Source organism: Gymnoscopelus braueri (genome assembly GCF_963280865.1).
Source record: "Gymnoscopelus braueri genome assembly, chromosome: 14".
Lineage (NCBI taxonomy): Eukaryota > Metazoa > Chordata > Actinopteri > Myctophiformes > Myctophidae > Gymnoscopelus > Gymnoscopelus braueri.
In genome coordinates this window covers 22,415,414-22,528,196 of record NC_137619.1, presented here as the reverse complement: position 1 = coordinate 22,528,196, position 112,783 = coordinate 22,415,414, and the positions used below count along the sequence as shown (strand labels likewise).

General features: G+C 42.9%; 3 protein-coding genes across 4 annotated transcripts; all 3 read left to right on the top strand.

Annotated features, from left to right (window-relative positions):
* Window positions 1–6,643: 6,643 nt before the first annotated feature.
* fgf8a (fibroblast growth factor 8a) lies at window positions 6,644–13,389 on the top strand (the record flags this gene model as incomplete). Its single annotated transcript, XM_080449515.1, has 5 exons — window positions 6,644–6,675; window positions 6,790–6,826; window positions 8,349–8,529; window positions 10,984–11,090; window positions 13,105–13,389. The coding sequence occupies 5 exons, from the start codon at window positions 6,644–6,646 to the stop codon at window positions 13,387–13,389; spliced, it is 642 nt and encodes a 213-aa protein (XP_080305641.1).
* A 13,259-nt stretch (window positions 13,390–26,648) lies between these two features.
* On the top strand, window positions 26,649–73,109 carry fbxw4 (F-box and WD repeat domain containing 4). Of its 2 annotated transcripts, XR_013934480.1 has the most exons (10): window positions 26,649–26,944; window positions 31,166–31,261; window positions 31,636–31,821; window positions 32,045–32,177; window positions 33,457–33,542; window positions 58,323–58,388; window positions 69,617–69,757; window positions 71,746–71,887; window positions 71,985–72,310; window positions 72,577–73,109. XR_013934480.1 is itself a non-coding variant. In XM_080450324.1 (9 exons), the coding sequence occupies exons 1-9, from the start codon at window positions 26,760–26,762 to the stop codon at window positions 72,117–72,119; spliced, it is 1,170 nt and encodes a 389-aa protein (XP_080306450.1). In that variant the 5' UTR covers window positions 26,649–26,759; the 3' UTR covers window positions 72,120–72,325. The 2 variants fall into 2 exon arrangements, 1 of the variants encoding a protein (XP_080306450.1); XM_080450324.1 differs by lacking the exon at window positions 72,577–73,109 and having other exon boundaries at window positions 71,985–72,325.
* Window positions 73,110–92,382: 19,273 nt separating this feature from the next.
* wbp1la (WW domain binding protein 1-like a) lies at window positions 92,383–106,922 on the top strand. Its single transcript, XM_080450326.1, has 4 exons — window positions 92,383–92,558; window positions 97,691–97,793; window positions 100,808–100,969; window positions 102,216–106,922. Exons 1-4 carry the CDS (start codon window positions 92,496–92,498, stop codon window positions 102,698–102,700), a joined length of 813 nt encoding a protein of 270 aa, XP_080306452.1. The 5' UTR covers window positions 92,383–92,495; the 3' UTR covers window positions 102,701–106,922.
* Window positions 106,923–112,783: the final 5,861 nt, after the last annotated feature.

Genomic DNA, 112,783 nt, shown 5'->3' with positions numbered 1-112,783 from the left:
GAGACACACACACACACACACACACACACACACACACACACACACACACACACACACACACGCACACGCACACGCACACGCACACACACACACACACACACACACACACACACACACAAGCTTGAAGATTAAGTGAGGAGAGGGGTGTGGGGGTGAGGGTTAGAGGAGGAGAAGTAGGAGGGGAGGAGGAATTAAGGAGGAGGGGCAGGTGGCAGATGGCCCACATATTGGTATGTAGGGTTGGAATGATGGAGAGAGAGGGGGGGCTTTCTACGCCATCAAAAGGAACATCAAGCTATTCCCAATTAAAATCTGGCTAAAAACAACGGACTCCATCATAGAACCCATCTCTTTATGGTTGCGAGGTCTGGGGTCCCCTTGCCAACTGACATTTAGCAAAAGGGGACAAATACCAAATTGAAACTCACTGCATGCAGGGTTCTGCAGTTCCATTCTCCACATACAATGGGAAACACCAAAGAACACATGCAGCGCAGAATTAGGACGATACCCACTAATTATCAAAATTCAAATCAGAGCATGTCAGTTTTATAACCACCTAAAAGAAAGCAACCCAGACACTCCATAACAAAGCCATCACCCACGGAGAGACCCTAGCAAGATGCCCCCTAAACCAGTTTGTTCTGGGACTCTATTCACAAACACTAACACACTGCCACCAGACTGAAACCAAACCAACAACGACAACAAAAAACACCTGACACCTGGGGAAAATCCACCTCAAATCAGAGCAAATTGGGAAGCTATATTTGGCCCTAAACAGATAATACTCAATGGCAGACCACCTGAGCACTGTGACTGATCCAAACCCAAGGAAATCCTTGACTGTGTGCAGCAGGGGAGGGCGACCATGTCTTAATTTATTTATTTGTATGCATTTTACAGAATAGTTGTACCTTACATTTATTCTGTGATGTAGTATTGTCATCATTATTTGTTACTTACTTATTCTCTTCGTCCCGGTTGGGGCATAAGGCCGCAATCATACACTGCCACTAAACCCTGTCTCGTGCTTTGGCCTGTGCTTCGTCCCAGGAAAGACCCATCTCCTTCAGCTCCATCATCACTGTCCTTCACCAGGTGTTCTTTGGTCTGCCTCTCTTTCTTTTCCCAATCAGGGTCCATCTCTCTGGGTAACCTTTCATTGGGCATCCTGAACACATGACCGAGCCATCTTAGCCTGCGTTTCTTGATCTCAAGGGACATATGCCAGCTGCCTGTCTTCTTGTAAAGACCCTCATTTGAGGCCAATTTTTTGTCCAAAAGATGTTGCATCATTCTTTGTTATGTTGCATTATTAAATGTTTGACTTATTGACGTAAAGCACCAGCTTTGGAAAACGACCAAGTGATATTTGTGCCCCTGATGTACAGACTCAATGAACACAGTCTTGCTGCAAGGCAGACCTAGCTCCCAAGAGAAGACAGACTGTGCACTCACTGTACACAAGACATGGTGGAAACCAAGCTGCATTTTATAACTACGGTAACTACCTGCCAGCTGTACCAAGATATCAGACACACGATACTTCCCACAGATGACTAATAAAATAACAAAAGACTTCCCATATCTGCTGGGGGAAGTGCAGCAATGTGCAAACACAGCATCAAGATGTGTGAGCTGTTGTGACAGGAAAAGGACATTCAATGGAATACAACCACCATAAAGACTGTCAATCATGTCATGTGTGTGTTCCAGCACGATCTGCACAGTACTTGGTTCATAGACCTACTGGACATACAAACAGAGCATCTTACTATAAGTGCGTAAAATGTCTGCGTGCGTGTCTGTCTGTGCCTCTGTAGTTCACCTGTCTTGACCGACTGACTTCAAACTCGCACACATCGCTGAGTACCTGAGGCAGTGCAGTGCCCGGCATCGAGTTGGTCGGATAGCCAGTTGTCCAAAACCGCCGATTCGACCGATATGCCCTTATGTAGGCATATATGGAGATCCAGTTGTCCAGGACCAACCAATATTCTCATATATGGGCATGCCCATGGTCATACCCATGTATGGGCATATGCTGATGACATCAGTGATCTCCATATATGGGCATAAAAGGGACACAACCAGACAGATATTGAGATCTCCATATACGGCATAAAAGGGACACAGGCAGACAGACAGATACAGAGATCTCCATACAGTATGTTGGCATAAAAGGGAGACAGACAGACAGACAGGTACAATGGGTACCCTGTCAATGGGTACAAGTTCAATGGTATTGCATAACTGAGATGAGAGAAAAACAGTGGAGAGATAGAACACGGAAGGGGATGCAGAGAGATGGAGAGAGGAGAAGTGGCCTTGTAGAGTTTGTACAGTACTAAAAATGGGTAGAATATTAGACTGTAGAAACGGGAGAGAAATATGGAGAGAGAGAGAGAGAGAGAGAGAGAGAGAGACACTCAACACATGCACTGTTACATGAGGGTTTTCCAGACAACGGTGGGGCTTTGTGTATGAACACAAATGTCCGCCTCGGTAGGACCTGACATGCAACAGACTTTAGAGAGAGTGAGAGATTTTCAGCTGAAAGAGAGGTGCAGGAATAGGTGCACTGGTCCATTTTTACAATCAGTTAATCAGTTCAGAATTGAGGACCCCCACGAAAACGAGATGCTGCATCTCAAGTGGCTTATCCTCTAGTGAAATTTTGAATAATAAATATATTTTTTTGAATATTTTGGGAATATTCTAACAACACAAATATTGTGTTGTGGGGGTCCCTTGTACACAATATTTTCAGTTGGGGGCCCACGGCCAAATACATATTAATTTAGGGGTACTTGACATGAAAAAGTTTGAGAACCACTGGATTAAGGGAGAGAGAGAGAGAGAGAGAGAGAGAGAGAGAGAGAGAGAGAGAGAGAGAGAGAGAGAGAGAGAGAGAGAGTGTGTGTGTGTGTGTGTGTGTGTGTGTGTGTGTGTGTGTGTGTGTGTGTGTGTGTGTGTGTGTGTGTGTGTGTGTGTGTGTGTGTGTGTGTGTGTGTGTGTGTGTGTGTGTGTGTGTGTGTGTGTGTGGAGGGGGATTAGGTCTGTGGCCCCCTGCTGGGCAGTTGATGGATGCAGGGTTCCCAGGGTTAAGGGGAGGGCAGCCCAGCCCTGAGCCCTGAGCCAGGACCACGACTGCACACTAACAATCCTGTGTTTACTCTGACAGTGTAAAACCTCCCCGAGGTCCATGTTTACAATGTCAGTCAAATGAAAACACATCTTGCAGTGTGGAAGCTTGCTCACACACACATACATGTACATACACACACACTGGCAAACACACATGTGCATACTGTACACACACACACACACACACACACACACACACACACACACACACACACACACACACACGCACACACGCACACACACACACACACACACACACACACACACACACACACACACACACACACACACACACGTGTGCACACTGAACAGACAGAGAGAACAAAAACCCACACAAGCACTCATGTGCACACATATGCATGCACATGCATACATACAGTACACACACACACACACGCACTCACGCACGCACGCACACACACAGTACACACACACACACACACACACACACACACACACACACACACACACACACACACACACACACACACACACACACACACACACACACACAGTTGAGTAGACAATGCTTATTGGGGAGGGAGGAAGCTAAATCAAACCACAGGTTGTCGGATGATGGACCTTCACCATGACAACCATGTCACTGTGACAGTGACAGTATGAGGGAGATGTGTGTGTGTGTGTGTGTGGGGGGGGGGGGTTAAGAGTAAAGAGAATAAGAGAGATAGATGGAATAAGAATCATAGTGGAAGACAAAATAGAGACATGTAGAATACATAGAGCAGTGGTTCTCAAACGTTTTCATATCAAGGACCTCCAAATTAATATGTAGACTATTTGCCCCCATACAAGATTTGTGTCATTAAAATGTTTGGAAAACATTCCAAATTTGGAAAGTAGGCAGCCGATGTAGGGTTAAACTGATTTTGATTCTATATTAACACATTTTGCCCAGACCCACTGGAACCTGCTCAAGGACCCCTGGGGGTCCTCTGACCCCAGAGAACCACTGGTGTAGAGGTAAAGAGGCAGGTTGCACAAGAGAGATGGTGAAGAGAGAGGGGGGCAAAGTGAATGTATTAAGACTATTAGAAGAAACTCAGCTGAGAAGAACAGGTTGTGGGTGGATGGGTGTGTGAGGAAATTAGTTAATACACTCAGCAAAAACACGTGTTTCATCATTTATTTTGTTTTTCAACTTCCTTTGCAACATTGGAAGGAATGTAGCCTACTTCAAACCTCTTTACTCAACTTTCTGGCCAAGATAGACCTTTTTTGTAGCGCCCACTGGTGGTTGTGTAATGTAATAGCTAGCAAGGTGGCAAGGATTTATAATGCAGGCCCATGCCACTCTCAAGTAGACTAGAGTAAGTAACTGTTCAAATAAACATTAAATCCATATTTGTTGCTGGACTGTTGATTAATATCAATACATTGGTGTGTGTGTGTGTGTGTGTGTGTGTGTGTGTGTGTGTGTGTGTGTGTGTGTGTGTGTGTGTGTGTGTGTGTGTGTGTGGGGGGGGGGGGGGGGGGGGTCAACTAACTAAATACGTTATTGAATTGGAATTGGATACAACCTAAGCTTGTGTTTCCGCGGGTGCAATAATGCACAGGCTGAAAATGTACCTTTATGTATATATGTAATTAATCACGATAATTAGCTGTGTGATTAAAATTCCATCATCAGCCCACTTCACGCCTCATCCCACATTTGATTGAATGACAAACGTTAATCAAAAGCGTTATAATGGAGCCCTGCTTTTTCTATGGCCGAAACTGAGACAAGTAGTTCAAGGGACAAATGTGTTCTAATTAATGGTGCGCGATCAATAAAGTTAATTTGATAATGGCTGCATTCAAGGGGATTCCACATAAAAGGGTGCCCTTAGCAGGTCATTGATTTGCTCATCTCTTAAGTCAGAAAATTAATGGGGGTCATTAATTTAAGGAGCGAGGACTTAAATGGCCATTGACCCGACTGTAGGTGTGAATGTACAATCTTCCATATTGAATGCTGCCAGCCGCTTGCTTTGCTTAATGAAGTGACTTTTGATTTTCGCTTATTAAGGATTAGGCCTGCCATCGGGGGTTTGGCATGGCTTTGGACCCAGCATTTAAAATCACCGAGGCTGATTGTGTTTGAAAGAAAGTAATTATCCCTTTGCAAAGTACCCCAAATCTGTTTGTTTTCGCTTTGTTGCGATTCTACTGCATGGACATTAAAGTAGCCTACCTGTGCTCAGAGGGTATAGGCCTGACTCCAAAGGGCGAGAAGAGACCGTTAAGCAAGTAGCTAATGCGCCTCTCTTTATCAAATGAAGGGAGGGGGTGTTCTAAAACCCCTAATCGCCTGTAATCCTTTTAATATGTCTCACACTTTGCTCGGACAATACACAAGCTGAGCAGCTCCAAAAACATGGCGCATCCCCAGAGAAGCATCTCAGTTTCATCCTAGGATGGGGATTGAAGTGGTTGTTATTGTTATAGGTCATCAAATGGGTCTGAGCAGGGTGTGTGGTTAATACAACTCTCGATTGCGCTTAACAAGTGGGGCATTAGCATACAATTTGTACTCTTTCATCACTGACATGCCCGCATCAACACTTTTATTTAAATATTTCGCCTCTTGGTGCAGGGGCGTCATTGCGCACAGAGGGCAAAGCAAGGCTCGACTCCTCCTCGCTTTTCCCCAGCAAGTGTTGACTGACTGTTCCTCAGGTGAAGAGATGTTTTAAATGAAGGGGGAGGGGGTCCGCTTTTGTTCTTCAGAAAAGGGGGCTTGTTCTTCGCAGATCGTCCTTCCATTTTAACCAGGGGTGTGAGCTGACATTGGAGCTTGGGAGTAAAGGAGGGGAGAAGGCTTGTCCTGTCAGTACTGCGCTTTGCGACCGGAGAGGCAACATCATCCCCGTTCTCTGACTTTATCCTCCGACCTATACACGCACTCATCCTAGGGATAAAACCTGAAGACACACCGGAGGGGAAGACTGTCTGTTTAATAGGAATTACAAAGCGACCCGAACTCTGTGACATATTGACAGTGGGATCGGATGACCTCGTTTTTCTGTTCATAAGAAGGGTTTAATTTTTTTTTTGTATTAACAAAACTGCTGCGCTTTCAACCCAAAAACTTGAAAGCACGGCTCCGTCGATTTGCAAGTGCACTTAATACTTGGCGTAGCCTTTCTGACAGAGACGGAGAGACACTTGTTAACAATAGTCATTAATCGCCGTTATCAATCGTCGCTGTCAACGTTGTCAGACAAGTGGAGCGTTGCTGCTGCACGGCTGTGGACACTGATTCTGCGAGGAATGTATTTCATTTTTGTCCATAACCATCTACGCCGACACCTCTGACCATTCGGGAGGATTTCAATGACACCTTTGGACTTTATCAAGTGCATCTGATACGGGTCTGTCTTTCGGGACGAGGGCTGTCTGTCCTGCATACCAAATATAACCTCGACTTTGCCGCTCTGGAAAAGAATCCTGGTCAGAATTTACTGGAAGAGCCTTCATCATCTCCATCAACATGAGACACATCCCATCTCCAATGAGTTATCTGTGAGTGTTAACGACGTCCTCCCACTTTCAAGTCTTATTTGTTTAGACTATCTTGTAATTAATGCCCTGTAATGCCCCAACAACAACTGACTTATCTATTCTTCTTATCCGCAGGCTTCTCCACTTGTTCGCGTTCTGCTACTACGCGCAGGTATGTTACTGTTTTATTATTTACATTTCCCCCCTCCCTGTGGGACATTAGAGATATTTTATATCACGTATAATTTAGGACAAAGAAAAATAATTGTGTGCTTTTGTGATTTATTGAAATGGGTGTAGGCAGCATATCGGTGACCGGTTTTAAGGTTCGAGCTTCAAAAAATCTGCCTTTCAACATTGGCAGGCATACGAATTGTTAAAACATATGGCAGCTAAAGCCCCGATCGTACAGTGTAATAACAGCAAGGAGCAAAAAGAAAAGGGGGGGGGGGGGGCTGGGGGAGGGAGAGAGAGAAAAAGGTGAGAGATCATCATCTCATTTGTGATACAACAATATCGGACGGCTCCCGTCGCGCTCCGGGTCAGCTGGGCATGGCACGGCATGCTGCCCGCGTCACAGGCTGGCACAGGTACCGTGAACATACTGCTGCCCTCTCTCTCTCTCTCTCACTCTCTCTCTCTCTCGCAGGATGCGTGGGCACAGTCAGAGAGGGGGCATCACGCCACGCGGGGGAGAAATAATGCGAGTCTTGTGAAAAAATGTCGTGGGGTTCAGAAATACCGACGGGACAATGTTTTCCGTCACTATTCATTCCATCACACAACGTCGCCTCTCCCATGCCGCGCCTTTGTGGCCCGTTATGGAGTTGGAATATATGGTGTTCTAACGATATATTAGCATATATATATATAGGTAGATACACTTTGAGAAAGTATATAGGCTATAGGCTAGAGCAGTGGTTCTTAACCTGTGGGTTGGGACCCTTCAGGGGGTCCCCACATGATTTTTCTTTTTTTTTGGGGGGGGGGGGTCCCCCGATGACATGCAGTGAAGTGACAATTGAAGTTATTTTAAGAACCTTTTAAAACCTCAAATAAAAAGACCATTAATGCATCAAAAGTAACCAACCAACTACTATAAAATAAATACTGGTCAAACATTGGCCAAATTGTCAAATAAGCTTTGTGAGCTTGTAGATCTGCTATTTTCACAATATTTATCTGTGGAACCGAGTCAAACAAATGTAATGCCTTTATACATTGCATGCTTGTCAGGGTGGGGGGTCCCCAGTTCAAATATGATTATTTTTGGGGGGTCACGGTCTGAAAAGGTTGAGAACTAGAGCACATTGAGGTGCAAAAATGTTTTTGTTTTTTTCCAGCGTTTTTTCTAAACATTCTGGCAGACAGTGACGGCTACTCCTGCGCGCACTCTCTTTTACGCACAACCTGTAATCACCCATGCAGTGTGTCTTTTTTGGAAGCTGTTAATTTCATTTGGCAGCGGGTTCAACTGGAACTTGTTACACTTGTCAGTCGGAAAGAAAACCCAGCAAACCTCACATTATTGCGTTTTATGGTCAGCGCTTAGCGCCCTGTGTTTAACTTTATAATACTTACAGAAATTGTGGAGACAAACAATCGGGTTATAGGACAAACTATAAATTCAGATTAAACACTACAAGCTTATTCTCTGCAATATACTGATGACCGGTGACGTTTAATTTCTGCAGGTAACCAATCAGTCCCCGCCTAATTTCACGCAGCATGTGAGCGAGCAGAGCAAGGTGACGGACCGTGTGAGCCGCCGGTTGATTCGGACCTACCAGCTGTACAGCCGGACCAGCGGCAAGCATGTGCAGGTTCTGCCCAACAACAAGATCAACGCCATGGCCGATGACGGAGACGTGCATGGTAAGAACCGCTGGGTCACTATTATTTTCTCCTATAACTGGGCTGAGGGGTTGAACTTGTTTCGTTTAACTTTTTTTTTGCCTTTGGGATTTCGAGATGGGTCATGGAGTTTGATATTAGCCTACATTATGTTTTGATTATTTGCGTGCTTTTCTTGTCCACACCGTGCCCCTATATAAGCTTGTGGGAATGGGATATGGTATTTAGCTAGTAGGCTATGGCATTTCAAGCTATAGTGTATTTTGACCCCCGAGATGTAGCCACACATAAAATGCAATAATGATTAGAAATTAAATTAATTAGATAGGTAGCCTACGGTTCAAACAGCAAAAGGTCACGTCATTATTGAGCCATTCATTTCTCAATATACCTTTAATGTAACCATATATGCCTATGTATTAGTGGTAGGCTTAAACAACATTTATCTAAATTCAGTTTAGAAATATTTAAGCATAAACCAGTGGCCCGTTTCCATAGACCGCGGCACAAGATAGCTATAATATGACTCTGATATCAGCCAGAGGAGAAGAGTAGGAGGCCGCGCACTCTGGAGCGCGAAAAATGTCCAAAGGATTCTAGATCGTGCTGTAGGTGATTCTCCAGAGAGGGTCGGCGTGTCTGGAAGAGCCATTAGAAAATCATCTTGCTTCTACCTTCCCCGAACATTTCCTGCATAGCTCCCCGCTCCCCCTCTGTCCAGCCTTTAGAACCGAAATAGGCCCCGCCGAACCCTCTGCAGCACAGCCAGCCACCCCGGCTGCCTGCCTGCCGTTTTTACGCGCACGTTTTAAGGCCTGCATGTTCATTTTATAAGCACTCATTTTCGAGGTTAACTATTGAAGCAGGCACACTTTATTATAGGCTATAATCATTTGATATTGGATAATTTGTTACCTAGGATATTATATTAGTCCATGGCCGCCAATGTATTAAACAAGGAATATCTCTCATTTATATTCAGTTCACTTGTAGACTATACTGAAGTTGTTCAGTGTGTGTGTGTGTGTGTGTGTGTGTGTGTGTGTGTGTGTGTGTGTGTGTGTGTGTGTGTGTGTGTGTGTGTGTGTGTGTTCGGCCCAACTATTTTGGCTTGTAGGCCCTGGCCTACTCTATCACCTATAGCCTATAGCTGTCTGGTTATAACCACAGCCATAACTTTCTAACTTTCTTGTCGTGGTTAGGGTGTGTGTGTGTGTGTGTGTGTGTGTGTGTGTGTGTGTGTGTGTGTGTGTGTGTGTGTGTGTGTGTGTGTGTGTGTGTGTGTGTGTGTGTGTGTGTGTGTGTGTGTGTGTGGGCTCTGATCCATTCTCCCCAACCCCAGGAATCTGTTGGATAAGCCAATTCCCACAAACCATTTACAAATCCATTCTAATTAATTTAGTGTCTGATTAAATTTGTAGATCCTGCTAATTTATTGGGCCATATCTGTGGTACAGTATGATTAGGAACTGTAGTTTTATTAATTAAACTAGCTGTTGTAAATCTGATATAGGGATTTGCTAGTATATCGTTAAAAAAATGGAATCCCTTTTGACCAAACCATAATCTTAACACATGTACCGGCTTTATATCCACATGCTTTGTTGTCCTCTACAGAAACAAAGTGCACTCAACAAAGTCAAACACTGAACTTTCATATTTCCTGTGTCTTTCAGTACATGCTAGGATATAGAGATAAATGTGGCCTTTATGTGTGAGGTCAGTGCAGATTTATTTGAAAAGGAATTCTTGATGGGCTTGCCAGCGTTGCCTCTTTAGCTTTCAAAGAATAGAGCAACACGTGGTTTTATCATTTTGCAAGAATTTTTCAGGTTGCATAAATCCCCAGGAATGGTCCCACAGGTTTTGGTGTGCATGATCGTGTGTGCATATGTGTGCGAGAGTGATGCAGAGACAGTGTGTGTACATGCACGCACAACTTTTTGTGATGTTACACACACACACACACACACACACACACACACACACACACACACACACACACACACACACACACACACACACACACACACACACACACACACACACACACACACACACACACACACACACACACACACGCTTTAAAATGCTTTATTTTAAGCCACACATTATAGTACAAATTATTTTACAAATAAAGTGGTTTAAAATACAACAGAGGTAGGCAACTCATGAAAACTTGCACAGCCAGGCTGCCTATCACAGCAGAGCAGCATTTAGCTATCAGCTTGGCTTTTCTCTTCGTCGAGCCAGCAATATTCCACTCACACTGCATTTATGTACAAACACTTATACCAAGGTTGATGATATTTGTAGTGTCTGATATTTCAAACACTTAAACATGTCACCCTGTTCAAACTTACTTTCCACAAATCACACTCTAAGATCAAAATAACTTTAACATTTATCAAGTTGTCATCACTGCCTGTGCTAAGCCTTCATTTCTAATAATCCTGCCTTTTATAATTTTTTCAGCCAAACTCATTGTGGAGACGGATACTTTTGGGAGTCGCGTGCGGATCAAGGGAGCCGAGACCGGCCTATACATCTGCATGAACAAGAAAGGAAAGCTCGTTGGCAAGGTGAGGAGAACTTATCCAACACAGGACAAAGGATAGTTACATCACAACCTGTGAATGTGTGTAAATGATTTTGATTGTTATTTACGGACATTGTCGCTTTGACTACTGTAGGTCAAAAGGTCACTGTGTAGCAGTATACCCTGCACATTAAGAGGATTATTTGAGAAATGTGTTTCATGGGTTTATTTGGCTGAAGTAATTATTTTTTTGATGGCTCGGTTGTTAGGTAGATGCAAGGTATTGGTTACTGCTAATGTTGCTGAGCTGCTGCCTTCTCCATTTGGTTCCATTTGTATACTCTCAGAGTTGAATTGATGATTTTATTGTGTAGGCAGAAATGCTTCATGAATTTGCATGACTGTGGCCCTGCGACGGTGTTATGTCCTTGAGCCTAAAGGGCTCAGTAGTGCGTTGGTAGCCATCTTTTGTGTGTGTGTGTGTGTGTGTGTGTGTGTGTGTGTGTGTGTGTGTGTGTGTGTGTGTGTGTGTGTGTGTGTGTGTGTGTGTGTGTGTGTGTGTGTGTGTGTGTGTGTGTGTGTGTGTGTGTGTGTGTGTGTGTGTGTGTGTTCTAGTGGGTCTCTCAGGCTATCTCAGTACTCCTCGCTCTGACTGTGCTGGCTAATAAACCGGGCTGCCAGGCTCCCACCCCCACCGTAACCAGCACCCTGCCTCGTACGCCATCTGCCCCATAGCTGCCCAGCTCTCCTTGCCATACCAGCCCAGTCACAGCCTGGCCAGGCCCACAGTGTGTGTGTTAGAGAAAAGAGTGAAAGAGAGTGACTTTGTATGTGATTTTCTGTGCACCGTGTGAGTGCGTGACAGAGAGAGAGACTCCATGAATGCATGTGAGTGAGCTCGTGTGAATTTTTATTTTCTTTGCTCTCAGAACTATTTTTGGGGGAAGCTTGCTACAGTCTGTTAACGCCTTCTTCTGTCACCATGTGTCCGACTCCTGCGGAGGCTGCTCCTGTTAGCCAGGGCTATGAGTGGAATGTACCTGCACACATACCGTGCACTTTCCCACACTTGGCCATTTCCCTGCCACTTCATCCTAACGTGTGCAAATGTACGCTATGTCTTTACAGATGACATGCAAGATAAATGCACAATCCAACAGACGATAACAGAGCTCCCAATATCCCAGTTCGTATCCCAGTGCAGACTACGTATGCTACAGCCATATTTAAAGTTGATGGCGTACGTGTCCATTCCCTCCCATTTCCATCACCACAGAACGGAATCCTTTTTTTTTGTTTAACAGTGACCCTCCAGACACGCCTAAAGTTAACGGCCTGAGCTAATGTGCTTTAATTGAATGCCATGGCATGGCCCTTGTGAGGTGTATTCGGGGTTCTATTGATTGATATGCGAGTCGAGGAGGCCTGACAGTTAAATTTAACCTGCGGGTTGAAGGCAGGGAAACGCCGATCGAAACTGGGGGTGAAATCGACACCCCCCTGTGGTTGATTAAGGAGGCTTTGGAGTGCCGGAATTTGTAGACTGGAGATATTTCTCCTTCCGATTGCGTGCCTGTGGCAACTAACCCGCAAGGGGTTCCAAGGATGGAACAGTGGCTAGTCCGTGTGTGTGTGTCTGTAGAGCCTAGCTGTGTGTCTGTGTGTGTTTGCTAAAGGAAGAGAGGATTCATCGCTTACTGTCATCCCCTTCTCTCTGATCTGGGATTGTAATGACTGTAGCATATGCTGCAAGCGTGTGGGGAGGGTTTTGTGTGTGTATCTGTGTTCATGCCTTTCGGTAAGTGTGTGCACATGACATGCACTGCAAAATACTGAGTGTCAATTTAACCTGCTCAGGATCTTGCAAGCATGCATGTGTGCATACATGCATGTGTGTGTGCATGTGCAGGGACAGGCGGCGCGTGCAGGGAGAGCCTCGCCCTTCAAGCTCGCCGATATGCTCCCATATCTAAATCTTCCCTTGAGTGGTCTTTCAGAAGCCCACGCTGGCCTACATGTGCTCATGTATTTCCTCTTTGTCCCCCTCCTCTCTGCAGCAAAATGGCCAGGGTCGTGACTGCATCTTCACAGAGATCGTGCTGGAGAACAACTACACAGCGCTGAGGAACGCTCGCTACGAGAGCTGGTACATGGCATTCACCCGGCGCGGGAAGCCCCGCAAGGGCTCCCGGACACGCCAGCACCAGCGCGAGGTCCACTTCATGAAGAGGCTCCCGAGGGGCCATCAGCCCTCGCAACCGGCCCAGCACAGGCCCTTCGACTTCATCCAGTACCCTTTCAGCAAAAGGACTAAGCGCACACGCTACTCGGCCGAGCAATGAAGAGGGTCAGAGAAAAAGGGACAAAGAGACTATATTGGGGAAAATGGGCACGGAGAGACGAGAAAGAGAGACAAAGGGGACGGAGAGAGAAAGAATGGGGGAGAAACACTGATGGACTTGGATGGCTGATTTAACCAGGAATCGACCATACCTCTCTCCACCCGATGGACAGAAAAACAACCTCTAGAGACATTGTTTTTATACTGAGCATTATTATATCTTAACATGTAGGGTTTTTTTCTATTTTCTCATAGTAAACAAAAAAGCTGTAAAGAAAGGAAAAACAACTTGAGAAATCTATTTTTTTACTCCAGACTTTTAGTACTGACCTGCGTAAAAAAGGCGAAATAAAGGAAGTTTGTTTTTAGATGCACATAACTTGTCATCCAACGTATTGGGGATGCAGATGTCTTAGTACTGTGCGCTGTGTGTGAATGTGTGACTGTGTGACTGTGTGAATGTGTGTGTGTGTGTGTGTGTGTGTGTGTGTGTGTGTGTGTGTGTGTGTGTGTGTGTGTGTGTGTGTGTGTGTGTGTGTGTGTGTGTGTGTGTGTGTGTGTGTGTGTGTGTGTGTGTGTGTGTGTGTTTTCTTTCCTTTTTTGAGTCATTTTTTGCGGACTCTTGCCTGCTGCTCAAAGAGACTTGAAGGGCCCCGATCGACCGCACTGCAAGGGGACAAGGCTACGTTCAGAGACAATACACACACCCATGCGCGCTGCACCCTGTTGGGTAACGTTGCATAATGTTGTTACAGTGTTTAGTTGGGGGGTGGGGGGGGGGGGGGGGGGGCAGCCTGTGACAGCTATGCTAGCTAGGTGCTGAATTGTGACTTAGATGAACTAGCTCTCTTAACACACAGCACAAACGGAGCTTTAAGTGTACGTCAGAAAACAGAAAACATGGCAGCTACATTTGATAATCACAGGTTTCCTGATGTGACTGTAAATTTGAGGTGTACAAGATGTATTGAAATGTAGGGATCCTCTCCCATTGAATCCCGATTTCCCCAATCCCACTTTTGTTTCCATTGCCCCTTGTATGTCTGTTTTTATACATATATAAATATATTTTTATTTGAGGACGTGTAAAATAATTTTAAGGATGGAATATTTATTTAAAATGTGTAATAAATGTACATTAGAATACTGATATTAAACTCTTGTTTGTTAAGTGCTTGTATGATTTTTCATTTTCCTTTAAAACACACACACATGCTTTCCTCAATTGGTTGGGGAGATTGTGTGTGTACTGTTCTCCCATGACATACAAAAAACAACACCACACATGCAGTACATTACGTTACATACAGACACCTTTGACAATAGCTATCCACTCCTGCAAAATATATTCGACTTATGTAGATCCATTTTGTCAAGTCAGGCACCACCTACACCAACAAATTATTTACGACCAGGAACACAAAGAAAATTTGTCAAGGATAACAATTTTCCTACAAATTTATACTAATTTATGTTTTATGGACACTCTTTATGGCTTGACTCTGCAAGAGGCCAAAACCACAAAACCACTGGTACGATCAGCACTAATCTTTGTATGCACTCTGCCAATAGGCTACAGATTTGAAGTACTCATTATCTTTCATATATGTTTTATACTTTTTGATATATTTAACTTTCATTTTATAACAGAAGTCAATGGGGCTCTGATACAAATTTGGAGTCATCATAGATATGTCATAGATGACTGATGTCACAGGTTGTTCAAGTCCGATATCTGCATTGGAGACACGCTGTTCCCATGTGGATCTTGAGATCTAGATCATTAAATTATTTTAATTGCAGCTCAAGTTCCTTTGCGCAGGAAGCAAAGTTGTCCTGCTTCTTTGAGCGAGGCACGTAATCCACTTTCAACCTGGCACCCCTATATTGGGCATATCATTACAGGTGAAAATGTCCAGTGTACTTGCACAGGTGAGCACGAACGGGTGTATCTATCTATACCAGAGTTGGGTATCTCAGTATGTCACACTGAAAATATTTGTTAAATCTTATTGATTCATTACCTTGTCACTCTATCGCACAAAGATGACTCTCTCTACTGTATCGAAATAATCAGGCCTCCTCTGGGTTAGTAAAAGCCTTTACAGTTACGTTGCGCGTCACTCATAGTTTGGCTGGGTATATAATCCTGTAGGAGATTCCTGGCCAACAGCAAAAGCTGAATGCCGTTTGACCACTGCATATGGCAGATCTCTAAAGACCTGAATCTGCTTCCCTTGAAATCATGGATTCACATTGGTTGTCACCTTATGCAGTATCCCTTCAACAGCATGGCAATAGTCTACCAAAATGTGGCGGTGGCTCATTATCCCCAGGGCACATTCGGCCATCTCTATGTCTGAAAGACATAGTGGAAAAAGTATAAAATAGGGCAAAGATAATTTTCTGAGCGATCAATACACTATCATTAAATAAAAGATACCTCAAACACCAACAAGTACTGCAGGCCACTACATTGTGTGTGCTCCCATTTGCACTCAGTTTTAGGCCTATTTGAACTGCTAAAAAGCTCTTGGACTGCATAGCCATAGTAGATCATTTATGATAGAAGTGCTAGCTATCAACATTTACACTATGCATGGTAGGTTACTGAACTAATTAAATGAACTAATCAATAACACTTTATTTTATTTTATTTCATTTTCCCATATCAGTGGTAGAACCTTTCTTGCCACAGTCTTTACCCACCACTTCTAAAAAGGAACCAAGGAGAACCATCAGCTTGTAGGTTTTTTTCCCCACATGTAACCTGACCAGGGAAAGCTAACAGGGTGTGTGGGTAGAGGAGGTTATTCTTAGTCAGATCCCATCAGGGATAACAAGGTCATTTGAAGTCATGAAGATCCCCCTCCTTTTAGAGCCAAGCTGGTGGCAAGGTGGCTTCTGTAGCCACTGGAAACCAATAGGACTTAAGTGTTACAATGGTGAGAAAGTTAGAACAGAAAAATAAACATGTTTCTGGAGGAGAGAAATGATTGGCGTCCTGGGCTAACTGGGGCTCTTAAAGATGCCATAATAGATTGCTTAATATTATTGCATAACATATTAAATTAACAGCGTTTTGTATCCCTTGTCTCTCTCACCATTTCCCTTTTGAATCCATTTTAAATAGGTTATGGGTACAGGGTAATGTCTGGAAATTGAGCAAGGGCAGAGGGGAAAGACATGCAACGCTGTCTCCAACTTGAATCGAAAGGGGGATGTTGCGATTGTCAACGCACTACGACCGGTCACCACCTGTCCCAGTTCCCTTGTAACAACCCAAGGCTTGATAATTTGATTGGACAGCTCTAGCGAAGATGTGTGCTTGTGTCTGGGGTACTTGCGTCTGTGTCCCTACAATAAGGTGTTCTATTACCCAACACTCTCACAATCACTGACGGATCCACTACATTTGAAAGCAGGCGTGGTTCTGACAGTGGGTCAACATCCACAGATACTCTGACGATCCCATTTCATATACATGCATGTTCATGACCTGGAAATCTGTCTTGGTGTTTGGGTAAGAGTAAGCACAAGCACAACACAGACAAACATGTATACAGAGGATACAATACAGGTGTCACACAAAACACACCAATTACAGCTTCTGGATCACTGTTTTTCTGTAATTGGTTTCCTATTTTCTGCTGCACTGAGAACATCCTTTAGATATTTGACTGCATTAGGTACACATGATTCTTAAAGTAACATTCTCCAATTTTCTAATAACATGACCAGTCAGTAGTAGCAGTCAATGTGTTAGTAAAACCTAGTCAATTGCAACATGTTCACACAAATTACTTTTCCTTATTAAATAAATGTAATGAATGTACTTTTCCCCCCCTGCTGTTCGGACACAAATGGAAAAAAAACACAACAGATCTATTTCATTCACTAGTTAATCCCAATGTAGAAAAGCCTCTTCGGCCCCTGAGCACTGAATTAAATGGTCTTGACAATACTTGACATTAATCTGATTAAGTCCTTCCACATTGGATTAACAGGGGGATTTATTCCTTAGGGTTTAGCAGACCCTAAACATCAGATAAATCAATTATAGCCACCATTCATGATAACTCAATAACAGGACTCAGATCTGGATAGAAATCAGCTGCTACTACATTCAACTTTTTCTTTCTTTCTAGCATTAGACATTGTGGATTTGTGAATTGATTGAATTAGTGGAGTACTCTGGCCTGTCCATTACGACTACAGCTACCTTCCTATGACTGTAAAGCCGCAATGCACCCTGGGGAAGTGCTGGGTTGTGGGAAAAATCACACCTTCTGTGTAGCCTGAGATGCCATGCAAATGTGGAGCAATTCGGGTGCAGAGGAAAGGGGGAAAAATCGCTTTCATCCATTTTTATTGAGCCACAACCATCATCCTTAACCCCGGATAAACAAACAGAGCTACTTTCTTCATTTGCTTAGGGAGCAATTTAGACTCTGACTCGCACCCCGCAGCCCCCCCACCCTACCCCTGCGGAGGCCGTAGAATAGCAGGGGTGAGTAGGGATCGTGACCCCTGCCTCCTAAGCAGCCTCGCATGCCACAAGCCGACACAAGGGCCTGCCCCCCATCAAAAACCACTTACAACATCCAACATTTAACATCCAACCACTTATCGTCATTCTAAAACCTTCACTAAGTATAGGATTTTGGAGAAAACATCACCTTGTTAACCTTCCCTGTTCGCTTTTCACCTCTTATCTAGGATCAGAAGGCACTATCTGTCCGTCATTATGTGCTACGGATCAGCACTTTGCCTTATAGAAGAGCGCTGATGCATCTGAAGATCTTTACTAGATCTCAGGTGAGTTTAGAGATTTACTCATGCAGTACAGAGGTCATTTACAAAGCCTTTTCACCACCAGGTATCACACCACAACTTGGTACAATGTTTCAAAGAGTCTTTTTTTTCTCCTTCTTCTCCCCCCCCCCCCTTTTTTTTGAAACATTATCCAATTTCCTGGTCCTCATTCTGGAGGATTGGTTTTGATTTCCAATTTATGAGAGCTATCTAATATCACAAATGGACACACATTTGTTGCGCACCCGGAAATTACACATTTATCAATTCCTTGGATATGAATGATAGCGGAATTCGATCTTTGATTTTATTCTGTCTCAATGTGGTTCATCATATTTGTTCTCAATGTGTACAAAAATTAGTCAGGTACAAAGGATATTATCCATCAAAAATGACAGTAACCCACATTAAATCCCATTTAACACGCACACCAACACCCTCCACTCCACTCCATTCAGCCATGTTAACAAAAATGCCAGCAGCCCAACCTGTAGGCCAGATAATTGAAACGCAAACAACTGATCAAAGCTAAGCTCCCAAACCTCGACAGTTTCTTTGTTTATATACGGGCCTTATGGGAGACCTGTTGACTTTTCCAATTGGAGCTGTAAACTCCTGTTTGTCCACGCATCTCAGCCTGATCTGAACAATTACCAGCTAAATGTGTTTGCCAGCTCAGGGACAGAACTCCCCCCCCTCCACGCACACACACATACATACGCCACCCCTCTCTTCTTCTGCTGCCCTAAAAAGATCAAAAGGGAAGACCCCCCCGGCCCCCTCAGAGAGTCCCCCCCCCAACCCCTCCCTCCTCAAATGCACCCCTCCACTCCCCATCTCCCTCCTCCTCCCCTCCCAACCTCTTCATTTCCTTTTAGCCATGACAGTTCAGCTGGAAAGCCGACCATAAATGATTTTTTTCGACGTCCCAGTGTTTGGGACAAGGCCTCTCAGAGCCGTGCAGCTTTCAACAGGGTGGGGGGTGTGGAGGGTCGGTGGGGTGTGTGTCTCTGAAAAAAAAGAGAGAAAAAGAAAAGAGAAAAAACGATCTGCATATTTCAATTATGTGCAGGCTGTGCTCAGCTGATCAAAGAGTTTAGGGGTTGCCGGTCGTAACTGAAAGCTTGAGGACCCTCATGATGTGAATGAGCACAAATTGATGCTACTGATGCTAAACGGCTAAGCGCCTCACAAAATGTCATGAGGTCAATCAACTTTTGGTAGTCATTTGACCGTGACACAACTTTGGCAGTTTTAGTGCCTAAATAGGCCCCGGGGAATGCTGGGCCGCTTTTCACTTCAGCTCAACTGAAGAATATTTGCATTCAACACTATGACGTGGAACATCAGATAAATGTGGGCAAACAAAAGACAATTTCTTAATTTTATAATTTATAATTGTTCAACCGTCCGCAGAGGTGAATAGAATAAAATGTCACAGACCCCCAGTCTCCTCAGATTAGTATGCTACAGTAGACCCTTCATTGCGAATATACTCAAATGACAGCCCAGGATGCTTTATGCCCAGTCATGTCAAGCACATTCATGGCATTTACAATGTGTTAACCCCCCACCCCTCTCATTCTTTTAGCCTACTTTTAGCTGTGTTGGGGTGAGGAACCCAGCCCTGTGAGACCTGGCTGATCGCACTTGGGTCCCTCCTCTGTAAGCGTCGCGGTCGCTGTGTTGAATGGGACAGGGTCACGCAGCCACTTCGGCCCGGACAAAAAGCGCCACCTAGGAGCCACATATCTGCCAATCACACACCGTGACCCTGGATCAAACGGCCTATCGCATACCATAACCCCTGATCAAACAGGGCCTTTTGTGGCCTTAATGGAAAAACATGTCAGACAATGGCAGCTTTGAATGTTTGACATGAGATGGGGGTCACCGTACAAGAAAAAACACACAACAACAAAAACACGGCAAGGGCCACCGGGGTCAGCTAGGAGGCTGCTATGGGCCTGAGGAAGAGGAGGAGGAGGGACCTCAGGGAGGTGATGAGAACTATTCCAAATGTTGCTGAGAATGATCTACAAGACTGCACAGTAAAATCTAGTGGAAACAAATCTAGTTTATTTTACTCCGAAGAGTGTACAAATAGAACCAAATGGACCCTTAAGAGTGTAACAAATGACGGGTCCATTTGGCTCCATTTGCACACTCTTCAGAGCTAAATTAGGCTAACAATGATGAGTTTACTGTGTAGGTGTAGGACATTATGGACATACTGTACAATAAACAATTGAAATGAATCTTTTCACACTTCCATCATAGATAGACCCACTAGGTTAATGTACTTATATGCACATAAAATACTATAGGCACTACTAGAACATTCAGGTAGCATTGATGGTACATAGACTCTGGATATGCAGTATACCTGCAACCAGCTCAATGCAGCGTTGCACTTTCCTGTCGGCACAGAGATCAAACCAGCATCCGTTTAATAAAAAAGTCATCTGTTCCTCACCTATAACCAACCTGCTGTTAACAGGGAAAGAATAATATAATTATGATGCCCAAGCAGTGTTAACCCCAAATAGCCTAATGTGTCACGGTCCGCTCCTCGGGCCGTGGACTTTGACTTTATAATTTAGACCTTGAATGCCCTTATATGGTCATGGACACTTTGGGCCGGTTAGGCCAACTTATTATTTATACCTTGAAGATGCCCTTATATGGTTATGGACACTTTAGGCTGGTTAGGCCTAAAGTGCATTTTGTATGTTCTGCATACTGCATGTTCCATTTGTATAATTAGTGTGGTTGCCCAGAATGGGCAACCAGACTATTGTTTTACAGAAACTTTATTCTCTCTAGATAAACTTTATTTCGGGCTGCATCTCCTCCCACAGTTTATTTTTCCCAATTTAGTGCCATATGTCAAAATGACCGGCTTCACCGGGAATCGTGCACTTGTATTTTGCTAAGAGATTGGTTAAATAGTTTAATTTATATTGATTTATTAGTGCATTAAATTTCCCCATCCACTTTAATGAAAAAGTGAAAAAACTCAAATTCAAGTATTTTTTTCTCAGAAACCGTAAGAGCTAGAGTTACCAGATTTGGAGGGGAGGTTTATAATTTAGTCCGAAATTATTAAAAAAACACATTACACCATTCGGCCTCATGGTGGCGCTATAACAGCCCACTTTACGTTTTGGCCTTTAACTCTTGAACCGTAGGTCCTAGAATAAAAATCTTTTTCCCCCTAGATTCCTTGGGTCATGACGCAACTCCCCATATAGGCCACGCCCATTTGCGTCATGATAGATTTTCCGCCATTTTGAATTTTCTTCAAAACACACTTTTAGCTCCTCCTCCCACATATTTTCTTCAAATCTCACAAAAATCGGTACACATGATCTCTGGACCCATGCGATAATCTGGATGAAACAGAATTTTGATAGTCCATACCGTTCGTCCGTAAATGGCTTCCAAAGTTAGCGGGAGGGGCCCGTTTTACAAAAAAGCCCACAAATCACGAACAAAACGTCCAGTCAATCCCAAATTTGAATCACATGTCAAGTGAGCTTTACTCAACAAATCCCCAAAAGCATTTCCACTTTGACCCATAGGGGGCGCCACAAATGCGCAAAATGTAACCGTTTGACACAAAAACATGATTTTTGGGGGGATCAGTTCTCTCAAAAAGAAAAGCAAGTGATCTCAGGAGTGACATGAAGATGTCATTGGCCCGCTACATTTGTGGGAGGGGCCTGTTTCTTTAGTGGGAGGGGCCTATTTCCTCAAATCAAAACGGCACACGTCACCAACGCGGGATCCGATCGGCACCGAATTCGAATCGCACGTCGCGCGTCCTCCGACGGTAATCCTCCCGGCGTAATCCTCGCATCCCGGCGGCCGCCCGCGACCGGCGTCGGCGCAACCACACTCTGCAATTGCCCTGAATTGCGACGCGTCTAGTTGTATCTGTCATTCTGTTGCTGCCTTTTGCATTGGTGTTCTGTGCTTTTGCTTTGTAGTATTGTTTCCTGTCTGCCTTGTTTACTGTTTCCTGTCTTGTCTCTCTTACCCTTGATTAGTTATCTTCTCCACCTGTGTCCTGTTGTGCCCCAGCCAATCCCTGTGCTGATTTGTCTTGTGTTCACCTGTGTCCAGTTAACCCTGTGTCTATATATATTCCCCTGTTTGTTCAGTTCCTGGTCAGGTCGTCGTTTATTGTCAAGTGAGTTATGTTGTGTTGGCTACAAGCCTTTCTGTATTTGAGCTGTTTAGTGTTAGTGTGTAGTAGGCTGAAACTAAGCCATCTGTTTGAGTCTTTGTTTGGACACCCCCATTTTATGGGAAGTTTGAGTTTATTAATAAACCTCCACAACTCTGATTCCTGCCTTGTGTCGTACTGCATTTGGGTCCTCTGAACTCGCACCCTGACATAATGTTATTTGTATGATTCATTTAATAATAGAAAAGTTGAAAATGCTTATATATCAGACATCAGAATTAACAGACTCCCGAGTAAGCTGCAAGGGGAAATAGCATTTCTATGACATACGATATGAACTATCCCAAGTAATAGCGTATGTGGAAGAGAGATGAAGAGAGTGCAGGCAGGGTGGAACGGAAGGAGGAAAGTGTCAGGGGTGATTTTTGACTTAAGCCTAAGTAATACTTTCATAAGAAGCAGTTCCCGAAAGGTCCTTGTAACAGTTGGCCGGATGGTCAAGGCTCCAAGAATTTACAAAGTCGAAGAATGTATATTTTATTTTATTTACCTCCAAACACTGATAAAAAACAGTCCCATGCAGGATTTTTATTTTTACTGTGCAGGTCTTAGGCAAAAATATTACTTACTGGCCAAAAATACACTTTCAAAAATAGAAAGTAATGAATTAACACTTGACAACTAACCTAAGACAAAAACAACAAACCAAGAACTTAAGATACTGCAAGGCCCTGGCAGCTCTCCCCTGGTGTTGTCTATCTACCTGTTAGCTTCAAGCAAACTGAGCATTTTCCACTCAACAATTCCAGCCTCCATTATATATACCAGTGGCAGGTGAGACCCATCCACAATTAGTAATTGGCATCATCATCAACTCAAACAAGGCTAACCATGGCCCATGAGTTAGACTACACAATTGCAGATTTTCTGAGCAAACTTGAAATGCATTTCAAGGCATCAAATAATTCACAAACCAATTATAAAATTAGACAATACAGATAATATATAATTGCCTACAACACTGGCTGACAAACAGAAACACCTCAAAGCCAGCTTGATGACAGTCAATCATTGGAAGGAGCTGTGCAGTGTGCACTTGTAATATCCAGTTTTACACTGGAGTCCTTTAGTGTCTATAGGGCACGGGTTGCCCCGTGACAGTCCTTAAGAAGGTTCTAAAGAGCACCGTGCGAAGTACTACTTAACACATTGAATGCCAAAAACGGTCCGGACCGTTTTTGAGGGTCCAAACGAGAAGTGCCGAAAACGGTCCGGACCGTTTTTGACCCAATTCTATTTTTATACATGTGGGCCACGTGGGGCGCTAAAACGAAACTTTGACATCACCCAAGCAGTTTCTGAGAAGAAGAGGCTGGATCTGGCTCCATGTCAAAAATCCTTCCGGTCGGCGTTTTCAATGTTATCTCCTTGATTAAAAGCTTAATATCTCCATTTCTTTTTAATGTGGTGGAAACGAGCCGTTTTCGATCGGCGATCACGCTGCAATGGAGGGTCGCGTTGGAAATATTATTGTTCCAGGAGTTAGTCGGGACCCTCCGCCGTCTCGCACGCACGCTTTGTTTACATGCACTTCCGCGTCTGGGCTTCTCACAGCACGAAATGTATAACGCAAGTGGATGGAAGAAATGCTGGCACTCAACGTATAATATTTTAATAAACCTCTGGCACCCAATGTGTTAACTGGCTTCGGGAAACCCTTCTTAAGGCCTCCTGTAAGAAGCAAACGTGTTTCCCAAAAGCCTAAGTAGTACTTTCATAAGAAGACGTTTTAGGAAGCACCTGGAGCACGCTTACCACCCTTCTAAGCAAATATATATACAGTATGTAGATAGATAGAGAAATAGATAAATAGATCGATATAAACACACACACACACACACACACAGACAGACAGACAGACAGACAGAGTATACAGTATGTAGATAAACAGTATAGATAGATAGATTGTTTTATATTTGTTGCATGTTGCCACAGGTTTACTGGAGGTGGGCCACTAGTTCAGAGCTTTTGACCAGTTGTTTGAGATGCACGCACGCCCGCACATGCATGGACATGCACGTGCGTACCCGTGATAGTGCGTCTACCTCGTGTATCGATCTATTCTAAAACAACCATCAACACCTCTTACAAACGCTTACAAAAACTGCCGAGTGTCAACAGCACGAAGTAACATGATATGAATGACCGACCAGAGGTTATTTCAATTGCCAATGGCTCGGGTGCGTGTGTATGCGTGTGCACATGCGCGTGACAAAGCGTTCCACTAGTATTTAAAAAATCCACAGTAGGCGTACACCGCTGTCTATATAGGTTCATATTATAGCCTACATTGATAGAAAGAGGAAGTCATAGAGTTTAAAATTAAAACAAGGGTATTGTGCAGTCACAGTTACCAACAGCGCTACAGCTTGTTCATTTTCAGCATTATTTTATTTATGGGCTGAGTACAATCCCACGTTACAGCCAAACTTCATTTGTGAGCATGTACTTGCGTGGAACAATCGGTTAGTCTGGCATCTATTGATAGGACAGCTCCGGTTAAGTAGTACAGCCTTCTAGCGCTGTGGTAAGAAACACCCGTAATTTGAGGCAGCCTTCTTATCGGAGCCTTAACTCCCTAAGTAAACTACTGTTGAGAAAGCTTGGAAACTGTGGCAATGAAAAAAAGACAGCACAGGAGGCAGAGCTGAGTATGCTACGGTTCTCATTAGGAGTGACAAGGAGGGACAAGATCATAAATGACTACATTAGATGATCAGCCCAGGTTAGAAGTTTTGGGGATAAAGCAAGAGTAGCAAGGTTAAGATGGTTTGGACTTGTGCAAAGGAGGGACGAGGGGTAAAATGGGAGAAGGATTTTAAAGATGGAGCTGCCAGGCAAGAGGAAGAGAAAAGGCCAAAAGGGAGGTTTATGGAAGTGGTGAGAGAGGAATCAGGCAGCTGGAGTGAACAAGGAAGATGCAGCAAAGTAAGCAAATAGAAACAGATAGAATTATATAGCCAATCGGAATGCAGTATGAAAATTGGTATGATACATGTTTATCACATGACTTCAGAGATCATGTGTAGTAGTGGGGTAGTAGCAAAAAGTGTGTTTTGAAGAAAATTAGCGGAAGATCCTTTTTTTTTTCCTTTCTTCTTTTTTTCGGAATATCTTTTTTTTTAAATTACTTGCGGTTCAAGAGTTATAGACCAAAATGTAAAGAGGGCTGATGGAGTGCCACCACTAGACCCATTTGAAAAATGTGGGGTGGAGTGTGTGTCTTCCTACTGGCTGCATGCACAAAAAGTTTGAAGCTGGCTGGCTGGCTGGCTGGCTGGCTGGCAGGTAGGCAGCCAGGCAGGCAGGCAGCCAGGCAGCCAGGCAGCCAGCCAGCCAGACAGACAGGCAGGCAGGCAGACAGACAGACAGACAGACAGACAGAGGCGGAGATAATGAAATCTTGGAATGTGATGTCCACTATGTACAAATGCACAGATTAAAACTTTTGATTCCTATAATTGATGAGAAATGTAAACAGAATATTGCTCCCCAGTCCCAGCATATATGCCCACCAGTAAACATCAAATTACAGACCTTTCTCCCTCATCACATCCCTGTGTTGTGTTGTTTTATTTTCCTATCATAACATACACTTTTTTTCTCGTTTTAATACACATTTTACCAGTGAGCTATTAACATTTTAGAAAATACCACACAAGTGGTGGAAAAAGTATTCACAATTATTACTTAAGTAAAACTATCAATACTGCAATGTAGAAATAATCTCCGTAATTCAAAATATACTTGAGTAAAAGTACAAAAGTATTGGTATCAAAATGTACTTAAAGTGCCAAAATAGAAAGTATTCGTTATGCAGAATGTCCCATTTCAAAAGTTTTCAAATGTATACAAATCTTTTGAAAATAGCAGAGCAGATACAGTGAGTGAGCTTGTAGATCGGCTATTTTCAGATGGCCGAAATGTAAGTTGGGTAATGTAGCCTATGTTTTGTAATAATAAGCTAAATCTACATAGTAAGTAACTAAAGAGTAAAAGTACAATATTTGCCTCTGAGATGTAGTGGAGTAGAAGTAAAAGTACTGAAAACTGGAAATACTACATTAAAGTAAAAATAACACCACCTGTCAGCATGGGGCAGAAACGCAACAGGTCTAAGGAAGCGCACGTTTGACTGGGACACAATACGTCATCGCGCACTACAACGTAATGCGTAATGACGTAATGACGCAATGGACGTGTAAACAACACTACTGAAAACATGGACTAAAATGGACTATAATCCCTGTTTTTATACAAACTACCACAGGCGAGTTGACTGTGTGTAAACGGAGGGTTCAAAAATGCTGTTGTTACAGTTGCCAGAGGATATCCTGTACCAGATCCTGTCATATCTGGACTACAGGTCTCTGAGTCGCCTTTCCCAAGTGTGCAGAACCATCCACCACTTTGTGAACCGTGATGCCGTGTGGAAGAGGATCGCCAAAGACTTCCTAAACACCGGGATCACTCCAAATGGAAGAGACATGTAAGATAATAGTTCCGCGAGGAAGGAGGAACATGTGCTTTTAGTATGAGAAGAGAAGCTAACGTTATATATTACCTTGAGTTGGAGAAACGGCAGCACACAACATAATGGAGCAAATGCTGTCGTATGTTGAAGCTGTTTTACTGAAACATGTGCTCACATTGGTCTCACGTACTCATGTATGTGACAGGGTACAAAACAAATTGTCCCTACTGTAGCTACATTCTAAGAAACCTCAGTCTTGTTACTGTATTAGTTCTGATGTAGCCCTGAAACTTGACTGTCATATCATGACAGTTATGGATGAACTTCAACCTGGTGTTTGCACTTTCTCCATTTACAGCCCGTAAATCTACTTAAACGTTCAGAGTTCAAATACAAAGTGTTTACCCCATGGCCACGGATGTTACAATTATGTACGGCCCCTCAGATGTACCCGTATCTTCCGTATTGTTCAATAAAAAGCATTATAATCCGATTGGTGGCCATTTTCTCAATTTTTTCACCATATGCTTTTAACTACCCTATCGGTTGGGAGGTGCATTGCACTCTGATACATTGTAACTCTATGAGAAAATGGCCACCAATCGGATTAAAATGCTTTTGATTGAACAATACGGAAGATACGGGTACTTCTAAGGGCCCGTACATAATTTTAACATCCGTGGCCATGGGGTAAGCACTTTATATTTGAAATCCGAACGTTCAAGTAGATGTACGGGCCGTAAATGCAGAAGGTGCAAACACAGGTTGAAGTTCGTCCATGACAGTCATCAGTTCTGATGTAATCAGTAACAATTCTGATGTAATGTTTCACTGTGGTGGAAAAGTACTCACATTTCTTACTTAAGTAAAAGTATCAATACTGCAATGTCAAAATACTCTGTTATACCGGTAAGTTAAAGTCCGGAATTCAAAATTGACTTGAGTAAAAGTATAAAAGTATTGGTATCAAAATGTGCTTAAAGTACCAGAAGTAGAAAGTACTCATTATGCAGAATGTCCCATGTCCCAAGTTCAAAATGTATTAGAAATATTTTGAAAATAGCAGATCTACAAGCTCACAATGCTTTGCATCACGACGCATTTTAAGCTTGTAGATCTGCTATTTCCAAATGGCCGAATTATATATACGGCTGAAGTGGTTAGTGTGTTTTGTAATAATCTAAATCTACAAAGTAACTAGTAGCTAAAGTTTTAAAATAATTGTAGTGGAATAATAGTATAATATTTGCCTCAGAGATGTAGTGGAGTAGAAGTAAAAGTACTGACAATTGGAAATACTCCAGTAAAGTAAAAATACCTCAAAATTGTACTTAAGTTCAGTACTTGAGTAAATGTACTTGTACTAATGTACTAATGTTACTTTACACCACTGTAAATTCGAGACACCCAATGACCCCATATAGCTGACTGTAACACACTACACCTCTTCTTTCACCTCGTCTTTAGCAGTAGACAAATTAACAAACATCATGCATGTACCAGTTCAGAAAATAGATATTTTTTGCTTTGTCACACCTCTTATTTGCCTAAAATGAGTGAGTCTATATGCGCTTCCAACAGCCTAGCTGTTGTTGATTGATTGAAGTGTCGACAAAACGTGCACACAGTACGTGACCTGTGACACTGATCATGTAGGGTACGATTTGTTTTTGACTGTCGGTTCGTACTTCGTAGGGGGTTCGTGGTGGTGGAAGGCAAGCTCAGACTGGGCAAGGGAGGTGGATGGGAAAGTGTGTCCATGCAATGCTATTAGCACTCTTAATTGCTATCATTTTGTAATATACCTGTATATTCGTGAATCGTGATCAACCTTTTATTATCAGCCACAAATAGCCCTACTGGTATGAGAATCACCCTGTCAGATTCCATACTGTCCAAAATATACACATTACATTAGCCTATATAATGAAGGTACTGTACTAGTCATATCTCTCTTTTAATCACTTTAAACCCAGCATCCATATTCTGGGAGGAACATTAGCCAGAAATGGCCGAATTACAAGCTCACAGCGAGCTTGTAGATTGGCTATTTTTAGCAAAGAGATTGGGTGTAGACCAAAACAAAAGCGGTCCAAGAAGTAGAGAGTCAACTCAGGTCCTGTTTCTTTATCTAGAGGGTTTTGTGAAGATGGGTACAATTCCCTCACTCAAATGATCCCCTGCTCTGACTGTTAACTCAGACAGAGACCATCCTTAATTCATACAGTTCAAACTACATTCTAAATGGAAACAAATACACCTGCTGCGCAGAACAGTTGAGTTCACTCCTCTCGCTACTTAAAGTTTATTGCCAGACAGTAGGAAAAATGAGAGGGCAAAACACTACTGAATGCAGAAGTAAAGCCTGGCTCTGAGATCTCAGCATGGCTGATTTGGCCCAGAGCCACAATGGCATCATAATTTCCTCCCTTCTAACCTTTTCCCCCATTGCCAGTGATTGCTAGTGAGGCCCATTCTAATCAAACCAGCCGTCACCTCCCTGAGACGCCCAGGCAAAGGCCAATGTAAATGAACTTGGCGGACCTGCTGAGAGTGTCAGGGCAGCACATCCTTCAGCTGCTAGCTGGGAGAGAAGCAAGCTGCTTCCTCCCTGATTTGTGTCAACCCCCTCTGGCATGGGGCTGACGAACACATGTGAATGCATATGCTACTGTTCTGGATGAGTGTCAGCCTCTACTGGGAACAAGACACTGACACAGTCATGTTTTCACATTATTTTTTTAGGCTATGGGTGCTCAATATTGAAATTCTGGCCGTAATATCCCATCATTGATTAACTGCATGGTTAAATCGATCGATACTCTTATTGCAATACAAGTTTCCAGTACGGTTCACCTTACACACTTTCTGTGCTTTTTTTTTGCCAAACTGTTAATAAAGTATTCAATCAATCAATCAATCAATCAACTGATTTATTAGGCCTACTGATGAACGCTACACTCTTTCACTACTACTTCTTCTTTCACTACTACTGAAGGAGATGAATACATACGTAGTTGTTCAAACAACTTAAACAATTTAACATTTATTTTTCTTAACATTTTTCCAATGTCTTTGATAAATTGTGCATTTATGTGCACTTTATCCAAAGGCTTTACACTATGCATTGCATTCACCCATTCACTCACCTACTGCTGAGGAAACCATGAAAGGCACCAACCTGCTTATCGGGAGCAGTTTTGATTAAGTGTCTTGCTCAAGGACACTCTCTTTCCAAACGGTCTGCTTTCACTACTGAAGGAAATGAGCAGACATTAGTTCAAACAACTTAAATGTTGTAAAGATTTAACATTTATTTTTCTACAGTTTACAACAAGGGCAACTTCAGAATGATCTTCAATGAGCTCCTATTTCATCAACAACAGTGTATGCAACCATAATGCTCAGATAATGAGCAATAATAACAAACAATCAAGATAAGGGTAATTGTTTTTCATACATCCTCAGTACAAATCAATTTTAATACATTCATAATAATATATTTTCTTTAGAAGTTATTTACAACTCATGACTGTTGTATGAAGCTGTGGTATCTATCTTCTTTACTCCATCCTGGAGTTGTCTGTTTGTTGGCAACTTTACAGGAATATAATTGCATGAAATGCAACATTTCAGGAAAGGGAAATGGTGGGAAGGTAAAAATGTACTTAAAATTTAAACTAAAGGTATTTCTGAGCTGTAATGTATTGTTTTTGACCAGTTTATCTGTTTGTTGGTTTGCAATGTTTTGTAGAAAAAAGGCTGCACAGAATGACATGAACTTATTACATTTTGGGAGCAATTGGTTCAAGGTTATAGGTCACTGAAAACGTAAAAGAAAGAAAAAATGAATTGAAATTAATTGAATTTACCTCACTCTAAGAACAGAGTTTTCTTTGTATATCCGAACTAGAGTGTTCTTTGTATTTCCAAACTATAGTCCTATCTATTGAATATTTATATGATTAAGTTTTGGGGGTCAAGTTCATCAGTCAAAATGACATAATTGTCCATTATTATTCAAATGGTTAATGATAGAGATATAGTTACATTACATTTATTGACAAATCGGAAATTACATATGGTCTTTACTTTGACAACATGACCTTTGATCTTGAGCAACCTTGAAAGGTCAAGGTCACGGTCAATGCCCCAAAAAGTGTAAGCTCACCTAGTGTTTAAAGGGGTGCAGGTTTTTGTTCATCTTGTAATGTTAATGTGTGACTGTCATTGCAGATATCCTTATATCCCGCTGAAGGAGAGAGTGAAGGCTGCACAGAACTGGTACAACGGGGTTTGCAAAATAGCCACTCTTCTGAAATGGAAGACAAAGTAAGTGTTTGCATGCACCTGTTCACGAGACACAATGGTGCTGTTCCGGTGCTTGTTACTGGCTCGAGTACCTCACCTGGTACTTTTTTGGTATCAACTCTGTTGAGGTTACAAGCGAGCTTCTGGCGATACCAAAAGCTGACGCGAAACAACAATGCGGACTACTGATTGGTCAAAGACAATACCGTCATTGCATAATTGTGTCAGCTACATTTTCACGACACTGCGTTACAAAGAAGTAGAGCATTAATTTAAGGGAAAAAAAAACCAGATAGAAATATGGAGATACAATGTTTCTGCCTGACAGCAATAATTTGTATTTCTGTCTATGCAATTCAGAGCACTAAGCAAATGTATGCATTTCCTGTTTTTAGGTTGTTGCCATGGTTGCAGCTGGACGGGGACGTGCTGTTTCTGTCCCAGGCTGCAGACATTGGGGCGTACGCCTTGCGACACAACAGGGGCAAGTTCCACCGCTATCCGTATGCCGTGTACTCAGGCCACGAGGTTGATGTGTGTCGCTTCGCTGTGACGGACTCTCACCTCATCAGTGGTGGAAGGTAGCCTCGTAATCTAATGCAATTTGTATCTCATGACACGACTGAACCTGAATTGTCATACATGCTGTATGTGATAAAAACCTCAGCTTGTTTAGATTATTTAACTATTTATGTCCTCAGGACACATCATCACAACTTCTTTCAATTAATTAAAAGTGTTTGACATCATTACAATTTTAATTATTTTCTTTTCGGTAATATCCTCCAACTGTGTTGTTGTCAGCGATGGGAAGATTGTGGTTCACAGCAAGAGGAGCGGTGTCTCCGTGGAGCTGTCGGGTCATAACCAGGAAGTGAACTGCCTGGACTCCAGAGGAGGACTGATTGTCAGTGGGTCCCGGGACAGAACTGCCCGGGTGAGACATGCTAGTAGACTGTATTTTCTCTGCAGTGCAACGCCTATGGAGTAGCTGACCTACAGTATCAGTGCGAGGTGAAGCCATGTCAACCCTAGGTGACCACTTTGGCCATTTTCAACCTATGTTCATATACTTGGTCCTCACTAATGCTCATTATATGATGGTACCATTTCTGTCTACTCACTCTGTGTCTCAGAGGAGGGCTGTGGACAGTTCAGAAACCTGCCTACCAGTGGCATCATCAGTAGGTAGGTTCAGCCATTTCAAACAACTTTCTTTTTTTTTCTTTTTAGAAAGAACAATGGCTCCAATTTAAGCATGCTAATTTTCCAGGAAGAGAAAGGCTGTAGTTTCTAGTTGTGGATTGTGGTTGTGGAATCTCCATCTACGACTCGTAGGCAGGTTTCTAAACTGTCCACAGCCCACCAATGAGACAGTGAGTAGACGGAAATTGTGCCATCTTATAATGACCAATTACTGTATATGAAGATAAGGTTGAAAATGGGTGAAGTGCTCCTTTAATAGTCTCACCATGTCAAACATGAATGAAACCCATCTGCTAAACTCCGTTGCTGGGGATGTAAAATTGATGAGACACTGGAGTTTATCTGGCCACAAAAAAGAACTGAAACAAAGCAGTAACAAGCTATCTTTGCTGTTTCACAGAATGGCTGTGTAATGGCAAGGCTGGCAGCCAGTAACACCTGCTGTGTTTTCAGCCAACTCCCACCCCACACTGTCAGAGAGATCCCAGCCAGTCTACAATTACAATGTTGATCATATGGCATTTTCTCGTTGTCTTTGCCAATAAATAAGGCTATGGGTTTATGATTAACAAATGATTGCCTGGCATTTTGTCATTGCAAATACCCCTGTGATAACCCATATACTGTATTTATGCAGTATATATAATATTCTAAGGCTCTGCGTTGACAGAAGCCCTCCAAGATTGGCCTAGTTTATTGTTTTCATAAATTAAAATCATATTCAATTATACGTACTTAACATCAGCTATGATATGTTGGCACGGGGCCCAGAAATCCAAGTGGCTGCCCTGCCTGTGTGACAGTGTGACAGTGTTTGACATAATGTTCTTAGTGGTCAGGGTGAACTGGTGGCTCAGGCAATTCTGCACTGGCCACATAATTGCAGTGTGCTGGGTTTAAATCCAGCTTAGTACCCGTGTCTCTTGTCATACCTCCTCTCTATGTTCTCCTTGCTGTCTCTCTCCACATCGCTGTCCCTAATGGTGGGTTTTCTGCAATTATTTGTCTAGATTTGGACTTTGGGTTCCAGCTGCCCCCGAGACACAATACCCATGTATGACAGAGTTTGGTCTGTGGCCATTAGCCCCACACTGAGGTAAGTGCCCGTTCACTCGTTCTCAAAACACTTAATGTGGCTACAGTTATTAAGTGTTCATCAATGGTCATGTTCTAAAAGAAATAGCAGAATTGCCTGCACATAGCTGACTGTATGATTATGGTGATGCATACAGTACATTTTCGTGTTGAGTTTGTCAGTAGGGTGCGGAAGCAGTGACGCCAGAATAGGGGGGAACAGGGGACGTTTGGTCCCCCCACATTTTCACAAACTAATAACATTTTACAACATACTGATTGTATAACAGAACTAATCCAACAGTTGAGTAGATTCTTTTCTTTTTCACATTGCATATGGTCTCATTTTATTAATTGTTACCCAACGTATGCATGACTAACTTGAAATAATAGCAAAACACATACAGTATATACACACTGTACAGTAGAAATGGGTTAGAAAAATACAAGGGGAAAAAATGCCTTTGATTTCTCAGCCATGTTTACACCCAGAGACTTAATGACTTACAAAGACATGTGCGCGCATTGTTAATGACACACAGGCAGACAGATGTGCAAGGTTGTAACAGTATCCGTGCTTCAGCACCTGCTGGTCCAGCACGGGGGCAGCTGATCCGTTCAACTCGCCATGAAGATACAGAGTCCAGGGACACCCCCCACCCCCCCACACAACATTAATGATTCAAGATTGGGTGGTGAGGTTGCTTAACCCTTTTAGACCGGGAAAGAATCTCTGTCATTTTTAGATTTCTTTGGGCTATTCAAAAATAGCAGATACAGTATACAAGCTCATGAGCTTGTAGATCTGCTATTTATATTTTTTTTATCGTGAAAATGTGTGCAAATCCTTTAATATGTATATTTTTTAAGCAAACATTTGTAAAATATTTTGTTCCAGGGACCCCCCAGGAGCAAAGATTTGAGTTACGAATGTTCACTTTAAAAATATATATATATTTAAAGATTTGCACAAGTCTTTCAAAAAATAGCAGATCTACAAGTTCATAGCACGGCACTCTGTGCCGTGCTATGAGCTTGTATATCTGCTATTTCTGAATAGCCCAAAGAAATCTAAAATGACAGATGCGTCCCCGGATTGAATGGGTTAACCACTTAAACCCTCTACTTAGTAAACGAATACTTAGTTGACCAGGCCGGCTCTGTATGGTCCGCTCCTTTCCACCCCTCTACACCAAATATCTTTGCCGAAAATAACAGATCTACAAGCTCACAATGCGTCGTGACACATTGTGAGCTTGTAGGGCTGCTGTTTTCGACGAATGTTCCCCTAGAATAGCGATTGTAGGGTTAAAGTGGTTAAGATAATGAGTTAAATTAGATTCCTCTTGGTGCTACCTAGAATCCCTGGCCTACAAATCACGCCGCCCTTTGGGAAAACTGCAGAGGAAATCCTAACTATTATTTTCAAACCACTGCAGCCAACTCTGGCAAAATGTAACTGGCTGAATTACTGCATTTGGGGGTAATAGTCTCAATAGATTTTCCATTCAGATAGTTAATGATATTCTTTGGTGGTCTGACTTACCGAACTGGAGAATCCTGTTCGTCTTTAATGTTCATTTGATTTTGATAACCATCTGCTGTATTGACTTTGGAAGCAATATTTTCTCTATATTATACCAACAGTAAAGACAAAAGCTTTACTTTTTTTTCATTAAGTTACTATTATTCTTTTTACAAATCTTTCCTTACTTGCACATAGTTATTTTTTTCCCAGCAGGTTTAAATTCCAGTCTACATTTTTGCACACCTACCACCTATATTTATATTTTCTCCATGGCCCCCAAAAATTCCCCTAAGGCGTCATGTTTCTCAACTGGTTTCACGCTGAGATCCATAATTGACAGTGAAGTCAGCATCCATTGCATTGAAATAACACAATATTACTATACATTAAAGTTCTTTTGTTTTGTGACCCTTGGAACATCTGCCACTCTTGGGCCCTAACCCACAGGCTGCAAAACCTGATCCATTGAGGCAAAAGCCGTCGGTGTGAGAAAAGTAACTTACAGAAACTTTCTGAGGAGAGTGCACTCCAGAGTCCGAGTGCACTAGCATTCTGGGACAGTGTTACTAGGAAACACTCACATTCTCAACCATGTACTTATCCAACCCAAACTTGCCTTTTGCCAGTCACGCACACAGACACGCACACGCACGTACAGTATGAACCTCTTTCGTCAGGCTCTCAGTCCTCTTTGCACACTTAACACACACTCACAAATGTATGCTCACTCACATACCCAGTCTCAGCACACATGGACCCGTACTGTACACATATACTACTCATACAGAGGTAAATTGAATTTTACTCAGAAAAACGGATCCTCGTATTAAGTCCAGTCTTACACTCTCAGAGACAGTTAAGCTAACACTCAGGATTTTGCCATGTACACACACACACACACACACACACACTCACACTCACACTCACACTCACACTCACACTCACACTCACACTCACACTCACACTCACACTCACACTCACACACACACACACACACACACACTACCGGTGGCCTTGCCCACCTCAGCCGGCTCTGAGAGATCTGAGAGGGAACGGGACGATTATCCACATCATTAATTCTCCAATTTACTGGCTGAAATAGCAAACCGTGCCTCAGCCTGCCGCCCCCTCATAATGGAAACCCGCTCCCTGCCTCTCACTGACCAACGGCCTGGTTAATTAAAACCACTCTTGGAACCCAGGTGTCAACTCCCTGATAAACACACAACATCCCTCCCCAGTACACTCAGTACCCCTCCTCCCAAACACCCCAGAGCCAAGTAAAGTCTTCCCTCCGGCTTAAGAAGTTGGTGCCCAGCGCGTGGAAAATAAATTGTTGTGGCCTGTAATATTTGTTTCTTAAGCCATTGGGTTTTGGCAGCTTTCACGCAAGGATCTGAGTTTTGCATTTGTGGTGAAGTCAGGATCCCAAATAACGCAATTTTTCTTCTGGTTGTTTAGTCGCCTTTCTGCCTCCAAGCCTGCCTGTCTGCTTCCCCCTGTTTGGTTAAATTATCTATAAAACATCAGTTTTCAGTGCTGCTAATTCTACTAATTCTTCACATTGCAAAATCCTGAGTGTTAAGATAACTCTGAGAGTGTAAAACGCGCTCCATTGTTACACTCCTTAGGCCTTTGAGGCATAGTCTCTGAATAGTCTGAGACATTTGTTCATGCCATGTGCCCTGGCAGATACGTTTGTCAGTTGTTGTTTTTAAGGACAACGTAGAACGCTCAAGTACCTTTTTTACTTGGACATTATGTACAGTAAGTAGAGAGAGGTGAACGGCGGCTGCCGCCCTCCACACCATGCCTTGTGCCGTAGGGAGGAATGAGGGAGGAAGCGACAGACGGAGTGAGAAGCGAGCAAAAGGAGAGAGAGAGGGGAGAGAACCCCTTTTGTTGTAAATGTAATTGTCTCTGCTTCACGCTTGAAAAATCTAAAGAGGTGTGTGTGTGTGTGTGTGTGTGTGTGTGTGTGTGTGTGTGTGTGTGTGTGTGTGTGTGTGTGTGTGTGTGTGTGTGTGTGTGTGTGTGTGTGTGTGTGTGTGTGTGTGTGTGTGTGTGTGTGTGTGTGTGTGTGTGTGTGTGTGTGTGTGTGTGTGTGTGTGTGTGGTGGTCAGTATGAACACTGGAAGCTTCAGAGTGTTAGAGGTGTAATGAAAATCTGAAAACTTAAAGGTAGGGTAAGTGATATGTTTTGGTTAAAACAAAAAGTATTTTGTTAAAAGGTTAAAATACTATATTATGATAGTAATCATTGCTATAGAGTGTTTTTTCAGTAACAGGAGTCTCCCTGTCTCTCCAGCTCTTTAATAAACAGAAAATACATTTTTCGGTAGGTGTCAAAATCTCAGCCAATCAGGAGAAAGTACCCATTTTTAAGCTTAATTTGTATAGTGTTCCAGTTCCAATTTTGCATGCTCATTTCTTAGTGTCATCACTTCCAATTTCAGTTGTTTAATCTGTATCCTGATTGAGTTCTCTGTCCTGGTTGGATAAAATTGTAAATGAAACTGAAACTGAAACTGAAACGAAAAAGTATTTTCTGTTTAATAAAGAGGTGGAGAGACAAGGAGACTCCTAATACTGAACAAACACTCTATAGCAATGAGTACTATCAGAATATAGAGCTATTTAACAATTATTTTAGCCAACGCAAATCACTTACCCTACCTTTAATTGCTTAAACTTCATAATATAAGTGAGAGGTTCATACAAGGAATTTACTTTGACCTGGTGTGGTGACAGGTACTCCAGTTTGGGGTGCAACAGTTAATCAAACTAATCGTTTTAAACGATTATAAAAATGATCACTAATTGATAAAAATGATATTTAATCTATGCTCACAACGTGTCATAATGCGACGCTTTGGGCGCATGTAGATCGTCTATTTTTGCTGTTTTTGAGCGACACTGTTATACCATGACAGTATAGGGCTGAAGTAGGGCTTAAGTGGTTAATCGAACTAAACGATTTTGTTGATTATAAACAATCAATTAGAATTTGTTATGCCGATTCATTAATATAAAAAAAATAAAACATACAAAAAAAAGGTTATCAATGTAATAATTGCTAAGATATTTGATAGTTGCACCCCTAAGCCCTATTATACTACACTGCAGGACTCACATACAGTTATGCAACTGGACTTTCAGAACATGCATTCACACAGCAGACTATAGATTAGACACCAGACAATACTCATAGCTTAATGATGGGCAAGTACTAACCAATGCTAGACACATCTAAATGATTGCCACTGCGTGTTATAATTTCACCAGAAACTTCTTTTGACAGCTTATCTTTGGAGTCAAACCCAGACGGTCTGTGCAAACTAACATGTCACACTGTGCTTAGTTGTAGTTTTTCACGGCAGCAACACTGCTAAGGCTATAAATACAGTCTTAGCAATTGTCTACTGTAGTGTTCAACAACCAGTGGGCTGTGACGAAATATTGGGTTGGAATCCATTCTCACAGCGTCATGGACGGAGGATAAATTAGATATGGGAACATGTGGTCCGTGGTACGTTGGCTCATGGCTGTGTGGCGAAGTCACAATTTGGGTCCTGAGCACGCCCAGTTGGGAACCACTGGTCCCCTTGACCTGCAGTCCCGTCAGGATCTTAGTAGGCATTTATGGCCAGTTGAGCTCAAACAGTTATAATGGGGCGAGGCAGTACGTATTGGTTATCTAGTTTGATGGGTCACAAGCATTAATGATGTCACAATTATTACATACTTGTCTAATTGCAATTATTTGAGATAATCGCAATTATCTTTGCATAATCGTCATCATTTGCATGTTGAAAGATTTTCACACATTTTCAAATATAAAAAAAGCAGAAATAGTAGATCTAGCAGAAATAGCAGATCTACATGCTTAAAGGAGAGATCCGGACATTTTAAGTGTTATCTTTGATGTGTCGCTAATCACTCACCAACATTGAAAGGGACGTTGAGTTATTCCAGAGAGTCCCCTGTCGTCCAGTCTGGCGACCGGTGACCCCCTCCGTTGGCATAATGGGAGCCCGTGTAAGAGTGAAAATCGTCTATTATAACCGATGCAAAGTTAGTTTTTTCTCTACTACTGCTCATCGTGGAGTCTCATGATACTCAAACATGCACTGAATGTCGCGAACTCGCTACCGTTCGTGCAGAACGAGATGACGCTAGTTGCTTGTTTCTTCCACAGACGCCAGGTTCTGTGAGAGAAACAAGCAACTAGCGTCATCTCGTTTTTAAATATGTCAATAATTTCTTTGTATATTTCAGTTATTTGTCATATCTGCCCTGTGCAATTTTTGATTATGAAGCATAAAAGGCTTCATATGTTCCAATGTTAAATGCCAAAAACACAGTTAAATTGTTAATAGCAATTATTTGAGTGACAATTAATCTTCAACTTAAATTTGTAATCGTGGCAGCCGTACCGTCATAGTTATCCCTTACAGTCAGTAAGTAAAGGTTTCATTATTTATATCCTTGAGTGCATGTGTTGCAGACCGTAGCCAGCATGTGGCTGGGACCTCACTGTACTCGTTCTGTTCCCTGTCTGCAGGAGAAGATGATAAAGGAGAGACAAGGTAGATTTAAGATGAGATACGTTAAATGTTAGCAGGTGATGGACATAGACCTCTGGTCTGGTAAGAACACATTGACTTCTGCCACATTTCTTAGCTTTTTTTTGACAGGTACAGTGGAGAGAGACGGGGAACACGGAGAGAGAGAGAGTAGGGGAGCAAAGGGTCTGGCCAGCCGGGAATCAAACCAGGGGCTCGCTGTTAGGCGTTATAGCCCATGAGGTACTCACCCTAACCAATCAGCTATCGGGTCGCCCTGAAAAGGAAGGCTGGTCGGTGTGTCTTTTGAAGTTCTCTACAATTCTCAGGCCAATGGTTACCACTAAACCAATGAGGAATGCTAATGCTGACTTGTGGCTTGCTGGTTCACTTTGACTTCAAGGCGAACAATGCTAGCAAGAATCCTTTTTGTACACCAAAGCTAGCGGCATCCATTTGTTTCATTGAGGACAATGTTAACTTTTTTTCTTCTTAGTTGAGTGAAGTAACCCCCTTCGCTCGCTCGCTCGCTCGCGTGCGCACACACACACACACACACTCACACTCACACTCACACTCACACACACACACACACACACACACACACACTCTCTCTCTCTCTCTCTCTCTCTCTTTCCATCACCATCTCTTCGATTTTATTTTCCATTCATCTCAAGGTCTGTTAGCAAGCTTTATTGTGGCTACGGTGAAATGTCGGCGCTAGCATGGGACAGATCCCCACCAGTGCAGAAAAGAGATTGATCCCATCAGTGGGCTTAGGCCTTGGCCTTTCTTCTGTTCATATTGCTTTTCTCAATCCCATTTTCTTTATCTGCCCACAGGTGTAGCTCATCTCGGACAGAGTTATTGAAATATTACACAGCACTGCAGGAGGTTAACTGCAGGAGATAACAGGGCTTCAAATGTGGCCGGTCAAGTGTTACTTCATTTAGATAAAGCTTAGTTTCACTAGTTAGTCCACTAGTTAGTTCTAGTGTAATTATTTTATTGGTTGGGCCAGATGCTGACAAACTCACAGACTGATCATTATGTACATTTGGAGTATGTGGTTATTGGGTTACTCAAGGTTACTGTCTCCTCCTGCTTGCTCTCCTCTCCTCTCCTCTCTCTTCCTCTGTTCTCTCTCTATCACGTCATGATGTCTTATTATGTCTTAATATATGTTATTTCTGTTTCTACCTGCATTTATTTTCTCTGTCTCTCTCTCTCCCTCTCTCACTCCCTCTCCCCCCCCCCTCTCTCTCTCTCTCTCTCCTCTGTCTCTTTCTCTCACTCTCATTCTTTACATCTATCTCTCCCCTCCCTCCGTGCAGTTTGAGGTTCCAGTCGTTGGTAGAATTAGCAGTGATGGAAAAAGTATTCAAATGTTTTACTTAACACATTGACTGCCAGAATTATTTCAGATTTTTTCCAGTTTATTGCCAGAGATTTTTCATTGAAAAAAAAAAGTACTCGGGAGCCGAGATACAGAATGTTTAAGTTTTAAGTTAACAAGGAAGTGGATGGGAGTCTAGATCTTCGAAAAATCATATCTCCTTGGTCTTTGGGTCAAATTAAAAAAATATATATGTAAAAAAAGTACATATTTAACTCGTTCTTGGCAATCAAGTGATGGATTCTAAGAACTAGTAAAAACGAGTTAACTCGATCTAGGCAATCAATGTGTTAAGTAAAAGTATCAATACTGCAATGTAGAAATACTCTGTTACAATGTAGTTGAGTAAAAGTATAAAAGTATTGGCATCAAAAGTAAAAATACTACTCATTATGCAGAATGTCCCATTTCCAGTTTTCAAATGTATAACAATCTTTTGAAAATAGCAGATCTACAAGCTTGTAGATCGTCTGTTTTCAAAAGGCAGAAATGTATGGCTAGGAAGTGGTTAATGAATTTTTTGTAATAATAATCAAAATCTACAAAGTAACTAGTAACTAAAGTTTAAAAAATAATTGTGGTGGAGTAAAAGTACAATAATTACCTCCGAGATGCAGTGGAGTGGAAGTAAAAGTATTGGAAATTGGAAATACTCAAGTAAAGTAAACGGACACCTCAAAATTGTTCTTAATTACAGTACTTGAGTACTTAGTTACTTTCCACCACTGAGAATGAGTAGGAAGTCGGGGCAGGTGGTTGTGGCTAATAGTTGACTGGAGGTGTTTCCTGTGCGGCCCAGCTCTCAGCCAAACAAGACCAGGCAGGTGGTGAAGTGTGTCTGGTAGCTGGTTGGCTGCAGGATGCAGCGGCAGCCAGGTCAACTAACTGCGCCTCACACACACTGAGTCACGGCTGATAGAGTTTCTTCTGCTCCATGGGGCCTTGGATGGACCAGAGAATCCGATGGTTGACTGGTTGCTTGTCTGGACGCTCAGTCCAGCTAATGGCTGTCTTCTCTCTACGAGCTTGCGTGTCAAGGACCCCCCAAATGTATATCTATTTGGCCGCGAGCGGACCCCCATCTGAAAATAGTGTGTGCCAGGGGACCACGGTTATTATAGTTAAAGGGATACTTCACTTTCGGGCCGGGGACACATTTAAAAAAAATATTAAAAATAAATGAAAAAAGTTATGGAAAATTCATGGCCCCCTCACACATTAGTAGGACACTCTAATGCGTGAGGGGGCCATGAATTTTCCATAACTTTTTTCATTTATTTTTAATATTTTTTTTAAATGTGTCCCCGGCCCTAAAGTGAAGTATCCCTTTAACGAAAACTAACGAAATAACGAAAACTAAAATTGAAAAATCTTTTTCATTAACTGAACTAAATAAAAACTAGATTTTTTTTTTTTACGATAACTAACTGAAACTGTATTGCGTGTTTACAAAACTAACTAAAACAAACTGAAATGATAGACAAAATGCCCTTCGTTTACATTTTTCTCGTTTTTGAATAGCCAAAGAAATCTAAAATAACAGAGATGCATTCCCGGATTGAATGGGTTAAAAAAATGCCTTCACTTGTCCATGCCTTCACTTGTCTCTGTCTAGATCAGTCATTCTCAACCTTTGTCATTTCAAACAGCGCCAGTTTGATATGCATTAGGCCACGGAACCCCCCTTTGATACGATTTTTGTCTCTTGGAACCCAATCTACACTGTAAATGCTTAGCTGTGTGTCAATGATTTAATTGGGGAACCCCATCATGGACCTTTGGGGATCCCTGGATTATGCGTTCCAGAACCCATTAAGGCATGAGGTGCCGATTCTACAAAATGTCTTCTAAATCCTAACAGTTTTCTGAAAAAAACGTATGTTGCTATATCAGTGGTTCTCAAACTTTTTCATATCAAGGACCTCCAAAATGATATGTATTTGGCCGCCGATCCCCATCTGAAATTGTTTTGTTCCAGGGACCCCCCCAGAAGCAAAGATTTTAGTTAAAAAATGTTGCTTTAAAAATATATATATTCAAAGATTTTCACAAATTTTCACGATTTTTTAAAAATACCGGATCTACAAGCTACTGTGCCGCGCTATGAGCTTGTATATCTGCTATTTTTTAATAGCCAAATAAATCTAAAATGATACAGATGCTTTCCCGGTCCTAAAGGCTTAAAACCAAGCCAAACTGTTGGTGTGACTTATGAAGCCTAACTCTTTTGGACCACTTTGGCTTTGCTGCTGCCCCACATCACCCTAGCCAGCGATTCCCAACCTGTGGGCTATGAGGATATTGCAAATAGTTGGCACTACACTAAGATTTGAATGGTAATATAACATTAAAGGTAGGGTAAGCGATTAGGTTTTTTTAGGCAACTCTTTAATAAACAGAAAATACATTTTCCGGTGGGTTGCCAATTTCAGCCAATCAGCGAGAGCACCCCATTTATCAGCTTAATTTTTATTGTGTTCCAGTTTGAAGTTTGTCTGCTCATTTCTTTCTGTCATCATTTCCAATTTCACTTGTTTAATATGTATCCTGCTTGGATAAAATTTTTATCTGACTTGAACATTTATTTTCTGTTTACTAAAGAGCTGGAGAGACAGGGAGACTCTGGTTACGGAACAAGCACTTAACAAAAACATATCACTTACCCTACCTTAATATTAAAAACATGTTGTTTTCATTGTGATACCGATAATAAATAGGGACTTAAAGTACGCTTTGTTTGTCCCATTGATCCAACACAATCGATTGATTGATCATTAAAATAAACAGGCTCTGAAAATGCATACATGCGGCCCACCCATCTGGGTGGGCTGAAAACACTTTGCAGATTTTCAAGTGTTCCCTGATCCAGAAAAGGTTGGGAACCAGTGGCCTATAAGCAGCTAAAGTTGATATCCTCAGTGGAGCTGGCGTACGGAGGGTGGTGCTGGGACCAAGTGGGGGGGGGGGGGGGTAGCTACACTGACCACTAGTATAGAAAAGGGGGGTGGGGCTGGTGTGTCTGGGGTGGAGGGAGTTGCAGAAGCCAGTGAAGGGAGAAGCTACCCTGAGGAGAGGTGAGAAAGGGTGGCTGTTTTTTTTCTTCCTTTTTTTCTCTTCTTCTTTTTTTCCTCTGCTGGTTTTGTTTTGTCTAGAATTCCTCAAGCACAACTACAAAGATGTTGCAGGGCTTCCAAAAGCGCTTTTGTGAAGTCTCCAAAGGCGAGAAAATGACTGTTGGATAAACCAGCCCCCAAATCGCCACTTTCTCACTGTCGATGGGGAGCGTGACCTATGACCTCCAATATCAAAGTACAGGGTGACACCCCCATAGGCGCACATGCACACACACACACACACACGCACGCGCGCATGCACGCACACACACACACACACACACCTCTGCAACTACACACCACCACCACCACCACCACCCTCCTTATGCACTACAACCCCCCCGCCCTCCACTCAGCTACAAACCCCCCCCTGAAACTCACGTCTTTTCTCTTTGGCCTCTCCCTCTCTTTCTCTGTCTATCTTTCTTTCTCTCTTTCTGTCTCTCTCTCTCTCTCTCTCTCTCTCTTGGGCCGGTCCAATGGCTCAGGAGTCAAGAATTCAATTAGTTAAAAAAGGGGGGGGAGAGAGGCTGCAACAATGCGGGCGATAAGGGGGCAGAATGTGCGTTCCCACACGCTAAATACAGGGCGCTTTCCCTGAAGCCCACAGAGCTGGGGGACCCACACCGCAGGAGGTGAGAATAATCACAACTCCCTCTAAACCTGCTCATTACGCACACATACATACGCACACCCCTGCATTCTTCATTCTATGTACACAGTACCCAGTAAAAATCTGTAGTGTTAATTTAACCCAGAGAATGTGCAAATGGAACCAAATTGACCTGTCGACTGTACAGACTGTACTGGTACGCACATGCACATTGCAGGCTCGTCCATACACACATACCGCATTGCAGACAGACATTCTCTGTACGACGAATGCACTACCTTGCAGACATGCCTCGCTCCACCTCGGCTCGCACATGTGCGCGTGCACAAGCACACGTAGAAGAGACCTCGGCTCAGACACATGCAGCACACACAACATGGATGCAGAGAGGATGAAAATATATGGACATTCATTAACGCGCACGCACGCACGCGCCATGAAGACCTCTCATTACGTTCCAGCCTCATGCAGGTGTTCCCTTGGTCTCAGGTGTACCAGGAAATATGTATCATGTATTTAGTTTTTACAAAAACCACAGCTCTAGAGCTCTGTAATACCAGTACAGGCCTGATACATGCACAAATAGACCTAACTTTATTACTGTCAGCCCTCAAATAGAGCCTCATTGTTGAAGACCTGGAGAGCTCCTTTCTGTTTCTGTTGTAATCTACTGAGTATCTACAATACATACTGGCTGTTGAAACAACACATTTTCACTTTAATGACTAATTCATTTTTTTCACATCTTGGAAGTGTTTTGGTGAATAATTCAATGTTTTGTAACATGAGGGAAAGAAGAGGGCATTTATAGAAACTATTTTCTTTGATGTTCATAAACCAATAAATTAAGACAAGACTAGAAAAGAAATTGGTCATTAACAGCAGCCAAATAATTTCCACTTTTCATATGGCATGTTGTGTGCATTTTTTCTTTGTAAAAGTTTAAATAGCTCAGGCATGTTTTAAATCCAGACCACCAGCAGATGCAAACAATGTTAGCAAAAGCTAACAGCGTGGGAGTGTGTGATACATATCGGTCGCGGTTATTCATAGAGCACATTGCCCTAATGAGCGTCATTCCCATCACAATGCCAGAGAGGGAGAGAGACGGGGAGAGAGAGAGAGAGGGAAAGAGAGAGAGGGAGACATACATACACAGACAAGTCTCTGATCAGTGAACCACTGCACCTAGTGAATCCCAATTTAAAACTTGTCTGTTAAACTCCAGGCCAACCCCCCCCCCCCCCACCACCCCACCTCCCAACTCAGCTATAGAAACATATCGGACCGATAGATAAGCCGTCTCACAGAATTGGTGTAAAAGTGTTATACCTTGTACAATAAATGTCCAATGCATCTACTTGATTTCAAGAGTGCCTGTTTGAATGCAGAAGATTATAATGCAACACCAACAATTTTTTTTACATTTAATTAATTATAGACGCGCGCATGCCGTGCGTGTGGGAGGCAGGGAATAATCATAGTATACCTTCAAAAAAAAACTAGAACACACCACTGAGTATTATGTACTGTAGTTTCCAATGAAAACACGGGGATCACTTAGTCGTACGACTGTGCCACGCAATGGAAAATAAATGCATGTCCTCCTCGTGATGTTCCCCGCAGGAGCTGAACAAAATACCATTTTCCATAAATCATAAAATGTAGATACGGTAGGTTTAGATGGCAGGGGAATGGGTTAGGGATAGATTCACGATCACCTTGAATTGTACTTTCGGCCCAGAACACCACATACAGTAACTGGGATTCAACATTGACATGAAACGAGACACTTGACTCGGCTACTAATGGTGTCCTCACTTTGACTGTTCTAGCAGTATATGTTGTGGCTGGGTTTGGCTATCCGTCCATGGCACGGATCTTTCCTCCGAGTTGGACCGTTGTGTTCTGTCCCAATGCATTCCAGGCGGCTGAGCAGAGCAGAGGGCCTATGTGCGTGTGTGTGCGTGTGCGTGTGCGTGTGTGTGTGTGTGTGTGTGTGTGTGTGTGTGTGTGTGTGTGTGTGTGTGTGTGTGTGTGTGTGTGTGTGTGTGTGTGTGTGTGTGTGTGTGTGTGTGTGTGTGTGTGTGTGTGTGTGGAATGTCCCCAGTGCTGTCCTGGTGACCTCAGACAGAGGGGGCACACAAACAGAAGCCAAAAGGGCCAGAAGGGGGTGGGGAGGGGTGTGGATGAGGATGGGAGGACTGGATTTGTGAGGGCCCGGACTCTGTTTGTGTGTGCGTGTGCGTGTGTGTGTGTGCGGGTGCATGTGGGTGTCCATGCAGATCAGTAAGGAAGGAAAAACACCCAGAATGTGTGTACATATTATGTGTGTGTGTGTGTGTGTATGTGTGTGTCAGTGGGGGTCAGCCCCCCACCCGACCCCCCCGACCGATATAAAAGCACCGTAGTCGGTCTGAGCTCAGACATATTTAGAAAGGAGATAAAAGCCTCTTTTTTACAAACTAGATACACGACAGACACAAAGCCCGGGGTCAAGCGCAACAAATTAACAACCTCTCTTTCGGACTGGAGGGAGGGAGAGAAAAGAGGGTTTGAAGGGGGAGAGGTGGGACTTAGGGGGGGACTCAGAGTTTGGGGGGTATGGAGGGCTAACTAGGAGGGTGCATTGCTAAACTGCCCCTGCAGTCCAGAGCCAATGCCCTCTAACATTCCCAGAGCTTGGATATGGGGCTGCTCCCTGCCATTCATCTGTAATTGGCCCCAGGGCAGAGTCACAGATAAATAGTGACTTAGGTTTTTTGTGTTTGTGTGGTGCGTGTTTTCTATTATTCCCACTTAATAGGGAGACTGGGAGAGTTGTATGGAATTCCTTAATTCCGCCTGAAGTCGAGGCCTGCCATTGACGTCTGTGCACAGACCATTGTGAAAGTCATTTGTTGCACACACACAAGCCCAAAGTCCCAAACTCTGGCAATTTGAAGATAAAACAATAAATAATAATAATAATTGGGGGGTATTAGAATTATTGAGAATTTATTTAAAAAATATGTCATGTGTTTATTATGTAAATCACACCTCCCTTAAATGAATTAGGCTGGTATGTTTGTACCACGTGGTATTGGACAGCTATGTCAAGTTTTGACATTTGGCAAATGGAAAGCTATCTGCTGTAAATTGCGCTCGGCACATAGGAACCCCAACCAGGGCTCCAGACTAACATTTTCTACCGATGGCATTTGTGCCACTAAGTTTTTAAGAAGGTTGCTGGGTTAATTCACATAATTATTTTTTCTCAGTTTCTTCCTTTTTTGCATACTGTATGTCATATTGTCCCAGATTTTTGACAGTTGATAAGACCCGTTTTATCAATGATTAAATTCATACAACACATCAAAATAGGAATTTGTTTATGAAGAGTGAATGGAATTGCCTGTGTGCAGCCATATTATAATTAGCATTATTATTATTGTTACTATGACAGATCAGCCTAAATTTTTTTTTTGGGGATATACTACATGACAAAATACCAATACATACAAGGACCATACAATCAAGTAATTTACGACACATTGAAAACAGCCTGATTCAGGATAGATCCATCCGTCTTCATGGCCACTACAAATTGCTGATACATGATCTAATTGCCAGGGGGCTGGGATGTCATACAGTATATGGCAAAGATTTACCATGCATGTTGGAGGAAGTATGGTAATGTGGAGTGTGGAAGGCATTGCATTCAGTTTTTTTCTGAGTTTAATAAAATACCATTATTGGAGTGAATACGGCAATACGCCTCACAGCACATCACAGCATGGAACTCAGTGAAATCAATGCTAGCATGGACGATATTCAAGTGTCAAAAGAAAAAGTAACCTATTGTATTTAGGAATATTATGGGTTTTATCCAGATGCCAAAGGTGAAACTTTAAAACGATCGATTTAATGATGAGCATGGAAAATGATGCTTGCACCAAGCAGACCCACTTTTAAAAGGAAGCTGTGTTGTTTGAATATATAAAGCTAGTCGTTAGGGGTGTGCCGATATATCGTCCCGCGATATATCGCGATAACGTTTTCATGACGATATGTATCGTTTTTTTTGGCGTTTTTTTTAACTTTTTTTTACTCTTTTCTTTTTTTACTCTTTATTTTTTGCAATAATAATAATGCAAAAACAGAAGTATTTGTTTGCATTTGCTTCCCCCTCATATATTTTCATAAGCTTTTTTCCCCTCCATATATTTTCATAATAAAAAAGTGCCATATATCGTACCGTATCGATATCGTGAGCCCAATATCATGTATCGTATCGTGAAATTAGTGGCACACCCCTACTAGTCGTTGATTGATTTCATTGAGTTCTGTGCTGTGACTTAACTCCCCCTGTAAATGATGACAGACAGAGGCTTATTTCCTCTAATAATGGTCAGACATATCAGTAGGCTGAGATCTTTGAGCGCCTGGCTATGCAAGACTATCTACAATGTCGAGGAGCCAAATCCCAAAAAACTTCACTCTTGTGTACTAGTACATAAGACATGAGAGACAACACACCCGGATTCAGGGCTATATTTAATTCTAATGGTGCAGGGATTGTTTAACCGTGGATTGTTTGGGTGCAATCAAAACACAGCAACACTTATGAACATGACAATTTTATGGTGCAAAGTTACACAGCCAAATAATTGTAATTATTGAATTATAATTATATTCAGCAATTTCACTCACAGTCTAGAGCCCTGCCAACTGAATGAAATGTGTTCTTGTCGTTGGCACAGTGATTAACCACATGAACCCTAGCGTCCCTACAGATCTATAAGCTTGTAGTTCTGCTATTTCCGGCGAAAAGATTAGGTGTAGCGGGAAAAAAGAGGGGTGCCAACTATAGAGCGCCAGGGGAGATCCTGATCAACAACGTATATTGGGTTTAAAGGGATACTTCACTTTAGGGCCGGGGAAACATTTAAAAAATATATTAAAAATAAATGAAAAAAGTTATGGAAAATTCATGGCCCCCTCACGCATTAGAGTGTCCTACTAATGCGTGAGGGGGCCATGAATTTTCCATAACTTTTTTCATTTATTTTTAATATATTTTTTAAATGTTTCCCCGGCCCGAAAGTGAAGTATCCCTTTAAGTTGTTTAGACAGTAGACACACATTTCGATCCTGCATACCGTTTATTATCTAGGATCAGGTCCTACCTGAACCTCCTTCCTTGTGTGCCACCTCTCTTCATTTGCTTTCCTACTGTCTGTTTTAATGAATGACAAAACAAAAAATAGAATGTGAGTGGACTGTCCTTTTAAAAAGCAAAAAACATTGAACCACAACCGGATATAGTTAGAGTTGGAGGTGACAGTAATGGGATAGTGAGCTAAAACCTCTGTCGCTGGTGTTTCTGGGTTTAAGAAGTCCAATAAAGACCTATAATCAGAAACTTTGAGCTGACTCTTGTTTTGATGTCAAATCCATTATTGCCTTGTAAATGTGTCATTGGCAGAAACAAACGTATACTGTTAATTTGAGTTGAGCAGTGGTCAGTGGTTAGGGTTAGAACCCTAACGTCCCTATTCTGGGGGCGAACATTCAGCGAGATCATTCAGCAGATCTACAAGCTCACAACGTGTTGCTTGTACATCGGCTATTTTTGCCGATGGGGGGGCATGTTTTCAGAGGGAAAACAATAGGGGGCCAAGGAGAGATCCCTGGAGGACCTCGGTGAACAAAGTATATAGGATTTAAGTGGTCAAATGTCCTAGCGCTTACATAGATTTTTCATTTGTAATAATTTAACTTAAATTATATAATTACTCTGGGCCATAAGTTTATCAGCTAAGTGCCTAAAGCCTGAAATGTAAACAGCAGAATTTGATACCCAAACAGGTTAGTCTAGTGCTAAAGGTTAGGCACAATGCAACGCAACAACATATAGTATTGTAAGTGCCATATATATATATTTTTTCCCCTCGGTTCTTATGAATGGACGTTGAGGAATTAATGTGCTTTGTTGAGGACGCTGGCAGTGAAGCCTCCTGTCTTTGTGGTGTGTGAGTTCAGAGCTGAATGCGGGATGGGCTGGGACACAGGCAGGCATGTTGGCGGTGGTCTTGGGAAAGCGTGGTGCGTCCTGTGCGGTCAGTGTGTTGATTTGGAGCTAACAATGTTGGTACTGTTGGTCTAAACTCCCAGCAGGGGCTCTCGCACTCTGTGTGTGTGAGCGTGTGCACGTGTTATTCTGAGCGCACTTGGCCTGTGCCTTTGCTTGTATTAACGAGAGAATGCATTTGTGCATGATTGTGAGAGAGTTTGCTGTGTGAGTGCGTGCGATAAAATAATTGCACTTATTTATACATGTTTCATTACATGTTTAATACATTTGTTTCTGTTGCATGTGTTTTGTATCTGTGCCCATGTGTAGGTTTGTGCGTGCGTGTGTGTGTGTGTGTGTGTGTGTGTGTGTGTGTGTGTGTGTGTGTGTGTGTGTGTGTGTGTGCGTGTGTGCTCCCAGTGGGGGCTGAGTGAGTTTATGTGACCCTGCCACACAGGTCCTTAGATAATCCAAGCAGCTGATGAGGTTACCCAAACGCACCAACAGAGGCCCAGCATGCTGCTAATGATGAGGAGGAGTGAGGGAGGAGAGGAGAGACTAGGCTAGGGGGGGGGGGGGCAGGAGGATAGGTTGTGTGTGTGTCTATGCTTGTTTTGTAGTATTGTTGTGTTGCATTAAACATGTAGCATACTGTGTGTGTGTGAGAGTGTGTGTGTGTGTGTGTGTCTGTGTTCCTGTATACCTCTGTTCATGAGTGTGTGTGTGTGTGTGTGTGTGTGTGTGTGTGTGTGTGTGTGTGTGTGTGTGTGTGTGCGTGTGCGCGTGTGTGTGTGTGTGTGTGTGTGTGTGTGCATGTGCGTGTGTGTTTACGGAGGGCACTGCCCCACATTAGGCGAGAAAGAGGCTCTGACCTTGGCAGCTATAATATCAGTGAGAGCTCTGACCCCAGATCAGGGCTCTTCACAACACTCACAGAGGGGTGAGGGAGGGAGCAAGAGAGGAGAGGAGGGAGAAAGGGAAAGGAATTAATTTATTCATTTAATTCATTGTATGGTCCTGTCTTCCCCCAGCGCCTCCTCCTCACCTCCCGCCTGTCTCACCCTTTGCCTCCCTCCTGCCTCCTCACCTCCCCTCTGCCTCCCACCACCTCCCCTCTGCCAGGGCCCAGTGAGGAGTGAGTAATGTGAGTAATGGAGAGTAATAGGGTCCGGGCGAGCGAGTGTGACCGTAACCTCTATTGTATCCCGTGTCAGCACAGGGGTCAGGGGGTCGCCCGCCACGCATATTCGCCCGCGGGGGCCCGCTCCGACCCGATTGGGGCCCGTAAATGAGTTTACCCAACACTAATTACTGGGGGCCTGCCAACGGGCCTGACAGCTGCCTCTGTCCGCGCCTCGGCTTTTGGATGACATTGCCCCACCTTCCCACAACCCCCCACCCCCCCCTACAGTACGCTCCACCCTGGCACTCACCCTCGTCATCATCCAACCCCAATGTCCCATCCTGACACCCCCCCATCACCAACCCTTGTCACCCCACTCCAACCCTAGTGCCCTCTCTTCATGTCAACCAGAGTCGTTCCACTTGTCACCCTCTCTCTTACCATGCTATCCTGTCGACCTTGTATTTGATCCCTAATGGGACCTGGTATTTGGTCCCTAATGGGACCTGGTATTTGGTCCCTAATGGGACCTGGTATTTGATCCCTAATGGACCCTTAACTCATTGCCTACCATGGACGAGTTAACACGTCGAATTCTATGGCTCAGTCTGCCAACGACGAGTTTGGATGAGTTTTTTTGTTTTTTCACACAGAACCAGAGATAACGCGATTACTGCTCCATTCACTTCCTGGTTAACTTATTACTTAAAAATGCTGTATCTCGGCTCCTGTGTACTTATTTTTTTTAGTATGTATTTTTGGCCGAGACATGCTATTTTCAAAGGCATATAAAAGCAAACGGGAGGTTGCGGTGCCATTTTTTCTTTGCGGAAGCACAGTGAAACCCTTTGTGATTAGCAACCATCAGGGGATCGATCATACTGGAGATAAATATTCTGTGACTACTTGAAAAGGTAAGAACATCGAAAAATCTCTGGCAGTGGGTACGTTTTTAATGTATACACTCTGGCAGTTAAAGAGTTAAGCGTGGTCCATACTCCTTCCGGCATCCAAACTTTTCTTCGGAAAGGGGGGTGATATAACAGCAAATTCATATCATTCGGAACATCGGATTAGGCGGTCTCAGTACTTTTACTCGGAACCCGTTAGGGTTGGGATCCGGAACCGGAAGAATTGGAGGAACTGGATCCAACATTGAGGAACCGGAATCGGTTCCATCACATTTTGAACCGTTTCTGGAACGCTTGCTCTTATCACCCTGTCAGAGCTGGCATGTGGACTTCACGTCTGCTATACAATTACAATAACTAGTCCATACCCGGTGAACTGCGCAGGCGAAAGTAGTTGCAAACGTGGGGTTATCCCGCGTCCCGTCGCGGCTTTGTAGAATTATAGGAGGATACCGGTGGTTCTCAAACTTAAAAATTTCAAGGATCTCCATAACTCTTTTTTTTAAATTATTTATTATTATTTATATATAGCCTTTATTGATACTACAGTAGACTGACAGGAAACAGGGTGAGAGATGGGGAGTGACACGCAGCAAAGGTTGTCGGGATCGGGACTCGAACCTGTGCCACGCTGTCAGGCTGGCATTGCAGCCTAGGGTGCCTGGACCGCCACGCTGTGGCCCAGGCTGGACCACCATAACTCTGACAGTGTTTTGTACACTCTCAGAGTTACAGACCTGTCAGGGTCCATTTGGAACCCCCTATAATCGTTAAATGGGACCGTTAAGGAATCGGACCGTTAAGAGAGAATCGTTAAGGAACCGGAATCGTTCGAATCCGAAAGGATCCCAACCCTAGAACCTGTGCACCCCCAGATGTCCTGACTCTCTAAAATGTAGTTTGGTAAGCCTGTCCGAACCCTAATGTCGGAAGGAAGTATGTATTGCGCTTTAGGGGTCCACCCTTACGGGTTTATTTGGTTACACTCGTACACAGTGTTAAATTAATTGAGGATTGTGTGTACGCTCCCCTGTAGCCATAGCTTCTGCATGCGCGCTGGCTGCTACACTGACGAATCCTGGGGATTGATTGATTCCCAAAAGGGGAAATTCGTGCTGTCACAACCAGTGCAGAATATACAGTTTAAAATAGAAAACTAAAGAAGTAACAGAGTGGACAGCCGCCGTCACACTGCACAGTACTGAACAGTTCCACTGTTGGACAGCTTCCTCAATGAAATACCTTATGGAAGGTATTTCATCCTAAAATGCTCAGTATTATACCTTGGTAGTAAAAAAAACGAGTTCTCAGGCTATTGACGGACACAGAATGTAAACCACTCTGCTGCTTGTTTACATGCATTCATATGCGTGCCAACACATAACACACCCCCACCCATACATGTATTTATTTTAGGGCTGGGACTCGATAAAAAAAATAAAATCTAATTAATTAGAGGCTTTGTAATTAATTAATCGCAATTAATCGCATTTTAATCGGTTTAAAATGGATTTTGGCATACTTTAAGTACATGTACTCAAGAACTGTACTTAAGTACAATTTTGAGGTATTTGCACTTGACTCGAGTATTTCCAATTTCTAATACTTTTACTTCTACTCCACTATATCTCAGAGGCAAATATTGTACTTTTACTCCACTACAATTATTTGAAAACTTTATTTACTAGTTACTTTGTAGATTTCGATTATTATTACAAAACAATACAGCAACCACTTAAGCCCTATATTGGCCATTTGAAAATAGCAGATCTACAAGCGCAACGCATTGTGAGCTTGTAGATCTTTTCCACCATTGGAGGCTGGTGTGTTGTTATTGTTGTTTTATAGTAGTTTAATTATTGATAAAAATCGCGCGCATGTGACCCGCACCGCATCGTGCACCCCCCCCCCCCAAACGGGACAAATGCGTGTGTAGGGGGGGGCATCATTACAGATTCTGATTTGACCATCCAACATTATCAAGCACGCTATGCGAGCGCGTCTTCATTCATTTTACTTTGTTGTTGTCTGAGAAGTGAGAACCACCTCGGTTGGTGCGCTGGTATGATCGGTCCGTCTGAGACTCGTCCAGTGAGAAACGTTCCGCGGTGCAAAAACGGGTGCGATTAAAATGCGTTATTTTTTTTAACGCAATATTTTTTCTGTAATGAATTGATCGAAATTAACGCGATAAAGTCCCGGCCCTAATTTATTTACACACACATACAATTACTGCACTAGACCATGCAGTCATAATCGTTGACTAAGAAATCAGGGTCCCTGCTGCGACATGTTGCGACTGATCTAACAACCAGAATCAGGTTTTTTTACATAACAAATTGACACTGAAAAAAATCGAAATGTTTAAGCTAAATCAATTAGTCTGATAACCACTTAAGCCCTATTTTATACTTTGTCATACACTGGTGTCATGCAAAAATAGTGACAATAACTGATCTACAACCTTCTAGAACTTTAGCTATTTTTGCTATTATATTTAAAAAGAATAAAAAATAACCAGTAACAGTAATTAACTAGAAAAAGTTGCTCCTCGGAGCACAGGTCTCTGCCAGGCCAGTAGTAGAAGTCAATATTAGCCAATCAGGATTAAATATGTAAAATCGGATAGGTCCGTCTTGATGACATGACTATAGATATAATGTGTTCCGATTTGCGTGATATTTGGACAAAATAGTCCAGTAATAGAGTAATAGCACTTTCTTTTTGTGCAAAAATCTCACTGGCCATGTGAAGTTTCACTGCAATCGGACGCTGCGTTCATGATTTGAGGCATTTTGTTCAAAACGAGCCACTCCTGTAAACTTTAGATGCCAATCTTGGCCAATTAGATTGGAATATGACAAATCAAACAGATCTGTGTTGATCACATGACTATAGAGATAATGTGTACCGATTTGCGTGATGCTTGGACAAAATCTATAGGAGTAATACAAAATAATTAGTTTAGCAAAAATCGGCCTCCTGTTGGTGCTATAATAGACCAATGTGAAATGGGTGGCATTTCTTCCTCGGCCTAGTGGGAATGTGCGTGCAAAGTTTCACACCATTTGGACACTGTTTTCATGATTTGAGGCATTTTGTTCAAAACGGACCACTCCTGCAAAGTTTGGAAGCAATCTTCGGACAGATCCATCTTGATCACATGACTATAGAGACACTGTGTACCGATTTGCGTGACAAAATCTGTAGGATTAATATAAAGAAAATTGTTGTGCAGAAATCGGCCTTCTGGTGGCACTATAACATATAATATTTGGGGCAGAGGTTCTGCTCTGGCCTCCAGGGTGTGTGTGTGTGTGTGTGTGTGTGTGTGTGTGTGTTTGTGTGTGTGCACAGTTTCACGTCGTTTGGGCCAACGTTGCCCGAGATTAGTTGTACACAGACGGACGGACACACACATGACCCACGCACACACACGGACAGACGGACGGGCGGACACTCGGACAGGGGCAAAATCATAGTCTCGGCCACACCTTCGGCCTGGCAGATACAATTATACCATTCAAACTTTATTTATACTTATCTAAAGGTCCGGGCTGCTACAGGGCCCTCAAATTTAGAGTTGGGGCCGCTACGGGGCCCTCACACCTACGTCGCACCGTTGATCCGACCACTATGTCTGAGTCCGAGTCAGAGTACCAGTTGTACTCGTCTTGTCTGTGTCCCTTTTGTGCCCATATGTCTGATTCTTTCTGTCTACCTGTGTCCCTTTTATGCCCATATATGGAGATGTCTGTAACTGTCAGTCCATGTCCCTTTTATGCCCATATAAGGAGATCTCTGATGTCATCAGTATCTCCTATGCCCATATATTGGAATGCCCATATATGGGCATATCGGTTAGATCGGCGGTTCTGGACAACTGGATATCCGAACTATACTCGATGGCGGGCACCACACTCCCTCAAATCCTTGCCGCTGCACACGCCAAGTTTGAAATCGGTTGGTCCCATATATACACCTGACCATATATGGGCATAGCGGTGGCTCTGTACAACCGGATCTCTGTAGCTGTCAGTCCTTGTCCCTTTTATGCCCAATATATGGAAATCGCTGATGTCATCACCTATATGCCCATATATGGGCATGCCCCCTTTTGTGCCCATATACTGTATGGAGCTGACTGATTTGCTTGTACCTTATGACATGGCGACACATTGAGTTTAGACACTCCATATTTGGGCGTAGCTGGCCGTGGTTTGTTTATGATTATGTTGACATAGTGACGTGGCCATGGTCTGCCCGCCGGCCGTCTGGCCCGCCTTCCCTAGCCAATGTTCATATAGGATAGCACATAGCCGGTGCAACCCAATGCGCTTCACAGAATAAAATAAGTAAAACATAAAAATCTATTAAAAAAGGACAATCAATATTTATACATTTTTTACATTAAGGTTTAAAAAGAACTGGCTGTCGGTCAATTATATTGCAATGCAAGGTTGTCTCAAACAGTAAAATGCTCAGTGTTAATTTATCCTTTTGTAACTGTAAATTTGACTGTGTAGGTGCTTTATCAGGTCTTTTAGAACTGCTCATCTACAGGGATCTTTACTTTGCTTTACCTCACCTTTCCATGTATTGCATGTTTTAAGTATTAGATGTGGGTAACACAAGAGACAAGCCAAGAGCAAGAGAAAGCCCAGTGGTACTCTTTTTTTTGGCGTTCCTCTGTTCCTCAACGTCCACGTCCATGCTTCTCCATCAGGCTGACGGCATGCGTCAGTTGCCTTCTCTCTCTTGAGTGAAAGGTGGGTCCTCCCCCCCGTCCGTCAACCCAGCAGGGAGGCCTAAGCCCCAGAGATATGGGCCCGGCCCAACTGATGGCCCCCTGCTGGTCCGCTCCCCTGGTCACCGCCCCACCCTCTACACAGGACCCTCAAACTACCCTCACCCCTCTCTCCCGCACAGCTCCTCCCCTCTCCTTTCACCTCCTAGCCCTCGCCTCCCCATGCATCACATTCACCAGTGCATACCTTGGCGGCTAATTCCAACCTGTCACTCCAGTCAAAGGATCACAAGTGTTTAAGTTTTTCTCTCCTTTTCTTCTTGTGGGAAACAATTGGTTGTGTGTCAGACCAGGGAGTGTGAGAGTGTGTGTGTGTGTGTGTGTGTGTGTGTGTGTGTGTGTGTGTGTGTGTGTGTGTGTGTGTGTGTGTGTGTGTGTGTGTGTGTGTGTGTGTGTGTGTGTGTGTGTGTGTGTGTGTGTGTGTGTGTGTGTGTGTGTGTGTGTGTGTGTGTGTGTGTGTGTGTGAGAGTGATGCTAACACAATGGGGACGAGAATGCAGACTGCAGCACTGGTGGGCTTGGGAACGACTGCCTTGTTTCCATATCCTTTTTTTGTCATATGGAGTTTATACTCTTTTGGCGGTAAATCCTCCCTGTTACAGCATACTTACTGTTTATCATTTCTCTCTCTCTCTCTCTGTGTGTGTGTGTGTGTGTGTGTGTGTGTGTGTGTGTGTGTGTGTGCATACAGCTCGTTTGTAACAGGAACCGCATGCTGCGAAAACTTCTCCCCTCTTCGCATCTGGGATGTGGAACGGTAAGTGAATAACGGCACACTGACACGACAGCTAATGTTCACGTCCCTCAGCACTCATATTCAGAGCGCAAGGTCAGAGTAAGCGCCATGAACCTTAGTCAGCCGATGATAGGATGTTAGAGAGACAGGAAAGAGAGAGAGAGCGGAGATATCGTCTTTTACTCTTATTAGTAGTTGTGGGTCAACTTTGACCCTTTCACAGTTAAATTAACATTTGCTGATACATACTTTGTTGACTGGGGTCCCACAGGGATCTATACTCTATACACAGGGACCCTGTCCTTTTTTTGCCCTACATCAAATCTCTTCACCGAAAATAGCCGATCTACAAGTTCATGACACATTATCGAGTCTATTTTCACTGAATGTTCGCCTGTTATGACTTGCCCAGAATAGGGATGCTCGGGTTCATGTCGTTAAATTGTGGAACATCTTGACTGGAGCACCTGTGTTCATAGCCTTGCTCCAGAAGACACACCTGGCAGATGCTGTTGGTGGAAGGGCTTTTTCCCCACTCGTTTAGATATACCATCCAGTCCTGTCTCCAGTCACTTAGACATCTCTAACACACAGAAACACACACACGCGCACACGCACACACACACACACACACACACACACACACACACACACACACACACACACACACACACACACACACACACACACACCCAAGTTCACTGCACTCCGACAAACTGTATAGAGTTACACATAGTAACTCGCAAAGCACCAAACCTCACAGGGTGTCTTCAGAAAGCCCCGCCTGTGGCTGTCTGTCAGACCAATCAGACACACAGCATCGGTGAATGTAGAGACAAGTCCTAATAACACAGTGGTTGGTTCATCAGCCGCTCTTTGAACATTCCTCTGTGTGTATACAATCCTCAGTGTTAATTTAACCACATGAAAGCTAGCGTCCCTTTTCTGGACATCTCATAATAGGCGAACATTCGGAAAATATAGCAAGTCCACTGCTTGTGAGGTTGTACACACACAACTGTGTTCTTGGGCATGTACTCAACAACACAGTGTTTGTGCATGCATATGGTATCTGCTTCTTCTGTGCATGTGCGTGGTTGTGTCTGTGTGTATGCATGTGTGTATGCATGCGTTTACAGTATGTAATATGTAATACTTAAGCTTGCATGCACATGTGTATATGTACCATATGTATGAGGTATATTTGTCTTTGTGTGAATGTGCATAGTTTGCAAACACATGCTATGCGTATGCACACATGAACAGGTGTACATGCATTTAAACCAGCCAGTGTTAAGTGCTGGTAGACATTCACAAAGTTAGGGGGCCTCCCTGAGAATTCCTGTCTCTGAAAGCCAGGGCTTAAACCTGATACATGCCTGACAGGACGGCTGTAATTCCCAGCTTTACCTGGGCCAATTACAACACCCTGACACAACGCAGGGCTGGACACAAAACAGCTTCCTGCTCCCAAATGACATGGAAATTTGAACCAGGTAGGATAGAGACGGAGAGAAAGATAGGGAGGGAGAGAGAGAGAGAAATAAAGGCAGAGGCAGGGTGGGAGAGACGGGGAGAGAGAAAGGGAGAGTGGAAGTGGAAACAGGTAGGCTGAGAGAACAGGACACGAGGGGGGCGAGGAAAATTGACGTGGTTACAAGACGTTGACGCGTTAAGACCTAGATAATGTGTCCTCGATGTCCCCGTCCCGTCCCCCGGTGTTGTATTTTCAACAGAGAAACACGGTTCTGAGACAGATATTTGAAGCATCCAACGGCTCTCATCCCAAAGCTAAACTGTATGGAAACCTCTTAACTTCAGAAGTAGCCTACGTTAACTCTGTCGTGAATCCTTTGCTTGACTTACTTGTTCTAATGCTGAGCATCCTAATGTATGTAGTTTTCAGGACTGTCCTTGCATAAGCATGCACGCAGGCACATGCACACACAGACACTCCCCATTGTGTGTTTCCATCTGATAATCAGCTGAGAGGTACATACCAGGTAGGGAGTGGGCAGTCGTACAGATTGGTGGCGGTGGTAGATGAGGGTGCACTGTTTGACATTGTTTTCACTTGTGGTCTCTACCGTAAGTGTGTTACTTGGCCTATGCTTGCATGCGCGTGCACACACACACACACACACACACACACACACACACACACATACAAATCCAACCAGACCATGCATGCAAAAACAAGCCATCCTCTTTCCCTGATAATCCCTTTGCGCACAACACATTTTCCTATCCAGGCGTGCCACCATCATCAGCTAGAGACACACACACACACACACACACACACACACACACACACACACACACACACACACACACACACACACACACACACACACACACACACACACACACACACACACACACACGCACACACACTTCATACCCTATGCTGGCTACCAGCATCGACCTCAGCCCTCGTGCATTAGCAGAGAAACCGCACCTTGCTTTGATTCAGGGAATCACACGAGCCAAAACATCATAAACACAGACACAGTTACACCTGCAGCCTCCAAACAACAGCCAGCGAAAACAGCTGCTGCCGCAGCCGTACGCCAGCAGGATCAGAGAGGAGAGAACGACCACAAAAATCTTCCAGGAATGATTTGTCACATCCACGTTGTTGGCAGAAAATAGAGGCGGACGTTTTTTGGAGATGTTTACGGGACAAAGCACGGGGTGGGTTGTTTTTTATTTTTATGGAGAGAGGAATAGAGGACAGAGGGAGATGGAGAGAGAGAGGGGGAGGGATGGGAGAGGTAGAGAGCTGTAGCCAAACAGGTTTTTACCCAGTTACACAAGTGCAGATGATGTACAATTGTAAACGACAGAGCAAAAGAAAAAGGTCAGGGGAAGAGGGCAGTTATGTTATGTTTATTCAGCTTCCAGCATGATCACAGATGTTTAAAAAGACAGGTGCCATTAAAAACACATGTTATCACAGCCATCCCACCAGAACTCTTTTGTCCAGTCTAAATCTACTTGTATGCATTCGTTGAATTGGATATCTCATATTAATCGTCTACACTGTTATTTTTCTGTTATAATTACCTACTTCAGTCATTGCTTTGCCTATCCCCCTCATGTGTACTGCGGTCCCTGTCACTGGCAACCACCACTGTTGTTCTGGGCTGTAGACAAGCACATTCCTCCTCCAATGCATATGGAGTCGGCTGTGAGGAGTTCCAGTGGGAGAGCATAATGCGCGCTGTGGTTCTTCCCCAGATGCTGAACCAGTAGGAGTCGCTGGTACACAATCCCCTGCCAGGTTTCCACCCTTGAACACTGCCACTCGTGTTTAATAGAACGCCCAACCGAGCCAGAGGCATCTTTAAAGGGAATCAGACCCAGGCCTCTGTGGTGTGTTCTATCTTTTCTTGGATTTGGTGACCATCGGTTAAAGTTGCAATCTCTTCATGGTTGCTGTCGCCCTCTCCCAACAGAGAGAGGTAATTACAACGATGTCCGAAACGCAATAAAGATGGCGGCAGCGCATCTAGTGTCAAATCCAGTGGTTTGACCTTTTCAACCAGTAGGTGGTCCTACCTCACCCCAGTTTCGATATTTCTCGAGGGAAGAATAGGGAGACCACCTTCAACCACTGCAGGTTGTGCAAGTTATATTGTATTAACATATTGTACTGTAACGTGATGTCCTGTGGTCCCTTGTCGCTGCTGACTACTGGGTGGTTCATTAGGGAGGGTGTAGACGAGCATGTGTCCATTCAAATACGCGTGAAGTCGCCTCGCCAGCTGCTTATTTTCACCTGACGGTGATGAGTTTCACCAGGAGGGCATGACACATGTGGAAGGACACACATTCCCTCCTAATTCAGCTTCCCACTGAACAAGCGTCCTGACCAACCTAGTAGTAGTTGCTAGTGCAGTGACAGAGATCGGCCTCCCTCCCGCTAACACGTCCAATTGTGCTCATTGTAATGCTCAGTCAAGCTGGAGGCACTGCCAAGGATTCAAGCCCCTAGTCATGCTCTACCATGCCGGTGAGTTAAAATAACATTGTATTCATTAAGAAAAGGTCCATATTGTAGTTTTAGCCAAGAACCATCTGGTTGACAGAAGAAAATCTCAATAGTTCCATCACTTTCGATTCAACAATCATGGTTCATTAATCTAGCAGCAATGAATCTGATTGAAACAAGAAGCTGTGGGCCTTTCTTTTAATGACTGACAGAAAGATCACTGTCTGTTTGTTGACCCCTCTTTTAAGTGTTGCAAGTCAAAACACTTCGACATTTTACTCTGGGGTTCCTCCTGGTTTGGGGTTGGACGGTGGAACTGGTGGTGGGGGCTGGGGGCAGCCCAGGCATCCATTCAGCCATTCATTTGTAGCTTTGATTTTAATTTCATTTAACACATTTCTTTTTTTTCCTCCTCCTCCACCGTCGCAATTAATTCTGTGTCTTTTTCATCTTGGGGGCCACAAAGAGCCTTCTGATCAGTCGTACAGAGTAGGGGTGGGTGGGGTGAGTGTGGGATGGGGGGGGGTCCCCACACAAGTGGCGCCTTCGGCATAGCAGTGCCCCGACTTCTTCTTCACGCTCGCCTTCGCCCATGGCTAAACAGGGCGGGGGGGCATCAAAGAAAGTAAACCCTGAGCGTTGCTCCTGACTCCCAAGACCCCCCCCCCCCACCCCCACCCACCATTCCATTAAAAAAAGGACCCTCCTTTTAAACATCCAATGGACAGAGGGTTGAATTCCTTGCATTTCTGACACTGAAAAGAACAGGGGTTAAATGTGTGCATTGGGGAGGTCGCTCTGTAATACAAATTGTGGCGGTATTGTTTTTGGTGCGAACCCTTGTGAAACCTTTTGCGAAAGTGTGTGCATGCATGTGTGTCTGATGTTTTGAGGGTAGTCATTGTTGGCCGTCGGTCCCTTTCCACTGACATCGCCATCACTGAGGGCACCCTCAGCCCTCCTCCTCTCCCCATCCAAAGCCACCCACTGCTCCTACAGTGAACCTCGGTGGAGCCCACGGCCTGCAGAGTTGCATGGCTCTCCTCTGTCTGCTGTTTGTTTTAGGGCCTGAAAACCCCAGTGGGACTCCTTTTCTCTACCTGTCTGCAAGCTTTTGACAGCAGGGCGTAGCGCGTCCCCAGGCTGCTGTTTAGTGCACAGACTTACCCGCACAAGAGCCACCAACTCCTTTCTGTTTAACAAAAACGAAATACACACACACCGCTTTTTCTTAAGCTGTCCCCACATTGAGAGAGAATGCCCTTAGCTTCTTGTCTTTTTTTTGTTGTTAAAGTCTGCCAATTCATTAATTGCTCCTCACTGTGTGTGTGTCTGTGTGTGTGTGTGTGTGTGTGTGGCCCCCAGAGCCACCCTGACTCCTGTAGTGAGACCAGACAAGCTTAACTCGGGACTTACACCCTGTGTCACACAGCCGGCAGTCCCTTCATAACAATCGTTAAGTCCCCGCTTTCCCCCAGGCCGCCAGTCTGCCTACCCCAAAACATAGCTGCCTAACCTGCTGGAGTCCACGTCAGCTCAGAAACTATAGCTCATTCTCAAGCGGCAAGTACATGTAACACGTCTTAAGTTTGAGACATTTTACTCGTGGTTGCTAAGGCTTCTGCACAGTTCTTGAGAACTATTTTTTTGCGGCATGTCGGACAGCCTAGTCGTTCATACATCTGAATTGCTAGACTTGAAGGTGGGACCAGAAGCTGTGCATCATAGAGAGGGGTGGCATTAGAGACAGCCAGACATAATTTACCTCGTCATCGCCTGCCATATACCTGTCAACCTAGAAAATACTTTTACGTCCAGAACTTGAAAAAAAAGATGAGAAGTAATGGTAGTAAAATGTAAGTGCTAGATAGATTACCGCCCTCTCTGAGGCTAAGGGTACAGTACATGGGAACAAGTCGAGGAGCAAAAAGGGAATAAGACTAAAAGAGATAGAGACAGGGAAATGGATATCAGGTACTAGTTTTTAATCAAGAAGGCTGCAGACCAGCATTGTTGCCCGCTATGTGAGAAATTAAGAGTTGATGTACCCACTGCAAAATTATCCTTTTATCATATAAAGTGACACTTATGTCTCTGATGTCTGCATATTTTTTGCATAAAGTTATAGGAGTATAACCTCTTCTGTGATTCCCAGGTCTAGAAGTTGGTATTCATTTATGTCTTTTTGTAAATAGTCGCCTAATGTCAGAGATACCTTCTTACAAATTGCTTCCATTCAAGCTTTAGCAATCTTAGCCCAACTTTCTACAGTTTGAGCAGCGCCACAGGCCATGGGGCAACAAAGCAGTGATTCCACAGGGAGTAAAAAGATATTCTTCTCATCCCCTTGTGCATCTCCAACAACAGTGTTTTCTCTGTCAACTATACTGCCCGTGTGATGTCTTTTGCAGGTTGCCCACATACTATGCGCCCCTCTCTCTCTCTCTCTCTCTCTCTCTCTTTCTTTTCTGCCAGTGACCTTTGTACATCCCACTTGTCCAAATGTTAGACCTCAGCCTTGACGGCATGCCGTGACAGTAAACCGACCACACCAATGTATTAGAAGCCCCAATAATGGTTCGTGCCTGGATTTTAGGGCTCTCAGGGTCTATGAGCCGATATCAATGACACATCTCAGTGACCCGCTAGCTACCTGCGTCCATGCTACGCAGATAATGCAAATCAAAGATGAGAATACATCATGTTGTTTTTGGTGTCTACTGTCTAACGCTTCTGGAATCCTTCTTCATTACGTAACTGCAAAGAATGTTAACAAAGTGAAACGGGAAAGTTGCAGTCTTGATGTGACAACATCCCGTAGACGTCACTCGACACCACATTCCCATTAATTTTGAGACGATTTGTTGTGAAGAGTCTGACCTACATGAAGTGCCCTGTGATTATTTGTTTTTTTAACTACCCATGTTTGCAAGCTGCTCTCTGAAGTCACTAGAGGTCCTCTCCAGAACAGACGAGACATGATGGTTATGACTCATTATGTTATACACATCAAAATCCTCAGTGTTAATTTGGCTATAACAGTGTAAAAATGTACTTACTGTATTGAAAATGTACATTTTGCTATGTGCCGTCTGCCCACATGACACTTTCCCCAGTCCACGGGTGAGTGTGAGGCCTGATCTCAGGTATGTGGAAATGCCGTGGACCCAGACAGACGTGTGACACGGGAAAGCACGGTCAGATCAGAGAATCCGTCCCGCCAACTCAACAAGCAGATACAGTCATTCTGACAGATTATACACTTTACTCCATCCTGTAATCATGTGCGGCCCCATAAAAGACGCTGACCTAACAATTTGAGAATCCCTGCTGTTTTGTGCGCCGCTCGCAGGCCCCCATTGCACGGTGCTATTACTGGCTTTAACATCCCTGCACAGATGTCAGGACCGCTTTTATGGAAACCTGGATTTTTCTTCTTCTTCAGGTGGGTGTTTTGGACTGGTTCTCACATTTCTTTTTTTCTCCCTTTCATATCTATAGAAGCCTTTGAGGTCCACTCTGAAAGAAGGTGCCTTATCAATCCATTGATTGATTAAATTATTGAATCCCAAGAGGGTAATTGTTTATGGTCTTAGTAGTTTGGGACACGGCGTATAGTTACAGTTCTGAATTGACCCCATTACCTTTCCTGGAGGCCCTGAGCGGCCGACGCTGTGATCTTGTCCAGACATCATTATTTAAGTTATGAATGAATGGTCTCGTATCCCTTTTGGCCCTCAATGAGTTTCTCTTTTGTCCAGCATGCGCTTAAGCCCCCTTTGGGCTTTAGTGGTAAGGGCAAAATGAGCGGGCCGCTACCCCACACAGACGTACATACACACACAGACACAGGCCAAGCCTCATCATGGACACCCCATTGGCCTGGGCTTAGTCATGAGACCCCGCCACTGAGAAAGCTCTCATCCAATAAGGCGCCCCACAGGGAAAGCCCTGGTCCAATAAGAAGGCCCCCTGGGGTTAGGTGGGGGGATTACCAGCCCGCCCCCGGGGATTGGGCTTCAGGGACGAGGGAGGGGGTGCACGAGTCGAAGGGCCAGGGGACTTGGTCGCTAGGGCTGGCGGCCCCCTTTAAATAGTTGCTACGGGGCAGGTATCAAACTTGCGAGAGTCGCACATGGTCACGGTCATGGAGGGAATTAAACGGCAACAAAGAGACAGTTATTCTGCAATAATCCGCCCTGCCGAGGGCAAGTTATTCTCCAATAAACAAGAGACGGAGGAACAGAGCAGGAGAGGGCTGTGATCACAAGAGCATGGTGCTGTGTGTTAGACACACACACACACACACACACACAAACACACACACACACACACACACACACACACACACACACACACACACATGCAGGTCACACCGCATCAGCTTGCACGCACAAACTTGATGTATTACGCACACTCTCTCTTTCTCTCCCCTCCCTCCCTCCTTCATTCCTTTCCTCTGTCTCATGCACACTCATATGCACTTTTCTCTTGCTTGATTGCACACACACACACACACACACACACACACACACACACACACACACACACACACACACACACACACACACGTTCCTCACAAATTCTCTCACACCCACCATAATGTTGTTTTTACTACTAGCCTGTTAACTGTATACCTATCTAGGAGACATCCTTCGAATCAAGCAGTGTAATTTAACTTAAATCCAATCTCACAGTACCACTGATAGCATTTCTGGGTTAGTTATATTGACTTTGAATCCAAAACTTCAATCATGTCAATCTGTAATAAGTTAATAAGTTTGTGTCTTTTATTCTTGGTAACTACTAGTTCATTTTTAACTAATGCAACAATATCTGAAAAGAAACTTTAAAAAATAGTTTTACTCTTATGTACCTGTACATGAGACGTAACAATAAAGACTACCTTGCAATGTAAGCACTTTAAACATTTGGAAAATCTATTTCCAGAATTAAAACCTTTATTTAAATAGATATATTTAGGAGCGTTTCGTTCTGCTTTGATCTGTTCTGGGTGGTCTTCAGCCAGTATGGTTCACTTTACCCCTAGTTAGGTCAGTAGTGTGTCTAATCTAATCTCCTCCAATCTATTCTAATCTAATGAGGGACACGGGACAAAACATTGAACTTGCCCACATAAAAATACATTTTAAATGTATTTGAATCTTCTAGTTCCAAGGTCCTGTATCCCAGACGACAACCAGTAAGTTATTACATTCCTCTGGTGTCCCAAGTCTAAATGTGTCTCTGAATAGATCGCAGTGCTGCTTTGGGTCTCCACAACCAGAGTTAGGAAACTGATTTATTGATTTATTGTGTATTATGATAATACTGCAGAAAGTAATTAGTCTTTAAGCTTAATTGCTGTGCAACTAAACTATACAAAATTACAGTCGCATCTACTCGGGTATATGAGCACACTAATTTGGCATAGTTAAAAAATCAACTAGAAAGGTGTGCTCAGTAAAACGCACTTCCAGGAGGCGTGCCCTAATAATAATAATAGCGATGTATGCAGTTAAATGTCTACCTACAGCCATGAAAGAGCATGTGATTACCAGTTGTACATCGTCTTTTCTCTGGCTGGGGCATGTGGTGACAATGTTTTGGGGTTGTGTGCGAGTATGAAAAGGCATGGGGCAATGGGGGAAGGGATATAATAAAGGATTCTGTATACGTTATCACACGGTGCAACCAGAGTAGCCAGGATATATGGAGCAACTCCTTGGACACTGAACTCATTGAAATGTAGTTATCACTAGGACAAACATAAACTTGCCCAATCCAAGTTGGATTGGGCTAAAACTTTGTGTCTTTAGACAATGGTGGAAAATTGGGATTGAGTTCTGACTGCAAGAAGGAGCTTGTAGACCGGCTATTTTTGGCAAGTACAGTTTACAAAGTCTAGACGGTTTAAGTGGTTAACTTTTAATCTAAAAAAGTTAGGAAAAAGAAAGGTCTTATGTACACATGATCAGCTCAGAGACGGGTGCGTAGGCAGGGCACTACTAGAATACAATAAAATGACCCGCACACCGTCTACACTTGCACAATGGATAAATAAAGGACAACTTTATTTAGGCAAAATAATAAATACATAAAGTTGTCCTTATTGTGCAAGTGTAGACAGTGTGCGGGTCATTTTATTGTAATCTAAAAATGTTTGCCATTAGTGTGTATTGCAAAATGTCATTTAGCTACAGTGGAGCCAGATAATTTTTTTTAAATGTTCACAATTTTTTTTTAACTCTCTACACCCACTTTTACACCACATAGATTTTGTGCTGATTCCTACGATGTAATTATCTAAGATTTTAAGTTTTGAGCATTTGGCCAGTTATGACCAATGTTTTTAATACGTAATGTTAGTTCAATTTTTGAAGATGTGCCACTATAATCTAATGAGTGAGTTTTTTTTTAAAGATTCGTTTTTTGGGGCTTTTCTACCTTTATGTGGATAGTATTAGTGGAGAGTGACAGGAAACGGGAAGAGAGAGACGGGGAGTAACACGCAGCAAAGGTCGTCGGGGCATTAGAGCCTATATTTGTGGTTGCGCCTTAACTGCTACGCCATCAGCGTCCGTAACAGCATTTATTTGTATTCAATTAATGACACATCTCTTTAGAATGACTGACTAAGTAAAATGCTCTCACACACACGCACACAAACACATACATACTGTATACGTTAAAGACCATGGAGACAGGTGTGATGAAAGTATCCCCAACATCAATGAGGTTTACAGGCTCATTTACTATGCAGAGTGGCTCTGGGGTGTAACGGAACACTCCACATCCTCATCGTCGGCACTAAAGGACATCCTGAATTGGAGATGTCGATCGCCGGCAGGCCTATACACAGTATATATTTAAGACTGGGGGGAAAAAAGCCAAGGTGTACTGTTAAACATGCTACAGTGGTGACCCCATGGTTTTGGGCTTCCCCCTATTTAAAATCCTCTGTTCTGTTCTGTTTTATGATGTGATTGACTGTATCAGGAGATAAAATCTCTCATAGCACCAAAGATCACAGACCTGGCCAGTTGGCCGACAAATCAAAATACACAATACGACCTACATTTCAAAACATAAGAATTCACCTTCACCATCTCTGTGTGATAGTCATCTCACTTATTTTATTGCACTAACTCCTATTCTCTCTCTCTGTCTCTCTTTCTCTCTCCCCTTTCTGACTATGCCCCCCCCCCCATCTCTTTCCTTCATTCTCTCTCTCTCTCTCCCGTCTCTCCACCAGCTCAGAGTGTGTGAGTGTCCTTGGTTCAGCACTTCGTCGCGGTGCAGGTGTGTTGGACATGGTGTTCGAGTCTCCCTTCCAGCTGATTTCCTGTGGTTACGACACCTACATCCGCATGTGGGACCTACGGCTGAGCCCCAGGTACAGCACCATACACCCCCAACCTACAGTTCCTCTCTCTGGAGACTGTACTGGGGTCTGAAGACTATTGTGTCTGGAAACTCTACTGATGTAATAGTCTGCACTGCTGTCTGTACTACACTGTACCACACATACTGCTGCACATAGTGACACACACACACACACACACACACACACACACACACACACACACACACACACACACACACACACACACACACACACGGTGCCCACATTGTTGCATACATTCTGGCTTACACCAGGCAGGGTGTGATAACACGGCTATCCCACGACGAGGGGAGTTAGTTGGGTTGTGAGGTGGGGCTTGGGCGACGGGGGGGGGGGGGGAATGTATTTCGGGGAAGGATCAGTCAAGTAAGACAAATGTGATCTGATTGGCAGCTAGCTCTGGGGAGTTTTGTGAAAGGGGGTGGGATCGGGGTACTGGTGGAGGAAGGCTGTGGGGGACCCCTCTTTAGACATCAATTATTCAGAGACTACCCTTCCAAAACCAAGCACCACACACACACACACACACACACACACACACACACACACACACACACACACACACACACACACACACACACACACACACACACACACACACACACACACACACACACCTACACACACCTACACACACACACACAATCTCTCACACTCATACACACACACACACACAATCTCTCACACTCATACACACACACACACACACACACACACACACACACACACACACACACACACACACACACACACACACACACACACACACACACACACACACACACACACACTGTACATGCACACTCATACACACACCAAATCATCTCCCTCTCCCCTCAAACACACAAACACACAAAAGTTGCACACACTACCCCAAATCAGCCTGCTCTCTTCTCAAAAGACTCCCAGATTTGTCTGGCAAGGGAACTGGGAACTGTGGAAGATTGTAACAATTCCTTTCCAAGTAAAAAACAAAAACTAACAAGCAAACAAAAACAGCCAACCAATGCCTAAAACCCATTGGAAGCTGCTACACCAACTGATGACCTCTTGGTGGACTGCAGACATCCCTTATTATTAAATTCAGGTTAATTCCATTCAGTTTAATCCAAAACTTCATTGACCCCTAAAGGACATGTCATGTATTGTGACTCTTCTGTTGTGAATGTGCTGGAGAGGAGATGAAAAGAAAGCTGTATACCTGAGTATGTTATGTTGTTATTTTGGGCTCTCACCAGCACCTTGAGGACACAATGACAAAGAGTAACCTCACCCCCAGTGGACAGCAAAAATTTGGTTGTGGATTTATAGGTATCGTGTGTGTGTGTGTGTGTGTGTGTGTGTGTGTGTGTGTGTGTGTGTGTGTGTGTGTGTGTGTGTGTGTGTGTGTGTGTGTGTGTGTGTGTGTGTGTGTGTGTGTGTGTGTGTGTGTGTGTGTGTGTGTGTGTGTGTGTGTGTGTGTGTGTGTGTGTGTGTGTGTGTGTGTGTGTGTGTGTGTGTCCAGACGTGTCTGCTGCCCTGCTGTCTGCCTTGTCCCTCCCCATCACTTATTGATGATGCCCCACTAATGGAGGATCGATCCGTATTGGCAGAACCCCCAAAATACTTCCCCTCTATCAACCTAGCCCTCCCACTAACCCAGGCACACACACACACACACACACACACACACACACACACACACACACACACACACACACACACTACATACTCATTCGTAGTTTAGAGGTCCATGATAGTCCCTGATATGTAAACCCATCCATTTATTTTGATGTCATGAAATTATGTATGTACAGTATTTCTGTATCTCTTCTTTTTAATGTAGAAGAAAAGTGATAGCGTGCTCAACATTCTTGATACAGGAAACCTTTTTTTCACTCCAATTCTATTATAGTAAAAATATGTTTTATGTTGTGCGTGGGCAATGAAGTTATGTTCCTCTCTATTCTATTCTATTCTATTCTATTCTGAGCAAACAGGAAGTGTGTGATGGAGTGGGAGGAGCCTCATGACAGCGCACTCTACTGCATCCAGACAGATGGAAATCACATGATCGCCAGTGGCTCCGCCTACTATGGTGTCGTACGGCTCTGGGATAAACGGCAGAACAATTGCCTACAGGTACCCGTATGCTTCTGCGTGTGTGTACTTTCTTTAAGCCGCACAACTCTCTTTTTTTAATAACAGTGTTTGATTTCTTTCCTATTTTTTCTTGTAGTTTTTCCAGCTTTCGTCAGACCTAACTAGCAGTCCGGTCTACTGTCTGAGGTTCAACAACTCTCACCTGTACGCTGCCCTGGCCACATCCTTACTCTCCATGGACTTCAAACACACCCAGCGCCATGGCAGATAACGCACAGCCTCGCAGATGGAAATGTTGTTTCATTTTCATTTTATTTAACTTATTTATTTATCTTTACTTTATCTTTACATTTATCTTTACTTCAGATAGTGTATAGAGTACCGAAGTCCTGACGTCACTTGTTCATCCCCTGGGTCACGGAAGTGATTTTTCTATGGAGAATAACATTGGGTCATCTTAGAGTCGTCTCATATATAGCCTGCTGCAACCCTCCTGATTTCGTGTATAAAGGGGCGTGTGTATAGAGCCGGCGAGAGACGGCACCTGATCCCATTGGTTCACCGATCTGTCCGTCAACCCCCGCCCCGTTAACACAACATTACGAGCGACGCCCACTGCACTCTGGTTGGTTGGGAAATGAAACACTTCCTCATACCCAGTACAGGCTATAGTTGGGCCAGGCTTTTATTTTTTAGCAAAACTAAGCAATAAAAGCCTGGAGATCGAGGCTATCTCATATAAGAATTGTGGTCCAAAAATAAACAAATTATCCCGGCGATATTGTCAGGGACATGGCTCTGTATCGTTTACGATAGTCAGTCACTCATATTTGATACAGTCTGTTTCTGGCGAAAATGGTATTGCGGTGGTAACTTTAGCGTTTCCTCACTGTCAGTTGATGCTTCATATCCATATGAGTCAAACCGCTGTGCTCATTTGTTTATTTTTGGAACACAGTTCTTATATGACGCGATATTAAACACGTCTATGAGTTCAGAATGTGGGGGGGGGACGTGACCCAAGTAGGATGCGTAAATTACGCCAGACTTCGGTGCTCTATAGACAAGAAAACAAGGTCAGAGAGAGGAGAGACATGAGAGACAAGACGGATCGGATTCAAATCCGAGTCCTTGTGCTACAGTGCTTACTAGGGACATTATGGTCGGTGTACCAACTGGCTGAGCCACCAGCCACTCCCACACAAACACAAACACACACACACACAGAAACAGAAACAACACACTTACCAGCCAGCCTGTGAAACTGTATTATTTGAATAAAGCTGTATATTTTGTCAATAAATGTGGTATTTTGCTAATAAATGTGGAGGTGTTCATACATTTGGGGAAGGAATTCAACCCCAACAACATATGGTGTTGTAGTGCATATCAGCATGACTTGTAAGAATCAGGAACTGAGCATGATGACAACACATTTTGACAAAAGTTAATTGACATAGTAGCACCGTTTATACATATACAGTGCAATATACATCATCTGGGCATTCATCTTTGTTTGAGGTTATCTAACCAAAGGTTGGCGGGCTGATACAGCCATGCTGAGGTTGGATAACAAGGGCAACAATGAATGGTCAAAGGAGTAGTTCACCCAAAAAACATGAAATATAAGATAATTTGATGACCGGTGGAGACTCTCTTACCGGGGAAACAACCGGTCATCAAATTATCTGCTCAAGAATGTGTCAAAAACAAAAAAATCTGTAATTGATCGAAAATAAGTAATTTTTGGGGTAAACTATTCCTTTAAGTATGATTTTATTTCAAATGTTTTGCTTTTTACCCCTTTTTCTCCCCAATTTAGTATCTATGCCAAATTATTTCTCCCTGCACATATTTCTGTATTTTGCACTGCTGTTGTATCCTACTGGCTCACCCGCCAGTGAGGAGCCCGCACCGGGAGGACATGGAGTCTTCACCCTACTCCTCCCGACCAACACTCCCCACACTGACAGGTACCACCCCAGCCCGGGGAATTAACGTTTGACAAATATCACCCTCCCCGCCCGGCCCGGCTTCCCTCCCCCGAACACAGGCCAATTGTGTTCGTAAAGCCAGATGTACCGCATCCTGAAGTCTGATTTAGACTTGGTTCCAGATCTACAAGCTCTTGTAGGATGACACACAACGAGTAAGCCATATAACACAGCGGTGAAACCATATCCTTTATTTTCCATCCATAATAAAAAAGACCATAACATTACATTCATTGTTATGGTCCTGTATAGACACGCCCCAATTTAATGATGTAAATCTGATACGTCACGTTCAAATTAAGAAATTCCCTTTTGGCGACAAGTTGGTGGGTCAGACCAGTGTTGTATGGGTTACCTAAGTTACGTTACCTGATTGATGTTCGCCATGAGCGAACAGCTGGTCCATGCCTTTGTGGGAAAACATGACCACCAAACGTTGGGAAATACTACCGTAACAATCAGACTATTACCCCCTTGCCCCTGTTTAGTGTGTGTTGATACTTTAGTTTAGGCCTATGACAATTCATAATAAACCTTTCCCATTAAGCAAGGACTGCTACTACTGTGGAGTAATCAACCAACCTGGTCGAGGCACACGGATGCAGAGGAATGGACGTTTGCTTTGCTACAGACTACAGAGAAGCAGGCAAGGTATCAACACACCCACAACACTTGTGCCTGTGTTCTGACGTGCTAGCTGTTTGAGCTAACTATGTTTGCCGCCGATGGTACTTAACTCTGCGTGCGGGTCGCTGGTTAACAGAGGGAGTGCCGTGCCCGGCGTGGAGTTGATCAGGTACTGTAAATGGTTGTCGGCGGTCGGATCAGTGGATCTCAGTGCTCAGTGAGCTGGTATGGTGACTGGAGCTGTGTAGCCATTGATGCTGAAGAGAATCAGGGCTGAGAAGGACTTATGTGTTGGACTTGAGAAGCATGCTGGAGCCTGCTGATGAAGGACTAATCCACTGGCCCCAGGGTGAACGTATAGTATGTGTCTCACAAGTTATCTCCCTTTTCCTCTCTCTCTTATGCTCTGCATGCTTGTCTAGCTCTCTCTCTCTCTCCATCTCTCCCTCTCTCGTCATCTTATCTGCCTCCCTCCCCGTCTCTGCAAAACTTTACTTCTCTTTTACTCTCTCCCTCTTCCTCTCGTCTCCCCCTCGTCCCTCTCTCTTCCCCCTCAGAGAACACACAGGTTGTCGTCTCCAGACCATCGCTCTTTGAGTTGCTCCGTGCTTGGATCCCCACGCAGCCTTTGAAGGGATCAAGGCACATTAGCCCCCCCTGACAGGACCCAACCCGTCACTGTGGCAACGCACTGTTTTGCGTTTACAATACGTTTGACCCCGCCACCTGGGATCACACGCTGGCGAGGATCCGCCTGTTTGACCCCCAAATCCCAGCCTCACAATGCCAGGGATCCATTTGACGGACATATATCAAATGTACACACACACACACACACACACACGTCTGGCATATCAAAGATGGGAATTATATACAAACCGCATACAGTACACCTGGCATGTCAGGAGGAGGGGAGGGGAGAGAGGAAGAGAGACGAAAGGGTCATTTTGGTGCAGAACACGGGTGTGGGTGTGTGTGTGAGTGTGTGTGTGTGAGTGGGAGAGAAGGAAACATTAGTATGTCTGTCTGTATGTCTGTGTGTGTGTGTGTGTGTGTGTGGCAGGAGGCAGAGGGCATTAGATGCTGCTGTGACTTTGTGTTTATGTTAGACAGAGAAAGGCTAAATGAAAAACCTGTGAATAAGTGGGCGTATTTGTGTGCTTAGATTTAATCAAATGATGTATTTAGTGAGGTGTACATGTACTGTATTGTACTGTATAGGTAAGACTCAAACATGGGCACTTGTCTCTCAGAGGCAGGTTTAATCCATTATGACCGGGAACGCATCTGTGTCATTTTAAGATTTCTTTGGCAATTCAAAAATAGCAGATATACAAGCTCATAGTGCGGCACTGAGTGCCGTGCTATGAGCTCTGCTATTTTAGAAGAATCGTCAAAATCCTAACAGTTTTTTCTTTTAAAGAAATGGTATATAATGTATTAGATCAGTTGTTCTCAACCTTTTCTGGATCAGGGCCCACTTGAAAATCCCAAAAGCGTTCGCAGCCCACCCATCTGACAAGTTAACACGGCAGATGGGTGGGTCGCGTGCATATTTATTTTAATGTAAAATATTAAAAAAAGATATTGCAAAAAAACGTGCTTCTCGATTAATCGATTATATGAGCTAGATAAAGTTGGTTATTGGTTCTAAATGTAAAAATATTAATATCGTATCATTACAATCTTAGTGTTTTGGCAATTATTTTGGGGGCCCACTTTGCAATATCCTCATGGCCCATCAGTGGGCCCCGGCCCACAGGTTGAGAACCACTGTATTAGATCATAATGGAACGTGGGGCCATCCATTAGCTAATATGTCAGAGAATGGCCAGGGCCCGTACACACATTGCACACCCATGCAGGAGATGTTTGGGCCCCAAGGGATGACCCAGAGTTGAATTAATCATAGGTGTGTGTGTGTGTGTGTGTGTGTGTGTGTGTGTGTGTGTGTGTGTGTGTGTGTGTGTGTGTGTGTGTGTGTGTGTGTGTGTGTGTGTGTGTGTGTGTGTGTGTGTGTGTGTGTGTGTGTGTGTGTGTGTGTTCCTGGTTGAGTGGGGGGCATCTCCATGACAACAACAACACCAGCCGCCATGTCAGTGGCAACCAGGAGGGTTACTGGTACGTTACAGCATTTTTGACTGAATTTCTCAGCATGAAGCTTAGCAATAGTACAATGCTGTAGTTGAGATGCAAAGGACAACAGCTTTAAGAACTCCTTTGGACTTGACGGTGTCAAGTCCAAAGGAGGTATTCTGGGATAGGGCTAGGCGTCATGACTTCAAATCAATATCACGATTATTTCAAACCTTTGCCTCTATTATGATTAATGAACGATTATTAAAAGAATTGTAAATAGCCAATGTTCAAGCTTGATGCTTTGTGAGCTTGTAGATCGTCTATTGTGGAACATTTTGCACGGCAGTATTGTACAACAAAGTATACTGTATAATACAGGGCATATGTGGTTAATCAAACTCATTGATTTTGTCAATTATAAAAATTGTAATTGTTTCGTGTCAATTTGTTGACATTTATTTAAAAAAATCGGTTATTGTTTATAAATTTCAGGCCCTATGATATTGCAGTTGACCCACAACTTTCACAACTGCACAATGTCTATGCTATCTGACTTTCAACATGTGAGTTTTCCGTCCATCTATGGACCGCATGTCAGGGCCCACCAACCCCCAATTAAATGTATTTGTTCCATCCTGTCTGTTAGGACCAGTTTATAATATCTGTGTACAGAGATATATATTATAATGTGTGTATATAAGTTCTTTCTTTGATTTGTATTCATTTAATTGAATTCCTGCAATGTATTAATCCAATGTGTAATATGTCTGACAGTCCTTATCAGCTAGTAGAATTCCACTCCACTGTCTCCTCCTTTCTCCTGTCTTTTGATAATAAAGTGCTTGGCAGAGGGGAGGATGCGCCATTGTAAGTTGGGATCGTGTCCAGTGAGATACATGGTCGTTTACAATCCTCGTACGAGTAAAAGAGATCTCGTGTGTCACGTGTCTTTCTTTATCTGTGTGTGATCAAACAGCAAGGGGGTTTAAGATAACGATCAAGAACCTATCACTGTCTCTCTCTTCATCCATTACAGCAGACAAGTCATAGAAATGGGCTTTAACCTCTTAACCACAAAGCATTTCTAGATTATTTAAAAAATAGCCAATTTATGACAGAAATGTCATCACATTTCTACACCAGAAGCTAGCTTTAATCACTTAACCACTAAGCACTTAACAAAAAGAAAATCAAAATTGTTCGAAATAAAAATAGCCAATCGTTTTCAGGATGCCAGTGTTAAATTAGTTAATAAAGTGTGATTATAGAATAAGCTTCAAGACCTATTTAGTTTTCTTCCGAACAGCTTCTCCCTGTGTGTTGTGGACATGAGTAATGTGCTTCTTGCCTGTACGTGTTCCCCTCTCTCTATAGTGTCAGTCCTGTTTGGGGGTGTGAGAGGAGGAGGAGGAGGAGGAGGAGGAGGAGGAGGAGGAGGAGGAGGAGGAGGAGGAGGAGGAGGAGGAGGAGGGTGAGACAGGGAGCACCTGCACACTCCTCACACTCAACCAGGTGAAGGGAGCTTAGGCCGCAGACAAACATTCTCACCTCTCTCTCTCTCTCTCTCTCTCTCTCTTCCTCTCTCTCTTTCTGTCTGTCTCATCTCTGACATGTTTGTTTTGATGACATCATCCATTTTTGTAGGTGCTACATCACAAGGTACAAAGCTACTGTCTTCTCACTGAGGGTCCTTGTCCTCCTATGTTCATGGGACGAAAAGTCAGGGTTTTTCCTCCATAGGGAAGTTTTTGGCCCCGCCCCGAAAGAGATCTTAGCCAGCGCCAATGGAAAATCCCCAGTGCCAAAATGATAAGAAGAATATACAGGAATTCATATGTCGGCTCAGGCTAGATGTATATGTTTTCTTGCAGTCATTTGAGCAGTAATTTTATCACAGTTCGGGCACTGAATATACTCTGTTGTGTTGCCTTCCAAGTTGATTCTATTCTATAAATCTGACTTCCCCTTCCGAGAGACCAGAGTACACATATAGTGTGGCTAACTTACTTTTCATCACCTCCATCCTGTCAGGTCTTCTTCTCACTCTGACCCCATTAGGAAACTCTCTGTTATTCTCTCCTCATTGGTCAAAAGCAAGCATTTTCAGATACAAAAAAAAAAAGACAATCAGCACCATGGACAGCGCCGAGTGTTGCTCACACTAAAAAAAAAAAAGAAATACACAGATATTTCTTTTTTTTTTTGTTTAAAAGATGCTCAGCCTGCACAGCCTGAGCCCTACCCGGCCCAACCAATTAGAATATATTGTCAGTTCGGCCCTACCTGACGGGCTTTTTCGGGCCCTGTCAGTCTTGAGCAGAAACTGAGAACTCTACTAGGTGGATTTTGTTGTGCACACTGCCAGCAGGTCAAGGACCTCAATTCCTGATTATTTTTGGTCAATGACTACTCGTCTACTATGTCGTTTTTTGTGAATTGATAATCATAGAGCTATCGTCCCTCCAGGCTATGGGATACGCATCCAACAAAGCTATGGAGCGCAACTACAATCAGGCACAAGATGTCTGTCCGGCTTATGGGATCTACACTATAAGGCAAATACATTGCTCCTGTACCTCTGGCTCATGGTATGTACTGGTACTAGTCAATCGCAGGCATGCAATAGACGGGTTTCTGTGCGTCACTCATCACAGAGATGCACATGCAACTAGGGGGCAGAAAGCAGCTCAGCTAGCAAATTCAAGCTCGAAAGCAGAGATAACAATTATTAATTTAATTAATTACAAACGGTCATGAGCGTTGTTAATATTATTGGCTTATATTATGATACATTCTGAAAAAACATGTGAAATGGATAAAGCTACGGTATAGTAGCCAATCAAATTTAAACCGATGAAATCGAGTGTTGGGGTTTCCCAGTCATTAGCCTACTGTCTTGCCAATTGTAATTGTTAAGAAGGAGGGAAAGTCAGATGAATGAATGATTGCACTTTCAATGTGTTGTAGATGAATGTGTTGTGGATTATACATCTTTAGGCTTGAATTATGGATTATGTTCCACAATGGATATGTAGTTTGTTAGGACTTTTGGAACAGACGTAGGGGTCTTGTCAACTCTCACACTTACCATCCTGGTAAATAAGATCATTAAGTATGCAAAGTACCTACAACCTACCGTCCCCCTTTTCAACACAGTCTTGATCTTTTCCCAACTTTGCCGGCTTGTAAAAGCGCAATTTCCCACAGTTTGTTGACAAAAGCAATGGACTTCTCACATTATATATATCAATACTTTTTACTGTCCTTTTTTGAGCAATTGCAAGCTAAAATCATGGAAAGCTCATTATATTTGGCAAGTCTAAAGACTGTGATAAGTCATGTCATTTAGTATTATCGTCATGTATTATCACGTACCATGCCTGTACATGAACGCTAGATACATGAAGTCACAAACATTGAGTGGTTCTCAACCTGCGGGTCGGGACCCCCAGGGGGGGTCCCCACATGATTTTTTTTGGGGGGGGTCCCCAGATGACAGTGAAGTGACAATTTAATATCTAATATTTATCTGTGGAACCGAGTCAAACGAAATTGAAAGCCACAACTTCTACAATTCCAAGTGCTTATCAGGGTGGGGGGTCCCCAGTTCAATTATGATTATTTTGAGGGGTCCATGCAGACCCCCGCGGATACCAGTCTGTGTACGTCTGGCCTATGACTTGACCTTTAGGCTACAACATTGTAATGTCATATTTTTTGTAGTGCTCTACTGAGCTGACCTTTCTAGTTCAGTTGGGTTAATTGGAGTTTCATTGATCAAGTATAATATACATTTTTGTTACTAAAATGTTAAATAACAGGAAAATTTGTAGATTTCTGTCAAGACTTAACTGCCTTTACTGTTACATATAATTGACACACGGATGGATCATGCTTACTGTCATAAGGCCCATGCTGAGCTAGGAAACCCCCTGAAAGTGTCTTGTCATAACTTCACGTTCAAATCCCTGTTTAACAAAAGACAAGTAGAATTGGTTTCCTTGACGCAAGGATTGAAATTAAATCCCAGGCCGGCTCACACAGTAGATTGTCTTGGTCAAAATTGTCATGATCTTGCAACTTGTACAACTCCAAAGGGAATCATGAATGACTGAATCCACAAAATAGTTGGTCAGGCAAAAACTCTGTTAAAGGAAAAAACACTCCAACTCTCATTAGTTCAGGCTAAACATCCTGGCACTGCAGGCTGTTTGCGTTTTCTTTTCTTTTTTTTTTGCACCGGCTCCAAAAAGGAAGAGGCTGAGGCTAAATGGGACATCTAGCAAAGTGTGGAGAGAGGACGGACTGTGGCCAATACCCCAGCAGATACATGCACAGCCGGACTGGAGGCGGACGGTGTATATTTAACTGTGGGAACTGTACGAAAAGCATCATAGGGAGTGACAGGGAGTTAGCGGTACACCATGTTGACTTGCACATAAATCACAGCATTCTCTCTCTCTCTGTCTCTTTCTCTCTCTCTCTCTGTCTCTCTCTCATAGCAGCTGTGTACCGCATAATGACAACTAAACTAAAAATGTCAGAATTATTTTCAAATTTCTCCATCAAGTTTTTGTGAACTAAAAAATGCTGTGAAATTCTATGTATGTTTACTTATTTAATCATTGTTAGGTCCTTTTAATTTCATGCAATTTTGTTTTCGCACAGATAATTGAATCACCTATCATGTTCCCAATTTAAGGTGAGCATTGCTGTCCACTCATATTCATCATTCACTGAAACCTAATACAATTCTAATTTTATTTTATTTTTGTATTACCCCATGGAACCCCTGGGTTTACCATAGCTCACTTTGGAACCGCTCAGTTCACCTGTTCAAGGTGACCTCTTCCAATGGGAATTTCCATCCATCCACCTCAAAGCGCTGCTCTGACTAGCCTAAATAAACACACAGTATCCACCGCAGGCACCTGTCACACATGGAAATCCACCTTCCTGTGACTGGTCGCCTCTCGCACAATGGCTAACCCGTAATTTACCCCTGGCACTTAGCGGGACTAGCACCGTAACACGAGAACATGTGAAGAATCAGCTGCTGTTTTCTTTGGCCAAGTTCACTGGACCTGAATGGAGCAGAGGACTTCCCTTTTCAGTGGATGTGAGCCTTGGTTCCTTGAGCATTGAGGCCGTGGTGTTGGAACCCGGGGTGGCAGAGTCAACCGATCAAATATCAGGGCGGTGTGGGGACTTATCAGGGCTACTAGGGCTTTGCTTGGCTTGCGCCTGTTTGGAGACAGTCTATTGACAGTGTTCTTAGGAAGTCAGCAGTTTTTCATCTTTGTCATCTACAGGGATTCAACAGCACTAGGATGGGTACAGATTGACAGTCCAGAGACAGGATTCCCATCTTGAGGAATATTTGTACTAATGGTGCCATCTGGTGGTCATGGTATTAAGTGCATGTGATGTGACATTGTCCCGCTTTACACTGCTCTGTTCAAGGCGGGAATGTTTTCCATTATTCCACCTTGCTGTTCTATATAAAAGGCCTTTTAAGAATGTCCTCCGGTGGGGGGGGGGGGGGGCATTGTTGTTACGCTGAGCTGGCAGCGGAGGTAATGTGTGAGAGAGAGAAAACTGAGTGAATGAGAGAGGGAGAGAGAGTGAAATTACATACAAAAGTGAGTTTTGTAGCTTTAGATTTATCTTTTTGACAACAGCGTAGTGCGTTACACAACTTTAGCATGTCCTTATTTGGAAAAGCAGCCTTTATGTTGCTTTTGACACCATACATAAATTCATGAAACTCATGAACATTCTCCGGGCTATGGTGTTCCTGGTGTTCCTGAAAAGATGGTGCAGAAGCGAACGATAGTCAGACTTGAGCTGACCCATGATGGTGTGACTTAAGACTTTGAGATACTCGCTCTCGACCTACTGGGACTGGGTGATACCCTGGCCCCCTTCCTGTTTATTGTGGCGATGGACTATGCCCAGAGACTTTCAGTCAGTGGCAGGGAGGAGACACTGCATGGGTTTCACACTGGTCCTGAGGAAAACTCAGCGACTAAATCCTATCACCATCGCTGACCTCGACTAGGTAGATGACATTGCCCTAGTCTTGGACACAGCAGAGAAAGGACAGGAACTACTACTGGCAATACAAATGGAGTGCAGGAAGTTGTGCCTCAAGCTCAATGCCAAGAAAATGAAAATAATGGTATTTAATTTGGAGGACAGAACCATTGTTACTGCCAGCGGAATGGACCTTGGGGTAGTCAAGAACTTCAAATATCTCTGTGCCTGGACTGACTGCACGGGGCTGAGCTATGGATGCTCACAGTACAGCAAGAAAAGGCCCTGGATGGCGTCTGCACAAGAATTCTACAAATGGCACGTGATGTCACACTGTCACACTGTTCTGATGGCGGACCACATAAGAAGGATGAGGCTGTCAGGGCCACCCCATTCGGATGCTATCAATGCATTGAATGGGAGATTATCACCTTTTATCAGACCATTGAATGGGCGAGTAGGCGACATACTGACCTACCCGCAATTTATCCGACCATTCATCTGGGTGTTATCAGGACCTACTGACCTACCGACGGAGACGACTTAAAAAGTTGGTTTCGGACCATGACGGAGGCGCGCAGTCTCAAGCGAACTGGAGCCACTTGAGGGACCAGCGAGCGAGCTAAAGCGAGGAGTTGCCGTCCCGAACGTTGCGCCGTTCGCTTGAGCCTACTCAGAATCGTAAATCATGTTGTGGGGATTGCTCTGCCTCCGAGTAGGTCAGTAGCTCCTGATTACACCCAATGAATGGTCTGATAAAACGTGATAATCTCCCATTCAATGCATTGATAGCATTCGAAGCCGGTGTCAGGGCACTGTATCAGGCACCTGGAATTGATGGTGAGGCCACTGACACTGTGTCAGTGGGATGTAGCCTATAGAAAAGCAAAGTTCTTGAAGCCACCATTGCAGGATTACTGTACTAAAGTGGCTATAGTGTGTATAAAAAGGCAGCCCCTCAAAGAGAGATATTTATTATCAGTATGAAAGAATGTCAACGTCTAGCTTTGTTCGCGTTTGTTTACTCGCTAAAAGAGTGACTTTGAGAGCTGTTTTACCATACAATGCGAGTCAATGAGGAGCATATTTTGATTGATCAATTTCTAATCAATGGAGCAATTATTTTAGATTTATTGTCCACCTTGGCAAGGTAACTACACAACCCAAACCTCTACCAAAGTGTTCTTGCCCTTTAAACAAGTGAAATTGGGAAGTGATGACACAAACGAAAAACATCACATGGATGCACCTGGGACGTATCATCAGTGTTGTAGCCTGGGGTCATAGGATGTTTCGGGTCTCGCAACATACACCCTCCCCCAGGTGACCCAGCCAAGGTTGATCAAGCCTCGACTTACGTCCCAGTAGCTACCCACGGTCAGTCCTATAGGGCAAGACAGGGCCACTCAGTCCGCTTCTCCGGAAATACTCTGCCGGGACTCGGGGAGGCTCTGGCACGTGGAGGGACTAGGCTCTGTGGGTTGACTCCTGGCCGGGCTCCTCCTTCGTCTCACCAGGTCCAGGACCTGAGCGTTGCACCAGACTCCCCTGCTCCAAACATTTCATTCTGGTGTGATGGTGTCTTGGCCCGTGATGGTACTGCAATGACCACCATGACCCGTGGTGGTACTGCAGGCTCCCTTGCGTCTTACTTGAATGGTCCTCCCAAAGGCCTCACCGTGGATTTGTTGGGCTTCTTCCTCACGGAAGACACAGACTGGGGCGCCAACCCAAACTGCTCCCGGATGCCGTCTAGATTCCGGCTGTCACCCGACTCTCCGGGAAATGAGCAGACAAAATTGGAACTGGAACACTGTTGTCACCTTTTATTAAAGAGCTGGAGAGACGCAGAGACCCCTGTAACTGAACAAACACTCTATAGCAATGATTACTATCAGAATATAGTGCTTTAACCTTTTAACAAAAAACGTTTTGTTTTGACCAAAGAATTTCACTTACCCTACCTTTTTAATGCATAATAATAATAATAATAATAATAATAATAATAATAATAATAATATCCTATATGATTGTGAAATGGGACATTCTGCATAATGAGTACTTTTAAGTTTGGTACTGTGCTGTAATTGTAAGTATGTATTTTGATGCCAATACTTTTGTACTTCTTCACTTTCAAACATGTTTGAGGTAATTTTAACGTCTACTCAGGCTTTTGTGTGCACCCCAGACAGTTTTTAAGTTGCTTGATTCAGTATTTAGATATTTGATATTCATTTTATCTGAGACGCCCCCTTCCTATACAAACCCTGTGTAACTTCAAACTCCATTTTAACCATGATAGATTCATCGAAAACACCCTTCCTTGGTTCTGGTGACTGATATTGTCCTTCTAATGCGTGAGGGGGCTGTGTTTTTTCAATTACTTTTTTCATTTTCCCCCAAAAATATACAAAATAAATGAAAAAGATTATTGTGGTCAGTCTGATGAAATGAATATCGAATATCTAAATACTGAATTAAGCAACTTAGAAAATAAGTTGGGTGAACTACTCCTTTAAGGACAGGGAAGAAGAACGAGATGAAAGAAGGGCAAGGAAAACAAGGAAAGAAATAGGTCAAATAATCAAATGTGTGAAAAATAGTGAACAATACATACACTACATATACTAAAGAAGTAGGTCAGATAATTCCTGACTTGCTTGTACAGCGCACATGTACAGTACATGCTTGCATCTGTGTTCCACAACTGGTGTCATACACTACACTACCACAAACAACCACACACATACGTACGTACATACATACATTCCCCCCCCCCCCCGCCCTGCCAAACTCTCCGTACCCTCACCTGTCAGTCATTCCTGGGTACCCTGGTGCTCAGAAGAGGACTGCAGGCCTGTCGGAGGAGTGGCGTGGAGAGGAGGGAACCTCCATCAGAACCCTCAATGAAAAAGACCCCCCACCTCCCCTCTCTCTCTCACTCCTGCCCAATGACAAAATAAGTCATATTGAAGAGAGTGGAGGTCGGGGCTCCGAGCTTCGGCAGATCACTCAGTGGATACCTGATTGTGACTTGCAGGGTCGGGCCCTTAATCCTATTGTTTCCCCTGACAGGCTTTGCTCCCCTGCGTTCCCTTCTCTCTCTCTCCCAGTGGCTGTGTGCGGGAGAAAGGCCAGATTAAGGGGATTAGCGTGTATCCTCCTGACTTGTCAGGCCGGGATGTAAGGAACCATTGACTTCTTGGGGGGACCCTGAATGAGAGGGAAAGAGAGAGACAGAAGTGACTAAAGGAGAGGTCATGAAAGGCGGCGAACAAGAGGGTAAAAAAAATTCCTGAAAGGACAATGTGATTTGTTTGCTTTTGTTGCCTTGAACTGGGGCTGAAATGTTCAAAGGGCTGCCCCTGAGGAGAGGATACCGGCAAGCGCAGCGGAGTAGAGATGGAAGGATGGAGGTAGAGAGAGAGAAATTTGATGATGGATGGGTGGGGGGGGTGGGTGCGAGAGCATACAAGAGGTGGGGTTAAAGAGAACATTTGAAGAACTTTTTAGTGAACTAATTGTTCCCCCTGTCATTGCATTTTTTATCTTTCTCTGAACAGTTTTACCTCAACCGGTCTCACATGGGGGTCGCCATGATGTTAGCTTGAAAAGCTCTCCCCAACCCTAGTGTTGAAAGCGCTAGGGTTATTACTTGAAGCGAAAATGGTTCTGTTTAGTTGTTGGTTAGAGATGATTAAGTTAGGTAAATAAAAATACATTTAAATAATTTTAAAAAGAAGGTCACATAGGAATTCATCATTACGAAGAATTCTGGGGTGGCTTAGTATACTATATACAGCAGTGGTTCTCAAAGTGGGGTCTGGGAACCCCAGGGGTCCTTAACAGGGTTCCAGGATGTCCACAGCAAAATGTGTTAATATTGCATCAAAATCAGCTTAACCACTGTAAACCTATACATCAGCTTTTTTAAGAAAATGTGAAAAACATTTAATATTTTTGAAACATTGTAACAACACACATCTTGTATGGGGATCCCTGGCACAAAATATGTTCAGATGGGGGTCCACAGCCAAATATACACAGTATGTCAATTTCGGGGTCCTTGACATGAGTCCTCGACAGTATAATACTGTATGTGTCAGAGAAAATGATACCTGGGCATAGTATGCGTGTATGTGCAGAGTCAGACGCAGTAACAGCACTGTTTGTAACTGGCCTTAAAACATGTGGCAGGCAGTGTCATTCTCTTCTACACCCATCTGCTCCCATCCATAGATAATGCCATATAGCAAATCTGCACACATTCTATCTCAAAAGCTTGGTGTTTTAGCCCACCTGCAGGAGGCGTCGGTCCTAGGACAGTAGGCTATAATAAGTGGTTAATCAGACTAATTGATATAGTAGATTGCAACAAATCTATTAGATGTTTTTGTGTTGATTTGTTGACATAAGAAATTACCCCCCCCCCCCCAATAACGTACCCCCTCAATTAATTGATTAACCTACATGAGTAAGATTGAAGTCGGTTATTGGATCTAAATATATATATTTTTTTTTAAATGTTATCCCACGATTTTTGTAACACATTTTTTTCACCCAGGGCCAATTTCCTAAACGCTACTCCCTCTGCCAGCCTGGGGAGGGCCCCGAACTGAGCTCATGCTTCCTTCAATGCATGAGGAGTGAGCAGGCCGCTTCTTATCACCTGACAGGGGGGGTTTCCCCAGTAGGACGTAGCGAGTGGAAGGAACACGTTATTCCCACCAGTTCCTTTCGCCTCCATCAGGCACCCCGGCTGACCAGGGGGAAGCAGTATAGAGACCAGGATTACTGCATCTTTTTGTGAGGGTACCTACCCTAGGGGACACGGGGAGAACATGCATGCAAACTCCACAGAAAGGCCCTTCCGCCAACCCCTCCTAGGGTATGGGCACTGATGACGCAGAGGAGAGAACACGCCCCCAGCGTCCCCGGCGGGAATCAAACCCAGGACCTTCTAGCTGTGAGGCGACAGCACTACAGACTCTAATATTTATTTTTACAACAAAATATACTAAATGAAACCTAAATAACTGAGTGGAGAAACATAACAAATTGACCTTGATTGCTGAACAAGATGGCAAGAGATGAACATCTAAAGCTATAGGGCATAGCAGTGGCTGCCATTTTCTGGTTCCACTCAAAATAGTCAATGCATTTTTCCCATTGACATTTCCAAAAATATTTATATCAATTAATTTAAGCCTAGAATCAAGCCATCCAGGGTCCTGGTGAATCATGACCATAAAACATTTATTTTTTATTTTATATTTAATTATATGATATACTATGTTTAATGAATACCCCCCTAAATCAAACGTTTTATGGTCATGTTTCACCAGGACCCTGGATGGCTTGATTCTAGGCTTAAAATAATTGATATAAATACTTTGTGAAATGTCAATGGGAAAAATGCATTGACTATTTTGAGTGGAACCAGAAAATGGCCGCCACTGCTACGCCCTATAGGCTCAGATGACTGATACTAATGATGCCGTTTTATCTTAATCTTAAACGGAAATCTGGTAGCATCACACACAAGCCGACATGATAATCTTATATTAAGATGCACAAACTACAATATTTAAAAAATAATGGGGGCATCACACACTATCATTGTTTAATACAATCAGATTTGACTTTTGTGTCTCATGCTGTCAATGGAAGAGCCATATTCCACTTAAAAAAAAGAAAAAAAGAAACAGAGAATCGTTGGCAGCCAGGAATAATAATAATAATAATAATAATGTTCATTTAATTTGAAAGCTCCTGCCTCTCAGCCTTAAAATGAATCATTATTGACAATTGTCTACAGCCATATAAGTATCCCAAAAAAATACAAATACTCAAGTAAAGTACAGTTACTCAAAAATATATGTTTAACGACATTGCATGCCACTTGTTATTACATTGGCAACCAGATATTGACATCCACTGCACATGATAACAGTGGTGGAAAAAGTACTCTTTATTTTTTTACTTAAGTAAAGTATCAAATACTGCAATAGGTATAGAAATATAGGGGTTACGTATGTAACCCCAGTTTTATTATTTCCGTAAATAATGTACTTACATATGGGATATCATCGCCCCCTGGCGATGCACAGAGCACAATACATGGACTCCCGTTGCAATCTTATTGGATAGGGTCCTGTGACGCAAATCCGGTTTACCGGACGGGGTATAAAACCCCCCGCGTCATAGGGGTACGCCCTCTAAAAACCTTCACCTCTGCCCACCACAAATGCGCACAGAAGGGTTTTTTGATAAATTACTTACTTACGGAAATAATAAAACTGGAAAGGAAAGGTTCCAGAAGGAAAAAGGTCCTGACAGACCTAAGTCCGCCTCATGCACCTAATGGCCAGACCCCAGTCTCCCAAGGTGACATGAGAACCAGGACCTCCTCTTCCCCAGACCCAGCCTAGCCGGTCCAGGGGAGGCTTAAGAGGAAGAACAAGCAGGAAGAGAACATGCCCCTAGGCATCACTTCCCTGGCTTGAACCAGCCGCCATGCCCAAAACTGTGTGCGCCATCACTGATGCCGCCACATCCAGGCTGTAACAGGCTGCAAAGGTCGAAGGAGACGACCAGTTCGCCGCAGAGCATATCTCCTGCATTGATGCCCCTCTGTAAAGGGCCCAAGATGCAGCAACACCCCGAGTAGAGTGGGCCCTCAGTCCCTCCGGGACTGCCGAGCCACTACTCTCATAGGCCAACCTGATCGCTTCCACGATCCACTTGGACAAGGTCGGTTTAGCCACCGCCTTCCTTTGGTTAGACTGACCAAAGGAGACGAACAGCTGCTGCGACCCACGCCCGGTCGCTGTCCTCTGGCATTAAATTTTCAGTGCCCTTACTGGACAGAGGCGGTGCAACCGCTTATCCTCCGCCGACACGAACGGCGGTGGATGGAAAGCCCCCAATTCAACTGGGGCCCTAGCCACCATGCCAGTCTTAGACACAAACGCCAAGTTAGGTTTCAGCAAAACCCTCTTGCCGTCGTCTGAGAACCACATGCAGTCCGGGCTCACCGAGAGCGCCTGCATGTCACTGACACGTTTAGCCGTACACAGGGCCACCAGAAGGACCGTTTTGATGATGACCCACCGTCTTGCCATCGAACCCCTCGTGGCAAGCTGAAATGGCCGCCAGGTACACCTTAATGGTGTTGAAGGCCAAGTCCTGGTTCAACCTGTCTTGTAGGAAACCCAGGACGCTGCCCACAGGTGCCTGACATGCCACCACTGGTGGTGACTGTCTAAGGTACCAGGCCGCAAACATGTTCCACCTGACGTCATACTGAAGTCTCGTGGAAACGGCCCTGGCCCCCTGTATGGTGGCTACCACGTCAGGGGGTAACCCCTGCGAGCTCAAGCTCGCCCTTTCACGGGCCAGACCCACAGGTCTAGCTCCTGGGGGTTCTCGTGGAACACCTCGTTCCCTCCCTGTCTCAGAAGGTCTCTGAACAGAGGGAGAAGCTACGGCTCGTTGTAGAGGAGAGGAGTAACCTCTGACCTCCACACGCCCCATGCTGGGGCCACCAGCAGGACTGTCCGGCCCTGGAGCCTGACCTTCTCCAACGTCGGAGGGATCAGTCCCAGAGGCGGGAAAGCATACAGCAGTACGCTTGGCCATCTGTGTGCCAAAGCGTCCACTCCCAAGGAGAGGTCCTTGTTCCCCATCGAGAAGAACCGTGAGCATTTTGCGTTCTCTCTGGATGCAAACAAGTCGACTTGAGCCCGGCCGAACCGGGCCCAAATCAGGTCCGCAACCCGTGGGTTGAGTGACCATTCCCCGTATCGAAGCCCGCCCCTGGACAGCAGGTCCGCCCCGCTGTTCAGGAGGCCCGGCACACGGGAGGCGCGTAGTGAAGCTAGGCGCGACACGCTCCAGAGCGTCAGCTCGCGTGCCAATCTGTCCAACACAAGGGAACCCAAGCCTCCTTGTTTGTTGACATAGCACATCGTTGTGGTATTGTCCGTTCTGACCAGGACATGACACCCCACGATGCGGCTCTCGAAGTGCTTGAGAGCGAGGAAGACCGCCAACAGCTCCAGGTAATTGATGTGGCACTCCTTCAGAATAGAGTCCCACGTCCCCCTGGCTGAGTAGCCGTCGTGGACAGCCCCCCAACCCGAAAGGCTGGCGTCCGTGGTAATCACCTTCCGTGACACTACTGCGCCTATCCTGACCCCTTCGGACAGGAAGGTCGCTTGTGACAACGGTTGGAGTGACACCACACACCGTGGTGACACTACCACCTTCCGAGAGCCCATGGTGTGCGGGATCCTCAGAGCCCGCATCCACCTCTGGAAGGGTCTCATGTGGAACCTGCCCAACCGGATCAGGTGTATGGCCGAGGCCATGAGACCCGCTGCTTGCATGCATGTTCTGTACGTGACTCGACGCCCCACGCGCAGAGAGCGTACACATGCCAGGAAGCTGTTTATTCTGTCCTGAGACAGACGTGCCACCATCGTGGTTGAATCCAGCAAGATTCCCACGAAGGTGGCTTGTTGGGATGGGATCAGCACGCTCTTCTGAGCGTTGATCGTGAATCCCAGGGATGTTAGGTGTGCAATGGCCAACTCTGTGTGCCGCGCCACCTCCTCCCTCGATCCTGCTGCCAGCAGCCAGTCGTCTATGTACGTCGCCAGACGGAGACCTTGCTGCCGCAGTGGAGCTGAGATGAGGAGGCTGCAGCCTTGTCGGCCGCAGGCCCGAGGCGCCTCCATTCCTGCTCCTCCGACACGTGGCAAGAGGCTAGGTAGCTACCTAGCTTAGTCGTAGCTGTTAGCTTTACGGCCTAGCCAGCTAACAGCCTTCGAGCTAGCTCGAGCCTCGTGCTGTTTACAGAAAACTGAGAGGACAGGAAAGAAAGTAAAATAACGTCGAAACACGGGAGTGTTTAAATAAAACAGAAACTAATATCAAAAAGCGCCCGTAGAGAGGCACAGGTGCCCTCGCTTTGGGATTTTGTTGGAATTTCAAAGTTTCTCCGTAGATTGCTTGCTTGTGACTCGTGGGCATTCGCTGGGCAGAGTGAAGGAAGAGGGCCCCTATGACGCGGGGGGTTTTATACCCCGACCGGTAAACCGGATTTGCGTCACAGGACCCTATCCAATAAGATTGCAACGGGAGTCCATGTATTGTGCTCTGTGCATCGCCAGGGGGCGATGATATAACATATGTAAGTACATTACGAAGGAAAGACATAAAAACTCTGTTACAAGCTAGTCCGGAATAAAAAATGTACTTGAGTACAAAAGTATTGGTATAAAAATGTACTTAAAGTACCAAAAGTAGAAAGTACTCATTATGCATAAATGTCTCATTTCACAAGTTTTAAAATGTTTGAAAATAGCAGATCTCGCGAGTCGCCACGCATTGTGAGCTTGTAGATAGGCCATTTTCAAATGGCCGAAATGTACGGGCTGAAGTGGTTAATGTATGTTTTGTAATAATAATCAAAATCTACAAATGAACTAGTAACTAAAGTTTTCAAATAATTGTAGTGGGGCGAAAAGTGAAATATTTACCTCTCAGCTGTATAGTGGAGTAGAAGTAAAAGTACTGAAAATTGGATACACTACAGTACATTAAAAAATACCTCAAAATTGTACTTAAGTACAGTACCTAGTTACTTTACACCACTGCTTGATAACCGGTTTGTATTGACAGCTCAAACCACCTATGGCTGTTACAAAAGTGAGCATACCCATGAATAGACCAATAGCAGTGGTATTGAGGGGCGGGCTCAAGAAGATGTAATGTAAAGTTTTTTAACTTGGCTTGTTGTTTTGTTTTGATACTAGTCCAAGAGGAGGAAGCTTTGAGGAAAGAATGGTTCCGTCAATATACGTTTCGTGGTCTGAAGATGATTTGATAGTTTTTAATTTATAGCCATGGGTTTGATCAAGTATAACGCTGGACGCGAGAATCCAACGGTGGCGGCGACAGACGCAGAGGTACGTAAACATTTGTGCTCGCTAACTGTGTTAGCCTGTTAGCTAACTTCATGAATAGAGTACACAATCCTATTGCCAGGAAGGATAGTCGCACTGTGATTGGTTAGGTTGCAGTGTTGCCAGATTTTGTGAGAGACATAAGCAACCAGGTCTAGGAAAACAAGCCCAGAAGAAGCAACTGTAGGCACTAGACTAGGCCATTTATGAGCAGTGAGCACTTAAACCAATCAAAATCAAAAATAGCAGATCTACGCTCGAGCTTGTAGATCTGCTATTTTCAAACTATCTTGAAACAAAATGTGTAATATTTGGTAGATTGTTTAAAACTTTCTAACACTGGAATTTCTGGTACAGGACTCCCTGGCACAAAACATGGGGAGTAGGGACAAATGCATATTAATTTGGGGGTCCATCATGACATGTCATGAAAATATTTGAAAGCCAATGAAAGCATGCCTAATAATAAGCAACTACACTTAAGAAACGAGGCCAAAAAACTGCAACCCGTCATATAAGCCTAAAGTCGCTTATAATAAGCGGACATGGCAACACTGGTAAGTTGTCGTTAGGCAACAGCTGGGATACGGTATAAAAGTCCTCGGTGGACAGAACCCGCAATGATAAGATAAATAACTATAGCTAATCATGTAGAAAATAGTGTTTTAATAAATGTATGACATTGAATTGAAGACGAGTGAAATTCGTGTTTTAACGATTAACGGCCATAGAAAAAATCAGAGAAAACTTAAACTGAAATTTGAAATGTTTGGTCGTTTAAAGGTTAATGTTATAATTGTAGTTATATGTAGCTTCTATTGTATATCATATCATATCATATATCACAAACGCGTAGTTGCCTGTCAGCCAACTACCTAATCACAGAGCTACCGTCCCGTTGGGCTATGGGACGTAGACACTATCCTTCCTTCTCTTTCGTTTCCTTTAACGTCTGGCTAACGTCTTGTAGCAGGAGTTGTCTATCGGCATTCTGGTGTCAAATTGACGTTTTCCAAGTCAAACCACCATAACCTTTTGTCATTTTAACGGCCTGCCACGCTTTGAGACAAAAGTCAAAATCATACATTCTAAAATAACGCCTCAATAGCGACGAAATTGCCAAATTAGCGTGCACTAACAGGCCTTGGTTAGCTCTTAACAAAGTCACTGTGGCCCCCCAAACTTCTTTAAACTGAGTGGCCTGCAGTAATTACATTTTAAAACTTGTTTAAGCTGCAGTGCCATTTCCTTTGGACAACACCAAGGAAGACTAATACAGCCAGTACAGCTGTCAAAGCATTGGAATGTTGTCCTACTTGCCCTAGATAGTCTTGTCTTCCTGAGCCATAGAAGCTGTAACTTGTAAACAATGTTATGAATATAGGCCAAGGCATGTAATGCCTTGGCCGTTATTCATAACATCGTTAAGTGATTACTTACCAACTATAATTGCAAAGTAATCATGTGCAACATGTTTACAAATATCAGTCACAAAGTTACTGTGGGTCAGTGGGTGCAGCTATTTATTAATGTAACTAATCTCCGACTATTTCTTGTTGACAGTCAGTGAATAATACTTGACATTTTGAGTGTTTGGGATTTGTGTGTATCTGTTTACATATTCTGCTCCCTGCCTGCATCCAAGCCTTGGTGATGACCTACAAGGCAAGGGCATGGCACCCCCTTACCTTAAGTACATGATCCATCCTTTCCCATACACTTTGCTAACACAGGACAATAATTGTCCTATTTTGCATGGGTGACATAGGGAAGAGAAGAACAATTATTGTTCTTCTCTCTTCCCTATGTCACCCACGCAAATACCAAGTGTCCAAAACTCTTCTCCCCCCTACACTCAAGCTGTGTAATGACCTCAGAACTGTAGAATCACTCTCCATTTCCCACCACAGTCTGAAAACTTTTTTCCACATCTCTGTAGACCATTGCCTATGGTTTTTGCTCCAATGAACTCTCAAATGTGCAATAGTCTTTGTAATGATGGGTTTACTTTATACGCTGAAACCCTACTATAATAACACTGTCCATGTACAGTAGGTCTAGTTGTCAACGGACTGTTCTTGCTGACACAGTGATCACGCCTTGCGCTAACATTATCAGTCACCTGAGGAAGAGTTGCTCCTCTGTTTTTCCTTACATATCACACTAATGCATGAGCATCACTGTATTGAATGTGTGCAAGCCACCACAATAGGCTCTATGTACAGCGGCCATATTGAAAAGAATTTAGGCCTCTTCCTTCACAGGTCTTACCAATTATACTAATTAAGTCACAGTGGTTCTCAAATGTTTTCATTTCAAGGACCCCCATAACTCCCCCAGAGTGTACAAATGGACCCATTTGGTTCCATTTGTACACTCTCAGTGTACACACCCGTAAGGAGCCATTTGGAACCCCCTCAAGGAACCATGAGGGTCAGGGGTGCGATGCTCACAGGACGGCCTTGCACGCCTTGCATGAACCTATTTGACCAGGAGCACGCGCAGGCATACTACTTTAAATTAACACCTCAACAAAGTTTTCAAAGGCTCCCTACTCACACCTAGCGAATTAACATAGGAATAAGCCAAGATGCTTATCAATTGTCCATTGTGTGACCTGTAGTGTAGGTGCTAAGCGACGTGCGCGTCACGTCATTAAAATACAGTGCAACCACGTTTCAATTCAGCATTGCAACACTGATGAGGATACCTGCCTGGTGAGACCCACTGGTGTAGCAGAGCGTTTCCAGTGAGCCAACATGCACAATATCAGAACCCTGACTCTGTTTGACCAGAATGGAACAGGGCCTTCATTAGTATCATTGGTAACACCTGTGAAGGAAGTAAGGAAGAGGCCCAATTTCTTTCCAATATTGCTGCTGTGCATAGAGCCTATTTAACATACATCAAAATTCAGATGTCACTGTTCCTATTGAAACACTTGCCAGTTGAGCAGCCTGTTGTAACTGAAGCGCCTGCTATCAGTGCTCTAATAGTCTTGCGTGGCCAGACTGTTGCCTCCCACAATTTTTCAATTTTCAAATGTTTCCGGTCATACAGTCTGGGACTGTCTGGGAAGCTCTGATCATGATTCAAATATAAAGCGGATGTGGAGCCTCCTCCCCACTTCCGTTCCGTCTTTACAGTCGCGGAAATTTATCCTAATACAAACAAAAGTCATCTAAGTATATATAGCTTGCTGTTTAGCAGAAATGTAAATAAAAAAATGAAATGTAAAGATATTTTAAAATATATTTTCGTGAAAGGAAGTGCCAGCTTCCCCTCTCGGATTTCGGAAGGTGTAGTTCCAGACTACTGTATATAGCATTCGGAGATTGTGGAGGAATAGTTGTCTGGCTATGCGAGACTAGTGCTCTAATAATGAACCCATTTATATTTTCCTTTTGCCATCTTGATGCAAAATCGATGTCAACGTGGCCTGTTCAGCATTGTATACACGGCGCCACAGAGGATGTAAATTGCTTAATTGTGTTTATATAGAGCTGTATGGATCAGATGCACTCCACTTAGTTATTCAGGTTTTTTCCTAATTTGTTGCCTGAATATGTGTGTGCATTTTTTGTATATGTCTGCACATGTGTGTAGGCTGGGGAGGAGAAAGTGTTTGAAGCCTGTAATGGTGTCAAACTAGAAAGTGCTGGGTGTGTCTCTGTGTGTGCCAAAGAACATCGAAGGAAAGGGTATATATATGTGTGTATGTGCATGCATGCCGGGGGTTGTTTACTTGCATTCCTTGGCAACTTGTTGGGGGTCCAATTCCATCAAGAGGTCTGCTAAGTTGAACCCAGGCAGCGCATGGTCTGCTGAGCTCACTCCGTTGCTGGAATCTTTCTCAGCAAGCAGTGCAACAGCACCTAAACCTTTTTCACCCTCCTCTTCCTCTTTGGTTTGTTATTTGGGGGTGGATTGTCTTACCGATGAGGTCATGTCTTTCTTAATGGGCGTCGGACAGGTAACCTGAAACAACGTGTGGCATCTGCCATCTGGTCTCACCGGGACTCATTGATAGGTGTCCGTTAATGCATGGGTGATTAGGGCTGCACATATAGTTTATACTATAGTACAGTATGTGCAACATTTTAAGAATTATTCTCACCACTTCCCAAAATTGCCCACGCTGCTGCCTTTACTGTATAATTATATTTGCAATAACTGGCTAACTGCTTAATGAAACAGGCTAACTGCTTAATAAAACAGGCTAAGAAAATACGGTGTATATAGCCTATAGTATAATAACTTGAAAAGGATATTCTGCATATTTTTAAATGACTTTGGCTACATGTGATGTCTGTAGAATCGGATGTTTCTGACCTTTAAATGCCATACTCTTGCAAGGCAAGCACTTATCATTTGCATCACACACCTGAAATGTGTGAGTTTTCTCTTTTTTTAAATGGGTCAGTGAGTACAGACGATGTACATTATGACAGATTAAAAAGAAATTGAGGTGATATAGAATATATCAAAGTCTGATGTTAAAACACCCGTGGGTCATAAAGAAATTCTCCCAAACAAATGAGTACTTATAATACTAAGAATTGTGCTCCCCCACCCATGATATTTAGTTATACAGTATTTGATACAGTATGTGATTTGTAGACAGACTTGGATTTCAGCCTCTTTGGCTAAATTGGTACTTTTCTGGCATCATTTTGTGCTTGTTAACTCTTTCAGTGCCACAAGACGTCAAATACGTCATGAGGCCTGACGCCCCGTGTGCCACAAGACATCAAATACGTCATCAAATTTTGAAAAACATGTTCAGAACCCAAGATAATGATTTGAAGATTTGCTGCTCCATTCACTTCTTGTTTAACTTTTTACTGAAAAAGGCTGTATCTCGGCTCCTAAGCACTTTTTCTTTTCCAATTAATTTTGGTTGTGGCACGAGTAAAACACCTCGACTAGTTTAGTTTATTTTTAGAACATAGTTCTTAAGTGATTAAAAAAAAAGTTAACAGTATATTTGAATGGGAAAATCTCTTTATGACCCAGGGGGCGTGGCTTTGATGTCAGGATTCCCCTACTCTATAGGGTCTACTCCATAGAATATGATATTAATTTCATTGAGCCTAATATGCGACTTACTGTTTGACTATGCTTTGTTTTTCCAGAGTAAGCTGTTGTGCCAGGGAGCTAATAACCAGAGCTATGTGTGTGAGTCGGGCCACTGCTGCGGAGAGACGCAGTGCTGCAGCTACTACTATGAACTATGGTGTAAGTTACTTGCACTTTCCTTGCCTCCCTCCATTACGACAGCTGTTAAGCTGATATAATTAGCCCCATTGTTTTTTTGGTGCTGTCATGGTTATTTATCACAATGATTAATTTCTCATTGTCTCAATGATTTTTGATTTGATTTGATTTGATTTTTTCACTTGCACCTTCACTTATAGTATATCAGGAATGCATTTGCCAATTTAAGCCACAGCAGGCATTGGAAATAAAATGTAATGTTTCAGAATTGAATATATTCTATATGATTAGTCTTTGAGCATATCTAAAGTCACAGCCCTACACCTCCACTTCTGATCTGTCTTTTTTTCATTGGCCACTTTGACAGGTAAGCAGTCATCATTCAAGGGCCCTATTTGTCCCCTATTTGGCTTGTAAAGTAGTGGAAGTGGCTAGTTAACTTAAAATCCATAAGCCACTGTTGCCGTGGACAAAAACTTGGTTTTCTCTAATGACTGCTAGACCACTCACTCATTTGGATATGAAGTAGATCTGCTACTTGAGCTTTACTTTACTGTGAACTTGTGCGATAGCCAGTGATCTTGTAATGTACTTATTTCACTATAGAAATCCTGTACTAACCCTACATATTACATGTTGACCATAATATTCAAACCTGGTCTAGAAATAACTTGTTGACTAAAAGTTTAGTAAAACTGCAGAAAGGCCATCCCTGTGTGTTGAATGTCACAGGATGACTGGACTTGTTTACTGGTTACACTGCTGGTAGTTGGCAGCCAGGCTGTTTCTCATGTTACGGCCCGGGCGTCCCCGTTCCATTTTAATAAGCACTTCACAGACCCCCCAGACTGCTCCTTGGTCCTTTTTAAGGTCGAGGGAGCATTTCATGACTCACTGTCTAGCTTTTTGTCTGCTGAATGGAGCATCCATGCTGACCAGTGGAAGGTGGCAGAGATCCAATAATTGTATTCGAATTAAGGAGTAGAAAACGTGTGTGTGTGCGTGTGTAGATTTGTAATTGCAATGTGTAAATTAGTTAGCATTAGGTGTACGTGTCCTATCATGGCAATAATCATGTCTGTGAAGATGTCACTTACTATTATTATGGGTGACAGTGATTCAGTGGGTACAGGGCACAGCGGAGTTCTGTCAGCGTTGCTAAACACTGTAAACAACATCTTGCAGTGTATTATGGCTTTTATATGATGATTGCATGTTTAGTGAAAGTTTTCTACAAAGTAGAATTCATACATAAGTACAGAAGAGGACAGGTGACTAACAGAATCACTTCTACCAGCAAATGCCTCAGTGTAAATCTATCCGTTTGTAAATTTGATGGTGTACAAATGTACTATAGTATACATTTGTATACTCTTAAGAGCTAAATGTACACAGAGGATTTTACTGTGAGTATAAAGCACTAATGCTTTATTGGCAAAACTCTTACACTTGGAAATAAGCCATTCCTAAGCCAATAATTTGATAATTTATTCAAATAATTGGCTTAGGAATGCGACGAAAACAAAAAAATCTCCATGAATTCAAGGCTTATTGGGTGTGTAATTGATAGAAAATAAGTATTTTTTTGGGTGAACTACTCCTTAACACCACTCCCATCTATATCCACCCCTACCACAGTGACATGGTGTGGTTCAGTTAGTTATGTGCCCACGGGATCCTCATCTAAGGGGACAACTTAAAGTTGTAGTGGCTTGGGATATATTGTGGGCACATCTTAAATCTTCTGGCCACAAGATTTTCCATGCGGTTCAGTTAGTTACTGTATGTCATGGCCACAAGATACTATACTGTATATGTTGTGCTCACAAGATCCTCAATTATTGGCCACTGTCACATTACAGTTCTAGAGGCCATGAGATTGGGATTTTGTGGGCATGTCTTATAGCTTGTGGCTGTGACATATTGTATATCTCTTATATTTAGTGTAGTACAGTACAGTAGACTAAGACTACACATAAGGCAGTGATATGCTGTGCTGCTGTTGCAACCAACTGCATATCACTACAAGAACAAGACCACAAACAAAAATACCACAGTGTACGATATTTCACAGTATAATTTTCTTTTGTTCTTTTCATACTATGCCCTATCAAAAACAAGTATTTTGCTTTGAAGAACATTGTCTTTGTGTATAACCGAAACTCTAAAAGTAGTTGTATGTAAATGTTACAATACTACTTATTAGTATTGTAACATTTACATACAATTACTGATATGAAGCCCATGTCTATAATGCAATATAAACATACTTGGATGCATTATAATCAGCTTATAACGCTTTATAAGTCTAGTTATAAAGCACTCATAATGCTTTATAACTACAATCATAACACAAAGCATTTCATAATGAAGTATAAGGTCAAGTGGTAGCAAAGATCATAGTGCATAACATTTCTCACAGTCATACATTATCATTTAGTAATGCATTATAAAAAATATAATGTATTAAAACTATGAGAATTATAATACAATACATATATTATCTTGGCCAAAAGAAATCTGAGTGACCAGCAATTACGAAGTGTTATGATACTTGACCGTATACAGTAAGTCTTTATAAAATGCTTAATGTATTATTATTAAGAATAACAAAAAAAGACCACATCCTAATGATATGAAATGAAAAAGAAAAACGTCTATTATCACAGTGAGTCTTCTTTAACTCATTCACTGCCAGAACTTTTTTATTTTTGCGTTTGACAAACTGTCAGAGATTTTTCATAGAAAAAAGAAAGTACTCAGGAGCCAAGATACAAAATGTTTAAGTTTTAAGTTAACAAGGAAGTGGATGGGAGTCTAGATCTTCAACAAATCATATCTCCTTGGTCTTTAGGTTAAAAATTAAATAAATAAATAAGAAAAAAGAAAAAAAAGATTTTTTTTATTTTTTTTTTAATTAAAAGTCGTTTTAGTCGTTCTTGGCAGAGGGGGCTTTAAGGACAAAAGTCGTTTTAGTCGTTCTAGGCAGGGAATGAGTTAAGAGACTAACTGTCATCTTGTCTCGATCCCCATAGGGTTCTGGTTGGTTTGGACTCTGATCATCATTCTGACGTGTTGCTGTGTATGTCAGCACCGACGCTCCAAACAGCGCTTCCAGCAGCAGCGAAGACAGAACGAGATCAACCTCATAGCCTACAGAGAAGCCCACAACAACAACCAGCTGCCGCTCTATCTCCGTGAGTGACCCTTCCAACACTTTTCAAATAATGATTTCATCAGGCGTTTTCTCCTGCGGTAAATCAAATTTTTTGCTTGGACATACAAGTGTTGAACGACATATCGCACAACGAAAGTGGCGTCTAAACTACCTTAACTCTTTAACTGCCAGAGTAAATAGTGTAATAGTGTCACCCCCCTGCAAGCAAAAACGAGCGATTTTACTGTACCTTTGAAAAATAATGGAATATTTTTTTGTGATCACCGTCCACTCCTCACAGTGATCGCCTCATTACACGCACAGGGGTCTCGTAGAATCGGGCGAAAAAAAATTGTTCGGTCGCGGTAATCCATTCCATAGTTGAATATTCAACATGGGCCAGTTGAATGTGATTTTACTACACGAAACCAGCTTCATTTTGTTATGATCACGTGATTTCTGGGTGTATTTTTCTTCGGTGATCTTGGGATCATTCACAGCGTGTGTAACGTGTCGGTTGACTCTTGTTGCTCAAAGTATAAATTGGGCTTTACGGTATGGTGATTGGTGAAGAGAGACTGAAAATGACTTGCTATAGAGGCCATGAGAACATAACCATGATGTGTTCAAGTCTGTACCTCATGTCTTGTATTAACTGGTTGAACCACCATGATGCCAAACACCTTTTACAGTCAAAATCAGAGGCAGATAGCGTATGATGGAGTAACGTTGTTAAGGCATACTGGCATTGACTCAAAGACTTGACAGCCTCACATAATATTTAAGCATAAGTAGCCCTGTGCAGCGTGCCTGCAGGTCTTGGCAAAGTCTTAAAATGTCTTAATTTCTAGGGCTAGGCCATAACCTGAATTTTAAATCCACCAGACTGAGTATTGTCATTTTTCATGCATGCTTATTTACGGGTGAATTTAGTCTTACGTTTCATTCTGGTATTAAAATGGTCCACAAATGTCTTAAACATAACTTAGAACACACAGTCACCCTGGGGTAGCATGCATACTTGCACATACATTCACACACAAGTTAAACCATGGTATATTGAAATGGTTTGCATCTCTGTATTCAGGGCAACCAGTCCATTCAAGTGATAGTGCAGGTTTTTATGTTTGGGTTTGATATTCCAAGGCAACAAAATGCCAACTGTAGTGAAACTATAGTGCCGATATAAAATCGGCAAAAAATGACCAGAACCTGGAATGTGCAATAACAAACAAATATATAAAAACAATAACAAGCCATTTCATTCCCTCACTCTCATTCATCAGGATTCCTTCCAGAATACCTGCTTCCAGCCTATGAGGAGGTATTTGACCGCCCAGCCACACCCCCACCTCCCTACAGCCCTCTCCAGTCTGTGACTCCACCCGCTGACACACCAGAGAACGCTCCTTTAACTCCGCCCCTCCAGCCCGACGGCGCTTCGTCCCTAGACACGGCCGCCCCACTCGGCACAGCTCCAGAGCCCTCACAGGCCCCGCCTCACGACGGTTGCCTGGACGACAAAGACTCCACGCCGGGCCGGTACCGGCGGTTCACTGGTGACTCTGGAATAGAGGTGTGTGACGGCCATGAATTGTGGGAACAGCAAGGCTTTCTGGGGAGAGAGGAGGAAGAGGAGGAGCAGTGCGAAAGCTGTGGAGCCCAGGCCACAGCTCACACACGCGTTACACACACAGACACACACATGCACAATGACACAGACACACACACAGATATGAAGACAGATACAGTCTCAGAGGTAATCCACTAGACTCCCTCATAGCTGCATAGTCAAATGCATTGATGTAACTTTGTTGCTCAGGGGTTTGGGTTTATTATACATGGTTACTGGTTAACGCACGCCCCTGTGTGTGTATGTATGGCAGGTGTTCGTGCACAGATTTGTTGTACAAAAGTACAAAAACAAGTGGAAAAAAAGGGTTAAGATTTTCGCAGACTTAAAGCTACAATCCATAGCGTTGTTGTTGTTTTTTTTCCCCCGTTGTCACTCTGTCCCGATGCAGAGAGGAAATTGCAACGATGTCCGAACTATAATAAAGATGGTAATGACGCTGTCAACCAACCAGTAGGGTAAGGAGACAACCTCCAACCACTGCAGATGTGCTAGTTATAGCATACTCTACCATGCAGATTGGTTCAAATGTTTTTTGTTTTTTTTCATTTGTTGAAATTCTTCATTAAAATAAGTCCTGGATTGTAGCTTTAATAAAAAGAAAAAAGCGCGAATGAATCGTTTATAAAAACACCACCAGCAGCACTCATGTACACCATTGTAGTGTACACAAAGACTGTACCACAGCAGGACCAGTTATCTAACAACTGATGCTTTGGTTGAGTTCTTCACTCTAACTCATCTCTTATGAGCAGCATTTACGGGCATTTACGGTTCATAGTGCAATGTGTAAAAAAGGGATGATAAATCATAAAAGGGCAAAAAATATGGATGAGTGATTTTGATGCGCCTGTTGGTGATCGTGTCTCAGTCAGTACTCTTATCTCTGCCTGTACTGTATCTTCCATTTCCCTGGAAAGCCAGTCACAGTGGGCATTCCTCTGTGATGCCACGGTGCCATAACTAGTAGCATCTTGTAGCTTCTATTTCTTTTCTTATTTGAAAATAATAGTGAGGTGTAACATCCAGTAGACTAGCAAAGTAACCTTTTCAGTACACAGGCATTTATCAATGTCTTCTAGTTCTAACCATAAACCAACACATGTTGACTCTCATATTTTTATGGAGCTATGCAAGATTGGGGCTTTCTTTTTGTTTGCAAAAAAAAAGAAACTGCACTGATAACAGTTGGGTTTAAATCCAAGGGAAAATGATAACATAATATTTATTATATTTTAAGCCCAAACTAAAAGTGAGAGCAGTTTACATGCCTTTTCTTTTTTTTTTCATGCTCGTTTACCGAGCAGGTTTGACAACACTTTGCAGCATTTAAATTTGTCCCAGGTTAGTTTCAAAGATTGTTTCCTTCAGGGACTATTTCAATGTCGAAGAGTTAACCTACCCAGCAGAACAACCATATGTTTTTCTATCACAGGCCGTTGAATGTAGGTTCTTGGCAAGCAGCTGTTTTTCTCCTAAAACACCCTAATACAAAAGGGAATGCCTGGCGAGTTTCTGGAAAAACAACCAACCCGACTCAAGTATACACTCCATCTGTAAATGGACAAAACGAGTTGGAATGCTGCCAGTGAAATAAAGAAAAGTAAACTAAACAAAAACGCCCAAACAAATGCAAACATTCTCCAGTAACAGTCGAGCGTAAAAACACATGTCGGTTCAGCACTTTTTCTACATGTAGCATTGACCAGCAGTCTTACAGTCCATCTGGCAGGTTGTTAATTTTGTTCAGTAATGATGCGGATCGTAAGTGATACTTATAAAGTGGAAGAAATAAAGAAAAGTGAGCCAGTTAGAGCAGTATAATCAACCACTTCAGAGGTTAGAGGTGGCACGTGCTTGTAAGAAGCGGATTGTCTCTTTATCCAACAGATAACGTAGGACAAAGTACTCACTATATTCTGAATTTACCATGGCCAAAGTATGGTTTATGTACAGTATATATTTTTGTATATTTTCATGCTGACAGGCACAATATTTAAACCGTTACAGCTGCCAATCTAAACAATTGTTTGCATTTATTAACAATTTTAGGCTACACTGTAAAAATGTAACCAAATAGTCCATTTGGTTACATTTATATACTTGTGAGTTAAATCAACATTGAGGATTTAATCTAAAATCAATCGCAGTATTCAAGTAATCTTGGAGCTTGAGCATTGTTTATAATGTAACGTTCTCTCATTTGTGATAATGTAGGCCAAATACTATATTAAACAGCTTATAAATATCCCTTGGGCCTATTTCTACAATACAATTAATGCTGGGTAAGGCCTACTTGGAAGAAACAAAACAAAGTTGATTGTGTCTATTAAGCAAGGCTTGTACTGTATGTAACAAATAGAGAACATGTTGATTAACAGTTCGACTCAGATACTATCCAACTTGACACATATCTCACCAACTTTCCACTGGGATCATAGTTCCATCTCCCAGTGAGGTTGCTTTCTGCATAAGAATAAGAAAGTGCTTCCTTTGTCGTCAACCTGATTCAAAATGATAAGTGTAGTGTAGTGTTGTGTAGACTAGAGGATTGGGTTTACTTTCCACAGAACCCAATTCAAATGTGGTATGGAGAAATATTTTTTACTGAAAACCCATTGTACCCGTTGTCAGGGTACTTGGTGCAGTACACATTATCATAGTACTTTGAGGCCAATCTATTACAGTATGTCATATCGATGACATCAGTGATCTCCATATGATGGCCATTGTCAGAGTACTTGGAGGCCAGTCTATGATGTAATATTGATGACATCAGGGATCTCCTTATATGGGGATTTATAGATATCTTTAGAGAGACGGTAGAGAGACGGTGATCAGACCGTCACCGTACCAATTAGATGCACGCTTACACATAGATTTTGCGCAATTATAGATAGATAACAGTGTTGCGTTTGAGAATGATCAGAATCTCTGTGGGAATGGTCAGAAATCATGTGGGGGTGAGAATGAATAAAACGTCCCCACGCAGCGCTCTCCTGTCTCATGGGTTAAAGTCATACTCTGTAGGATTTGATGTTCGGTGGTTTGACAACATGCGGTGACTAGTGGTCACATCAAGTGCATTTTAATAATACGAATCCATGAGTTCCATTCCAGTCAGCGCCTTATAAGCTAGTAGCAGTAGCACACATTTGAGCTCATTTTCTTTCTAGCTGCCATTGGATTATGTTTGGAATAAAACTATCAATGTGGTTTAGATAGATGCCCATGATATTTTTTACATTTACAGTTTAACAGTGCCCACGCTGTTGGCTTTCAACTAGTGCCCCAAAACAAACTTCCTTAACCCTTGTGTAGTCTTGGTGGGTTGTAAGTGTGTAACTGACTATTTGACTGTGATTTTAACTGCTGGGTCAAAGATGTCCCGAAGACAATCTTTGTACCTGGTGTACAGCCTTCATGGTAATATGAATAAAGGCAATGTTTCACTTCTTCTAATGTTTTGGTCACTTAAGGCAAAGGCAGAAAATATCAAGTAGAAAAAAAGATAATTTTATGGTTTTGTTTTCTGCTGTTAAGCATGCTGTCGGTCATTTTTAACCCGAAGACAACACATGGGTTAAGAAAAATCAGCAGCAATCTCTTTGACTCTTTTAACTGTTTGGCTTTGATGGCTGCAAGGTTCTCCAGTATTCTCGCTGGATTTTCCTTGACAGACTTAACTAGACGTTTTCTGTGGCATCAGTGATGAAGTCCACTTTCAGACATTCCTCAATGCAATCCAGATGCCGCAGACTTCGGAAACAACTCCTCAAGCTTGTCTCTATGTTGAATACTGCCTAAAGATTCAATTCAACTCATATTGGTTTGTTTAGGTGTGTTACTGTCTGTCTGTTGCTAGCCTAGCCATTAGTCACCAGCATTGGATGTGCCTTATTTCCTGTGTAAGCACTATATTTGAGTATTTGGTGGGAATTTAGTGGCAGTTGTTGTGAAAAATATGCCAGAGAATAACTTTTAAATGGAAATATCCTGCAGAGTATGACTTTAAACACTTGATCTATTGCATCCATTTTATTTGCGCTACAATACAGCTCTGACAACTCAGTCACCTTTGATTTCTTCTTTTTTGATTGGGTGTTTTAACTCCAATTTAAATAGAATTTTGAGTGGCATGTAAAATAATGGAATGAAATGCTATCACTTTACGACATAACCTGCAAGTTGGACTTTAAGCCTCTGGTTCTACTACGTTATGTATATACAGTATGCTCTCTTTATTACCTGCTAAATGAAATTATATTTTTCTGTTTTTTCTTTTGTTTTTTGTGGTCACATTTTGTATCAAACCTGATGAAAAAAAGGTTATTAAATCATGTGGAGGATAACCTGCTCATTTGTTGTGGCATTTGTTTTTGCTTAAAAAATGAAAAAAGGCTGGCCTCATAGTCGACTAGCTATTGGGCTCTTGGCGACTATAGATCTTGCTTTTTTCTCCATACATTGTTTTGACAGCCTACATGACACCGGTTCATTCCGTCACAGATGGGCCTATCATCTGTCGTGCCTTTCCAGTGACTTCAGATGGTAAGGCAGTGAAGACCTGATAGGATAGCCACATTTAAGCTGTCATCATTCCCCTTGAATCTCAGAATAATATATTGCTATGTAACGTACCGCAAACACTGTAGTAGGATGTCAAGGTTACAGCTCAGACTGTAATAAAACCCACTGACACAGACATGTAAGTGAGGATTTTGTACCAAAAATAAAGCGCTACCTCATTTTTACGCCAGGAACAAATAAGCACATTTTCTTCCTAAAGACTTCATTGAACTAATACATGCTAAAAACTGTTGCACTTACTGGCTCCAAACAGGAATGAAAATGATGCTACAAAATATTGGGCATATATAGGGCATATACCATATACAAACAAAAACAGTAACAGAGGAGGCCATTTTCCAATATAGAGGCAGCCCATGAGGGCACATTGTCTTGCATGTACTGTAGGAGCGCAATGAGGCCAACAAATATTTGAGCATGTAGGGAGGCCTATATATGGCACTGCATAATTTTGTCTCCGCAAGTGGTTTTCAAACTTTTTGTGCCAAAGGCACACCTAAGGGCAAGTTACCGGTATTCATATCAGTACAAAATAGCCTCTATAACACGTGTTATCACTCGTGTTTTTCAAGGATACAGAAGCTGTCACTTTGATCATCAACTTCATGTTCAAATGTGTTTACCTGTTGTCTACAGGTAAACACATGATCTACATGCTGTAGATCATATGTCACACTAAACCAAAATAGTGCTAAATAGTGCTAAAAGTGGTTCTTTGATTCGTGATTATGTTCTACTAGACTCAGGTTCTGGCCGCTACTCTACCCTCACACCTACGTGGCACCGCCGATCCAACCAATATGTCTGAGTCTGTGCTCAGGAATGTGTCAAAAAAAAAAAATCTCCATGAATTCAAGGCTTCATGGAGTGTGTAATTGATAGAAAATAAGTAATTTTTGGGTGAATTATTCTTATAAGTGTCTTGTTCAGGGACACTTTGACACATTGCTGAGGCCTAGGATCGAGCCTGGGATTCATGGCTTGCCAGGCAGGCTCTCTAACCATTCAGCTATGGCCACATCATCAGCAGAGATTCTAACACAGTTCTACTCTGTAACAGTAAAGGGGTTTCAGGGGAAACCAGCAAAATGAGGAATAATATAATAAAAGACTGTCTTGCTAATAAAGCGTCATGTGACATGTCTCATTTTTTACAATGTATTTGATATTACCTTTATATTATTTAATAAATTATGCATTTCATCCTCATATATTGTCCAGCAACCTTTATGATAAAGGCGAAAAAAGATAGTAGACCCGTGGGAGCCAGATTGCTCAGATGGTTAGGGTTATGTTTTATATATTTTGTTTAAGACTTACAGTAGGCTGCCTTGCCCCACTGGAATACAGTGACTGATATGAATTAATAATATACTGGACCATACGTAAAATGAAGAATACTCATTATGGCCAAAACTGTTACTTTTCAGCATAAACATTCTAAAATAGCAAAAACAGCAGATCGACAAAAAAAAACAAGCCTCGCGCAAGATAATTTGGCAAGACACACCATCTCCGGTTTACTTCCCGTATCTGCATAGTCTCGCGTCTCGCGTAGCTATCTGCGTGAAGTGAGCAGACGCCAACCTACTTCCGGTCTCTTAAATAGGCGTCCGCCCACTTCACGCAGATAGCTACGCGAGATGCGAGACTATGCATTTTTTTCAGGACTTTCAAAAAGCGTTAAGCATTGGTTCTCAAAGTGGGGTCTGGGGACCCCCAGGGGTCCTTGGGGGGGTTCCAGGGGGTCCCCAGCAAAATGTTATTATTAAATATGGCTCTTTTATTGCTACTTTTAACTTTTTAATGGATCCTATGTAAGTAAAGCCTGATAAAAGTGTCAAACTCCCAAAATCCACCAGAATACTGGAAATTACATCTACTCTGTTAAAAATCCCCCCCCCCCTGGGAAAAAATCTCCTGCTATCGGACGGTCTGAGGTTGGCAGGTATGGGTAAGCCCCTTGAGATCATGCAGCATCTGGTTTTCAAGGGATTCCAAAATAATGAACCCTCATAATGAACCCTGATCATGAGTGGATGTATTTGCAAATTCAATCATTCTGTCAAGTTGAGAGGTAATAACTTCAAACATCTATTGTATCAGAAATGCCTGATGGTGCAAGAGAAAAGCTGAGGTTGCTCAATCAGAAGATTGTGGGTTTGAATCCTGGTCCAGATGAATATTTATTTTTGGTCAAAGTAAAAAGTTCAATATTATATTGTACATTTTATTGCAAGAGTGTTTGAAAATAGCAGATCTACCTACAAGCGACGCGTTGTGAGCTTGTAGATAATAGGCGATGCATATGCAGGTAGGTTGCTTATAATTGTGGTCTTGTTTTCCTAGACCTGATTGCTTATTTCTGTCACAAAATATGGCAACACTGACGTCCGAGTCAGACGACGTTGATATGACGTTCCACTGTAACCATCAAAAAGACATCCATACAACAACGTCGACACGACGTTCATACGCCGTTCATACGACGTCCAGGTCAGACCTCAGTAACCACCAAAAAAAACTAAAACCAACCAGACTTCTTATACAACGCCGATACGCCATGCCTACGACGTCTACACGACGTCCAGGTCAGACCTCAGTAAGTTGTTGCCACGACACCTGCTGGCTGAAAAAAATCAATGCATTGTTTTATGTCAAGGACCCCCAAAGTAATGTATTTGGCCGTGGATGTGGACCCCCATACAAGATTTGTGTTTTTAAAATGTTTCTAAACTATTTAAATACAACACTGTTTGAGAAACTAGTTGAAAACTCTATAGCCACCAAATGTTTCCAAAGTGACAATAACAGCCACTGTACTTGATTACAAAAAACTAGTATAGTTGTGGTTGATTAAAACTGCTATAGTTTTGGTCATAAAACTAAGAAATTAGTTAGTGGATGTATTTGTCAGTCAACCTGTCAAGGTGAGACGTGTATTGTTCAAACATTTAGACTATTAGAAATGACTGGTGGTCTAAGAGTAAAGCTGAAGTTTCACCTAATACAGTCTGGATGGCCGAGCGGTCTAAGGCGCTGCGTTCAGGTCGCAGTCTCCCCTGGAGGCGTGGGTTCGAATCCCACTTCAGACAGTAACTTTATGCATGCACTTCATGGTTTCACAACTCCTCCAAGGCCTTAAAAACAAGGCTCCAAACATCCCAAAACAAACTTGTAAGGCTACTTCTTGGCCTCAATCACAAAACCCATCTAACCCCTGCTCATTTTGCTAGGATTGGATGTCTTAGGGTTGAGGACAGAGTACAGCAACTTGCTATGGGCCTGGTCTTCAAGATACACCACAACATTGGGATCCCCCTGTATTTGTCAAAATACTTCCAAAATGTTAATGAAGTCCATGATCATAACACCAGAGGCAGCTCCACAAATCATGTTCAACCCAGATTTGGCTCAACAAAGGGAATGAACTCGTTCTCATGCTATTCATCAAAAATGTGGAATGCCCTACCAAAAGGAGTAAAGGAGTGTAAAACCCTACTCACTTTCAAAACTGCCCTAAAGATACACCTTCAGGAGGCTGCAATTCAAAAATGGCCCCTGTCCAAGTCCTAACCTACCCCCCTACCTCCCCCCCTCTCTCTTTCTTCTTTTGTACATATTTTTCACTTTTCATACCAGTAACCTGTAAACTGATTGTATGACATTCTGTATAGTAGTGTGTATATCTGTCTGTCTCTTATATGTCATCATGATTTGTGTGCATGGGGTTCTCATCTTAAACAAGCTTAGTGCTTAATGAGATTTCCAGTTTAGTAGACCTTGTATTGTGATTTTGTACTTCCATGTACTGTTATGTACTGTCATGTACTGTTCACATGTCTTACTAAATAAAGTACATCAATCAATCAATCAATCAATCAATCAATCAAAGGTTGTGGGTTTGAAACTTAGTCCCTGTGAATATTTATTTTTGGTCTTTGGTCATATGTTTAACCGTGTGTACAGATTACATCTAATATAGGAATATAAGACTTTATTTATATGATAGAAATGGAGCGGAGTTGTAAACAGCATACTGTTGCTCATTGAATCCATCAGCGGAAGAAAGAGCAACGTCATGTGCGTACATTTTACCACAGTGAAATTCAGTTCCACCAGAGGAGGGCGGTGTTGTTCAGACAACATATTATTGAGAAAATAGCATGAACTACAATATCTAGGGTACATTCTGTTGTCAATTAGCTACATTTTGACGAACTTCATCAAATAAAATAAATGTAAAATAACTCCCGTTACAAAAGCATGAGAAAAAATGTACATACACCTATTTACTGTACCATACACCTGTAAGATAAAACATAATCATGTATACTTAACTTGGTTTCTTGTAAAGATTATGATTATTAATTTCACGTATGCTTATTTGTCTAATTGTCTGTTTTCACCTTTTCTTCAGTAAAATCCTGCCAACTACATCACATGGCCTGTTCCTCGGAGGAGTTGATGCAAAAAGTAATTCAGCTTATTTTAGTTCAGTTCCTACATTAACATGGGAATGGTAGTTAAAGTCAAACCATATCATGTCAGGAAAAATTAAGTCATATACAATACTGTAGTAAAAAAAAAAAGAAATGTCATATAGTATTGTTGTTAATAAAGAGTCATACATTATGTCATAGGCTGATACTTTGATCCTGTAAGCCTAAATTGTGATCTGTTTTTGCAATGAATTAATTAATTGATCTTCATTGCTACATAAAATGGAAGTGGTTGGGTTCAGTTTACTTAATTTGTTATCCGAGTCACTAGATTAGCACAAAAAAAATATTGCAATTTACAAGTGGGGCTCTGCCTGTTATTAATCACTGATTTGATGTGCTGCATCCCATGAGCGTACAGTGGTATTTTCTCAAACTTAAATCAGCTAATCAAAGAGGAACTGTGGTTATAATACAACACCGTTTGAGAAACTAGCAAAATGTCATTATTAAATACTATTTTATTGCTATTTTTAACTTTTTAATGGATCCTATGTAAGTAAAGCCTGATAAAAGTGTCAAACTCCCAAAATCCACCAGAATACTGTAAATGACATCTACTCTGTTAAAATTTGGGAAAAGATCTCCTGTTATCGGACGGTCTGAGGTTGGCAGGTATGGTTTTTGTTGGATTTTCTTCTAATTTACTGCAGCAGCAATGACAAACGGATGCGTTTCGGCTACTCGGAGTACTAAATAATAAATAAATACACTAATCTGCACCAAGTCAAATTACATTTCTAGTCGAACTAGAATAGAATTGTAATTTGACTTGGTGCAGATTAGTGTATTTATTTATTATTTAGTGTGGTCTTTGGTTTGTTGTTTTGGCCTTGGCCATCCTGACGTCTTGTATTCAGTTCCTGTAACCTCAACTTCAGCACACCCCTACCAGAAGCTTCCCATGTCTGTACTTAAGCACACAGCATAAAGGTATTGTTATTTATTTTAATAAGGCATATTGTGATATACAAGGTGATTCAATATTTATTGAGTCATCTGTTCTCAAGTCCATGGGGTGCCACCCGAGCGAATCTCATCACAGGAGACCATTTATGAGACAGAGGGTGCATATTTTCAGGAAGATATTAACTCTGTTGATGAACTTGTAGCGAAATCTCTCCACATA

Coding starts and splice junctions, on each gene's coding strand:
- fbxw4 (XM_080450324.1), top strand. CDS start 26,760: ATGCTGTTGTTACAGTTGCCAGAGGATATCCTGTACCAGATCCTGTCA. Junction 32,178..33,456: donor CCCGGGACAGAACTGCCCGG/GTGAGACATGCT, acceptor TTATTTGTCTAG/ATTTGGACTTTGGGTTCCAG. Junction 69,758..71,745: donor GACCTACGGCTGAGCCCCAG/GTACAGCACCAT, acceptor CTGAGCAAACAG/GAAGTGTGTGATGGAGTGGG.
- wbp1la (XM_080450326.1), top strand. CDS start 92,496: ATGGGTTTGATCAAGTATAACGCTGGACGCGAGAATCCAACGGTGGCG. Junction 97,794..100,807: donor CTACTACTATGAACTATGGT/GTAAGTTACTTG, acceptor CGATCCCCATAG/GGTTCTGGTTGGTTTGGACT. Junction 100,970..102,215: donor CCAGCTGCCGCTCTATCTCC/GTGAGTGACCCT, acceptor CTCATTCATCAG/GATTCCTTCCAGAATACCTG.